The sequence below is a fragment of the Quercus lobata genome, chromosome 1 (genome assembly GCF_001633185.2).
Source record: "Quercus lobata isolate SW786 chromosome 1, ValleyOak3.0 Primary Assembly, whole genome shotgun sequence".
Classification (NCBI taxonomy): Eukaryota; Viridiplantae; Streptophyta; class Magnoliopsida; order Fagales; family Fagaceae; genus Quercus; species Quercus lobata.
Genome location: NC_044904.1, coordinates 8,089,316 through 8,233,494, shown reverse-complemented (window position 1 = coordinate 8,233,494; position 144,179 = coordinate 8,089,316). Strand labels below are relative to the sequence as shown.

General features: G+C 36.0%; 11 protein-coding genes, 4 non-coding genes and 1 pseudogene across 20 annotated transcripts; 6 read left to right on the top strand and 10 right to left on the bottom strand.

Moving 5' to 3' along the window:
* Positions 1–20,953: 20,953 nt before the first annotated feature.
* On the bottom strand, positions 20,954–22,460 carry LOC115975208 (feruloyl CoA ortho-hydroxylase F6H1-3-like). Its single transcript, XM_031095945.1, has 2 exons — positions 21,903–22,460; positions 20,954–21,535 (listed from the first exon to the last, which is right to left on the bottom strand). The coding sequence occupies exons 1-2, from the start codon at positions 22,406–22,408 to the stop codon at positions 20,965–20,967; spliced, it is 1,077 nt and encodes a 358-aa protein (XP_030951805.1). The 5' UTR covers positions 22,409–22,460; the 3' UTR covers positions 20,954–20,964.
* A 4,063-nt stretch (positions 22,461–26,523) lies between these two features.
* LOC115994529 lies at positions 26,524–27,742 on the bottom strand (annotated as a pseudogene).
* A 22,554-nt stretch (positions 27,743–50,296) lies between these two features.
* LOC115977201 (F-box/kelch-repeat protein At2g44130-like) lies at positions 50,297–51,885 on the bottom strand. The gene has a single exon (XM_031098913.1). It carries the CDS (start codon positions 51,525–51,527, stop codon positions 50,499–50,501), a length of 1,029 nt encoding a protein of 342 aa, XP_030954773.1. The 5' UTR covers positions 51,528–51,885; the 3' UTR covers positions 50,297–50,498.
* A 5,956-nt stretch (positions 51,886–57,841) lies between these two features.
* Positions 57,842–59,544, bottom strand: LOC115977193 (probable polyamine transporter At3g13620). The gene has a single exon (XM_031098902.1). It carries the CDS (start codon positions 59,457–59,459, stop codon positions 58,008–58,010), a length of 1,452 nt encoding a protein of 483 aa, XP_030954762.1. The 5' UTR covers positions 59,460–59,544; the 3' UTR covers positions 57,842–58,007.
* Positions 59,545–63,840: 4,296 nt separating this feature from the next.
* LOC115994521 lies at positions 63,841–64,782 on the top strand. Its single transcript, XM_031118712.1, has one exon. It carries the CDS (start codon positions 63,841–63,843, stop codon positions 64,780–64,782), a length of 942 nt encoding a protein of 313 aa, XP_030974572.1.
* An 8,634-nt stretch (positions 64,783–73,416) lies between these two features.
* Positions 73,417–75,301, bottom strand: LOC115977185 (probable polyamine transporter At3g13620). The gene has a single exon (XM_031098890.1). It carries the CDS (start codon positions 75,141–75,143, stop codon positions 73,704–73,706), a length of 1,440 nt encoding a protein of 479 aa, XP_030954750.1. The 5' UTR covers positions 75,144–75,301; the 3' UTR covers positions 73,417–73,703.
* An 18,558-nt stretch (positions 75,302–93,859) lies between these two features.
* On the bottom strand, positions 93,860–93,931 carry TRNAG-UCC. The gene has a single exon. It is a non-coding gene; the product is annotated as a tRNA-Gly (tRNA).
* A 1,429-nt stretch (positions 93,932–95,360) lies between these two features.
* On the bottom strand, positions 95,361–95,432 carry TRNAG-UCC. Its single transcript has one exon. It is a non-coding gene; the product is annotated as a tRNA-Gly (tRNA).
* Positions 95,433–95,514: 82 nt separating this feature from the next.
* LOC115977178 lies at positions 95,515–99,126 on the top strand. Its single transcript, XM_031098877.1, has 3 exons — positions 95,515–95,684; positions 97,349–97,732; positions 98,113–99,126. The coding sequence occupies exons 1-3, from the start codon at positions 95,555–95,557 to the stop codon at positions 98,826–98,828; spliced, it is 1,230 nt and encodes a 409-aa protein (XP_030954737.1). The 5' UTR covers positions 95,515–95,554; the 3' UTR covers positions 98,829–99,126.
* A 618-nt stretch (positions 99,127–99,744) lies between these two features.
* TRNAG-UCC lies at positions 99,745–99,816 on the bottom strand. The gene has a single exon. It is a non-coding gene; the product is annotated as a tRNA-Gly (tRNA).
* A 1,541-nt stretch (positions 99,817–101,357) lies between these two features.
* On the top strand, positions 101,358–103,649 carry LOC115975130 (phytoene synthase 2, chloroplastic-like). Its single transcript, XM_031095833.1, has 6 exons — positions 101,358–101,686; positions 101,972–102,022; positions 102,375–102,547; positions 102,760–102,995; positions 103,078–103,270; positions 103,367–103,649. Exons 1-6 carry the CDS (start codon positions 101,368–101,370, stop codon positions 103,529–103,531), a joined length of 1,137 nt encoding a protein of 378 aa, XP_030951693.1. The 5' UTR covers positions 101,358–101,367; the 3' UTR covers positions 103,532–103,649.
* Positions 103,650–109,536: 5,887 nt separating this feature from the next.
* Positions 109,537–109,607, top strand: TRNAG-CCC. The gene has a single exon. It is a non-coding gene; the product is annotated as a tRNA-Gly (tRNA).
* Positions 109,608–110,867: 1,260 nt separating this feature from the next.
* Positions 110,868–114,010, top strand: LOC115977167 (LEAF RUST 10 DISEASE-RESISTANCE LOCUS RECEPTOR-LIKE PROTEIN KINASE-like 2.4). Its single transcript, XM_031098866.1, has 4 exons — positions 110,868–111,746; positions 111,984–112,019; positions 112,302–112,331; positions 112,727–114,010. The coding sequence occupies exons 1-4, from the start codon at positions 110,963–110,965 to the stop codon at positions 113,860–113,862; spliced, it is 1,986 nt and encodes a 661-aa protein (XP_030954726.1). The 5' UTR covers positions 110,868–110,962; the 3' UTR covers positions 113,863–114,010.
* A 1,201-nt stretch (positions 114,011–115,211) lies between these two features.
* LOC115977138 (probable alkaline/neutral invertase F) lies at positions 115,212–118,739 on the bottom strand. 5 transcript variants are annotated; one of them, XM_031098837.1, is made up of 3 exons: positions 116,991–118,739; positions 116,278–116,783; positions 115,212–115,791 (listed from the first exon to the last, which is right to left on the bottom strand). In XM_031098837.1, exons 2-3 carry the CDS (start codon positions 116,636–116,638, stop codon positions 115,598–115,600), a joined length of 555 nt encoding a protein of 184 aa, XP_030954697.1. In that variant the 5' UTR covers positions 116,639–116,783; positions 116,991–118,739; the 3' UTR covers positions 115,212–115,597. The 5 variants fall into 5 exon arrangements, with proteins under 5 accessions (XP_030954697.1, XP_030954704.1, XP_030954680.1 ...); XM_031098844.1 differs by having other exon boundaries at positions 116,278–116,775; XM_031098820.1 differs by having other exon boundaries at positions 116,278–117,465; positions 118,301–118,739.
* Positions 118,740–130,339: 11,600 nt separating this feature from the next.
* LOC115975049 (rust resistance kinase Lr10-like) lies at positions 130,340–131,557 on the top strand. Its single transcript, XM_031095720.1, has one exon. It carries the CDS (start codon positions 130,419–130,421, stop codon positions 131,433–131,435), a length of 1,017 nt encoding a protein of 338 aa, XP_030951580.1. The 5' UTR covers positions 130,340–130,418; the 3' UTR covers positions 131,436–131,557.
* A 2,325-nt stretch (positions 131,558–133,882) lies between these two features.
* On the bottom strand, positions 133,883–143,344 carry LOC115977124 (serine/threonine-protein phosphatase PP2A-2 catalytic subunit). Of its 2 annotated transcripts, none has more exons than XM_031098800.1 (12): positions 143,185–143,344; positions 142,975–143,074; positions 140,985–141,041; positions 139,543–139,626; positions 137,889–137,960; positions 137,058–137,129; positions 136,701–136,741; positions 135,943–136,009; positions 134,888–135,079; positions 134,713–134,802; positions 134,529–134,636; positions 133,883–134,358 (listed from the first exon to the last, which is right to left on the bottom strand). In XM_031098800.1, the coding sequence occupies exons 2-12, from the start codon at positions 143,059–143,061 to the stop codon at positions 134,293–134,295; spliced, it is 936 nt and encodes a 311-aa protein (XP_030954660.1). In that variant the 5' UTR covers positions 143,062–143,074; positions 143,185–143,344; the 3' UTR covers positions 133,883–134,292. The 2 variants fall into 2 exon arrangements, with proteins under 2 accessions (XP_030954660.1, XP_030954668.1); XM_031098808.1 differs by having other exon boundaries at positions 142,975–143,071.
* Positions 143,345–144,179: the final 835 nt, after the last annotated feature.

Genomic DNA, 144,179 nt, shown 5'->3' with positions numbered 1-144,179 from the left:
ACGTGACAACTCCGAGACCACAGACTACTTCTTTCATTGAGCCACAGCAACCACAAGTTCTCCTACTTGTGTTTTCTTTAAACTCTTGAAATAGCAACTGAAAAGATCACCAAGTTCTTAACATCAATCTTGATCTTGATAATTCTAAATGTGTATGAAGGTAAACACCTCTAGATTTCATAGAAGATTCACACACACAGCATATCAACAAACTCTAAAACGTGGCTAAGATTTTTCCTTTTATACTTGAAACAAAACATACCCTACACGTCATATGAGCTTGGGCTGAGATGAAAAATTCTGCAGGAAAATAATCTGCACGAGGTTCAATCGATCAAGCCTAATTTTTGATTGATCGAGCCTTGCAGATTTAGACATATAAATCCTGCAATTACTCGATTCTGACTTTACAAATAAATACACTTTGATCAACCTAAATCTAGACTCTAAATTTTGATCATGATTTGCCAACATATTACACATTGAAATTCTAATACATTTAGTTCCTAAATTCTTAGAACCTAATAAAAGTCACACACCAATCAACTTTGCCGCTATTAGCTAGAAATGTCTTGAAGATCAATTAGTCTAAGCTAGAGACTAAAATAATAATTTAAAGCTTAGGAACGAAAAACAATATTCATGAAAACTCTAGGGATCAATTACTAGTCTAAGCTAGAGAGTACAACAATCGTACACCATTCACCGGTTGAATCAATGTTGTTTGTAGGCCAAAACTGCAACAAAAAGTAGGATCAGTACTGAAGTATCGATTACAGCATCATACAATCCCAGCCAATAATCCTATCAATCCTAATTGCGATTCAGTTTCCTCGATAATTCTGAGCCAATCCTAATTGTTTGGGGCAAGTGAGATACTGCAAAATGAATCATGATTTTAACAACCATGGTTGCAAATGGGCCTAGTCGACATGTTATTAAGTTAGCTAAAATATTATTTTCGTCTTTGAAATTTGCATGAATTTCATTTTCGTTTGTATTTTTTAAAAGTTTATTTTTTATCACTGAATTATTGAATCTTACATTTTTTTTTCCTGTAAGCTTAAAAAAAACTTCATCCCAAACTATTAAAGCAAATTATTTTTTTTGTTCCTAAACTATTGAAAGCTCTTTAAAAAGTTTAGGAATGAAAAATGCTATTCAAGCAAACTTTAGAGATGGAAACAATATTTTACTCTATTTTTTAAGCTTGATTAGACCAAATATAATAATGGTGAGCTTAGCTCAATGATGTTTAAGCTTTGATTATACTAAATTATGTATACCATACATTATTTAATTATATTTTATTTTTATTAAATTGACTTGTATTTTTTTTTTTGAAATGTCATGACTTTTTTTTTTCAATGATGTAAATACTCTTATATACGTAAGAAAATCTTAAATCAAAATTACAAAAAAAAAAAAATATATATATATATATATATATATATAAAGGTAATCTTCTTCCAAATGTATTTCTATCTATAACTGAACCTAGGATTTTCTTTTTATTTATAAAAAAATAAAAAATAATTAAAAAACCTATTCTTAATTTTGGAGAGGTAAATTCTAAGAATCAAACTTGCGACACATTGCAAGTTTGCTGTTTAATTAGTGTTTTTCTGATTTTGCCATTGGCTCTTACTGGGGTTTTTAGCTAATTATTGCTGTATCGTTCACTCCCTTTGCTATCTCTAACCATCTATAGGCCTCCTCTTTTTATTTTTTTTTGCTGAAAGAAAAATAATTTTAAGAAGAGAAAGGCATAAAAAACTATTACAAAAATTAGGGAAAAAAATAGGTGGACTATGCATGAGTTACTGTTTTTATATTCTGTTCTTTTATTTTATAATTATTCTTGAAATTTAGTCAATTAAACAAAAGAACAAACACTATTGCATAACAAAGAACAAATACTATAGTGTGAAATTTAGTCAATTATTTATGTAATACAACTCACACCAAATAATATATGTAAACAGACATAAAAAGAAGATACCTACAGTCAAGTAATATAATTACAGCTCACACCAACATCAGCACTCAAGGAGAACAAAATGAGTTATTCAATGACTACAACAAAGCAAAAAAAGAAAAAGATACAAAAAATTCTTCTATGTTGCAAAACAATCACAAAAATTTCTGAAAAACAATACAAATTGATATTTTAGCATTGCAACATTTATTGGATAATTGAGGATATTAGGGATTGGAATACTAATTTTTATTTGAATTTTTGTTTGATTGATATTTTCCATTTAGTAATTTAATGTTTCATATCAAGGATATGAATTTTTAAGATAGGAATCCTAATGTGTAATCAAAGAGGTTACAAAATTTATATTTGCAAAACATTCATATTAAATAATAATTCATACTCAATAGTTTTCCTGTGTATCGCACGAGTTAACGACTAGTTATATATATTTCTGATACTCTTCACACATTTACTAGAAAGAAAGTATCCTATGTATAAATTCTTTTTTAGAGCTAAGTGTGCATCTTTTTTTCTTTTTTCTTTTGAAATTGTAGGAGTGCATCACAAGTGAATAATTCCTTTATTTTGCTTAGGAAATATACATTTGATTTTGAGTGGGTTTGTACCAAGCACTTACATTAGTGGGTGTATAGTAATAAAAAAATGTGTAAAATTTACACAATTTTACACAAAAATGACCTACATTAGTTACTATATAATTGTATAAATTTACAAGTTGTTACAGTAACCGTGTAAATTTACATTGACGTTATTTATTTTGCATTTAGTTCTTTATTATTTCTTTACGTATTCTGAGAATAAAGGAAGAGAGTGGATGATGATTTTTTGTGAATGAAAAAAATAAAATAAAATAAAAAAACCAAGAAAATTTTACATTTTAATGAAATGTAGTATAAAATAGATAATTTGATGTAGGCTATTTTGAGAAGTGAATATGTAAAATAGAAAAATGAGATTCTTATGCTAAAATAGACAGAACATAATTTTTTGCTTGAGTTGATATGTATACTTTCAAAGGCATGAAGATTGAGTTTTTTTAGTTTATATATATTTAGCTTTACAAAAATCCTTAATAAATAGTGTACGGCACCGAGGTGCCTAGATCCAATTGGGCCTTGAATTCAGGCCCAGTAGTGCGGCCCAGTTTTTCAAATCCCTTTTTATTCTACCCTTATAAACTACAAGTCTAAATCTCGTCCCCTAACCAGTGCTTGGCATAAAGTGCCCGAACAATAAAGAAAGACTAAAATCTAAACATACCATAGGATGCTCGGCAGTTTCCAGGAAACATCACTACCGAGCATATTCGCTTGAGTTGGAACCAAGTTCCAAAACCATAATCGCTGCATTCCACTCTCACCTAAACATCCACTTACAACAGATAATATTGGACCTTCAATTGTACTAACAATAGCAGTAATCATGATCTCCCTACAAACTTAGAGCTATAAATAGGAGAAGTTGGGGAAGAAATGGGGGTTCAAAAAAAAGGGAGAAAAACAGTTGTTTAGGAAGAGAGAGAGAGAATATTGCTTTGAGTCTCTGTGCTGAGAACGACCTAAAGTAGGAAATCCTAAAGCCCACCTTATAAATAAGTTGTGAGCCCAAGTGAGGTTAAGCCCAATAATCTCATTTCCAGCACGCACAATTGGCGCCCACCGTAGGGCTATCCTACGAAGCTGTGGTTTGACTAAAACTCAAGAGCCCAAGTGAGGTTAAGCTCAATAATCTCATTTCCAGCGCGCACAATTAGCGCCCACCGTAGGGCTATCCTACGAAGTTGTGGTTCGACTAAAACTCAAGCACGGGAAATGTTTGAAAGGCGTTCGGGAGGCCAAGCCGAGAGCGGATTGGTAGGATCTTCTCAAGACTCCACATGACAGGAAAGAAGACAGAAAAGGCGTGAGGATAGGGAGCATGGGCAAGGAGAAGAAGAATCTGGCCTGGGAGAGAGACCAAGAGTTGGAGCGGTTACGCAAACTGATAAGAGATCTGGAGTTGGAAGCAAGGGGTTGGCGCTAGAGAAGGGACTAAAACAACTGAGAAATGAGGGATGATAGTGTGGGAAATCGAGGCGAGGAGGGCTCTAGCCAGTCCGGTCCCCGACGATTCCGGGACCGGTCATTTTCTCGAGAATCACACCAACACAGGAACCGCTCGCGTTCCCGAGAGACACATCAGTGCCGAAACGGTTCACATTCACGCAGATATGACGACCGTGGTTCGGATTCCTCGGAGGAACGGCAAACCCACAATGCTGCCATGGATGCCATGAGCTGGGCCTTACGAAGAGCTACTCGGTCGCCATTCTCAAATGAAATTGTACAGGCCCATATGCCGAGCTGATTTACACGACCACTATTTAATTCCTATGATGGGAAAACAGACCCTGTGGAGCATGTCAGTCATTATATCCATATGATGTCCTTGCATGCATAAAATGATGCGCTGATGTGTAAGGTTTTCCCCTCTAGTCTCGGCTCCACGACCTTGAGATGGTTTAATGGATTATGAAAAGGTTCCATTCGCAGTTTCACCGAGCTGATCCAGGAGTTTGGCGCTTGATTCGTGACGTGCAGCCGAGTGCCGCAACCGGTGGACGTGCTGCTTTCCATAAAAATGAGGGTCGACGAAACCCTTCGGAGTTATGCCAATCGATATTGGGAACTATACAATGAAATCGATGGGGGCAATGAGAAGATTGTGGCAAGCACTTTCAAGATGGGGCTTCCCAAAGATTATGAACTGTGAGAGTCGTTGACAAAAAGACCTCCCGAGGATATGAGGCAACTTATGAGGCGTATTGAGGAGTATAAACGTCTTGAAGATGATTGGCTGTAGAATAAGGGAAAGGCCCCATTGCTCGGTCACTCTCGACAGGGCGTTTTTCCAACAGGACCAAAGAAGGATTTCAGGATGCAGGAACCAGAAGAACAAATTAGAGGAGTGAATGTGGCGTTCAAAAAGCCGGTACACAAAATTATAGACCAGATTAAGAACGAGTCATTCTTCAGGTGGCCGAACAAGATGGGGAGCGACCCGTCTTGGAGGAATCAAAACTTGTACTGCACATACCACAGAAATAAAGGGCACACTATCAAGCAGTGCCAAGTATTAAAAGATCAACTGGGACAACTAGTAAAGGCAGGATATTTGAAAGAGTTCGTAGTAGATTCCGGTAACCGAGATGCCGGCCATGGTGCTTAGCAGAAAAGGAACTCCCTCTCGCCACCGTTAGGAGTGATCAAGGTCATCCACGCTGCCCCGAGGAGTGCAGCCACAACCAAAAGAGGAGTATTAACAGTGACGCCTAAAAAAACCTATGCGGAAGGACAATCACTTGGAAAAAGGATGAAAGTTCGCCGGCTGGCAATCTCTTTTGACGAGGAAGATCTAAAGGGAACGATTCAACCTCATAATGATGCGTTGGTAGTAACAGCACAGATAAGCGGCTTCTTAGTGAAAACAGTGATGATAGACCAGGGAAGCGGAGCCGATGTAATGTACCCAGATTTGTTCGAGGGGCTCGGATTAAAAAATCAGAACTTAATGAAATATGATACGTCGTTGGTCTCATTTGACGGAAGAGTGGTGATCCCCAAAGGTCAAATTTCTCTTTCAGTGAATATGGAAGGCAAGGAAGTGATGGTGACCTTCATAGTAGTCAGATCGTTCTCATTGTACACGGCAATCCTGGGAAGCTCATGGATTCACGCAATGAAGGCTGTTCCGTCCACCCTACATGTGAAAGTTAAATTTCCCACCGAGCATAAAGTTGCCGTGGTACAGGAAAACCAGCAAGTGGCTAGGTAGTGCCTAGTCGCCGCGGTCAAGTGGAAAGGCGAGCAAGTTGAACAAAAGGAAATCACTGAAGGAGTAACTTCATAGCAATTACAGAAGCCCCAAGAAGAAGTAGGGGCAAGTTATGCCGAGGAGGTTTTGAAGGTCAAAATTTTTCCAGACACTGACAGGTATTTCCAAATAGGCACGAGCATGAAAGACTGAGATAAGGTAGAAATATTGTTATTTCTTTTGCAGAATGTGAATGTCTTTGCATGGAGTCCGTATGAAGTGCCCGGAGTAGATCCCGAGTTCATTGTCCATAAGCTCAACGTGGACCCATCATTCCCCCCGAAGAAGCAAAAGCCAAGAAGAGCATCGAAAGAGCATGTTGACACGGTCAAGTTGGAAGTCCAAAGGTTAAAGGAAGCAGGGGTGATAAGAGAAGTATTCTTCCTTGAATGGTTAGCAAATACAGTGGTAGTGAAGAAAAAGAATGGCAAATGGAGGGTTTGTGTGGATTTCACAGACTTAAAATGGGCATGTCCTAAAGACTCGTTCCCAATGCCCAAGATTGATCAATTGGTAGATGCTACATACGGACACCCGAGGATGAGCTTCTTGGACGCCTTTCAGGGGTATCACTAGATTGCCCTGGCACCCGAGGACCGAGAAAAGACAGCATTCATTTCCCCGAATGCAAACAATCACTATAACGTAATGCCATTTGGGTTGAAGAATGCCGGAGCCATATACCAGCGGATGATGACAAGGATGTTTCGAGAGAAAATTGGGTGCACGGTAGAAGTATACATTGATGATATGGTAGTAAAGAGTGAACAGGAACCACGACATGTAGAAGATCTTCGGGGAGTATTTGAGGTACTCTGGCAGCATAAGTTGCCCCTGAATGCTGAGAAGTACACTTTTGGTGTGGGGACTGGTAAGTTCTTGGGGTATCTAATCTCTACTCAGGGGATAGAGGCCAATCCCAACCAGATCGAAGCCGTGAATTGCCTTAAACCACCGAGCAATCCCAAAGAAGTACAAGTATTAACCAGGATGTTAGCCGCACTAAATCGGTTCATTTCCAAATTTGCTGATCGCTGCAGACCATTTTATCAACTTCTGAAGAAGTGGAAGGGATTTCAGTGGGATAACGAGTGTGACAAGGCCTTTTGAGATCTGAAGGAGTATCTGACGCAAGCGCCCATGTTAACGACCCTAGATTCCGGAGAAGATTTATTCATGTACCTCTCGGTGTCCGATCACACCGTAAGCACTGTGTTGCTGAAGGACTGAGGAGTGCAACAACCGGTGTATTACATAAGCAAAACCTTGGTAAATGCCGAGATGAGATATCTACCCTTGGAGAAGTTAGTGTTGGCTCTGGTACATGCAACAAGGAAGTTGCCGCATTACTTTCAGGCTCATATTGTGTTCGTCCTTATCGAGTATCCCCTCCACCACCTTAGCATCTACCTTAACAATGACACAAGGAATATTAAGATCACAGCAAAGGATGAGTCCATCTCTCAATCCCCATAACTCTACAACAAAGCTGTTAGTTACCCCAATATGTCTCGCAAAACCTGCTACCCAATCCCTGTTTTCATCTCTTATAATACCTCCACATCTAGCCTTACCCGTTCTTCCCACACATGACCCATCCGTATTTAATTTTTTCCACCCAGCTAGTGGCTTCTCCCATCTGATACCTATGATCACATTACGGGCTGGACTTCTTGGAGATGCAACATAACAAAGAAACTCCATAACTTGGTTCTCAATCTCCAATGATAGCTTCGGGTTCTGTTCTTTTCTGTTGAAAACAAAATTATTTCTGCTCTTCCACACATTCCAAACAGCAAAAGGAAAGCTAGTACTCCACAGAGGCTTCCCTAGGATATGTCTTTTGTTGTCTTTCTCATTCAGAATCAGCCAATCCTGTAAGTTGCTCACCCAAAAACCCCAATCCGTCTCCTTAACTCCTAGCTGTCTCCATATATCCTTAACTCTCCGTCAGTCCCTCAAGGCATATGGGGCACAAATCCTCCTCAATTACTCTTCTCCTCACAAGACATTCTTTGACCTTAATACTGCCATGAAAACACATCCACAAAAAGGTTTTAATACGAGGCAGCGTCTTTAGTTTCAAAATCCATCCAACACTACTGGTAGTCACCTCAGAATCCTCATCCATAGCAATTCCATAGGCACTCTTTAAGTCAAAGGTATCCCTCGGGTTTCCCAACCAAGAAATCCTATCCCTTCCTCTGCTAGTGATTGATATAGGAGTGGCCTGAATCATTGCTCTAACATCTGAAGGTAGCTCAAAAGGAATTCGGTTCCAAGCCCACCCCATGTCTGATAACACATCCTTAATTTCCAAAAGATTTGCTTCTTGAGTTAAGGGGCCTTGAATCAACTAGTGGAGAGGCCCTTTACTCACCCAATTGCCCTTCCAAAAACTGATATTGCTATCTCTACTTATCATCATCATGCTACCTTTGTGAAACGTATCTCTTCCCTTTTTCATTGCTGCCCAAATCTGAGAGCAAGGCAGCCTGTCAACATTAGAGGCTCTTGTTCTTCTATTGTTACAATATTTCTGCCATAAGACTTGAGACCATAGCGCTTCCTTTTCTGTGTGTAGTCGCCAGTTCAGCTTAGCAAGAAGGGATGTATTTCTGCCTCTTGTAGTCTGCAAACCCAGCCCCCCATCTTCCTTCGGCTTTGTTACTTTTTGCCATCCAACCCAATGCATTTTCCTTATAACTTCCGAAGAGCCCCATAGGAAATTCCGGTTAACCCAGTCAATCCCATCCAAGATTCTCCGAGGAATGTAATTACACTGCATAATATAAGATGGAATTATTGCCGATGAAGCCTGAACAAGAACAGTCTGACCAGCCAAGGAGAGCATGTTAGCCTTCCACCCTGCTAGTTTTTTTTCACTCTCTCCAAAATGAAGTTAAAGTCATGGGAAGATGAGCTCGGATGTTTGATAGGAAACCCAAGATATCTTCCAAGTGAGGGAGTAGATGCAAAACCAAGGATATCACTTAAAGATTCCCTAGTATCCCTATCCACATTAGGCGAAAAATAAACTCTCGATTTTGTATCACTTATCGTTTGCCTCGAAAGGTTACAAAATTCATCAAGGACGTCCCTAATGGTGGAACAATTAATGCCATCAGCTTTGGCAAATAAACCAAATCATCCGCAAAAAACAAGTGAGAGAAGGCTGGTCCACTCCAAGAGGCCTTTACGGGCTGCCAAAGGTGGGCATTGCATTTTCCTTCAATGATTTGGCCCAGATACTCCATGCATAGGATAAAAATATAAGGTGATAGAGGATCACCTTTCCTTATCCCTCTTGAAGGATAAATCAGCTCTAGAGCCTCTCCATTAAACAAAATGGAAGTGGAAACTGAAGAGATGCAGCTCATAATAATGTCAATCAAATCAGTCAGCAAGTTTTCTCTAATGAGCACATCCCTTATGAAATTCCATTCCAATTTATCATAAGCCTTCTCTAGATCAATCTTTATCACCATATATCCTACCCTCCCTTTTTTCTTACTTAGAGTATGAATAATTTCTTGCACAATGATAGTGTTATCCACTCCCTTTCTACTCGGAATGAACGCTATTTGGAGGGGAGAGATAAGCTTATCCAAGTAAGGCCTCGATCTAGCAACAATGATCTTAGTTATAATCTTGTACACCGTATTGCAAAGACTAATCGGTCTATAATTGGCTAAAGTTTCAGGCTCTTGAATTTTAGGAATAAGGACAATGTGGGTTCTATTTAGATATTCAGGGATTTTCTTCTCAGAAAAAGCCCTTTTCACTACGCTCACCACAGAACTACCCACAACCAGCTAGAATCTATGAAAAAACCCCGCATAAAGCCCATCCGGACTCAGGGCTTTAAAGGCCTTAAGAGACCAAAGAGCTGTCTTTATCTCCTCCTCCAAAACAGCCCCACCAATGCTCTAACTCCCCTTTTCATCTAGACTGATCTGCCAAGGCAAAATGGAAGGGGCTGATCAGGGCACACTAGAAAGTGAAGAAGTGTACACCTCGATGAATCTGCTCCTAATGATCCCCTTTATAGCATTTTCCTCATAAAACCACTCCCCCACTGCATCCTTAATAGCCAAAATTTGGTTTCTTTTCCTTTGCACCAAAGTTGATACATGGTAAAAATTGGTATTTCTATCTCCTTGCACCATCCAATTAACCCGGGATTTCAAAGCCCAAATCTCTTCCTCCTGATTAAGCACGACATCAAGATCATTAAGCAACTCCTTTTCAAGGTTGATGAGAAAGGAGGAAGGTCTAGTAGATAAGGCCCGTTGAACACCATTCAATCTAGCCATGATATTCTTTTTCCTATTGAACACATTCTTGAACTGCATTCTATTCCACCTTGTGGCTTTCTCTGTGAATTTGTTTATAGCATCCACCAACATCACAGGATGTCTCCAAGCCCGATTAACAATGTTGGGAAAAGATGGATCTGAGAGCCAGCAAGTTTGGAACTTAAAAGGCCTATTCCTTCCACCACCCCTCCTTGGCTGCATTTCCATTAGGACAGGGCAGTGGTCTAAATGGCATCTTGTGAGGTGCACCACTCTTGCTTCCGGATAAAGAAGACACCAGTTGGGATTAACAAAAAATTGGTCTATCCTTTCTTGATAAGAGCTTGAATATCTCTTTTGTTTGTCCAAGTGAACCTAGGACCAGTGAACCTAATATCTATTATACTACATTTGTCCAAACACTCTTTAAAAAGCAAGGACCTATTAACACTCACCGGTCTTCCACCAAACTTATCTTCCCCCAAGAGGGGTTCATTAAAATCCCCAACTAACACCCAAGGCATGTTATGCAATTCCGACACTTTAAATAAATTATTCCATAATATAATTCTCTCCGCAGTCCTAGGACTAGCATACACAGCAGTAAACATCCAGCTAGCATTAGAATTACATACCTTAACTAGAGTATGAATTTCCTGCTTCGTGTTGGATAACGGAGTTACCTCCACTCTCTTCGAATTCCAGAGCATCCAGAGCCCACCAGCATAGCCAATTGTCTCCGTATGGATAAACCCATCAAAAGGCAACCAATCAGTAATCTCCTTAGCCCTTTCACCTCCAATACGAGTTTCCATTACAACAAGAATCGCTGGATTATGGTTGTGGACCAGCTCACGAACATGCTTTTGGAATGAGGGCTTAAGAGCGCCTCTGCAATTCCATACTATAACATTCATGGGGAATATAAGGATTGGGGGGAGGGGGGGACACTCATCAAAAGGCGGCAGAGGCGCCCCCTCCCTCAAGCTCCATCTGATCCGTATCAACATATCCCTCATCTACCCTTTTCCCGGCGACATTGTCAACATGGGTTAACGCATACCCATCTCCATCTCCTATGAAAACACTAGCTGGTTAAGAGACATGGTTGGGTGCAACACTTGGATCAGTTTCATATTGAGCTTGCTCCCAATGGATTAGCTTCATACATGAATTGCCAGTATTACTTTCAGCATCTCTACTACAGCTTCCTTTAAATTGGAAGCCCATCTCTGGTAACGGCATTGCTGTGACCTGAAGCATAGCAGTTGCTCCCGGTTGATGGTCTCCAAAATTTCTGCAAGTCATCTCTTCAACTTGACCGGAATGATCAGCTTACCCGTGAATATTGGAAGGCAATGGCGTTACTACTGGCTTGATCTCTCCAACGGCGCTCAAAGACAAATTCTGAGTAGCCCTTAGTCTAGCCAAAGCCTTTTTGCCCCTTATAGTCTCCTTACGGTTTGGCTTAGACTTATTTGCCTCTAAACCAGCCCGTGTTCCTACAGAACCTGAACCATGTAATATTAGGCTACCTTCTGGCTTACTTTGGGCCCGATTGATGTGCTCCTTTCCAATTCGCTGAAGAGCCTCATTGAGTAATGGCCCATTTACACCTCTAAGAGGTGACAATTTCCTTTTAGCCTATCTAATAGAATCACTGCTTGAGCCATCTTGCCCACGAGCCACATATGACTTTAGCACACTCCCACTTCTCTGACCATTTTCCTGAGCAACAAAAGGCCCACCACTCTTTAGGTTCCTTGTCCCATTCTTCTTCCTGGTAACCACTACCCATGGTCCATAACCCCTATCCATTGCATCCTCATGCCCATTGCCAGGCACGCTCTCTGTGGTCCCTTCCCCTACCTTGTCTTTATCCGTAACACACTCTTCACATGACTGCTCAGCCAGCTCACCTTCAACAATATTTTCCGCTGTCTGCCGTGGCAAATCGTGACGGACAATGTACGGACAAATTTCTTGTTTATGCCCCATTCTTCCACAGCCGAAACATAGCTTTTGAATGCCCTCATAACAAACAGGTTGTTTGAACTTACCGATCAAAATGGCTGTTACCAGAGGCTTATTCACATCTATTTGAACACAAAGCCTGGCAAACCTCCCTCTCGTTTCAAAAGCGGTGTGCGTATCCACCCTTAAGACATTTCCAATCGACTTACCAATATGGTGTAAAGCTTCTGCGTTGTAATACTCTATAGGAAGATTGTTCAATCTTATCCAAACTGCAATGGAAGAAATGCTTGCCATCTCTGGCCGGAAATCTAGTTCCCAGGGTCTGATTGATAAGAAGTGTTCCCCAATGAATCAGGGTACCTTCTTTAGATAGCTTCATAATCCTCTCGCAATGAGAAATGAGTGAGAAAGAATCCATACTCCAAATCTACGCAATCTAACCTCCCAGCAGGCTTCCATAAAGATAACAATCTATTCTGAATATAGTTAAAACCAAACAAATAGCCATACACCTTAATGATAAGTGCTTTCGTCCACGACTTTCTAATTTGCTGCTTGAAGCTCTTCGAGAACTTAACCGCCACCAATCCTTGTCAGATATCCTCTACCTCATCATTCGAATCCACGTCATCTTCCATGAGTTCTCTGAAACTGAAGGCCTACGTAAATGCTCCTGGAATCTCTCCAATCAACTTCTCCTTGAAGGATGTTGCACGATTCCATGGACTGTAACCATGGCTCGGTGATGACGGAAAAGAATCCCAGCCTTCATGATACCCTGCATGATTAACATCTTTTACCTTCTTATTGCTACGTATTAGTTCCTCTTGTTCTTCCCTAGAGAGAAAAGGAGAGCGCTCTTCCATAGAGAGAAAAGACCGATATGAGATAAAGCTTTTTAAATCAAATTGCCTAAAATGCCCTTATTATAATAAATATATTTTTTATAAGGATTACTTTAATAACTGCAAACAATAGCAGTGAACAAATTCACAATACTATTAATAAAATTTGTACACAATTTAAATAATTGAACAAGATAATAATTAAAATAATATATTAAATATGAATAACCACAATACCAAGTGTGTGGGTAACCCACCACCAAATTCCTTGAGACTAATGTTCACACTTCAATAGATAAATTTGACACAACGCACACTTCAACAGATAACTTTCACACTTAATAGATAACTTTGACATAGACCCACACTTCAATAGATAACTTTCAATTCTCTGCCTCCTAATATTAATTAATTGATTTTGAAATTCTGAATTTTGATTATTTAAAGTCATCCCCACAAATTACATATAGTATATATCAAACACGTTAATATATATATATATATATATATTATTGATACGCTTTAGATTGGCTAGCTGATCACGGTCATTGTTTCTAATCTTAGTTTCATAGAACCTCACAGCTATACAAATATCAATTATGGCAAATTTGATATAATGTCAAAAAAAAAATTATATGGATAGCAGAGACAAAGGGTAGTACCTGTAGAAATTACAAATCTATGGGTAGAAAAAAAAAAATTCCTAAGAAGAGAGAGCAACAACTGAGGGTGAGTAAAAGGAAATACCCATACAAATAGATGAGGGAAAGAAGAGAGAGAGGGTGCAATACCTGTGGAAATCACAGACCTAAGGGAAGAAGGGAAAAAAAATTCCTTGAGATGAGGGAGCAGCAACTGAGGGTGAAAGAAAGAAAATACCCATATAAAAAGATCTCTAGTAGCGGGAAAATAAAACTTTAGAGAGAACGGAGATGGAAAATTTAGGAAGGAGATGAAATTTTGGAGAAGATGCAGGTAGTGAGGGATTTTGGGATTTTTGTTAACAAAGCAAGGAGGAAGAAATTTTGGAGAATACACGAGTAGCAGGGGATTTTGGGAATTTTGCTTAAGCAGAGCGTATTACGTTTAGCAAGGGAATAGGGATTCAGTACTTTTAATAAGGAATGTCTATTCCTCACTTTGAGAACTAGAGATTCATATGGAATGATTATTACAAGTAATAAAAACATAACCAAACAACTGTAAAGCTAAACCATAGGAATAGCTATTATATTACAGTGTCTATTACAGTCTACCAAACATACCTTTATTGTTTTTTCTTTATCATTCATAATCTATCATGTGAACAATTATGACAAAAGTTGTAATTTTTTTTCTTGATCCTATAATTTTTGTTAAAAACTAACTCCTTCACTGTCAAAAATGTCATTGAAATCTCAAGTTTGATTGCAGTTGCTACAGCATTCAAGATAACATAGTTGAAAGCCTGGGGAACTTTAAGGAGTACAAATTCTCAAAAGCCAGGAGTCACGAACTTCAATGCAGATCCTATTGGCTTTGAATAGGAAAAAACTTAGTACTCCCGAGGGATTTGGATAGGGTATTGATATTACACCAGTGCAATTATCCTCTCACCACTCACAAAATATTTTTACTATTTTTATTTTCAACTTGAATTCTTTTTTAATCACTTTTTAATCCCAACTATTGAAAACTATTGTGCAAAGCACAATAATGAGATCTGCATACAATCAAGGAGCAATGAATATGCACAAATACACAACGACATGACATGACTTTTTTTTTTGAACAAAACATGACGGGACTTGTGTTCCAATATATATATTAGGGTAAATTACAAATTACACCCCTAAAGTTTGGAGATATTTGGATTTTACATCATAAAATTTCAAACTTTGGATTTTACCCTCTAAAATTTGAGGTGTTTAGATTTTACACATTGACGTTTCAGAATTTAGATTTTATCCCCTAAAGTTAAGGAGTATTTGAATTTTACACCCCCAAATTCTGAAACGTCAGGGTGTAAAATCCAAACACCTCAAATGTTATGGGGTAAACTCTAAATTCTAAAACTTTTGGGTGTAAAATCCAATCACCTCTAAACTTTAGGGGCGTAATTTGCAGTTTACCCTAAATATTATATAACACTCGTGTCAATAAAATTATTTGAATTCTTTATATTATAATTTTATTTTTAATTTATATATTTAATATTATTGGAAAATATTATGAGTTTTTCAACCCTCTTTTTAATCCAATACCGAATCAATGACCTACTTAATTTAGATTTTTTTTTTAAATAAATAAAAACAACAACAACAACGTTGCTAACAATTAGTTATTTTGTCTGAAAATTTAGAACCTTTCAAAAGAAGGAAATAGATATTATACACACTTGTTTTTAATTAACTCAAGTCCTAACCTTAAATTATTATTGTAAAGGCACGTTTCGCTCCAAAAGCCCAAATGAAATGGTCAATGGCCCAGAGAACTCAAAACAATGAATTTGTAAAGAGTAGGCTTGAAACTAAATTTTCAATGAATTAGGTGGACAACGATCACAGTAGGCTAATTGTTACTAGAAAGCATAAACAAATAGTTTTTAGGCAATGAAAATCCTCCTCGGCAAAGTCTGAGGAAGGTTGTTCTTATGTATTTCTCTTAGACTTAATCATAATTACAATTCTTGAGTGTGCAGTGATTTTTCTACAGATTATCTGATGACCCCCCTGTAATGGGGTTTTTCTCCTTTATATTCTCCTTCCTTCTTTCATCTCAAACCTCTACATGTAGATCAAATTGTTGGCTTTGATACTTGTCCCATCAGCACTTTTTTGAAGTTTTTGAGGATAGCTATAAGGCTAAAGATTACTGTTCAGGTATCACCTCTATATTAATGTGGCTAAGGGATTAGATGCAAAGCATTTAATGCAATGGTAGTAACTTTCTTAAATATTTCCCAACTCTCTTTTGTTTTATCCCTATTTGATGTTTATCCTTACTAGCATGATTGCTTGTTGCCTTGTCCATGATGAAGGGTCGGACATTTGACCTCTATTCTGTTTAGCTGAGGAGATACTTCTCCTCAGACAACGTTTCTAGTTCCTTATGACCAAACTTCTTTCACGGCCCATTAACCGGTATGCCCTCGTTATTATTTACCTATCCTTGGGCTATTTGACGTCCTCGGACACAGCCCACTACCTATATCTGGGCCCTTCTTTCCTACAATAACCCTTCAAAATTCCACTCATTTACTCCTCAAAAAAATGGGGATTTTGATTTTTTGGTGATTGTCCTTCCCACTCTTATGTCGTTTCTTTCTGTGCAGGTATCTTTTCAACTACAAAGGGGCACGCTTTTGACACTTTTGCATCTGGGATGCTTCAACATTTACTTCATACAGCGCCCTATCCCCCACGTTCTATGGTGTGATGGAGATTCTACGGTAGGGAAATTTTATAGGGATTTGGGCGGGAACTCTCTCGCTCACTTTTCCCATTCCTATATATATTGTTCACATATTTTGGCCATTCCACTTTTTGCATCTTCAACTCTCAAGAACCAGTTACCTTTAGTATTCCTCGGCCTATTTAATTTACACCTCGTCCTCCTAACACCTTCACATACATTTCAAATGGGTAGATTTGCTAGCTTAGTAGATACCCCAAAAGGTATAGAGAGTTTCAAAGCCCGTTATCGTATTCCTACTGGGGTTTCAATCTGGTATTGCCATCAAGGGGAATGGCATACCATGAGACAAAAAGGAGAGATAGTGATCTCGATGATTGCTTTTATAGAGAGAGGGATGAGAATCCCCATGGGTAGAGTTACTAGGGACTACCTGATCGCCCATAGACTTTGCCCCACTCAGTGTGCCCCTAACTTGTTTAGAATCCTAGGTAGTGTAGATGCCCTTAATGAAAATATGGGTGCAAACCTCACCCATCACGACGTTAACTAGATTTCCAATTGTCAACACCTCAAAGGTCTGGGGTATTATTTGAAAACTAAGGTCCCCAAGGTTAGGCTTATATCGTATCTCCCTGATACTAACAAGGGTATGGACAACGACTTTTTAATTGTCTCAGGGGAGTGGCATGGATTTCATTGCCCAACACGAGATGGGACATCAGGTGGGGTGTTTAGGTTTAGGTTTACTGCTCTAACAATACCCTTTTTCTCATTAACAATCTTTGTGTTTATATTTTTTTTTTTCTTCTTTTTTTTTTTTTAAATGGTTCTTATTCAACTATCTATGGCTTATTCTAACAATGTTTTCACTTTTGATGAATTTGCAAATAAGTACTTTGCAACCCCCAATTTCAACCTTGTTAACGAGCCTAATCTAATGAGAATACTCAAATCCGAGATCTTCATTCACACCGACAGACAACTGTGAGCTGCTCACATAATCCTCGGCTACAACCCTATCTCGTCGAGCTTCCAAGCTCCCAAGTACGTGATAAAGGTGAAGGATCCTCGGCTACAGCAGATCAACATCACCATACCGGCTTCCTTACGAGCACCCCTCCAGAAGGCACACAACCAGTGAAGCTACCTTTCCAGCGCAGCGCCGAGGAAAAGGCAACCTCCTCTCTCCTAGTCCTTGAAGAAATGGCCAAGGTAGTGGAGGTTTCGGATTCCAAGGAAGAATTTGAGATTTTTGACCAACTTCAAACTCCAAAGCCTTCAGGCATTGACTTTAGTGACCTTCCCCCTGCACAAGTTAGCAGCATTTAAGAAACCCCCAGTATACCCGACGCAATGGTGCTATAGCGCAAGTCCAAAACAAGCCTTTTTAAGCTTCTCGAGTCTCATGTAGGAGGCACGATGCCCGAGGTGGCCATTCAAACCAAACCTCCCACTCCTCTTCCAGCACACTCTTCCCAACCTAACCTCGCGGACAAGAAGAGGAAACAAGATCGAAAGGGCAAGGATATAGTTGAAGAGGGAGAGGTTGTCCCCTCTAAAGAGCCAGAGTCCCAGAAAGAGGCCAAAGTGGCTGAGGTAGCACAAACCAAGTTCTCAAGTGAGGGGGCGATTGTGGAGAGGGGGCATGATCGTTGGCCCAGGGTCTAGACCTAGAACCCTTCTTTGATGTTGGATGGAGCTCTGCTGCCTTTGGACTCCTCCATTAGGGACTTCCAAAAAGGGAAGGCAGGCTACGTGGCCAACGCCTTGGAACAACTCCTGCTACTACCTCAAGATATGGCTGATTTGAGGTCATTGAAGAAACATGAAATGTTTCTAACCCTGAAGAGGGACTTGACGATGGTAAGACTTATTCTTTACTACCCTTGTTTTTTTTTTTTTTACTAAGTGTTTCAAGCATTTCATCTTATTCTTCTTTTCTTCTTCTTCTTAAAAAGGCAATTTAGGCCACGCATAGTACCGAGGAGTTGGTAGGTCCTCATTAAATTACAATCCACGCTGATTAGGCTTAATTTCTAACTAGAGTACTTGAGATAATTTGAGAAGGGTTTCAAAGTATTAAAGTCATGTGAAGAGGCATAGGCAGAGACAAGGGATGTAACATGTCTTCTTGTTTTCTTACATATTTTTAATGAAACGTATAACATATATATATATATATATATATATATATATATGACAAAGACCATGAGATAATTTAAAAATTACTCGCTACACTTTGTCTTTCAAAATAACCCTATATAATATGGTATAATTATATATGTTATACCTTCCATTAAAAATATTACTCGCAACACTTAATCTTTCAAAATAACTACATATATATATATATATATATATATATATATATATAACATGGTATATATATATATATATGTGTGTGTTATACCTTCCATAAAAAAATTTCTTGCGACACTTGGTCTTATGAAATAACTCTATATATGACATTGTATAATTATATATGTTATACATTCCATTAAAATATATATAATAGACTGTTAAAATCGGGATCCTACGTAGAATCATGGAAGGTAATTGGGATTGTAAATTGAAGGATGGGATTGTGGACTGTAAGATCCTACATTATTTGGAAAAAAAAAAAAAAAGACATTGGTATGTTAAATAATTACATAAATTATACATTTATTCATTAAAAAAATAAAAATAAATAAAAAACAAAAATTTGCCTCAATTTGATGTAATTACCATACATCACTACATCCATTCGTAAGCACCATTTAAAGAAGCCAAAAACCTCAAAACATGACATTCTATTGGAATATTATTTTTCATTTGGGTCCAACTAACACTCTATCTCTCTAGATTAGAATAGCAAAACTTGGTCTATTGTGATGCTATTTTTCATTTTGGTCCAACTGAACCGTCTATCAAGTTAAAAAATTTTACAAGAAACTAGGGTCGTTTGGGATCGTTAGAATTGTACAATCCTGAACAATCACAAAGATTTGGATCATTTTGCGCTAGTGGGATAATAAAATCGTAGGATCCAGATTAGGATTTTGACAACCACACACACATAAATATATATATATATATATATATATATATATATATATGAATATAAATTTAAGTTATTTTAAATGGCCAAGTGTCATATATATATTATACCGAATCTATCAACCAAACCTAGTTTAAAATTTCTCATGGCTATCCAACTCAAAGTAAAGTGTCCATATTAATTTTAAAGTTAAAATAATTTATTTTTTCAAAAAGTTTTACTTATGCCTTATTTTCTTACGATACTAAACCTTCAATACCTCTTCATCCCTCCTCTAATTTTTTTTTTTTTTTACTCTCATCTCTAGACTTTTGCATAGTTTCAAACTTTGAGTTTTTGCTATAAACTCAAGTTTTAACTAATTAGAAGAATAAAAAAATAAATTTGAATTTTACATTATTTTTTTAAAAGCAATCAATGGAGTGAAGTTGTATAAAACTTTTCAAGTATATTTTTATAATTTTAAAACTTTTATATTGATTTATTTCTCAATTTATTTTGAATAATCCAATAACACATTTAAACTTTATATAATTAGATTAATCTCTTTAATTGCTTGTTATCAGTTATCAATTTATTATTTGTTCCTTTTTATAATATGAATTTTTTTTAATGTCCCAAACTAATATTATTTGGATTATTTTTGTTCACAATCTTTTCTTTTAATTGTGTCTCCCTTGAACTAAAATCTTGATTTTGCCACTGTATAGATGAGAGTAATTTAAAAATAAATAAGTAAGTAAAAAACTTTTAATAACATTAGTAGAAGGCATAAAAAAGGCCGTTCCAATTAAAGAGATATCATAGTATGACTTAGGAAAGAATATAATAAATAAATACACATGACCCTAATTAGTTTGTTAATTCATAGTAGATCCCAAAAACTTGGGACTAATTATACAACATAGAAGTGTATATGATAAATTGATATCTTTTTTTACTAACCTAGTATACAAGAACTCCAAGCTAGTAGGCAAAGAAAAAGAGAACTTCTTCTCAAATGTTTTATTAAATTCAACCAAAAACATTATTTTTGTCTTATAGGTTGTAGGCCTATATAAAGGCACTCCATAAAATTTAATTACCAAAATAAAAAAATATTTTAGACGTTGATTTGATTTTTTTTTTTTTTTTGAAAGATTGATTTGGTTGTTGTTAGTGCTATTACTATTGTTTGTCACGGCATCAATTCAAGACACTTCAGGTAGTAATTATTGTTCATTTTTCATAAATTGGGTCAAAATGGAACCTATAGGATCATTTACAGGCGCAGTGTTTTTTTGTTGTTGTTGTACCTTATTGAACCCAACATATAATAGAAATCTTTTTAATTTCATCAATATTTTTCACATCTCATGAATTCTAATGCTTCAAACAGACATACAAACAATGTAAAAGCCATGTTAAAAAAAAAGTGTAAACTCTTTTTTTTGTAAAAAGTAAAATAATTAACTGACTTCTATTATCTTCAAACAGATTTCAGATTGAGTTTTATTTCATAAAAATTATTTCTATCACAATAGAACATAACCTCACAGCACACCTTAGAATACATCATATTTTTGCAAATTCAATTGTGTTCTTCCCATCATGAGCCTTCCTAAAGAAATGTTTCACATAATCTGAATACAGAACTTGCTTATATAATGCTTTCTCACCTCTTGCAAGCACTTCTGAAAAAGGTCCAATCATATCACATGGCCTAGGATTAACAAAAATAGGAACCGAAATCCTATTCTTGCTTCCACTAGCAGCCACACGATGCTCAATGCTCTTGTATCGACCATTGCTTATTATCTGTAGTGCATCACCAACATTGATCACGAGGGAGCCACTTACAGGCGGAACATGAACCCAACTATCATTGTTTCCTCGCACATAGAGTCCACCAATATTATCTTGAAGGAGGATAGTTAGGGTTGACACATCAGAGTGACGACCTACTCCCACGGTGAGCTCAGGGTTAGGACATATAGGATAGTAGTTAAGGTTAATCCTCTTTGAACCCATTAAGAGAGATTCTTTTGTCTCATCAATTTCTTTCACATTTATCCTCTTCATTAGTGCCTCTAATAGCCTTTGGATAACTGGTTCAGACCCCCTCATATATTCCAAAACTTGATCCCTAAAAGCAAACAACAATTAGTCCACCAAAAACTATATATATACACATAAGCATATACCATTTGATCCACAAAATTATGTTTTATAATACTCAATTTTTTTTATAAAAAAATAGAAATATATATATATATATATATATATATATATCATGAGATCATTATTGATCTTCAATCAAACATGGAGTATATAATGAGATGTAACTAAAAGTTATGGCTTGTTATGACGTCATATAGAGTTAAACTAGATGAAACTAGAACTTAACCCATTTAGTAAATTATATATGTATGTACGTACACAAGTATTGCATCTATATTATATGTCATGTATTTGTTGTGTAAACTAAATTGAGCAAAGTTAAGCTCTGTTACTTGCACGCAGAAGGCCACAATGCAGAGGCCTCATCCTCGGACACATAAAAGAGGCTCAGGTAATCTTTCCATTCAAGAGCCTTCTCTGCTTCAGGACTAAAGCTTGTGCCAAACCGGACGCTGTTGGAAGGTGAGTTTTCTTTTGAAAACTTCCTCTTCTCCTCAGCTGGCAAATTGAAGAACCTATGTGTTGCATCCTTCACATTCTCCAGCACTTCAATGGGCACTCCATGGTTGATAATCTGAAAGAAACCACACTTTTCTGCTGCATCACAGATTGATTCAGAGACTTTTAGTTCGTCCCAGTTTGACATATCTATGATGGGTATAGACTCTTGAGGCAAGATGTTGCTCACAGTGATCCTTTCTTCTACAGGTTGGATATATTGCTTAGGGAGGGTTTTGAGTCCCATTTCGGAGAGACCCTTTACTCCATTGCCATTTGTTACGACAAGGTCAGTGATATTTGAGGACTCACTGATAGGTGTTGCAACTGTTGGAGCCATTCTTACACGAAAGAAATAAAGAGAGAGCTTAGTATTTAGCAAATGGCTTGAAACTAAGATGTTCGGTGGTGGTGTTGTTGTTGGTGCAATTGGCATGCCATTTGCACCTATTTATATAGCACTGTCTCAAGAATTTTAGCCAATTTCAATTTATTTAATATATGCCTCACTAACTCAAATGGCAATATTCGCGCGGCTTATTATATTATTGTCCTTTCCCCAGTACTTGTCAAGAACCCGAGGTTCATGCTCATTTTTATTCCACAAGGGAGTGGGGGAGGGGAGGACGCATAGTTGAATAAAACCCAATGTTATGAATACAGTTTTGGTGTTTTGTCTATTGGAACGGAATATTTTGATATCGGTCTATTTCAACGTGTCGTTTTATACTATTTTGGAATTATCAAGAGAGGGGGGTGGGGTGTGGGGCCGTATAGTTGAATAAAACCCAACGTGTTTACAACACTTCAATGGGGGGCGGGGGGGGAGTGTACTGGTCAAAGAGCCATGGCCCCCAAAGTTGAAAAGAAAGTCTTTAAGAAAAGTTTAGATTTCTCAAACCTAGCCTCCTAGTGAATTGATATTGGAACGTCTTATGGTTTAAATCAATGTTATGAATACAGTTTTGGTGTTTTGTCTATTGGAACGAAATTTTTCGATATCGGTCTATTTCAGCGTGTCGTTTTATACTATTTCGAAATTATCAAGAGAGGGGGGTGAGGTGTGGGGCCGTATAGTTGAATAAAACCCAACGTGTTTACGACACTTCAATGGGGAGGGGGGGGGGGGGGGAGTGTACTAGTCAAAGAGCCATGGCCCCCAAAGTTGAAAAGAAAGTCTTTAAGAAAAGTTTAGATTTCTCAAACCTAGCCTCCTAGTGAATTGATATTGGAATGTGTTATGGTTCAAATCAATGTTATGAATAATGTTTTGGTGTTTTGTCTATTGGAACGAAATATTTCGATATTGATCTATTTCAGCGTGCCATTTAACCTATTTCGAAATTATTGATTTATATATATATATAGTAATTAATAATATAAAAATTTTATTACTCACTACTATTCTTAAGCCAAATTTTATAAATGTGATATCATTTAATGAATGTAATATAGTGTTTTAAAAGAAATGCTATCATAATAATAAAGTGATTAGATTAATTGTTTTAAAATTCAAGTTTGGGTATTTTTTTAAATAAACTAACATTGATGGGATATTTATAAACTAGGAAGCTCCCTTTTCACCTAACCCTACTCCATCACTGAAGTCTTCTCCACTCTTAGGGTGAGTTTGGTTCAGCTTTTTGAAACTGGACTTTTTGAAAAAGTAGGGGTTTCAAAAAGTGCGGTATGAAACTTGACTTTTTTAAAAAATTGGGTGTTTGATAAAAACTGTTAAAAAGTGCTTTTTGTAAAAGCTGAGTGTTTGGTTAGCACTTATAAAAGCGGCAATTTGAGTTGTAAATTACCAAAATGACAATATATATATATATATATATAAGGTAGTTTATTTCATAGTAACCAACTACTTAATAATACTTACTTAAAAAAAATTTACTTAATAATAATAATTATTTTAATTTATTGTTAACTAAAATTTGTTGTACAAATATTTTAAAAATAGCATTTCTCTAATATAATTTTTTTTTTCATAAGCTTACTTTAAAATATATATATATATATATATATTGTTCAAGCCCGTGCCCCACACCACACATATAACCAACACAAACCTTTTTTTCCCCACTTTTTTTCTCAACCACATCTTCTTCACCTTTTGTCTTCTTTATTTTTCCCTTATCTCCATTTTCCTCCACACACTTCTTCACATTTTTTCTTCTTTCAAGTTTCAACACCTCTCTCTCTCTCTCTCTCTCTCTCTCTCTCTCTCATCCTCTAAACTATTACTTCATCAAAGAGAAGAGAGTGAGAACTGAGAAAGATCAAAATGAAAAATAGAGAGATCTCAGCAAACCCAAAGAAAATACCGCTAGGCAAAAGGTCAAGGGACAAGGAATCCCACTTCCACGGCGTAGAGACGGAGTTCAACGATGACATGCCTCTACTCTTGTTAGATTGGGGCTACGGACAAGTATTACTAAATTTATTTTTAAAAATATATCAAATTTGCTCCTACATCACTACTTAACGAAATTCGAAAATTTCATCGCTCTTCTTGTTTTATTATTTATTTATCATTGGCTTCCCAAACGCTCAGTTCACACATATGATTTCAATAATGTAGTCACCGTGAGACTTTTGTAATCAGGACAAGTTGTTGGAAGAAAACTAAATATTTGGAGGAGCAAAGAATTTTCAAACGATGTTAAAGTGCCGTCTGTGCTTAGAAATCAAAATGAATTTTTAAAAAAAATTCTTGGTAGTAAATTAGTAATGACATTAACCAAACTTCAAAAGTTTATGACCTTTTTCTTTACACTTTACTTTTGAATGTTGTGATCATTAGCGGAGCCCAACCACATAATTTCACGGCCAAAATACCACTCCCTTTCAAGCCATAGCAAGAATATATAAGTTTCTTCCTAAATTGCATTCTTTTTTTTCCTCAAATTTGTTTAATCTCCTTATTCTTGAAGTTTAATTGATATCTTCTGTTCAAGGTAATAAAAAAAAATCTTATTAAATAAAAAAAAAAAATACTATCACTTCAATATACTTATACTAAGTTTTTTATTTATTTTTAAAAAAATATCTTATTAAATCTAACTAGTAGTATTGCCGTGAACTAGGATTTTTTTTTTTTGGTTATTGATCTTTATTATTATTTAACTATTAAAAATTGGGTAGGCCAAGTTTAAAAAAAAAAAAAATATATATATATATATATATATATATATCATAAATGTTATTTAAAAGAAAAAGACGTTGAGAAACGCCTGTGTGAGCTTATGGGTGAAATTACTGCACGTAGCTCGAAAGCTTCATCAAAGAATTTCAGCTACCTATTCCTGATGATGCTTTTCCTCTCAAGTTGAAACTTGCACGCCTTGGGCCTACTGATCTTCTTTGTTCTTTACAAATTGCATGCCATCGTTGTTCTTGTTTTTCAAATGCATTTCGTTTTTGTTTATAGAGCGCATATTTTTCATGTTGATTGATAGAAGGAGAGCAAGATGGAATTGATGATGTTCACACAATAAAACTAAATTTTACACCATAGGGTATTTTTTAGGAAAATTTAACCTAATCCAATTCTAATCAAACAAGTCATCATGGGACAAATTTCAGATCTGAAAATTCTGAAATCATAGTTCTCGATAGATCAAGCTTGTGTCAAGCTTCTTCATTAATTCTCGATAGCAGTATCTATCGAGCTTCTGTAAAGATTTAATGAATAAGCTTTTCTTCACTTGTTTTTTGGATCAATCTCTATGTCTTTAAAGATGCCACTAGATATGTTTGAACAACTTAGATCTACCCAATCACAAGTAAAGTGCGTTTTGTCAAAGGATTAGCCAATTACATAGAAAATATGACCCTAACAGATGTCGTGTTTTTATATTTCATCTCAGCATGTGATTTCTCCGTTGATGATACTTGTCCTCTCAAGTTGAAACTTGCAGGGCCTACTGATCTTCTTTGTTCTTTACAAATTGCATGCCATCGTTGTTCTTGTTTTTCAAATGCATTTCGTTTTTGTTTATAGAGCACATATTTTTCATGTTGATTGATATAAGGAGGGCAAGATGGAATTGATGATGTTCACGCAATAAAACTAAATTTTACACCATAGGGTATTTTTAGGAAAACTTAACCTAATCCAAGTATGATTTTAAAGTTATTTGCCTTGCAAGTAGAGACTTAAAAAACCTTAGATTTTACGATAAGCTTGGACCTTAATAAATCTACATTAATGAGCCCTAACAGATCTAACATCCCTTTATAGACCTGATGTGGCAAATTTAATACCAACTTGAATCTAGAGAGAAGCATAATATTCCATAGAAGAGAAATGATGAAGTTGGAGAACGTTGTGAAGAAATGAGAGAGAGAGAGAGAGAGAGAGAGTAACTTAGTCCTATTAGACCCAATTTTATTTCATCAAAATTATTTCCATTGCAATAGAACAACCTCACAACACACCTCAGAGTAACATCAAACTTTTGCAAATTCAATTGTGTTCTTCCCATCATGAGCCTTCCTAAAGAAATCCTTGACATAATCTAAATAAAGAACTTGCTTGTATAATGCTTTCTCAACCCCTGCAAGCACTTCTGAGAAATGACCAATCATGTCATATGGCCTAGGATTAACAAAAATCAAAACTGAAATCCTATTCTTGCTTCCATTGGCAACCACACGATGTTCAATGCTCTTTTATCAACCGTTGCTCATTATTTGCAATGCATCACCAACATTAATCACGAGGGAACCACTTATAGGTGGAACATGAACCCAGCTATCATTGTTTCCTCGCACGCAGAGTCCACCAATATCATCCTGAAGGAGGATAGTAAGGGTTGACACATCTGAGTGACGACCTACTCCCACTATGAGCTTAGGATTAGGACATATGGGATAGTAGTTAAAGTTAATCCTCTTTGAACCCATTAAGAGAGATTCTTTTGTCTCATCAATTTCTTTCACATTTAATCTCTTCATTAGTGCCTCTAATAACCTTTTGATAACTAGTCCAGAACTCCTCATGTATTCCAAAACTTGATCCCTAAAAGCAAACAACAATTAGTCCACTGATAAAAGTAATTCACTTTACCAAACTAAAGCATGGAGTAAATTATAAATTGAACCCTTTTAGTTTGGAGTCATTTTGATTTTGTCCAAAAAATTGTAGTGTAAACCCTAATATTATATAAGCCTATAATCTATATTGCTTGGTTGAATGATGTAGCTAGGGACTAAGTATTATGTAGGCATTATGGGATGTTGGGTGCTAATTGGCTCGTGTGCGAGTGTCTATATGTGTTGGTTGTCGTGTGCATCTCAAGAACTTGAAGGCAATATTGGCTTGTCCAAGTTTTGATTTGGGCTGGGTAAGTGAGAAGTTTGGAGGTGAATCAATTAGGTATGAAAAAAAGGGTTTGACTTGTTTGAGATGGGTTTTTGATGGTGGTTCATGGTGACTGTGCATTGGCAAGGTCAAGATTTTGTTTGGGGGCCAAATTGTGGTAATAATATATTAGTAAAAAAAAACCTCCACACACATGCATAAACACAAATACATATAAATCTTAATATTTTAATACTAGAGTAGGTCATAATTGATAAATATGTTATATACAAAATTATCATCTTTTAAACTTGAATGAGTATAAAAAAGTTGTCTAGTTTGATATTAGACATACAAGAATATCATCCTATAAAAATTACATTCAGTATTAATCTTTCATAGGATAAAATTCTTTTTTAATTTTTGTAGTGAAATTCTTAAAATTTTTATTTTCAATATATATTACAAAATTGACTACCAAAGTCAATAAAATTTGTTTTATTGGAACTACTAAAGTCTTCAAACACATAAATGATCCAGAATTTTAATAGATACAAGAGCAATTTTTACTATAAAAGAAGGAAATTGAGAAAATATAAACTACCTTGTCTCTAGAATTATTAGACTAATTAGCAAATTCTTATGCTTATAAGAGCATTATTGGACTAAGTCAAATATTTAGGAGAGGAGGGGGGGGGGGGGGGGGGGGGGAGGGGGGCGGAACTCCTATTTTTGTAACTAAATCTATTTTTCATAATTATACATACTATAAAAGATTTTTAAAGGCACTGTGGCTGTGGCTCCGCCCCTAAGAAAGTGGCTTTAGTTTTGAAATAAGACCAACAGAGGTAGTTTGATAGGGTACCTTGGTTATGGATGGTGTTGGCTTTTGGTGTCCATGCTGCCTCTAAAGAAAAATGAAAAACAGAAAATGAAGAAAAAGAACAATATTTTTTACTAAAAAAGTTTTTTTTTTTTTTTTTGAATTGATTTAATTAAAACAACACAATTTTTAAATAAATTGAGGAGACACTTACACTCAACACTTGTGGGGCCCACCCTCATGTAAGTGTGAGCATGCATGCATCCGAAACACCTAATACCACCTCCTAGGTAAGACAGTACACCACTAATGACTAATCTTTCCCCGCTTTTGCTGCTATCTATAGTGATATTGTCCACTAATGCATATGACTAATCTTCTTCTTAAGGAGACTTTTTTTGGGTGCTATGATCACATGTAGTTGTAGTATATTTAGTGAAAATTTCAAGTGAGTTTATATTAATTTATAGCTTGAAATCAACTTTTAGGCATAAATTTGGGAAGATATTGTAATGATTTAGTTGAAGTAGACTTATTTGGTCTTGATCCGTGATTTATTTTTCCCTACAAGAAGAGATTTGAAAAGTTTAGGTGTAATATTTTAAAATTATTTGGTGACTTTCTTAATTCATATGAGATTAGGTTGTTTGCTCACGATCCTACCATTAGTCCAAACCTTGTAGGCGGTGTGGAAAACAAGGTTTTTAAAATCAAGATCCTATGTAGGATGGTGGAGAGGCTTCATGGATTAGATCTAGGGTTATAAAACTTTACTTTAATTGAAAAAAAGGCCAAAAAAAAGGCATTAGTGGTAACTTTATATGTTGAATAATGCTTAGAATTATTGAATTATCAATAAAAACAAAGTTTTCCTTCCATAGAGTGAATTTTTTGGTCCAAATAATCATCATTACATCTATGCTATCGAAAGAGAAAGACTTTTACTTTTCCCACTTCAAAGATTTCAAAGCCCAAAATAGCCTGTCCATAGCTCGGTACAATTAAAATCTTCTACAAAACAGTAAGTCAAAAAAGACTCAAAAGAAAAGAAAAGACTTTTAATTCCAATCCAACTTTAAATAGTAAGATATACACATATAATGAAGGCATCATTTTATTTAATTCTTGGACAATACAATATTCTTCTAAGAAATTGTTATTTTTTTCAATTTTGAAGAAATATTGTTACCAAGAAACAAATTTTCTCTTTCACACATTTAGAAAAAAGTTGATGATCAAAACAATTAGAAAAAAGTGACTTAAGACTTACGTATGGTATACCTAATGTGGGGTACAGTACAACTCATTTGGAAAAATAAAAAGGCTAAAATATTGCTTTTTTATAATAAAAAAAATTGCATGAATTTTGCTTTTCGTCCTAACCTTTAAAGATTTTATTTTTCATTTTTTTTTAAAAAAAATTGTCCTTCAAAAAAATATATATATTTGAAAAGTTTAAGGATAGAAAATAAACTACGAAAAATGAAGTTCATACGAACAATAATTTTCATCTTTTCTTTTATCTTTGTGAGTTTTGGTAGCACACATGCATGACACATTTAACCATTCATGCTTCCAACACCTAAAGAAAGAGAAGTCTGAATCACATGCAGATTGTTTTAGAACTCAGACCATGACTTCATGATATTCTTCTTCTTTCTAGCAGTGGCTCAAAGAGTCAAGACCTAGCCCACTTTGACAACACCCTAGCTTTTGGAGCAGCTATATCTAATATCCAGCCGCAGAAACAGAACTTTAGGGTGAGCTGAATAGACTCCCTCATCCTTTGGCACACACCAATAAACAGTATTAGTCTAAGCTAGAAAAACAGTACTCAAAGTCACACACCAATAAACTTTGGCGCTATTAGCTAGAAATGTCTCGAAGATCAATTAGTCTAAGGCTAGAGACTACAATAATAATTTAAAGCTAATGAACGAAAAACAATATTCATGAAAACTCTAGGGATCAATTACTACTGCACATCTTTGGTGCGATGGTCACTTCACAAGTATAAATGCTTGTATAGTGTGGAGGGCAAGGGTCAGGATTCAAGTCTCCAGGAAGGAGCTTCACACATATATACACTTAGATTAGGTTAGAGTAGAATTCTATCTTGTATAAAAATAAAAAAATATAAAATTAAAAAAAAATTACTAGTCTAAGCTAGAGCTACAACAATCGTACACCATTCACCGGCTGAATCAATGTTGTCTATAGGCCAAAACTGCAACAAAAAGTAGGATCAGTACTGTAGTATCGCAAGCATCATACAATCCCAGCAAATCCTATCGATCCTAATTGCAATATTCAGTTTCCTCGATGGTTCTGGACCAATCCTAATTGTTTGGGGCAAGTGAGATACTGGCATACTGCAATATGAACCGTGATTTTAACAACTATGGTTGCAAATGAGTCTAGCTGAACTTGATATTAATTTAGCTAAAATATTATTTTTGTCTCTAAAATTTGTATGCATTTCATTTTCATTTGTATTCTTTAAAAGTTTATTTTTGATCACTGAATTATTGAATCTTACATTTTTTGCCTGTAAGCTTAAAAATATTTCATCCCAAACTATTAAAACAAATTATTTTTTTGTTCCTAAACTATTGAAAGCTCTTTAAAATGTTTAGGAACGAAAAATGCTATTCATGCAAACTTTAGAGATGGAAACAATATTTTACTCTATTTTTTAAGCTTGATTAGACCAAAAATAATAATGGTGGGCTTAGCTCAATGATGTTTAATTAAGCTTGATTATACTAAATTATACATACCATACATAATTTAATTATATTTTATTTTTATTAAGTTGACTTGTATATTTTTTTGAAATGTCAAGACTTACTTCTTCTTCTTCCTTTTTCCCTATGATGTAAATACTCTTATATACCTAAGAAAATATTAAATCAAAATTACAAAAAAATATTATATATATAAAAAGGTAATCTTCTTCCCAATGTATTGCTATCTATAACTGGACCTAGGATCTTCTTTTTATTAATTAGTAAAAAATATATATATATTCTTAATTTTGGAGAGGTAAATTCTAAGAATCAAACTTGCGACACATTGCAAGTTAATTTTCAAGTTTGCTGTTTAGTGTTTTTCAGATTTTGCCATTGGCTCTTACTGGGGTTTTTAGCTAATTGTTGTATGGTTCACTCCCTTTACTGTCTCTAACCATCTATAGGCCTCCTCCTTCTTCTTCTTCTTCTTCCTTTTTTTTTTTTTTTTGCTGGAAGCAAAATAATTTTAAGAAGAGAAAGGTGTTAGGACATATGTGGAACTTGTTAGAGACATATGTTATGTAAATTGGCTAATCCTTTAACAAAATGCACTTTACTTGTAATTGGGTAAATCTAGCATAGGTTTAGTGCTTTAAGGAATAAGAGTTCAAGTTTAGTATTGAAGCCATGCAAATCTGTCCAAAAAACAAGTGAAGAAGTGTTGTTCATTAAAATTCGACAAATAGCTCAACAGAAACATATCTATTGAGGTTTAATGATGGATCTCAATAGTAGCTCGACAGAAGTTGTATCTAACGAGAATTACAAAATTCAGATTTCCAGATCTGATTTCACACATATCCATGTGTATATGTGTAGAGTTTCTTTTCTCACAACCCTAGACATATATAAGGATTATTTTAAGGGCCGTAAAAAATGATGCAACTTGATGAAAAGTCAGTGTGCATGCAAATTGTGACTAGAGACAGAATTTACCCTAGTTCATCATATTCTCTCTGGAAGCTACTACGTCTTTGCGCCAAGGGTTTTGTGATCAAGGAGCTTCCTGATCCTCATTGTTAGATGAACTAAAAAATTTTGCAGCCAACATCTTCCTCAAGTTGGAATGTTAGTCATGTACTGGAATCTGTGCATCATTGGTTGGTTACGTACTGGGATTCGTGCATTGAAAGGAGAGATTGCTACTACATTAAAAGTTCAATTGGGTATTAGGGTAAGGGTTCAACTATAAGTTGGTATTAGGTATTGTGATTCCTTTTACTTGTAACCACTTGTTTTGATAATAGTGGATTCTCGGGAGTGATGACCTTAAATTCACTCAATGGGGGTTTTGCCTTGGTGGTTTTCCCCATTCGTAAACAAATCACTCATGTCAAATTTATTTTCCACTACATTTAACTTAGTTCGTGATTTATTTGTGCTACCACGTTTATTGTATGTAATTCAATCTAATTAATTTCACTTGGCTAATTAATTTGATTAAGTTACCAAATGGGTCAATACATTCTTGGTCTATCAAGTGGTATCAGAGCGGGTACACTCTGATTAAGGTTAATCTTTGTTGTGCGATCCATTGATACCCGTTTGTCATGGATAGAGGACAATCTCTAATTATACCTCATTTATTTGATGGCACTAACTATGTATACTAGAAAGTATGCATGAGAGATTTTTTGCAATCTTTACATGAGAATGTGTGACAAGTTGTGGAAATTGGCTGGACTAAGCCAAAGGAAGTGCTAACTGATTAGGATGATGCCAAGATCAAAGCGAAAAACTTCAATAGCAAAGCATTGAATACTTTATTTAGTGCGGTCACCAATGAGGAGTTTAAGAAGATATCCTCTACTGAAACTGCTAAGGAAGTATGGACTATCCTCCAAACAGCTTATGAAGGGACTAAGCCTGTCAAGGATTCAAAACTCCCAAGGCTCACTACTAGCTTTGAGGAGATAAAGATGGAGGAGGATGATTCTTTTGATGATTTCTTTGCCAAGCAGAAGGACATAATCAACTCAGCCTTTAATCTTAGGGAAACCGTTCCCGAACCCAAGGTTGTAAGAAAGGTGCTAAGGTCTTTACCTGAGAGATTTCATGCCAACATCACTGCCATTAAAGAATCAAAGGATATTAACTCTATTCCTTTAACGGAGCTGGTTGGCAACTTGCAAACCTATGAATTGGGTTTGACTAGAATCGGAAAAGGAAGCAAAAGCAAGAGTATGGCACTGAAGGCCAAAAGTAATGAGACTAATGAGTTTTCTGATAATGAAGATTCCAATGTGAAATCCTACATTACTAGGCAATTCAATATTTTATGAAGAATGCCAATGCGAAAGGATTTGATAAAGACCAAAAGCAATCCAATTCTTCTCAATTCAAGAGCCAAGATGGAGAAAAGAAGGATGCTAAGGATGGCAGTCAGTACACTATTCCCTCTAGACCAAAGTGCTTCGGTTATCAAGGATTTGGACAAATGAAACAAGAATGTCCAACATATCTCAAGACTATTGAGAAAAGCAAGGCCCTTGCTGCTACCTTGAGTGACACCGAACTTGAGAATGAGTCAGATGACAATGATGACGAAGGAATCTTGAATGCCTTCACTGCCATAGTAAATCCTACTGAAGGGATTGTCGAAGAGGTAGATGAAAAAGAGTACTTCGTGGAGTCTAAGTTTGAGGAAATGGGTGAATAAGATGACATCCATACAACCTATACTAAGTTGTACAAAATTTTCGAAAAGCATGAAAAACTATATAGGCTGGCCAACAAGAAGCTGAGTGATGAAGCCAATCAAACCATTGGAGTTTTGCAGTTCGTGAACAACTTCCTTGATGAAAGAACAAAGAAGCTTGAAGCAAAATTGTTCCAAGTTAGAGCACAATTGGAGAGGACTTCTAGTGCAAAACTCGATAAGATGCTTAGCCTTCAGAAATCTGCTTCTGATAAAACTTGTTTGAGGCATGATTTCTCTTCTCCTAATATTGCCTTTTCTAGTACTACTGTGTTTGTCTCACCTGTTAATAATGTTAATTCTGAGAATAATGAATGTAAAACTGATATAGCTAGTGAGAACGTAGACAATGACAAATCTATTTTAGGAGCACCCCTTAAGCTTGAAAAGAAAGAGACTAGAAACCCTAGAACTAAGAAGGTTAATAACAAAAAGTCTCAACCGAAGAAGCCACATCTTTGTCATCACTGTGGAGCTTTAGGGCATACTTGTCCAAATTGCTACAAGTGGTTAGCCACTCAACAAAGTTATAATATGATTTCGTCCGGAAACTAGAATCAGTTTTCATCCTCTTTTACTCCTCTTGGAGATCTTCTTAAGGCCCTCATGTTCCTTTCAAACTTGAATGGTTTCAATTCTTTCCCCTCACCACTAGATCAAAGGTTCGCTCAAAGGAAAAGTTCTTCTAAGGTGTGGAAGGAAAAAGGCTCAAAGTGTTTTAGTCACTTTTTCTCTCTCTCCCCTTATAGTTATGCATTACTTGTATGTTTTGCTTTTTTGTTCTTGAGTCAGTCTAGTTTTATGCTTTGCTTTGTTTAATATGTTTTTGTTTGTTTGTTTTCAATTTTGCTTTATTTTGTTTTTCATAAAAAAAAAAATGAAAAGTCAAAAAAATACAAAAACAGTGTGGGTTTTGTGTATGCTGGTACTTGTATACCTTGAATGGCCATTGAAACAAAGTTTTTTAAATTTTGTATCTCTTGTAACTTAGATGAGCATTTTAATGCACAACTAAGTAAGTGAGCTTTATGACTCATGTTGGTGATAAGTACGGTTAAGTGATCTCTTATATTTAACACTTATATCACCCTTTTTGACAAGAATGACTAAAAAATCCTAAGAGAAATGCATAAATAACCATCTCACCATTAAAGCCTGCCAATCATGTATAACATCTGTGTGTTTCAGCATAGCAAAATTGTGATCTTTGTGGTTTAACATAATTGGGTATTTCTTCTCTCTCCCTTATATGCCCATGCATGATATGCTCAAAAAGATAATATGCAAAGAAAATCAAAAGCAAAAAGAATTAAAATGCTTTTAAATATAATTGCAAACATGTTTCTAGGAAATGTGGAAGTTATTGGATGTACCTCAAAGGTAATAGTCCCTATCAAGTAATTATGATTGTGTGTGAGTGTTTGTGATTTTCTCATATCTCAAATCGTCATAATATGAGACACTTATGCACTCTTGCTATGTTTTCACACACAACACTTATATCACTCTTTTTAACAGGAAGGACTAAAAAATCCTAAGAGAAAGGCATAAATAATCATCTCACCATTAAAGCCTGCCAATCATGTATAACATCTGTGTGCTTCGGCATAGCAAAATTGTAATCTTTGTGGCTTAACATAATTGGGTATTTCTTCTCTCTCCCTTATATACTCATGCATGATATGCTCAAAAAGAAAAATATGTAAAGAAAATCAAAAGCAAAAAGAATCAAAATGCTTTTAAATATGGTTGCAAACGTGTTTCTAGGAGAAGTGGGAGTTATTGGATGTACCTCAAAGGTAATAGTCCCTATCAAGTAGTCATAATATAAGATACTTATGTACTCTTGCTATGTTTTCACATACAATACGCAAATTCTTTGCTACTTTTGATATATGTACAGATACAATGTGATTTGGTCATCACAAATGTTAGGGACATATTTTTATGTAATTGGCACATCCTTTGACAAAACGCACTTTACTTGTATTTGGGTAAATCTAAGTAAGTTCAAGATGATCATTACAAGTGGTTAAATTAAAGACATGAAGATTACTCAAGAACTACTCAAGAAAAGTGCAAATCTGCAGGTCTTGATACCTCTTCGACAGAAACTCGATCTGTCGAGATTCATTAAATCTCGATAGATGTCTCGATCGATTGAGCTTACGGGATTCAGATTATAGCCAGCAACATTTTTATCCTAAAAGGCTATTTGTTTATGGGTTTTGTATAATCTTTATAGAACTAGAAAAACTCAAGTTTGTGAGTTTGTATAATCCTTATTGGACTAGGAAAGCCCAAGATTTGTGTAAACCTATTTGGAATAAAGAGCCCATTAAACTCCTATTTAAAGGAGGTGGAAAAAGAAAAACCTAACCCTAGAGAGTTTCATAAGGTTTTCTTTTTGAAACCCTAGTCTCCTCCTATAGAAGAAAGAGTTCTTGCTGCGTTTCTTGTACGCCTTTGGGTTCTGTAACCAAGAAAAGTCTCTTGCACCAACATTGAAGATCTCATTAGTGTTTCTATGTGAAGCTGCTGCAAATCAACTACAACAATCAAAGGGTTGCTGTGGAGTTAGTCACGTACTTGGGAGCCATGCATCAGAAAGGGAAACTATCACTACAGAACAAGTCCAATTGGGTATTGGGGTAAGGGTTCAACTGTAGGTTGGTAAGGTACTTGGGATTCCTTTACTTGTAACTGCTTGTTGTGATAATAGTGGAGTTTCGGGAGTGGTGACCTGAAAACCACCCGGTGGGGTTTTTGCCATTAGGTTTTCCCCATTCGTAAACAAATTACCGTGTTATTTATTTTTCGCTGCATAATTAGTTTATTGGTGATTTGTTTATGCTACCACGCATTTGCATGATAAATTGATTAATTAATAATTTGGCTAATTAATTAATTAATTTCTATCACAAGGGGTCATTCAGTTTGTGACCTATCAATAAGGAATACATGTGCTAATGTATACTCACTAAACTGTCTTAACTTGTTTTTGAAATAAAAAATTGGTTAGACTTGTGTAGTGTGTGTGTGAGTATTGGATCTTTGAATACTTTGCATTTTCTTGTTGAGAGATGTTTTTGAGAGCTTAACATGTTGATTGGATCTATATTTGAGTAGCTTGCTTGTTCATTCATCTTTATGTGTTTTTCCTCTCTTTGAAAAACCTGTTTTCTTCAAGCTCGACAACTTCTCAATAGATCCTCGACAGATTTGCATCTATCAAGCCCCTCTTTCTTCTTTTCTCTACAAAAGTTAAAGCAATCTCGATCCATCGAGCATTCTGGAATTTGTCTCGATAGCTCCTCGATCCATCAAACTGCTTTTCTATATATACTTGAGACACGATCCGGTTTTCATTTTCTCACTTCTCTCTCGACAGAAAATATTTTTCTCTCCCTCCAAACATTCTCTTCTCACTCAAATCCCTTCACCCACTGCATTTTCGGCCTAGATCTTGCCTTACTTCTTTGGTAAGTGTTCTTATCCCTTATTTTCATGCATTCATGCATTTTAGACCTAGGTTTTTGGGGTTTTTGAAAATTTTTAGGGTTTTGAGGTTTTTGTGAAATTTTTGGGTTGGGTGTTGTTTAATTGATGTTATATGATCATGCATTGCATTCCATTAGCACTTTCACAATGTTTCATGCATTTAGATGTGTGCTTGATTGTTGAAAATTGTGTGCTGGTAGGTTTGGATTAGGTTTCAACCTATGATGCAATTATTTTTATTACGTCACATGTTCATGCATATTTCATGCATACGTACCCTTTTTTTCTTTCTTTGTACTCTTTTATGACTGTGTTCTATTTCTTTCTCTCTCTCTTTCTCAGATAGACTGCGCATGGCACCCAAGCACAAATCTAATCCGACTCGGAACCTTTTTCGTTCCGGGTCTTCTTCGTCTTTTGACCTTCCCGTTCCCCCTCTTCACGTTCGGTTCTGTGATGAAAAGGCCCATCAGGACTTCTCTGAGAACTTTTCTAAACGTGGCGTTCATCCAGAGTGTCAAATGATTCTGTTAGACTTTGCCGACACTCTTCTACCTGATGTCGTTCACACTCGGGGATCTCTTTATGAGATACCCTTGAGGTGTCCCATCGTGTTCATATAGGAGTTTTACTCCAATATGCACGGTATTGATACCTCTGTGCCTCAGTTTACTACAGCATTCAGAGGTACACATATCATAGTCACTCTGGATCTTATATCAAAGATACTACACGTCCTGCGGGTAGCGCATCCTGACCACCCCGATTGTCAACGTCTGAGGACTGTGTCCAAAGATGAGCTTTTGTCTCACTTCTGTGAGACACCCTCCATATGGGGTGAGTGTCAAAACACCCCATGCTCGGGCTTTACAAAAGGTTCGATATTCCTTAATATGGTGATGACATTTGTTCTTACTCCATTGTCTCATTATAACTCCATCATAAAGCCTCGTGCTTGATTTTTGTTGTCCTTAGAGGATCTTTCATAGACTTCCCCTCTCATTTCACTATCTCTTTCATAGATGTCTATAGGGATACGACGACTCATGATAAGCTTATTTTTCCTTCGGTCATCACGCAAATCCTTTACCATTCTTCTATCCTTATTCCTGATTCTCCATACTTCATTGTCATGGGTGCCATCAATGCAGCATCTATTCGACGGAGCGAGGCACAGCTTTGACCAAAACGGCTAAGGACAAAGTCGACTGATCCTCCAGCCTCCACCATTCCTTCCACCTCCGCTCCTTCTTCTTCGGGTGGTGGTGTGACATTTGAGGCCATCATGGCGTAGCTTCAGCGCATGGATGGTCGCCTTGACACTCTCAATGATGAGTTGTGTCAGGTGAACACCCGTGTTGGTCATATTGCATGACAACAGGCTCGCCTCAGTGGTTTCGCCGCTTCTCCCTCTCCTTCTCTCGAGGCTTCAACAGATGAGGACGGCGATAATAGTGCTGATGATGATGGTAAGGATAAGGATGCTAGCTTTTCCAATGATGAGGAGATGATGAACTTTCAGTGACTTACCCTTTGTCATTCGTGACAAAAAGGGGTAGTAGTTTTGGGATGATGAGAGTAGTCTTGTATCTAAGGGGAGAATTAGCATAGGACATTTTTTGTTAGGGGGAGTGTCTATATTTTGAGGGATGTAGTGAGGATTTTATGTACTTTTCTTTTCTTTATCTTTAGTTACATTGTCCACTTGTACACGGGTCTTGTGACCACTTATTTATGACATACATTGTATTTATTTTCATTTATATATATGTTGATGTATGTTGTTTTTCACCTATCTCTCCATGTGTTATTTTTTTTTCTATCTTTATACACATGTTTCTTTATGTATGCAATCTTTATTTCTATTTCACATTAAGATACCTTGATGAGTTTTGTTTAAAGTGTTTTAGATAGACAGGTTGTGAAAATCTGTCATGCCATGAACTCTCTTCTTGCAAAGTTTTTCAAGAGTTTGTGTTAGGGTTAGATTTTATTGTATTCAACAAGTGGTTATATGCTTAGTGATTTAAGACTTCTCTCATAACTCATTTGCTTGTTGTGATTTTGTCAAGGATTGACAATGGGAGAGATTGTTAGGACATATATGGAACTTGTTAGAGACATATGTTATGTAAATTGGCTAATCCTTTGACAAAATGTACTTTTCTTGTAATTGGGTAGATCTAGGATGGGTTTAATACTTCAAAGAACAAGAGTTCAAGTTTAGTATTGAAGCTATACAAATTTGTTCAAGAAACAAGTGAAGAAGTGTTGTTCATTAAAACTCGACAAAAACATATCTATCGAGGTTTAATGATGGATCTCAACAACAACTCGACAGAAGCTGTATCTATCGAGAATTACGAAATTCAAATTTTCAAATATGATTTCACGCATATCCATGTGTATTTGTGTAAAGTTTCTTTTTTCACAACCCTAAACATATATAAGGATTATTTTAAAGGCCGTAAAAGGTGATGCAAGGTGATGCAAGGTGATGCAACTTAATGAAAAGTCATTGTGAATGCAAATTGTGACCGGAGACAAAATTTGCCCTAGTTCATCATATTCTCTCTAAAAGCTACTGTGTCTTTGAGCCAAGGGCTTTGTGACCAAAGAGCTTCCTAATCTTCATTGTTAAATAAACTGAAGAATTTTGCAGCCAACATCTTCCTCAAATTGGTGTGTTAGTCACGTACTGGGATCCGTGCATCATTAGGTAGTCACGTACTGGGATCCGTGCATCATTAGGTAGTCACATACTAGGTTTCATGCATTGATATGAGAGATTGCCACTACATTACAAGTGTAACTGGGTATTGGGGTAAGGGTTCAAAATATTTTTTTGAAACACCCTTCCCTTAGCTCCCCTTACTACGTTTTATATAATATACAAAATTGTGAATATCTATTATATGTATACTATTGTCTCAGCACCAAAAAAAAAAATATATATATATATATATATATCTCTGTAATATTGTATATTTTCCGTCCTAATCAAGAAAAAAAATTTGTTCCCCTTACAAAGATATTGAAATTTTGAAACCTACGTGAGATCATCCACTGTTATGTTAAATAAAAAATAAAAAACCTAATAATTAGTCGTATATGGTCTTTGCATCAATCTCATTAAAAAAAGTGTATATAAAGAATAAATTATTTCACAATAAATATATTGATACAAAATATTTTTACCCTTTTTTTAATGGTTAATGTTGCCTGTGACTCTATGGTGATTCATGTATGATAGAAGTGGTATGTCCTTACAAAAAAAAGATATTATTTAAATCACAATTTATTATTGTATATAATAAATTATGAAGAAGATTCTCAATATTTTCTTGTTTATAGCATTTCCTAAACTTCGAGTCCAATTCCATTACCCCCCATTCTTCATATATTTCATACACCAAAAATAAGATCAACCCTACAAACAAGTTTCCAAGTCAATTAAGGGTGAGTTTTGGTTTAGTGACTTTAGTCTTTAGCTTTAGGACTTTTTTTTTTTTTTTTTTTAAGTAGCCATTTACAATTTTTAATTGCTTTGAGCATGCAACGTGAAAAAGCACCACCTTTTTCAGGTAGACTGAAAATCACGATTTCAAAATCTTACAAATCACATTTTCAAACTACCAATGTGATTATACCTAAAAAAATAAAAATAAAAATAACCAAATGGGCACTAGCTAAGTCAAAACAAACGAGTGGATCCAATTCCAGTCCCACAACTCGTCAAGTTCCTCTTAGACTTTCATTTCATGCAAACTGAACCTAACTTACTTTCATACTCAAGCCTCTATAAACTAGCCGACTATGAAAGTCTTCATGCGCAACACATTTTACCATCTAATATTTGCTCCTTGACCTGAATATATTTCCAACAAGTTTGAATCAATGTCGTCATTTAAACGATTTTTCTTCGTAATTATTGAAGACTTTGAAGTCTTTGTATTTCGAAATCCTTATCATTGAATTTCTAGGCACAAAAAACCCGGAAGACGGGCCAAAGAAACAAAAAAAAAAAAAACGTTGATGAGAGAGAGAACTGGAACCACCCATTTGGTAGTACTGCACCCATTTGGATTGCTATGCCCACGTCACCAACTCCAAGTATCTTCCATGCTTACAAAATTTCAAAAAAAATTAAAGATCAATTGTTATGTTATCAATAAATTTTTTAAATTACAAATTTTTGTAGTTTAAAATTATACATAAAATATAAGTTTATAGAATATATAGTAAATAATATTTAATTAACACAAAATTTAACATGTGAATTAAAAGCGTAAAAAACATGTAATTCAACAATTAGATTTTCAAAATATGTAGTAATGTTTATTTTATTGAGTAAGGTTATAGTTTTAAGATACAACTAATTTTGTAACTAAATTTTGTCCTTATAATTTTTATAGGGATAAACTTTTATGATTGGTATTTCTATAAAATTCAATTATAGCCAATAGTCATATATCTCAATCGGTTGGCACACTTCTTAGTATTTCCAACAAAGATATTCAGGGATCAAATCATTTTACACCCAATTATCCATTTTTTAAATAAAAATTTTAAAAAAATTAAAAATTAAAAAAATTAAAAAAAAAAAAAAAAAAAAAGAAGGTTGTACTTGTATCTTGGCCATCTTATATTTTACGAGAATGTGTGTGGGCTAAAGGTTATGGGCTATGTTTAATGAGCCACTCTTAATACTTGATTTTCATGCTTCAGGCCCGAGTGTGGTGGACTTTTCTTTTCCAGAAGAGTGGGCTGGACTAATTTGAAGAATGAGTTACACTTCTCTAAATTCCGTTTTGTGTCGAGAACTTTTCTAGAATCCCGTGGACAATATATATATATGGCTAGCAAGAAATCCTTAGTCTTCAAAAAATGAATTTATATGTGCGTAAAACTTCCTCCTTGAACCTCAGTCCTTGTCCCCCACACTCTACAAGTTATACTTGTGGAATGACTATCGCACCAAGGGTGTGCAATGGTAGCTGAAACAGTTTAAAATAACATGTATATATATATATATATATAGAGAGAGAGAGAGAGAGATAGTAGGCAAAAGGGGAACCTGGGTTAATATGAGATGAGGTGGGAAGATGGAGAAAGGGATTTTCACTAAGTTTGGCAATCACTTTGGAGTATATTAATGAAGTAGAATTTGATATTTTCTGAAATTTAGGTAATAGATAATTAATTAAAGTGTAGATATTTATCGTAAAGAAACGATATTCATGCAAAGAGATGAACTGCTATTCTAAATGGCTTACGTTTTTTTTTTATAGGCGAAGGATGTAATGATGTGATGAGGCTGGTGGGGCGGGCAGCGGGCTCTCTGAGTTATGTCTGATCCCACAAATGATAACTTGTCGTTACTAATGACTTCGGTTCAACCCGTTTTCCACATAAATATATATATCTGTTGAGATTTTGTATTCACTACTACTGTAAGTGTTATTCTACTTTCAATAATAAGTATTTTCAGTTTTATGTTCATTATTATACTTGTTGTTACTGCCACCTTGGACGGATTACCTCCATACCGGACGGTTCTAAATTGCTTTCATTTACTTTGAACTATTGTTCTCATTTACTTTGAATTATTTTGATATATACTACTTGGCTGGTTCTACCGCCTAATTATTGTTCTTACTTTTAAGTTATTTACTTTCAAGTTACTTACTTGCTTTATCTTCATTACAATATTACTGTGCTTCTGTCTCTTCCCTTCAGCAGTGCGTCCCCTTCCCCCTTTATGGTATCAGAGCCACTCTTTTCTAGCCGGTGGTAGTATGGTTGTGTCTTTGTTTCTTGTCCATGTCTATCCGAACGCTTGATATTCCCTTGTTATGTTCCCTTCTTACCGTCGTTGGCGCCACCCTAGTCGTAAAGTGAATTCCTAGAGCCTAACTGTAAGGCCCGTTTGAGCCAAGAGAGGGCGTGTAGGGCATGAGAGGTATAAGGTTGGTTAGGATATGTGTTACGAAATGCAACGATTGTGAGAAAAACATGATAACTGAGTGTTGAACCTAGAATAGTATGGATAGGTTGTGGAGATCCAACTCTTCTATCAGCTCCAAGACTAGTTGTCCTCCTGATATTGTAAATGAAGAAGATCACACTATTAATGATAATGAGTTGATCCCTGATTTTTGCCATTGGAATATTCCTAAAGTTGATACTAAAACTATTTATAAAACTAGTTTTGTTGAAAGTACTTTTCATTCTGCTTACAAAGCTAGAACTGTTGAACAAATTTTCTCTATTTCGAGAGTTCATGAAAAATGTTGTTTGTTCACTAAAAAGAATATTAATGATTTCCTTGCTGCTAAAAAATTCAGTTACTTGCATATTGGTATGGTTCAAGTTGCTATTAAACCACTTACTCGAAAGGGTATTAATGCTTCTCTTCTCATATGTTTAAGAGATGCTAGATTTAATATTTTCAAAGATAACATTCTTGGTATGATTACTGTTTCTATGTATGATGGTCCTGTTTATTTTAACTGTTATCCTGATCTTACTCTTGCTTTGGATGATCCTAATATTGTTAAAGCTTTGACATTGAATATTGCTTCATTTGGTTATCACATGGAAGAGGGTAGTAAGCCTTTTGCTTTGATCTATCGCATTTATTATAAACTAATGAGTACTCAAATGATATTGTAAATGAAGAGGGTAGTAAGCCTTTTGCTTTGATCTATCGCATTTATTATAAACTAATGGGTACTCAAATGAATCCTTGTGCTATGATTCCTAGAGAACCTTCGAGTAAAACCATGTTAATTCAATGTTCAACTCCTAATGCTAAAATTCAAGTTCCAAAAATGATTCAATGGCAAGATGTTAAACTTCCTAATAATTGGTTGTTGGAACAAGAAACCCCTCCTGCAAAACTTGTTTTTGATGAACTTGATTTTACTCATATTCAACAATATCTTGATGGTACTGTCAAAATAAGTTTTCAAAACAATCCATCTTTGAGGATCAATGAAGGAAGACATTCCTTTGCTGGATCTGAAAGTATTTCAAAAAGAGATCTTGAGAGATCAATGAATTTTTGAAAAAGAATTTGGAAAAATCTGATTTAAAGCTAAAAGGTATTTCAAGTGATAAATCTCAAGTTAGCTCTGTTTACTATTCTACTAAACCTGAAACTTCCACTCCATTTACTAGAACTGCTAAGGAAGATGAGGAAGACTCTGTTTATGTTACTCCATCTGACTTTGATACTCCCCCTATTGAAAATCCTCCTGTTTACCAAAACCAATTAAGAGTTTTGACTGTTTTAAATGATGATTTTGAAATTGATTGGGATTCTCTGTACAATGAGTTTATGCTTGCAAAAAACAGAATCAAAAGAAAATATTTCCAAAATAATTTTGCTCAATCTAAAAAAGACCGTGTTAAAAGAAAATGGTTGGAAAAGATGAATCAATTGAAAAAACATATTTTGTTTTTTGATTTTCTTGAAAACCATTATGTTTCAGAAGATGAGGTTTCAAAACAACATTTAAATGTGATAAAGAAATCAAATTTTGTTAAGAAAGATAAAACCATTATTAGGTCTAGTCATCCTCCTCTTGACTCAATTTTGATAACTACTAAGAAAGATGAAGTGACAAAAGAGGAAGTGAAGGCCTCTCCTTTCAAAATTGCTGATGATCAAACTCCTATTGTTAGTTTTATTGAACAAAACAATTTTACTAATCAATCTTTGCATATTATTGGTTAACAGCTTGACCGTATTGAAGAAAAAATTGTTGAAAAATCTGTTTCTGAAAAATCTGTTCCTGTTAAAACTGAGAAACCTTTGATTGATTTACCCAGTCAAAGAGAAAAAGTTACGTTTAAAACTTCTCAGTCCAAGACTCTTGAAATTGTTGAAAAAATGCTTTCTGATTTAAAAATTAAAACTAAGGGTACTTCTACAAGTACTCCAACTGCTCGAACTATTTCCAAAAAAGCCATAAAAAATATAAAAAATACAAAAATAACCTTGTTAAACCTAATGATTTCTATGCTAAGAAGAAAAATATTTCTAAAAAACATGTTAAACAGAGATCAAATAAAGGTAAATGTTTTAACTGTGGTAAACCTGGACACTTCAGCAAAGATTGTAAGGAAAAACCTGGTAAGCTAAAAAACAAATTTAACATGCTAAATATTGAGGATAAAGAGTAAGAAGAATTATTTAGAATCCTTGAATCAAACAACTCGTCTAATTCTTTGGAAGATGATTTTTCTTCTTCATCTGATTCCTGCTATCAATCTGCTGATGATTCTTCTGATTCTCCTAATATTAAAATTGGTTGTAGAGATTCTTGTTGCAATATTATAAAAACTATTAATACTCTCACCAAGAGTGAAGAAGATGAAAAATTAATAATTCAACTAATAAATCAAATTCAAAACCCTAAACTCCAGAAAGAATATTTGGATAGGTTTAAGAAAAATTTGATAAGAGATGAAACTGGTAAAAAACCAAAATCTACTATAAGCTTTGAAGAAACTTTGGAAAGATTTAATAAAAAGAAATCTAAAGAACTAACTGTTAATGATCTCCACATGAAATTCATATTGTTAAACAAGAGATAAATGAATTAAAACATGAATTTAAAAGCATGAAAAGTGAAAGCAATAATCTTAAACAAGAATTGATAATGTTAAAAATTGATAAAGATCTTAATAAATCCGATAATAAACAAAATAAACAAAATGAGCACAATGATGGAGAAAAGTCCAGTCAACAGGCTCTTCTTTCTGATAAAGGTACTCTTGATACTTTCACTAATCCTCAACTTGCTTTTGTTAATAAATTACTTACTCCAAAATGGTTTACAAAAGTTAAAATTGTTGTTTCTCCTGATTATCATTTCACTGTTATTGTTATGATTGATTCTGGTACAGATATGAACTGTATTCAAGAATGATTAATTCCTTCAAAATATTTCGAGAAATCTACTGAAAGATTGGTTTCTGCTAATGGTTCTCAAATGAAAATTAAGTATGAATTGAATAATGCTCATGTGTGCCATGATAATGTTTGTTTCAAGATTTCTTATGTTCTTGTCAAAAATATGACTGATAAAGTGATTCTTGGTCTGCCATTTATTCGTTAGGGTATAATTTGATAGTTACAATGAAAAAGAAGAGATCTAACTATAGAAACCTTTTTTTTTTTTTAAAAGACGATGTACTGGTTGAAGTACAATGTTCTTGGCATAATTTATCCTTCTAAGAGCATTCACATACCGTATCTTCAAACTATTCTATTTTATTATCACAAAAGTTACTTTATCTATTATACAATACTATTTTACAACACACCCAACATCTTAACTTTTATATTCCTATACAACATATTAAAATAATATATCTACATAATAATAAAAAAAATATATATATATATATGTATATATATCCCAAAACAATATCTCTCATCTCTCTCATTTCTACCTCTCTTCTTCCCTTCTCTCTCACCACACTGAACAAACCCAAAACCCAACACAACCACCAACCAAACCCTACCACCCCACCATCTGCTAATCATCAACAACACAACCTGCCACCACCGGAATCAACAACACAACTTGCCATCTCCACCATCAACAACACCACTGTTGCACCACCTACCACCCCAGCAAAATCACAACAAAAAATCAATATCAAAACCACCCAAATCAACCAAGCAAATCAGAACAAATCTAAAACCCAAACCCAAACAAAACCCAAAAACCAAACTCCACACCACCTAGAGGTGGCAAATGGGCAGATTGGGTGTGTAATTACCCATTTATCCATTTATGATCCGTTTATATATAAATTAATTATCCATTACCAACTCAACCTATTTAATTAGTAACCCACCCATTTAACCCATTATAAAATTCATATTTAGCAATTCAACAAGAAATTCTCTTACTCATGAAAAATTTTCACACCCATACTATGCAAATCATTTGAGGTTTTTTTTTTTTTTTTTTTTTTGGCAAAACTAATTCACCTTTCCCTCAAAACATAAGAATACTAAAACTAACCTGCAAATTTTCTTTTCTCCCAACTTTTCTTGGCAACCAAACAGAAGATAAGTAAAAAAATTATTAATTAAATCATGAGAATTGAGATATCATTCTCAAGTCTTTATCCACCTTGACCTAAAATGTGCAAAATTGCAAATCACATAGATTTTTCAATCCAAAACAAATTTAAATTTTCTCCAGAAAATATTTTCCCTCAAAACAAACTATGCCCTAAAACAGAGCAAAATAGCAAATATACAAACATCAAACTGAACCTAAGATAGTTATTTTTCCCTTTCTCATAACTTTTCTCAGCAACCAAACATAGGATTAGTAAAAAATTAAGGAAAATATAAAGTAATTACAAATTGGTAAGACGTGTTCGAGTGGATGAGATCCATGGTTTTGATGCCATGGAGTTCGAATCATAGCACATCGTCTTGGATCCCTCCAATGTTGCTTTTGATGCCATGAATCCAAATCATAGACCAACAATGTTTCCTCCAATTTTCGTTATGTGATCTTCTTCTTTCTGCATGAGTGAGTGAGGTTTTGTGGGTGTTTTACAAGGCAAAGTCGAAAAGGGAAAGGTGTTTAGATTTTGTCTAGTTTGGTAGTTGAGAAAATGCCTAGAAAATGGAGGAGAAAATTTTTACATTAGACAAAGGAAGAGGTGACTAGCTATAGGCTGTAGCTACTGTGATGTTTTCTTGTTTGTTAGGGTTTTTGGCTTTTTGTTTTTTTAAGTATTAAAATTTAAATTTTAAATGGGTAATTGGGTACCCAGTGGTTTAACCATCAAAGCCCATTTAATTGAATTATCTATTTAGGTTTTATCCATTTAACCCAAATATTTAATTGGGTTGAGTCAAGACTTATCCAAATTAAGTGCGTTTTGGGTGGGTTCATGGGTTTGGGTAAAAATTGCCACCCCTAACACCACCACTAGAAATAAGTCTTTGTGCAAGGAATTGCTTCAAAGTTCAAAGCATGAGAAAGATGAGCTTTAAGACCCACTCCCAGCATGCTGCTGCCACCCACTGACCCAAAACCCACTTCCACACAAATCAAAATCTCACTACCCACTACCACTGAATACCCACATCCACTGCCACTGCCGTGCCACGTCACAGATCAACCCACACCACAAACCCACTCCACCACCACAAACCACCGACCCAGACCCACTCCACCACCACTGCCACACAACCCACGTCGCTGCTACAGGGAAGACAACATCGTATTGGAATTGACCCACACCTACCTCTGCCACTACCACCACCACCACCACACGAGGTTTTGGGTTTAAGGAGAGGAGAGAGCAACTGTAGAACAAAAACAAGAGAGAGAAGAGAAGACAGAGAAATAAAAGAGAAAGAAGAGAGAGAAAATAAAATATTATTTAAACTTATAGGAGCTTGCTACAATACTGTCGTATAAGTAAGACGAAACTGTAGCACTATTGTAAAAATATTTACAAGTGCAAGACCGGGTAATGGGCATGTTTTGTACTTTAATGCTAAAATTTTCCTACATATACCATTTGCAATACCAAATGTGAATGCTCTAATAAGTTGCTCAAATGGTTAGCTAGAAGATGCTCTACTGTTAACAATTTCCCATACTACTAGAGTAAATATCCATTAGGCCTTGACATCTCTCTTCTTTTTTCTTTTCTTTTTTTGTGTTATTAATTGGAAGTGTTCAGAACTAGCACTACCATACCCAATTACAATTTGGGTATAAAAACAATTTTTTTTTAAGAAGAAAAAACTATTTATTTTAGTACTGGATAAAAAGTCATAATTTTTATCATAATTGTTTTATGTGACAAATTGTGATTTGTTGTCTATCTCTTTCACATAAATCTTATTGTTTTTTCTTTACCATTCATAATCTGTTATGTAAACAATTATGACAAAAGTTGTAATTTTTTTACATGGTCCTATAATTTTTGTTAAAAACTAACTCCTTAACTTTCAAAAATGTCATTGAAATCTCAAGTTTGATTGCAGTTGCTACAGCATTCAAGATTACATAGCTGAAAGCCTAGGGAACTTTAAGAAGTACAAATTTTCTAAAGCTAGGAGTCACAAACTTCCTTGCAGATCCTATCGGCTTTGAATAAGAAATAACTTTCGTAGGATTTGGATAGGATATTGGTATTGCATGCAATTATCCTCTCACCACTCACAAAATATTTTTACCATTTTAATTTTCAACTTTAATTTTTTATTTACTTTTAATCACTTTTTAATTTTGGCCATTGGGATGTATTGCATCATGCCTAACGCACAATACCCAGATCTCGATACAATCAAGGAGCAATGAATATGCACAAATACATAATGACATGACATGACATGACATTTTGTTTTTGAACAAAACATGACTTGTGTTCCAAAATATATTATATAACACTTGTGTCAATAAAATGATTTGAACATTTTATATTATAATATTTTATCTTTAATTTATATATTTATTATTATTGGAAAATATTATGAGTCTTTCAACCCTCTTTCTTATCCAATACTGAATCAATGATTTATTTATAAATTAAAAATATATATATTACTAATAATTAGAGTTCGTTTATATAAGGTTTTTAATAACGTTATTTAAATGTTGTAAAAATATATATAGTAAAAAAGCGTAAAAATACATAAATTATTATTTATACAAAATTATGTCACAACTCATTATATAACGAATTATAATTTATAAAAATATATTAATAAACTATATAAAAACACATTTCTACCAATCACAATTAACCGGGCACACCTAATCTGTTAAATAAAAATGCCAATGCATTTTAAATCTGTCGTTTGGCAATTCAATGCATGTTGACAGTTTAGAGTACAAAATAAATAAAGAAAAGAAGAAAAAAAAATATATCATCTAGATTAGTGCAACCATTTTAAACTTGATCATTCCCTTTTAAAAAAAATAAATAAATAAATAAACTTGATCATAAATGTACTCCCTCCATTTCAAAAATTAATGGAGAAAATCAATATCAAAATTCTCATATATCAAAATTATAAACCCTTACAATATTTCATAAGCTCTCTATTTTTTTTTTTTTTTTTTTTTTTGAGGAACAGCTCTCTATTAAAACTAAATAAAAACAAAAATAAATACACACAACTCTTTATATTATGTTCCTATAACATTTCTCAAGCTCTCTCATATATAAATAATTTTTTTTTTAACATAAACAACAACTACCTTTATATTTTGCTTGTTCATATATAGATAGATCAAAGGTAGCATATCAAATTTCCACACAGCACCCGGATTGAACAAAGCCAGAAAATTCATCAGGTACACTAATCCTGACCAATTTACCATTTTGCCCATCCAATATATAAAACCCTTGTGGTGCACCTTGGTACTCAGACCCTGTCACCAGGGTCAATTTCGTCCCCAACATTACCCCACACGTTCTAATTCGGACCGCCGAGTCCGACTCAGCCCAACTCACCAGTTTCCCATCTTTCCTCACCTCGTCACCAACGCTTGACCTCGGGCACCGACCCGGCTCCCAAACCATGTCCATTCGGGTCCAATTGCCCGACCCGAAATCGTACACATCAGCACTCCCCTCGAACCCGCCTTGTGACTCGGTGCCGTACCCACTCACCACCCAGAACTCGTTCCCAATCACCACCCCTTCGCACTCGTCTCGTTCCTGGCTCATCCGAGTCAACTCAGCCCACTCGTCCTTCCTCAGATCGTAAACCCACGCCGATTCCAACGCGTTCTTGTTCTCATCATGCCCGCCCGCTATGTAAACCCGACCCGAAAAGGCTCCGATAGCGAAAAACGAGCGCTTAGACGGCATGTCGTTGCCGCGTCTCCAACGACGAGTCGTGAAGTCGTAAACGAACACATCAGTGACCGGGTTGTAACTCGCTGGGTCCCACCCACCCATCAAAACCAGCTTGCCTTCACAGCTTGCCAACTGACAAAACAAAGGCAACCCATCTGGGTACTTGGGAACCGGGTCGACTCGTTCCCAAGTCTCACTCACCGGGTCGAACACAGTGATCCCGTAACTCGGTGACTCGCTCCGCTTTCGCCCAGTGGCACTCGGAAGAGCCTGAACCAAGCAAGCCACTTTGTGGGTGTGCCCAGATTTCCTCCTGTGGTGATAAAAATCCTTGCTTTGTAGCAGCTCACGCCATCTTCTGCAGACTCGGGAGGCGACTCGGTGAGCAGTGTATGGTAGCCGAGTCAAGCACTCGAGACCGAGTTCTTCAGGCAAACTAGGGACCAACTCAGTGAACTCAGAACCTTCCATTTTGACTGAAAGTGGTACTAGTAGTATTTTTTTTTTACTGAAAAAGTAGTACTAGTTTAGATAGCCATTTGTAGGACATGGAAGCTTTTGAGACTTGGGTCGAGTCAGTGAGGCATTTATAAAAACAGTTGGGTAACAGAAATTCAAACCTCAAAGTTCTAAACAGCTTCTTCTTCTCATAGGCCAAAATTGTGTGAGAGTTCAGACACTTATCGGTGACGTGTCACTGTAGGGAAAAAAAATCTTAAAATTTGAGAAAAGTGGCCGTGTTTGTTACTTTGTGGTGTATTTTAAATTTTTTGACTGGTTGTTATAGTTTGGAATCTTTGGATAAGGCAAAGGAATAAGTGAACTTTGTATTATTGGGGATATAGTATGGGAATGGGACACACTTTCACATGCTGTAATGATCTTTGATTGATCAGGATGAATATGGGTCTGCCACTTGTGGGGTAATTCGATAGAGATTTGGTATGTTGTGAGGATGAGATTGTATTTTCCGGGTAGAGAAAGTTTATTTTATTTTATTTTTTATTTTTGGTTTCCCATTTATTACTTATAGTGGACTACTTTAATAGATTGTGACAAATATAATAATACTATAAGAACTGTTCTACAAATAGAATAAGTTGGAGATAACTCATAATTGACTGGTGCTAGAAGAAATGTTCTGAAAATAGAACAAGTTGAGGATAAAATAAGAAGGAAAGGAGGGATCTTTACATAAAAAAAGATCGATGTCATGCAAAACGTTTATGAACTTTTTAGAAGTTCTGGAAGATGTGAAAGGGGTACACTGCAACTAAACTTATAGTGGGCAAAATAGTTACGTTACAAGTTGTTTTCATTGGCAATGACAAGTTGAGGGGACTCCTAATGGATTACTTTGAGAAAAAGACAATTAAAGTTTTCATTCTATACTAAATATGTTTAGACATTTTACCCCAAAAAAAATAAAAAATTTCATCAATATATTGATTCAAGGAAGTATCAAGAAAATCTTTCCATGTCATACAAAAGGATATAGAAAACAATTTTTGGTAGAAGGGACTTGATAGATTGGGCATTTATATGCATTGCATTACAATTTTTTTTTTTTTTTTTTTTTTTTTTATCATCAACAAATTTTATTAACAAAGGAACCGGAAACTACAAACAAGAAACCAAAATCTTAGCTTGTTCAAGAACTAAGATATCACAAAAAACCAAAGGGGTAGAGTCAAGAACAACACAACCTGAATACTTGTTTTTAAAATATCAGGAAACCAAAACATGGACAGCTTGATTTGCCTTTCTAAGAATCCATTTAAACATTCTATATGACATGGGCATATATATTCTTAGAAAGTAGGAATCTGAGGATATATGTAATGGTACAGTTATAAACACCTGCAACTAAACATGTTATTGGAGTTGCTTCTAAAATCCCACGACGTTTAAGTTAGAAAAAATGTTTGTGTTCAAGATAAACACTATCAAAAGTTTTCACTCTCTTAACTCAATTCAAAATATTATACCTTATTTATTTTTGTATCCTAATACCTTTTTGTTAGGAAACATTTCTTTATTTTAGTCGTCATCTTAATAATGGAATGATGATAGGGTTGGGATAACGATTATCTTTCAGAGTTGAATCTCTTGAATCTTGAAGATGATATTTATTACTTTTTGAACTTCTATTTACATGTACGTACAGGCAGACTAGGGGGCCCCTTATACATATATATATATATATATATATATATTTTTTTTTTTGACAGATTTTATGTCAAGTTTCTAGTTTTTTTTTTTTAATAATCCGATAATTAAAATGAGGTAGGAGGATTTAAATCATAGATATCTTCGTTAGAAACACCAAGAGTTGATAATCAATTAAGTTACAAGATCCTTGACTAAAAAAAATTATATTTGACTCTTCCAAAATTAAAATTTGGTCCAAAAATCCAAAAATAATAATTGCCACCTAAGCTCCTAACCCATATTAGTGGCCCATCACCCCTTTCCAAAAAATAAAAATCCCTTATTATTAAGAAAATAATTATTAAAAAAACCCTAAATTAAAAAAAAAATCTTTTTAATACATTAATAATTGAGAGTAGAGGAATTTGAATCCTAAATATTTTTGTTAAAAACACCAGAAGATGTCAATTGCGCACATAATCCCCTCCATCCCTACGTGTTACCTTTTTTGGTAGTCTATACAAGGAGTTTTTAAATGTATTGGAGTACTAGCTAATATTTATATATTCGTTGGCAATAATTCTAGATAATATAGAATAATAAGATATTGTGACCACTAGACTTAAGAGCATAACTAATGCTTTCTAATTTTCTTAGGTTGATATGACAAGTGATGAATAATTAATGGATCAGTTAATCAACCATTGATAGAGACGCATAGATAAAAGATATCCCACGACACATTTTTGTTGTAATTCAAATCAATTTGACTTCGATTTCTTAATAAATTTCATATTTTTCTTCTTAAAAATCCACTACTTAATACCATTTTTATTTTTAATCAATCAACCTATCAAATCATGATGTCATGAAAAAGCTGTGAATTAGAAGGGTCCAAAAAAAATTAACTAGACATCATAGTAAGCCAGAAATGCTAAAATGGAAGTTGTGGGCTAAACACTTTTTTCTTTATCGGGCGTCAACAAAGTGCCGAAAATTAGGAAAGAAAGAAGTCATAAAAACAGTTATTCCATGTGAAATTGCTTCATACATAAGCTAACCATTTTGCCAACTATATATTGCACATTACATTATCAATAGTCGTGGTTGGAGATGTGTCAAATCCCATTGCCGTCCATACATCTTTGTTTAGATGGAGACCATCTCCCTCACCCAAACACACGTTATGGCTAAATTAATAGGGATGAGATAAGATCAATTTAGAGCAGCCATGTATAATATTTTTTTACAATATCTTTACAACAAATTTTAATTAGCTAATTGTAATTAGCTGGTATTGATGAGTAAAAAAGTAACTTCGAATGTTTTCAAATTAGAATTAATAACAATTTATCATACAAAATTTTTGTAAAAATATTATAAATGTAACTTTTCTCATTTATCATTCCTAATTGTTCTAACATTGATGAGAGAAGAATAGAAGAAGAATGGAAGGACTACACTAAAAGCATCTCTAACAGTCTTTGTATAGCTATTTTTGGAGCATCAAAGGCTACTATTCATGCTCCAGCCAATTCTCCAAACGTCCAAATTCTCCAAATTTATTTTTGAAGTTGCTACAGTGATTCTCTTAATTTAGAGAACACTGCAGCAACTCCAAATCAATTTTTCTGCTTAAAAAATTATCCCAGCTACTATTATATCAATTCTTTCTCTCTCCTTCGGAAATTTTTTTTTCTCTAATTCTCTCCGTTTCTCACATAATCCAAACATAAAACACAAAACAAAATCTAATTCTTGAAATAAAGTTGAATCAGAACAAGAAAAAAAAAAAAAAAAAAAACCCGATCTGAACCCGTTTCTCACATAATCCAAACACAAAACAAAATCCAATTCTTAAAATAAAGTTGAATTAGAACAAGCAAATATTGGGAAAAAATAAAAAATAAATAAAAGGAAAAGAACAAGCCTCTCTCTCTCTCTCTCTCTCTCTCTCTCTCTCTCTCTCTCTCATGTGAAGCGCTAGAATGTTCTTGAGGTGGAAAAGAAAATAAAAAGAAAGTGGGTTGTGTGTCTTGTGTGGAGGAGAAAAACAAGAAAAAGAAAAAAGAAAAAAAGAAACGAAACGTGGATGAAAATGAAATGAAAGGAAGAAAAATAATAAAAAAATAAAAAATCCTAATTGAAAAATACTACCACAATATTTTCATAATAAATTTTAAGTAATAGATTGTTATTAGTTAATATTGGCAAGTAAAAAAATAATTTCAATGGTGGGTTCAAATTAGAACTAATAACAACTTTTCACATAAATTTTATTGTAAAAGTATTGCGTAAAATGTTGTGAACATAACATTTCTCATTAAAAAATATAGTTCTTAAAAAAAGAAAAAATGATGATTAAAAAAAGAATAAACAATGAATGAAGAAATAATATTTAGATGAGATAGAGAATCTGTTGGAAATGTATTTAAAAAAGTTAGTAGGTAAAAGCTAAATGTCACTGTTCATTCTCCAAACAGTACAAAAATTTAGAGAAGTTGTTGAAAATGTTCTCAAAACAGAGAAAATGATAGAAATATGAGTGCTTTGAGAGATAATAAAAGAATATGCATAAAAAAAATAAATAAATTATACCCGACACATGTCTAATACAGTCCTATCCTATCTTCTTTTCTGATCAATAGTTTTCCAATATATTGGACATATTACACATCATATCTTTCAGAAATTCAAATAGCTTTACAGTTTCATCCTAATCAAAGCAATCACACAATCATACTATGAAGATCCCATATCAATATAAGAGAATTAGAGCTCTACATTTGGACAACGGAAATTCCATTAAAGATTTGGTTGGCCATAACTTTTTCTTTTTGAATTAGGCATAACTTTATTGGTAAAACTTTGTTAACCCATTCCTAATTCTAATTGAGTTCAAACTTGGCCATCATTAAGTGTTCTCGAATCTTAAGTCTTGTCCTTCTTTCACTTTCGGTTAATGACGGTATAAACAAAACAAATTACCAGTTCTTATATATATAAATAAACCATTCATACAAAATTTTTTAGAGTTTAATTAATAGGTGCTCTTAAAAATTAGAACATTTGTTAATTAATAATTTTAGGAAAATTTTGATATAATTTTTATGAGAAATTTAAAAAATTGTCAAAAAAATTAGTTACTTTTTTCTTTTCATATAAAAAATTTCTAAAAATATTACCAAAACTAACAGCTTAGAACATCTTTTAACCTTTTTTTTTTTTTTTCTTAATATCGCATCACACAAGGTCTATTTTTATGTGACATGCATTAATGCATATCAAAAGCTATTTAATCACCAATTTTTGCACAAAAACATTTATTCTATTCTACCTTGATTTTGTGCTGAATAGACAACTAACCTATTCTAGCCGAAAGGTGCAGATGATGTTCCCCAAAGAAGATGTAGATGTAATTGATTTGTTCTAGAAAAGTTTGGTCACTGACAAATTAGTCATGTTAGCAATTGGCAAAGCCCCTTTATTTGAATTTTAAAAAAGCACACGTCCTATTCCCCCAGTTATAGAAGTTCAGGTCATTTTTTTCTGCACCAATTGAGGGTTCCATTTGCTTGGAGATGACTTATGACTTATGAGTAAAGACCAAAGAACAAGTTGCAAAGTGAAAGTAACATGCAATGTCTAGAGAGGGTGACCATAAGGTCCATAATGCATTGATGGATGCATGTAGTCAAGGCTTAGCGGTTAACAGAGATGGATAATCTCAGCCCAAACCCTGCAGATCTGAATTCAAGCCTACTAGCCTAGTTTAATGGGCTTACATGTTCTGGCCGAGGACCCAAGGCTCACTGTTTGAAAAAGAAGAAGAACAAAAACCCCATGTCTCGGCTTAAACCCAATGAGTGGCCCAAGGCCTACTGGTAGATGAAGATGGACTTACCAACTGGATTTGGCAATGAAAATGGCTTGAGATGGGTATCTCCTGTGTTAGCAGCTGTATGGGATGTGGAATCCATATGTTCATAATTTCAGACGCATTATCACATTTCTTAAGTGTGTCAACATTTAACACATAAAATAGATGATGTGTACGGACTATATACAATAACAAGTATGTAATAAGGCAGAAAGACACCATGATACGGCTAAATTATTATTTCTTAAAATCTAAGTCTACAAAATTTAGACTTATTTAAATTTTAAATAAAGTGGTACTAGATATTTTTTTGACTTGTAATATTTAACATGGATCCTGGATATATTTTAACCATTTCAAATGCAGCTATCCCTCCATTGTAGTAAGCCTATATTGAGCATATTAGCTTTGGGATTATGGAGTCAATATTCAGCCTTATTTGTAAATCTTTCTAAATTCTCTCTATATAATATCTTCATAATAAACTCCTGATATTTACTTGTTTGAATGCAAAATCAGGTTCTGAATTCTGCACTGTATATACTATGATCACAACAGGCATATGACATATATTGCAGTTCTAGACTAAATTTTGCATGAAAGGAAAGCACTTTTCAACCATTGATATCACATGTTCTTTATGTGACAGTATACTGCCTGAATAAAGTATCAGGCTATTGAAGTTTTAAAACCGACTATAGCCACATCATAAGCTCAGTGTGCCCACCTGATTAATCAAGAGTATAACCGTACAAAATTTCCTTTGTAAATTGACTTGTTTTATAATTGTTACCCTTTATGGAAACTAAAAAGAAAATCAAAGTATCCATTTCTTTTGCAAACAGTGTTTACAAAACTTTCTTAGCCAAAATAAAAAAAGATACAATATATTAAGATCCTCACAGCCAGTAATTATCAGCCTATTCCAAATCCTGATCTTCCAACTTTTCTCCAGCATTGTTGAACCCAAGCCACATTTTGGACTTGCAAAAATTCATCAAGAAGTACCAAGCAATCCCAGCCAGTGTAAGCAGAGCAGCTACCAAATAGACAGTTTTTGTAGCCACTGACATTACATAGAGCAAAAAACCAGATGGAATCAAGCACATAACCACCAGCCAAGGTAACCCCATGGGAACTACAAAGGGCCTTTTCAATGTGGGCAACTTCCTCCTCAACCAAAGAAAAGATGCAAATTCCAATAGCATCCCTAAACTATACAAGAAATTCACTGAAGATATTATGTCTACAAAACTCATGTAAGCAACTGCAAGTGTAATCAATGTTGAGAGCAAAATTCCCACCCAAGGTGTATTAAACCATTTGGATCTTACCCCAAAAATTTGTGGTAAAAATCCTAAATTTGACATTCCTAGAAGTTGGTATGCACAACTGCTCAATTGGGCTTCATATAGTCCAAAAACTGATAAAACTGCACCAATTTCAATCCAGACTTTCAACCATTTCCCAGCAATGATTTCTGCAGCATCAGCAAAATACCCATCAACCCAATCTTCTTGATCTAGAGGTATAGCACCAATTGCAGCCAGGAGAGGAATCAAGTAAGCCAAACAAGTAAGCAGCCCTGCAGAAAACAATGCTTTTGGGAATATTTTCTGGGGTTGTTCCACTTCACCAGCTAAAGTACTAGCATTGTCCCAAAAATTCAGGTTCCAAAAAAGGGTATTGAAAAACAAAGTCCAGTCTTTCTCCACACCCTCTTGACCCAAACTGATCCACCTACTAGGCTCAATCTTAGGAATTGCAACCAAAGTCATAACTACAAATGGCAAAAGTGAAACTACTCCTAGAGTAACTGCAGTGTAGCCTACTACAGTAAGACCAGTATAATTCAAAAAAGACAGCACCAAAGTTGAAACAAAAATAGCAAGATAGCGAGGCAGGCCTGTAGAGAAAATTGGAAATACCAGCTTGAGATAGTCAATGCATAGAACTGGATATGAGGCCAAGTTTATGACCCCACTAAAGAACTTCCATGAGCCCATTAAGGATCCCCAAAAAGGCCCAAAGGCCTGGTGGGCCCAGATGACAAAGCCGCCATTGCCAGGGAAGGTGGTGGCGAGCTCTGCAGTGACAAGAGCCTCTGGGATGCTCCATATGAATGGAAAGATGAGGAAGCCAAGGATAGCAAAGAGCGGCCCTGCCGCCCCTACCGCGGCTTCTTCACCATAGGGGCCACCGGCAACCTCAAAGTAGATGAGGAAAACAAGTGGGATTAGAGCTAGTTTGTGTGGAGTTTTGATGGTGTTTGAACTTGGACTTGGAGGTGATGGTTGTTGCTGCTGCTGTTGTTGTTGTTGTTGTTGTAGTAGGAGGGGTTGAATATTTTGGGAGGAGTTGGTAGCTTCCATTTGGTTTGGTGGGTGGTGTTTTTTTTTTTTTTTTTTGGGGATTGATATTTTGGTTTGCACCTTTATCCTTATGTCAATTATGTTCCACACAGTCCAAGATGGGGGGGGGTGGGGGTGTGTGGTGTGCGGGCCAAGTTACATGAAAAAAGTAACCATTCTGCACTTTCTTTTGTTGCAAACAAAAGAGGAAATCCTACTAATTTCTGAAATCTGAATTGGGGATCTTCCAGTCAACTATGAGCAACTGAGCAGACAACACTTTGATCCAAAAGAACATATTGGAGAGCAAATCTGTCAAAGGTAGTTAGCAAGGTCATATCCTATATAATAAATACCCATAATTCAAACCTAAAAACATGCTAATCAATCCTCACACTTCTAACTTTACAGATGGTTAGGTGGTAAGAGGTAACCATACCTTATTTTCAAAGGGAATAAACCATGATTTTGTGGCCAATGACAATTAAGGAGCTCCCCATGGTCCCCACACTAACATGAGGCTCTTAGAATTTTGAACCCAAACTTCATAAATCTCATGAGGTTTTTTGGAAACCACTAGACCAGCTCTTTTTATAGGGTTGCTTATGTGGTGTGTTTAGGTGTCTTTATATGGTGGATTTTAATAGTTTTTTCAGTCCTAAAAATTTAGGCTGATGGCTGATTTTCATTTCCTTTTTCTAAAAGGACCTGATGACTGAAATTAAGTAACACAATGTGTCTTCTGTGATTAGTTTCCTCTTGTTTCTTCAACATTGCTTGGTGTCTTCTACTGTAGTTTATAGATTTACACAGGAACAATACAAGCAAGAATCAAAATTGGCACATATCACTGGTGTAATGACAGCTCAATCAGGCCACCTACCAAACACAAAGTTAGCATTCCTTCAATGTGCGTAAAGATATGGAAAAGGCTTGCATGTTTTTACAATTTTATATATATATATATATATATATATATATATATATATATATATTCCCCGAGATTTCTCTGACACTCAAATAAATAGAGCTGATTATCTGTGCGTACCCTATCCTAACACATTGTGCACATGGTAACGATATCTTTAAGCACATGACAAATAAATGTCCCCAACTACCCCATATGAATGTATAATTGCCAATCCTATTTTTCCTCATCCTCCTTGGTCCTTCACCTTTAGAAACCCCGTGATGAATTAATAATATTTCTCTCTCCCTCCCTGTAGTTTTCTCTGTTGAGAGAGGAAGAAAAAATTGTTTGGTTATTGTAAATTATTGGGCATTGCTCCAACATTTAGACATGTTTTGAGTTACATATATTGCAAGAAAGATGAAATTGAAAATATGTCCAACGTGATTTTAAAATTTTGGAAGTCGTAGTAGCAACTAATAGATTTAGCAAAACAGAGAAAAAGAATTGTTCAAAGGCTATATAAGATCCTCTTTTGCATATGTAAGGACTCGATTTGTAACGACCCAAAATGATATTGGGTTCGCACGTAAAAAGGCCCAAACAATATCATTTGTAGAGCGTGGGTTTGAAAGGCTAGGCCTTGGTTACCGTACGGTGGATAGTGATGGAGTTCATACATAACTAAATCGTGTTCGCTCGGGGAGTCTTTCTCCTTGAGTCAGTCTGGGAGGCTCTGGTTTTTGGCTCTTTTTCCCAGCCTTCCTTTGGCACATCAGTCTTCACATTATATAGCCCTTCTTGGCTGATCCTGGCCCTCCACCTGTTGATCAAGCAGGTGCCGATTCAAGTATCTGTCCCATCAGGCGCCTCCCCTTACTTTTTGTTAGTTGCAATAACCGAAACCACACTATTCAGGCGTCTTTTCTCATTAATATGGTTAGGACGTTTGTGGACGCATTCAATGCAGAAGGGACGTATTTACCTTGAACCACCTCCACACCGTACCCCCACGTGGGTCCCATTCTACTCGCCTCTTCTCCTGGGGGCCTTTTGGAGATTGCCTTTGATGGCATGTCATTCTTCCCTTCGAAGTCTTGAGATGCCAAGGACAGGGTCATCCTCGGCTGCGTCTCTAGGCTATTTGGTCATCCTGAGCCCTAATGGAAAGTGGGCCGAGTCGTAAGTTTTCTAGCCCCACAATAGCCCCTAAAAATCCTGCTATCCGGCTCCTCGGACGGATAAGAGGGTTTTGATGACATTAGATGTCTGTCAATGCTTGTCAATCCTTGTCACCTATCGGTTCCCGAGACTTTTCGCCTGCCCGAAACACGTTCTTAGAGCATTTGGAAGGTGAAACGTGTCCTCATTAAATGCGGGCGGCTCTATGCTTCCCACGTTCAACGGCGTGATGGAAATCTAACGGTGGAGATTTCCTGGCCTTTATGGGCGGGAAAATTCCTGCAGTTACTTTCGATGGGAGGCATAAATGATTTTTGGAACTGATTTGTCTCTTCAGTTTTGCACTTAAGAGTTCTAGTGCATATACCCTGGGCTCATCTGAACTTTCGTCCAAATTCAAGTCTATCTCCAGCACAAAAAGCCTGTTCGAGACACCTTTCCTCTTTTCTGTAAGTTCTTTGCCTCCATTAACTCGTGCTTTTTCTTTTCTAGGTTTATTTTTCTCTTGTTCCCTTCCTTCTCCCGTAGTTGGTTGAGTCTGTTTAGTAGTTCTTAGAGATGGTTAAAATGAGACTAAGGAAATTGGTTGAGACCGAAGAGGCGATAGAAAAGTTCATCGCCGATTATAGAATTCCCCCCAACGTGAGTTTGAGGCACTGTAAGATGGGGGAGTGGCATATTCTGAGAAATACGGGCAAGGTGGTAATTCCTGTTATCGCCTTCGTAGAGGAGGGTATGAGAATCCCCATGGGGCCAGTAACGAAGAATTACCTTAGGCATTTCCGGTTAGCTTCCACCCAGTGCGCCGTCAATATGTTTAGGATTCTGGGTTGTGTGGATGCCTTAAATGAGAAAATGGGGCTAAGATTAACCCATCATGACATGAATTGGTGCTACAATCTCCAAAAATTAAAGGGAAAAATCTATTATATGAAGACTAGAGACGAAAGGGTTCGGTTAATTCAGTGCCTCCCCGACTCCAGCAAAGGGTTGAACAAAGACTTTCTTATTGTATCTGGGGAATGGCACAACGGCGTTCCATGCCCAATGGTGGAGGGAGAACCAGGTAGGGTATAGAGAGTGGAAGGGCGCTGATCCTTTGCACCATTTTAATTTGATGTGGTTCGGTTACTAACCATGTGCATGTCTTTTTCTTGCAGATCCCAACACCTTTCATCGGCACTTTCACCTAGTTAACTGGGTGTACTTGGAGACTGTTCTTCAGGCGGCAGTTTTTTGTAAATGACAATGATGGTCAAGTCAGAGCCGCTTGCAAAATCTTAGGGTACGCTTCCCTTCAGAAGTCGTTTGCCGACCCAAAGCACATGATTAGCGCTAACCGTCCTCGGCTTCCAAAAATTAAAGTAGTTGAACAAGGGTTTTTGATCTCCGAAGGATCTCCTTTCCCAGAGGGCATCCCATTAGTGGGCTCTTCGTCACTTCATCGCGCAGCGGAGGACGAAGATAATTTGGATCCGTCCAAGGAGGCTTTTGGGGCATTTGATCAAGCCGACCCATCCGAGGATCCTTCTAACGATCTAAGGGACCCAGACTTGTCCAAAGCAGAGCTATTGTCAGTGGGTACATCCTCTTGAGCCGAGATGGGAATTAAGAGAAAGCCTTCGACCAGCTTACTCGACCTCCTTGAGGGTCAACCGGGGAAGGGTGCGTAAGGAACACCACAGTCCAGTGCTCCCTCTCCACTACCTCAGCTCCAGACCATCCAGACCAGGTTATCCTCCACCAAATCGCAGCCATAATCTCCCCGCCCCAAACTTCCTGTTCCTCCCCAAACAGGTCTGCCTCCTCGGCCGGAGCCCACTAACTCAAAGAGAAAGAGGAGTCCTAAGGGCAAAGAAGCCATGGACGGGGGAAAATCTCAATCTTCTAAAGAGAGGAATGAAGCCCCGCGTGTGAAACAATTAAAAATTGGGCACCAAAGTAAGGGTAAAGAGATCGAAACCCAATCCGCCCAAAGCAAGGGGAAGGGGATCGAAACCCAATCCTTGCCAAGCGCCTAGCTTCCCGCCCCAATGCTCCACGAGGGACCACTGCTGGAAACCGCGTCCATGAGGGACCTTGGAGATGGCGAGGGTGGTTATGTGGCCGACGCATTAGGGAGAACCATGCTACTTCCCACCGACGTGGATGAGTTGAAGAAAATGAGGATGCAGGAGGTTTTCCTCGGTATAAAGAGGTACTTGGGCATGGTAAGGCTCTTGAAACCTAAAACTTTATTAACTCTTGCTCTCGGTCTGTCACTCACGATGTATTTATCTCACTTGACAGGCTCTCCAGGCCACCTATAGGATGGAGGAGGAAGTTAACAAGCAGAGTAAGGCCGCCGAGAATGAACGCTCCAAACGTATAGACGCCGCGCGAACTCTCAAAGCTTCAGAGGATGACCTCGCAAAGGCTAAGGATGCCTTAAAGGAGGCTATCCGAGAGAGGGATAGCGCCTCGGCAGGTTTAGATGGCGCCCAAAAACAGGCCAAGGAACAGACAAAATGTCTACTCGAAGTCGAGTATCAGTTGCAAATAGCCAAGGAGCAGATCAGTGATTTGAAAAAAAGACTGATCACGGCAGAGAATGCTAAAGGTGTGGCGGAGTATGCCCGAGATGAAGCCATGAGGGCCAAGCAGGAGGCTGAGTTTGCCAGAAACGAGGCCGAAGTTGCTAGGGACAAGGCCGAGGATGAGGGTTACAATACGGGGGTAGCTGAAACCCAAGCCTCCCTTAAAGCCCAAATTCCCGGGGTGTGCAGGCTATACTGCTCACAGGTTTGGGAAGAGGCCTTAAAGCGAGCTGGGGTGGATGCTTCGTCTGATTTATGGAAGGTGGAGAGCATATTTTACCCTCCAACCATCCGTGAGGCCGCCTCCGCCAGCTCCGAGGCTGTGAGCGATCAACACGAGGCAGGGGTTACTCAGTCAGAAGCTACACAAATCAGCGTCCCTCCTGGCAAGTCACTTAAAGGGGGAGAGCTTCATGATGTGATAGAAGCACCTGAAAGTATGGATCCTGAGGTGACCAAAGAGGATGCCAAGCCTATGGTTAGCGCTCAGATCCCTGATGTCGAAGAGCCAGCCATACTTGCCCAGCCCCTGCAGGCAATTCCCCACGCTGAGGTCCCCAAGAGTACCGACACCGATCCTGCTCAGTCTTCCCCAAAAGGGACTGTCTTCCAAGGCGTCGAAGCTAGTCCTGTTCTGCCTTCCCAGGATATGGCCGACACAGAATTGAAGAAGTAGAAACCCCGGCCAGCCTCCGTATTTGTTTTTAGTTTAATGATTAACTAGTTTCTCTTTTATTTTGAAAACTTTGTAGTTTGCTTGTAGTTTGAACCTGTTGAACACATATATGAAATTCTTTTCTTCCTTTTTCCTTTTGATTACATGTTAGTTGCCCTCGTCGATACTTACTATTATTTATGATTTTTGAACTAATTATCTTAACATGTATGAATGGTTATGCATGCGATATATTTAGAATCATGTTTTGGAACGTTAGCTTACCCGCACCTATAGGGCATTGAACTCGTGGCTGAACCTCTTTCAATGGAGATATAGGCATCATCCGAGATGTCTCGTGTATTGTTAAGTCCAACTTAGTATCCAGATTTCCTTTAAGTAGTTGGTTTCCCCATAGGTTTGAGTCCGAGGACCATGCAATACCTTGGTTCTGTCCAAAACTTGATTTTTAAGTAGTTGGTTTCCCCATAGGTTTGAGTCCGAGAACCATGCAATACCTTGGTTCTGTCCAAAACTTGATTTTTGAGTAGTTGGTTTCCCCATAGGTTTGAGTCCTCGGACCATACAATACCTTGGTTCTGTCCAAAACTTGATTTTTACGTAGTTGGTTTCCCCATAGGTTTGAGTTCGAGGACCATGCAATATCTTGGTTCTGTCCAAAACTTGATTTTTGAGTAATTGGTTTTCCCATAGGTTTGAATCCGAGGACCATGCAATACCTTGGTTCTGTCCAAAACTTAATCTTTAAGTATGGGGAGATTAGCCCTTCGGCCAAGGTGTGGGACATTGGTTTTTGGGGGGATTAGCTCCTCGGCTAAGCCCCTAGAACCATCCGCACTACTGACGCTTCAAAACGTAGCCCTTATTGAAGAAACGTAGCCCCTAGTGGAACTTTATGTTAGGACACTACAACAGGCTGTTGGAAATGATGGGGGGGAACTTTCTCGACCCACCGCCTGTGCCAACACACAAGTCTTTCCCACAAATGGTGCCAATTGTAAGGACTCGATTTGTAACAACCCAAAATGATATTGGGTTCGCACATAAAAAGGCCCAAACAATATCATTTGTAGAGCGTGAGTTTGAAAGGTTAGGCCTTGGTCACCGTACGGTGGATAGTGGTGGAGTTCATACAGAACTAAATCGTGTTCGCTCGGGGAGTCTTTCTCCTTGAGTCGGTCTGGGAGGCTCTGGTTTTTGGCCCTTTTTCCCAGCCTCCTTCCTTTGGCGCATCAGTCTTCACATTATATAGCCCTTCTTGGCTGATCCTGGCCCTCCACCTGTTGATTAGGCAGGTGCCGATTCAAGTATATGTCCCATCAGGCGCCTCCCCTTGCTTTTTGTTAGTTGCAATAACCGAAGCCACACTGTTCAGGCGTCTTTTCTCATTAATATGGTTAGGACATTTGTGGATGCATTCAATGCGGAAGGGACGTATTTACCTTGAACCACCTCCACACCGTACCCCCACTTGGGTCCCATTCTACTCGCCTCTTCTCCTGGGGGCCTTTTGGAGACTGCCTTTGATGGCATGTCATTCTTCCCTTCGAAGTCTTGGGATGCCGAGGGCAGGGTCATCCTCGGCTGTGTCTCTAGGCTATTTGGTCTTTTCCTACTCGTCCTCGGCAATTACCCCCCTCAGCACGGGCCCTGGGCCCTAGTGGATAGTGGGCCTGGTCATAAGTTCTCTAGCCCCACAGCATAGAATTTCTTTTTTTTAAATAATAATGAATAATAAAAAATAAATGAGTATTCCCTTCAAAAGTTACACTGTAGGGAATGTGAGATGCTGTGAATATTGTATCGCACTCCTTGATGTGAAATATTTCAGAGTCTATATTTTCATGTAAATATCCACATTTTACACAAATAAAAGAATGTGGAGATGCTATAAAATAGTGTGGACACTAATGAATGTGAAACAATCTGTGCCCACTATGCGGCATTATAGAACTTGGATTTTCAAGGAAATGGAGCAACAAATTAAGCTACCCATATCATAGCCCAGTATTACAGTAGCATTGAGTATTATGAAATATGAAGTATACTATGGCAGTAGCATTTGGGATTGTGAAGTATGGTTTTAATGATCCAGCATCTTAGTCAAGGCTTGTGGCAATTTAATACTTATTTTTCTCATTGTGGAAAACCTTCTTCTTTTTCTTCTTCTTCTTCTTCATTTTTTTTTTTTTTTTAATTTTTAGAATCTCATTGAGCCAAACTTAGTTATAGTTTATTAGTTTAGGTGTATATATCTTAAGTTCTTCAATTAAATTCAACAACTAAGTTGTCCATGCGATGCACGGATAATGTTGTAGTAATATTTTATGTAAGATGGTTTTAGAGAATTTTGTACATATATTATAACATAATTGTTATACAATTTTGTTAGTAATGAGTTCATCATAAGAAGAAACAATTATAAATTGCACATACATATCCATTATAATTATTCAGTTCAAGTAAAGAGGAAAAAAAAAATACTAAACTTTGGAGGAATATTGTAAAATAAATGTTAATATAAAATGTGTCTTTCTCTTTCTCCTTAATTCTAAAACAAAATACATCTCCCAAACACTCACAATTAATCACATTTTTTACAAAACCCACAAATCTACAACGTTTGACCTTAATATCAAAATCTTAATTGCCGTTGTCACTTAATATAAAATGCATGCCCCCCTTCTTTGGTTGTAGCCAACTCATACGGGTTAGGATTAGATGATCGAGACAAGAATGAAAGAGGTAGGTAGGTATCATCAAAATATTGAAAGTAAATGAAATCATTTTTGGTTTATTGTGACATGGGATGGCATGAAGGGCTATGGGTAAGTATATATAAAATAGTAGAAGTGCAAGAGGTGAAAATGGTGAATTGAAATGCAAATAATTCTTTGTGTATATGTGAGGAAGGAATAGTCTTGAAATATTGAACTAAAAGATACAAAGAACATTTATATTTTAATTAGAAAACTCCTAAAACATTGAACCAAATGAAACAAAAAAATCAATATTTAATTTGTTCTTATCTCTTATATAGCACTTGAGGATATTTCAATTATTTTTTTATAAAATGCGTCATTTGACAAAACCTCATACTTTCCCACATGAGATCTCTACTTTTATATATATATATATATATATATATATATATATATATTGATGATTGATTGATTGATGTGTTTGTGTTGGCGGTGTAATATGAACAATATTATTTTTCCCGAAAAATAATTAAATTTAATGGTGTGAGTATTGGTCATTGTTAGTGTAATCACATAGTTGAATTTAGTGGCGAACCTAAGGAACTATACAAGAAATTTATATCACTTACTTCCCAAGATTAATGTCTAGGATTGTTACTGTGCCTTTAAATTTGGTCCATTTTGGTCAATTCAGTTTATTTCGGTCCATTTAGCTCGATTCAGTCCATTCAGTCTACTTCAATCCATTTTAGTCCATTTCGGTTTAGTTCGGTCCATTTTGGTCCAATTCGGTCTATGCAGTTCATGTCGGTCCATTCAGTCCACTTAGGTCCATTTCGTACATTCAGTCCTCTTTGGTCCATTTGGATCCACTTCGGTCCAAGATGACAAAGAGTAATATTATTATTTTTAATTGTAAGGACTCGATTTGTAACGAACCGTAACAGCGTTGGGTTCGCACGTAAAAAGGCCCAAACAATATCACTTGTAGAGCGTGAGTTTGAAAGGCTAGACCTTAGTCACCAAACGGCGGGTTTTTCGTGGTGTTCATACATGGTTTAAATCGTGTTCGCCCTGGGAGTCTTTCTCTTGGAGGCGGGCTGGGAGGCTCTAGTTTTTTGCCATTTTTCCCATCCAGCCTTTTGGTGCACTAACCTTTACATTATATAGTCCTTCTTGATTGATCTTAGCCCTCCACTTGTTGGTCAGGCAGGTGCTTACTTCTGTACCCATCCCATCAGCTGTCCCCTCTCACTTTCTATTAGTTGCGATGATCGAAGTTACACCGCCCAAGCGTCTTTTCTCATTAACATGATCAGGGCGCTGGCGGGTGCATTTAATACGGAGGGGACGTACTTTCCTTGAACCAATTTTGCACCGTACCTCCACGTGGGCTCCATTCCACTCACATCCCCTTCAGGGGGCTATTTGGGGATAGCCTTCATCAAGACGTTGCTCTCCCCATTGAAGTCCTGGAGTGCCGAGGACAAGGTAGTCCTCAGCTGTTCCCCTTGACACCTCGGCCTTCGATCATTCGTCCTCGGCACACGACCTCCTCGACACGGGCCCTGAGCCCGGATAGAGCGTGGGCCGGATCATAAGCTCCCCGACCCCACATTAATCATTTAATTTAATGATTTGAGGTAATATCTTTCTTTATGATCTTTTTTTCCCCTTAGCTTAAATTAATTTTAGTTTTTGAGTGAGTTACACAATTTTAATGCTTTGTTATGATATAATTTGAATTTGAAGACCAATTGAGGACTTTTTTTTAATAAAGGGATAAGATATTTGAAGATTTATGATATTATGTTAAGTGTTATAATCTACAATATTGCAATGTGTAAGTTATTCAATGGAATTCCATTTCACATGAAGATTGTGAAGCTCATCTTGCAAAGTATAAGTTTTTCAACATACCATAGTAGGAAATTTTTTTTTATAAATAAATTTATTGTCCTTTTTATTCTCTAACAAGAATAATCATATATTTGTTTTCATTCAAGTACTCAAAATAGTTAATGTGACAAAACAATGCCACAATAAATAAGCTTTTTATGTTGATAACTTTTTTTTTTTTTTTTTTTGAGAAGGTGTTGATAACTATGATGCGTGGATGGAAAAATCACCAAACATTTTACTAAACAAAAAATTGTAACTGTCTTACTTTGCGTGGACCTATGACTAATAATAATAATAATGATCTCACCCCGTGGTCAGTTAAAATTGGGCCCAAAGCACAAAATAACACTCAATTAAAAAGCTTTAGGTCATGCCCAAGAGGTAGGACAGCTCAAGTTTTTTTTTTTTTTGGTAAAATATTATTTTCGTCCCTAAACTTTTATAAAAGTTTGTTTTTCTTCCATAAACTTCACAAAACTTTTTACTTTCCATCATTTTGTCTATGTCTGTTAGTTTATGTTCTATATGGCCTAACAGAGTGATGATGTGATATCTAACTTAGACCGAATTATTTTATTTACAAAATTATGGACACATGGCAAAGAGTTATTGGCATAAAAAGATTAAAAATAAAAATAAAAATAATAATAATAATAATATGTCAAATTTTAATGTAAGAATTTATCTAGATTTAAAATAAAAATTTAAAACACCAAAATATCAAAATCCCTAATTTAAGCCAACTATTCATCTCCTCCAATCTCTTGCTGTTTGCACCACCCACCCATGTCCTCATTGGTTTCATTTCAATCAATCCAAATGTTCATCCTTTTTTGCAATGATGATGAGCACTAGAGAAACAAGAAGGAGAGCACTAGAGAAACAAGAAGATGATGACAATGACAACAAAGTAGTGGGTTTGTTAGCAACCAATAAACAGTAGCCTTTACAAATTACAAAGACTTTCATCCTTGTCCATAAAAAATCTGCCCTCACTTGTACACCAGTCTACGCTACAAGAAGATCTGGCGTTTTCTCAAAAAATAGAAGAAAAAAAAAACCCCTTCCTCTGTTCCCGCCTCACAATATATAACACCTTAATGATCCAAAACTTAATCATAAGATAATAGAAGCTAATGCTAAAACCTACAAAAAAAAAAAAAAAAAAAAAAAAAAAAAAAAAAAAAAACATCAAAAACGAATGAAAGATCTGGGAAGTTTTGGTTGAACGTCGTTGGAGATGGACAACTTGAACTGGATTTTTGATTCTTTCTTTTAATGTTTTGGTGTTTTAAGTTTTTATTTTAAATCCTAATAAATTCTTAACATAAATATGAGCTGGAATTTTTTTTTTAAATGCCTCGTTAGTTTGTAAGGATGTCATATCACAAAATATTTAATCCATGTGTTCCAATAACTCTTCGCCATATGTCCATAATTTTATAAATAAAATCATTTGGTGCAAGTCAGATACCACGTCATCATTCTATTAGGCTACATAGGACATAAATTAACGAACATAGATGGAAGGATGAAAAGTAAAACGTTTTGTAAAGTTCAGGGACGAAAAACGAACTTTTGAAAATTTATGGACGAAAAACAAACTTTTATAAAAATTTAGGGATGAAAATAATATTTTACCTTTTTTTTTTTTTTGAAGTCTAAGCAGAATCAAAGATTCACATCACATTGCGAAGAAGGGAAATTATCTTATAACAAACTTTGTATTAATGATTTGTGTCACATCTGTATCGATGGGAAGCAAAATTAGTAAATTAGAAACCTTTAAGTGAAAATTAGTGTATGAAAAATCATTGAAATGGTTAGAATTGTATAAATATTTATAAGTATAAACTGTAAACGAAGAGATTCAAGTGAATTATAGAGTTTAGAAGCTAACAAAGTGAGTGATTTTATGCCTCTTTCCCACATGCTGTTGGTTTTTTTTTTTTTTTTTTTTTTTTGATAGTGACAACAATTGGGATGGGAGATTTAAATCAAAACCTTCCTTGTCAGTGAGTTACAAGACTTTTGGTGACGCTGCACGATAATAAATGGAACTCCAATGTCCTAATAACTTGAAAGTTAGCTCTTTTCAATGTTATCGTGGCTGAGGTTCTTTTTCTTTATGAAGTTGGTTGTAACTTGTAAATTTGGTTCCTTTCCTTAGCAGGCAGATGCTTCTATGGTAATGATCAGACTAAGTCTTAATCCTCCACCCATTTTTCGAAATTGAACAACTTTTCAGTTTTCACATATAATTTGAGGAGGCACTCAAATATTTATGTTCTACCTTCAAGAGAAAATTATTTGCACAAAGTTCCTCAAATAGATTAGAAGAATCAGTCTTAAAAGAATCTAGAAAAGAATAAAGGAAAGGAGACACATCACAGGAATATGATGGACTGATTATTGAACAAAATTAATATCAAGTATCAACCTTGAAGTAAAGATGAAGGAGATTTTATGCCAAATGCTTATGTTAAGGGCATATTTCTATCTTCAACTCAGCTATTATTCCTTTCCTTTTTTAAGTATTGTTTAGGAGAACCAAATTTGGAGGTAATCTTCAATTTATGTGATCCATAATACGAGAAATTATTATTTATACTCAGAGGACTGCTGATGTGGTCCTCCTTGACCAATGAAATGATGTCATTTATGCAAATGTATGTGTGGGCTTCCTAATCAGCACAAGGAATAAAAAATTAGAATTACCAGATAATGTTACATTTGCATTAATAACAGCATTTTATTAATTAGGAGGTCAAGTAAGACGACGTCAACAATCTTTCTAGTAGACCTAATAATTTCTTGATACTGTGGCTCAGAATAGTCAAGTACATTGTAACTTCATTTTCTTTTTAATATATAAATCCAACCTCTATTTCATTCAAATCTAAATGTTTTTTTTTTTTTTTGAGAGAGATCTAAATGTAATTTTCAATGCTCTATATGATATGCAAATGTATCTGTGGGCTTCCTAATCAGCACAAGGAATAAAAAATTAAAATTACTAAATAATATTACATTTGCATTAATAATAGCATTTTATTAATTGGGAGGTCAAGTAGAACCACGTCAATAGTCTTCCTAGTAAACCTAATAATTTCTTGATACTGTGACTCAGAATAGTCAAGTACATTGTAACCTTCATTTTCTTTTTAATATATAAATCCAACCTCTATTTCATTCAAATCTAAGTGTGTGTTTGTATTGAGATTTTTTGCGTCTACGTTTTGCGTTCCTGCGTTTCAGTTTTTTTTTTTTTTTTTTTTTTTTTTTTAGCCGCACTTGTTGACTTTTTGTCCGTGAACAGTGTATTCGTGCACTGTTTACGGATCCACAAATTTCACTTTTTATCAACTTTTTCATTAAAAATGGGTCCCACGGTACTATTCACATATTTAAAAATTATTTTGCTACAGTGTTTTAAGTTTTAAGTTTTCAGTTTCAGCAAAATAAGTTCTATCCAAACAGACCCTAAATGTAATTTTCAATGCTCTATATGATACAGTTTTGTGGAATTCTTTTCAAGCTGACGTGAAGTGGTGAAAGCTGCACAAGGCAATCAGATTCGAGAATCCAGCTAGGAATTCAATTATTCTATTATTATTCAAACTTGGGTTCCATACATTTTGTCCAACTCCCATGACCAATTCATATGATGTTGACCAATAAACAAAAATCTAAAATGATTTTTGTTGCCTCAAACTGCACTGCATGTCCAATAATTTATCAATTAATCAGGTTTAAACTATGGCCCCAGATTCCACAGTATCTTCATAGTCAAATGTGAAATATCATTCCATTCTATATGGCTTTGTGTGGACGCATGAATTAAATAGTCACAGTTGTAACTGGACGGCTACTTATGCAGACAATTTGCCCCAAAAAGAAAGCACAAATTTATATAAAAGAGAACACAAATTTTACAACAATGAGTCAATTTACCTCAACCTTTTTTTCTTTTTCTTACTTTACTAACTCACAAAAGTTACTTCTCACCAAAAAAAAAAAAAAAAAAACAAAAGTAAATCCAGATTTCCTTATAATTGCTGCTACCAAATTACATATGGACTGAAGGACTCAATACCTGCAAAGATAGCAAGAGAGTACTAACACTCGTGATGTCACTAAATTTTTTTACATATAACCTGCAAGTAAAATCATTCAATTGTGGATCTCAAATTTGCATACTCAAATCCAAGTGTGCGTCCACACAATTAGTTGAATGTTCATTCAAAAAAGCTTCAATCCCAGACTTCAGACTTTCATTTCTTTCTAGTGGAATGCACGCCATAAGTGTCAAGTTTGTCATAAATGACCAACCGCCCTATCCTGGTCGTTTTCTACTACACCAACTTCACCATCAATGTTGAATTTTAGCCACTTCTTTGACTTGCAAAGTTTCATTAGGAAGTACCATCCTATCCCAGCAACAGTCATTATAGCACTCACCAAATAAACTTTTTTTGTAGCAACAGCCATTATCACTACTAGAAAAGTACATGGTACCAAACACATAAACACCAGCATTGGCAGCCTCAATGGGACCCGGTAAGGCCTCTTCAACATTGGGAACTTCCTTCTCAACCATACAAATGAAGAAAACTCTAATAACATGCTCAAACTGTACAAGAAATTGGCTGAGGATATAATGTCTGTGAAATTCATGTATGAAACCCCTAGTGAAATTGAAGTTGATAACAAAATTCCAACCCAAGGGGTGTTGAACCATTTAGACCTTAGACCAAAAAACTTAGGCAAAGATCCAATATCAGCCATACCCAGAAGTTGGAAAGCACTACTGCTTAACTGGGCTTCAAAAAGCCCAATTGCTGATAACACAGCACCAACTTCAAGAAAGATTTTCAACCATTTCCCGGCAATCAATTCTGCAGCCTGGGCCATAAACCCAGCTTCCCATTCAGTTTGATCCACAGAAAGAGCCCCGATGACAGCCAAAAGTGGAAACAAGTAAGCCAAGCAAGTGAAAATCACAGAAATAAAAAGAGCCTTTGGAAAAGTTTTCTGGGGGTGATCAACTTCTCCAGCCAAAGTACTAACATTGTCCCAGAAATTCAAGTTCCAAAAAAGGGTGTTGAAGAACAAGTTCCAATCTTTCTTAACACCCTGCTGTCCCAAACTGAGCCACCTATGAGGCCTAATCTTTGGGAGTGCAATCAAGGTGATGAGTATAAATGGCAAAAGTGAAATAGCAGCAAGTGCCACAGCAGCATAACCAACAATTGTCACACCAGTATAGTTAAGAAAAGAAAGGCCCAAAGTAGAGCAAAGAATTGCAAGGTACCTAGGCAAGCCAGATCCTAAAGCAGGAATAAGCTGCTTCATATAGTCTATGCAAAGAACAGGAAAAGCAGCAACATTGATAACACCACTGAGGAATTTCCATGTGCCCATAAGTGAACCCCAGAAAGGGCCAAAGGCACGGTCTGCCCATATAACAAAGCCACCGTTTCCAGGATAAGCAGTGGAGAGCTCTGCAGTGACAAGAGCTTCAGGGACACTCCAAATGAATGGAAACACCATGAAACCAATGATAGCGAAAAGGGGTCCCGCTGCTTTGACTGCTGGCTCCTCTCCATAAGGCCCGCCTGCTACTTCAAAGTAGATGAGAAATATGAGTGGTATCAAAGTTAGCTTCTTTGTGTTTGGGACTCTGGCTGTGGCTGTGGCGGTTGTGACAGGGAGTTCTTGAGCCATGTCTTGTGGTTTTGAGGATGTTTTTAGCATTGTAAACTGATTTTTTTTTTTTGGTTTTTGTTGAAACTGTAAACCTGATTTTGATGTGTGTGTTGGTGGTTGTGTTTGTGCGTATCTCTGAGTTCTCAAAGATTATATAACTGATGTTTTGTGAAACGGCATGTGAGACAGCTGTTTCTGCGAGGCAATGCAAATAGAGAAATTATATGTTCACACCCTTTTTTGGAAGGCTTTTCAAGAAATTTTATGTGGCAGATTGTTAGTGGGTATTATTGTTAGGGACAAAAAAGTAATCTTAGTGTTAGGTTCAAATTTAAACCAATAACAACTAACCACCTATGATTTACAATAAATCATGTAAAAATGTTATAGACGTAGTACCTTTCATCCAAATATGGTTTTTGTTTTTTTTGAGAAAGAACAAATATGGTATTTATCATACACAAATTCACTATTTTATTTTTATTCATTTTAATTAAATAAATATTATATCAAACTATACTATTAATAACATGATTCTTTGCTTGGGTTTCATTATTTTGCTTACTAAAATATCCTCACATAAATTTTTAAACTCTAAAAAATACTCATATTCTTTAGTTAAATAATTTTAAATTTAAAAATAAAAACTGATTAATAGAGTAATTTACTATTTTTTTTTTTAAAAAAATCCTAAGTTTTAGATTTTTTTTTCTTTTATCTTCTCTTATGAATTACCGCTTTTTCATTCTCAAAAAAGAAAAGAAAAAAGAATTAACACTTTTTATTTTAAAATTCAAAATTTCAATGAGGCTAGTATTATTAATAACAAGATTTTTTTCCAAAAAAAAAAAAAGGATTCTCTATTTGAGTTTCAACATTTTGAGTACTAAAATACTCTCACACAAATTCTTAAACACTCTAAAATACATTTATCTTGTAGTTAAATAATTATAAATTAAAAAACACAAACTGATTAAAAGAGTAATTTGTTATTCTTAAGTTTTAGACTTTTTCATTTATCTTCTCTATTTGACTTAAAATTTAGGACAATATTTCTAATTCTCTATCTTATTTTTAGATATTATTCCATGTTACTTTCTTTAAAAAAATACAAAATTATTTATATATCACTTTTAAACATTATAACAATAAATGAAATAAATAAAAAATTGCATTATTACATGCACAAAACATGTGTAATAAGTCTAATTATTTTATATGTTTTTATACATAAATGGTAAAAGAACATTAGCCCTACTCAAAAGGGTGTGACTAGTCAAAATAGTCGACGCTTGTGTTTCCTAACACCTTCACATAGCATCCATATATTTTTCAAATATCTAATATATAGTAATTAGCATGTGGCTACACTCTTAATTGATATTTATATATTTAATTATAAATATTAGTGGGTAGATAGAGGAGGGAATTTTTTTATATATATTTATTTTGTTTCTTTTTTTTTTCTTTTTTATTATTGTCCCATGAGAAACATATGATATTTATGTGTAACTCTATTGCAAAATAGTTGACGGTGAAAACGGCATGGGACTAGGCATTTGTAGATTTGTGACAAGAGACTAAAAGAATGGCGAGGATTGAATTTGTTGTTAGGGATGAAGCCAAGGCTTGAAGTTAAGGAGGGTAGATTTGTTGGTGGTTGCGTGCGGCGGCTCTAGTTTCTAGCTCGGTTACTTAACAGCTAATGGGGTTTTTTTTTTTTTTTGTGTTTTTTATGTGTGCATCCAAGTATGGACAAAATTATTTTGTTTAAAATTTTTTTAAGAGTTAGGTTGTTTGTTTTGGGTAAAATTTTTGGGCTTGTTTATTTTGCCTTCAATTTTAGATCTAACATTTAAAATGAGGAAATAAATGTTAGAATTACAAACTTTTTTACAAATTATAAATGTGGTGAATAGTTATTAGTATGTAAAAATGTGATATAAGTGATGGGCTCAGATGCAAACCAATAAAATTTTACTACCTCAACAATTTGTAAAAATGTTATACAAAAGTTTGTGGCTAGAGTAGTACTCTTAAAAGAATCAATGATAATGTTAAGAGGGGCAAAATGTGATTTTATAGAACAAAATTGCTAAAAGTAGTGCCTATATATACCCACACACACACACACATATATATATATATATATATATTTAAAATAATTAAGGGGGGCCATGCTCCCCCTACTCCAAGTCCCCCTCTTTCCATGTTTGTGGTGATGATAAGTTGTTAACAAATAAAGATTATATGAAATTTTTTATTGTAAAATTGTATGTTAATTTATTATATATATAATTATTTAATTTGTTTCTAATAACTCTTCATTAAACAAAAAATTGGTCTTAAAAGTCGTGATTATGTCGTATGATCATCTTCTATTTGGAACAAGTGACTACACAACCATTAGTTATTATAACTTTGTTGCTTAAATTTCAAAAAATTATAAATTCTAGTTCAACTATGATTATTCTGGTGAGCAAAAAAGCGGAAAAATAACTTAAAGACTTAAATGATGATTTTTGCTATATGCTGTCACAATTCATTTCTTTAGAGATGGGAAGTCAAGTCTACTTTTGTAATACCAATTGCTAAGATTAAGTAAGCTTATGTCATAGAACTAAGAAAGAAGAGATGCTGATTTCATTGATGTTCAACTTGAATGTTGATTAAAAAAAAAACACAATTGTGGATCCTTGGGTCTAATCGGAGGAAGGTATTACAGAATTCTCTTCCTTTCTTTTTTTGCTCTATTGTTTTTCTCCTTTTTCCTCCTCTCTCCAGATGTTTTTCTTGCTTTATATATCCAACTCAAATGCATCTGGATTCTACACTTGGAGGGTTGGGATCAAATTCCTAGAATACTTGTCCCATCTGGAACATACTTGCAAGATTTACACTAAAATCTTAGCTATGCCTCCACTGTTCACAGTCACTTCCTCATTAATGCTGCCAGAGAAGTGGTTGCCCTTTAATTAATGCAGAGGGGATGGCTTCTATATCCTCTTCCTTCATCTTTCTCATACTTCGTGTCAAGTCAGTTTTCTTTCCTTTCTGACGGTTTAGCTTTGTCCCCTTTATACAACTAGTGCTCATCCATCTGAGGTCCGAGGTATGTCCTTGGAGTCTTTATCAAGTAAGTTACCCCAATCTCCCTTCAAACCATGAGATCATCGCCCTAGATCATCTTTTCGGACTTTAGCTCTTCGGAAATAACCTTGACCGCCTATTTACCTATTTTGGGATCCTCGTCCCCCCACAATTATGATAGTTTGATTTAGGTAAAACTCTGTTATCAAAGTTTCAAGAAATTTAAAATTCTATTCTAACTACAATTCTATTACCAAAAATTTCAAAATTTTTTAAATAAAATTTAAAGCTTCTTTTAATTATTTTGATCATCTAAGTCTAACATAATTTTTTGTATTTTAATACTCAGTAGAATAAAACTTGTACACCACATGTTCTTCCTAAGTCAAGTGGCTCAATATATGAATGTATGATTGATGTTAGTTAACTTAGAGTTTCAAAAGAGTCATTGATTCTTATGAATTAAACATATAAAGAGAACAAAAGCTTTTGATCAAACTTTAAAGTTAAGCAATTTGAGAGATTCTATGCTGAATGCCTTCTTCATTTTTCTTTTTAGTGTGGTGTATAAAATTCACCAAGAAGAAGGGAAAAAGAAAAAGGAATTTTTTTTTTTTTTTTGAAACTAAAGAAAAGGAATATTAAGCTCTCTTCAACCAAAATATTATTCCTCCTCTTTTCTTTTCACTTTATTAGTTCAGGAGAACCAAATCGGAGATAATTATTAAGTTTATTTATATTATATGATCAAGAATAGAATCAATGTGTAACGTTTTGCTGAATTATTAGACATGTGGACTACACGCAGAATATATACCATTTGTAGACACAGCAGGGCTAGTCAACTGTGATACATATAGAACCATAGAAGTACTCTCAACTCTCAACTATGGGACTTTTTTTTCTCTCTCTCTCTCTCTCTAAAGTTTTTCTTATTTCTGATTTTTTTTTTTTTTTTTTTTTTCAAACAGAAGTTTTTTTCACAAGTTGACTTCAGCAGTTCAGCCTTTGAGGTCGATAAGATTCGAGGAGCCAACTGAGAAAGTAGTAATTAACTGCGTATTCAAATTGTTGGCTTATAATTAAGGGAATTTTTTTTTTTTTTTACTTGATTGACCTTCTTTTATAAATATATATATATATATATATATTTATTATTTATTATTGGAGTTGCCTAATTATCTAATTAAGGTACAATATTCATTTTCCTATAAAATTTTAGAACTACTCTGCTGACAATTTTTAGCATTACATATTGACCTGCCTAATGAAAATCTAATAGGGGACTAATAAGGATTTTTTTGTTTTTTCAAAAAAAATAAAATGGTCCTCTATATGGAATTTTTTTTGAAGATGATATCAATATATTAGTATATCACCTCAACTGGTAAAGTTTCTGTTGGTTAAATAAGAGATCTTTCTTAGTCAGTCTTAGTCTGGGTATTGTCATTGCAAGATTGGATTTGAAGATGCAAATTTTTTTTTTTTTTTTTTTATACCAGATAGAATTTCTACTTTAGCCTAATTCAAGTGTATATGTGTGTGAAACTTCCTGCCGAAGACTTAAACCCCGACCCCTACTCCCCACACCCACAAGCATTTATACTTATAAAGTGATCACTATAGTAAGGGTGCGTGGTGAAGATGCAAAATTATTAGTATAGGAGAGAATGGCCAGATACAAAATGTCTAAAATATTTCATTATTATATAGATATAATGAGAAAGAGCCAACGAGGTCACATCAAAATAGTGATTGAAAAAGACTTAATGTTATTATGTTTCCGTATGTATAGTGCTGAAGGTGAGAACAATTACATTGCTCCAATCTTTGTGTTTACATTTGATTTATTTCAAAATTAAGGAATTTAATGAATAATTATTAGTTTCACAATTTTAATTATAAATTTATTTTTTCTCTCTAGTTTGGGTTTGACCCCTTATTAATAACCCATATTCAGCCCCTATGGTGTGAAAGTGTAAGAGTCTCGGACTGGCATTAAATGATGCTTACAAACATGTGTTGGTTTGAGTCACACACTTTAGCAAAAAAATGTTGTGTTATGATGTAGATAACCATAACTTACCCAAGGGTACTCTATACCATATTGAATTGGAATTTAAATTGACAAGGTTAGTGACCACACACGCAATAACGGTACCCTTTTTTTTCCCATAAAAAGGGTACATTGTTTATTAGAAGGAGTTGAAAAACAAACAGAACACCAGAATCAAAGAGGTGATACCTAGTGCTAAAGAGACTTTGGCATTTTTTTGGCTGTTTCTTTTGAACCCGTTAACGCAACGCAAACATACAAAAAAAAATATTCCATTTCCTTGTCAAGTTGGTCTTTTACCAACTTGTCATAAAAAGAAATAAACAAAGTGTACGTTTTTTGTATGAAGATTTATTAGATCTCTTCCTACAAACTTTGGAGTTTGGAGAAGTTATAATAATGTTTTGCTCAAATAGATGGCGACAAAGTCTTACCGACACATTGTCAATTTTTTAATTAGGAAAGCATGAAAAGTGTAGAAACTTTCCGACTAATATGGACCATATTATTGTAGTCATACATTTTCTATTGAAGGATGGGGCGGTGTGTACATGCGTCTTCTTCTTCTTGTTTTTTGGGTCTATTCTCGTTGTCAGAAATTGGCCCAAAAGTCAATCAAACAAAAGCCCAATTAGCAACATTTATTGACAAAAGAATTTAGAGGCCGGCATACATGAACCAAAAAGTCAAATAATAAGTAATTATTTAGTGTCCTTTTGTGAATCTTACATATTAAATTTATGATAAAATTTACTATTCAAATGAGAGAAGAGGACCGGAATTTTGAGTCTTACTCTAAAAATTCTAAATAATTTTCTTTAAGAATACAAACTTGAACGACAAAAGCTTAATATATATGCAATTAAACTATTTATATAGCTCACGGCACATAGTGCAACAGATTCTTTAGATTTCTTAATGGCTTAATTTGGGAAGAAAAAGTATATTAATCTTTGCTGCTATTTTGATTGATTTTGGATTTGAATTCTCAAAGAGGGTCGAGTTCCTTACTCACCATATCTCATCACAAAAAATAGCAAAGAAAAAACAAGAAGAACTTTCTTCATTTATATCTGTACGGCACCAAGATCCCTGGCCCATGTAGGCCCTGGGCCCAGTCCCAGTTGTACAGCACCGAGATCCCAGGCCCACACAGGCCTTGGGCCTAGTCCCATACTGGCCTTGGGCGCAGGCCCAGTAGAAAGGTCCAGCTATCCTGCGCCCTCCTTGAAGCTTCCTTAATACACAGACAAGTGTAGGGCATTGAGTTCCAAGAGGTAATCGATCAAACGTTCCCGGTCAGGTATATGAATCGTTCCCGGGAAAATGTGGTATGCACAGGAGATTGAGTTGCCGAACATAATCGGTCCAGATGAAATCAAGTTCCAAGATCATAAATGCAGCACCGCCCTCTCACCTAAACATCCACTTAAATCAAATAATATTGGACCTTCAGTAGCACAAACGGTGGCTGTAATCATAATCTCCCCACTTACTTTGGCTATAAATAGAAGAAAGTTGGGAGAAGAAGGGGTTCAGAAAATTGGAGAGAAAAAAGTCTAGTGAGTGAATATCAACTGGGCGTTGCTTTGAGTCTCTCTGCCGAGAACGACTCATAGTAGGAAATCCTTAAGCCCACTACAAATAAATTGTGAGCCCAAGTGATCTAAGGCCCAGAAGCCTTATACCTGGTTCTTACAATTGGCGCCCACCGTGGGGCTCTCCTACAAAGCTGTGGTTCGACTGAGACTCAAACGACAAGAATGTCTGAGGAGCGTTCGGGAGAGCGTGCACCGAGCGGCTCCATGGGATCTTCTCGGGGGTCAACGTGGAGGGAGAGAAGGCAGAAACGGCGGGAAGATAGGGAGCACCCGAGAGGGGAGGAAAGGTCCGGATTGGGAGAGGGGTCGGCTCAGACACACTGGACGGTTTCAGACGTCTCGGCGCATCGGCAGTATGACGAAAGGGACCGAAAGCTGGAGCGGTTACGCAGACTGATGATGGATTTAGAACTGGAAGCAAGGGGTCGGCGACATGAGAGGAATCGCAACCCCCAGCAAAGGAGAAACCAGGGCGAGGGCTCCAGCCGATCTAGTACGCAGCGATCCCGAGACCGATCGCGTTCCCAAGAGTCACACCGGCAACCTCAGGAACCACGTCGTCGGCGGAACCGTTCACGGTCGCATGGTTACGATCACCAAGGATCAGAATCGCCGGAGGAACGACTGCACCACAATGCCGCCATGGACGCCATGAGCCGAGCCCTGCGAATGGCGGCCCGGTCACCATTCTCCGATGAAATTGAATGGGCCCCAATGCCGAGCAGATTCACACGACCACCATTTAATTCATATGAGGGGAGGACAGACCCCGTGGAGCATGTTAGCCATTACATCCACATGATGTCTTTGCATGCGCACAACGATGCATTGATATGTAAAGTATTCCCCTCTAGTCTCGGCTCTACTGCACTGAGATGGTTCAATGGGCTGCGGAAGGGTTCTATACACAGCTTCGCCGAGTTGATTCAAGAATTCGGCAGCAGGTTCGTGACATGCAGCCGAGTGCAACAGCCGGTTGACGCACTACTTTCCATGAAGATGAGGGTCGAGGAAACCCTTCGGAGTTATGCCAGCCGATACTGGGAACTCTACAACGAGATTGGGGGAGGAAACGAGAAAATTGCAGCAAGCACCTTCAGGATGGGGCTCCCTGAAGATTCTGAATTACGGGAGTCACTGACGAGAAGACCCCCCGAGGATATGAGGCAACTAATGAGACGCATAGAGGAGTACAAACGCCTAGAGGATAACTGGCTGCAAAGCAGGGGGAAGGCTCCTTTAGTGGGGAGATCTCGACAAAACATTTTGCCGCCGAAACCGAAAAGAGACTTCAGAATACAGGAACCAGAGGTGTAGATCGACGGGGTTAACGTGGTATTTAAAGAGCCCGTGCACAAGATCTTGGAACGGATCAAAAATGAGCCATTCTTCAGGTGGCCGAACAAAATGGGGGGCGACCCATCACGGAGGAACCAAAACCTATACTGCATCTATCACAGAGACAAGGGGCACACCACCGAGCAGTGTCGGGTATTAAAAGATCATCTCGGACAGCTAGTAAGGTCCGGGTACCTGAAAGAATTTGTAGCAGATTCGATTGACCGAGAAACCGGGCAGGGCGCCAAACAGAAAAGGAATCCCCTTCCACCACCCCTGGGGATAATCAAAGTCATCCATGCCGCACCAAGAAGGGCGGCAGCGGCGAAAAGGGTATTGACAGTGGCCTGCGCGGAGGGAGAATCATCCAAGAGGAAAAAAGTTGGACGGCTGTCCATCTCGTTCGGAGAAGACGATTTTGAAGGGACAGTCCAACCCCACGACGATGCTTTGGTGGTGACAGCCCGGATAGGCGGATTCCTGGTGAAGAGGGTAATGATTGATCAAGGAAGTGGGGCTGACGTCATGTACCCGGACCTCTTTGAAGGGCTCGGGTTAAAGACCCAGGATTTGGCAAAGTATGACACGCCGTTGGTCTCGTTCGACGGGAGAGTCGTAATTCCCGAGGGGCAAATCTCTCTTCTAGTGGACATGGGAGGCAAGGGAGTTGTGGTTACATTTATAGTGGTCCGATCATTCGCACCATACACCGTAATCCTGGGAAGGCCATGGATTCACGCCATGGGGGCTGTTCCGTCCACCCTTCACGTGAAAGTAAAATTTCCTACTGAGAATGGAATTGCCGAGGTAAGGGGGAACCAATAGGTGGCGAGGCAGTGCCTTGTCGCCGCGGTCAGGTGGGAGAAGGAACAGCTCGGTCGAGCTGAGGAAAACGAGAAATACAATTCATAGCAATTACAGAAACCCCAGGTGGAAACTGGAGCGGACGTTGCCGAGGAGGTGCTGAAGGTAAGAATTCTCCTAGATACTGACAGATGTTTCCAGATAGGGACGAGCATGAATGACCGGGAAAGGGTAGAGATGTTGTTGTTCCTGTTGCAGAACATAGATGTTTTCGCATGGAGCCCGTATGAAGTGCCCGGCGTAGATCCCGAGTTCATTGTCCACAGACTCAACGTGGATCCATTATTCCCCCCAAAGAAGCAGAAGCCGAGAAGAGCGTCAAAAGAGCACGTCGATGCAGTAAACCTGGAGGTGCGGCGGCTGAAGGAGGCCGGAACCATAAAGGAGATATTCTTCCCGAAGTGGTTGGCAAACACTGTCGTGGTGAAGAAGAAGAACGGGAAATGGAGAGTTCGTGTGGATTTCACAGACTTGAACAAGGCATGTCCCAAGGACCCATTCCCGATACCCAAGATTGACCAGCTAGTGGATGCAACCTACGGGCACCCGAGGATGAGCTTCCTAGATGCCTTCCAGGGCTACCACCAGATTGCCTTGGCGCCCGAAGACCGAGAAAAGACAGCGTTCATCTCCCCGAATGCAAACTATCACTACGAGGTCATGCCATTCGGATTGAAGAACGTCGGGGCTACGTATCAGCGAATGATGACGAGAATGTTCCGAGAAAAAATTGGATGCACGGTTGAAGTTTATATCGATGACATGGTGGTAAAAAGCAGAGTCGAGTCACAGCATACCGAAGACCTCTGGGGAGTGTTCGAGATACTACGTCGGCACAAATTGCGCCTGAATGCCGAGAAGTGCACTTTCGGAGTGGGGGCTGGAAAGTTCCTGGGATATCTGATCTCTACTCGGGGAATAGAGGCTAACCCCGACCAAATAGAAGCCGTGAACCGTCTCAAACCACCAAGCAATCCCAAAGAGGTGCAAGTGCTCACTGGAATGTTAGCCGCCCTGAACCAATTTATCTCCAAGTTTGCCGATCGTTGCCGGCCGTTTTATCAGCTTCTGAAAAAGTGGAAGGGGTTTCGATGGGACGAGAGCTGTGATGAAGCCTTTCAAGAACTAAAGGAGTATTTGGCAAAGGCGCCGAGGTTGACGGCCCCGGAGCCCGGGGAGGATCTGTTTATGTACCTTGCAGTCACCAATCATACCGTAAGTGCTGTGTTGCTAAGGGACCGGGGAGTGCAGATGCCGGTGTATTACGTAAGCAAAACCTTGGTCGATGCCGAGACAAGGTACCTGCCTCTTGAGAAGTTAGTTTTGACCCTGGTGCACGCCACGAGGAAGTTACCACATTACTTCCAGGCACACACAGTGTTCGTCCTCACCGAGTATCCATTGCAGACACTGTTGAAGAGATCCGACTTCACAGGGCGGACTGCCAAATGGGGGACTCGGCTGGGATCGTTTGACATAAGGTACTGACCTAGAAGATCGGTGAAGGGACAGGTTCTCGCTGATTTCATCGCAGAATTTACACCCCAGAATGAAGGCAAAGTAATCTGTAGTGCGGAGATTCGCCCGTGGAGATTATTTGTGGACGGCGCATCAAATGCTATGGGGGCCGGGGCAGGCATTGTCATAATCACCCCTGAGGGTATTTGACTGGAACACTCCTTCAGATTGGGATTCAAAGCCTTGAACAACGAAGCCGAATATGAAGCCCTACTAGCCGGGTTGAGGGCAGTATTGCATCTGGGCGCAAAGGACGTAGAGATCTACTCGGACTCTCGGCTGGTTGTTTATCAAATCACTGGGGACTTCGAGGCTCGGGATCCCCAAATGAAAGCTTATCTAAGTACGGCAAAGCAGATTATTGGCCAGTTTGGAACTGTCAAGATATCCCAGGTAGCCCGGTCACAAAACAAGCACGCTGACTCTCTTGCCACGTTAGCTTCATCGGCTACCGAGGACACACCGAGGCTTATCACGGTAGAACTTGTAAGGGAGCCAAGCATCTGCGTGAAGAGTGTTCCCGACCAGGCCGGAGTAGAGGTTGCGCAGGTGGCAGTGGCTGGTCCATGTTGGATGAACCCGATCATAGACTTCCTTGCCGAAGATAAAGTTCCAGAGGATGAGGCCGAGGCCAACAAGATTCGACGAATGGCTCCCAGGTACTGGCTGTCTTCGGACCGAAAGTTGTACCGAAGGTCCTTCGCAGGCCCTTACCTCTTGTGCCTACATCCCGGAAGAGTTAAAGAGCTTCTGACCGAGCTGCATGAGGGAGTGTGCGGCGGGCATGCTGGGGGACGATCTTTAGCACACAGAGCGATGACACAGGGGTTTTGGTGGCCACAGATGCAGAAGGATGCCGCCGAATACGTTCGGAGTTGTGAACAGTGTCAAAAGCACGCCCCAATGATCCATCAGCCTGCAGGACGTCTAAATCCTGTCAGCAGCCCGTGGCCATTTGCACAATGGGGGCTTGACATCCTCGGGCCATTCCCCCGAGCAACGGGGAACCGCCGTTTTGTGTTGGTGGCTGTAGATTACTTCACAAAGTGGGCTGAAGCTGAAGCCTTGGCTAATATCCGGGATACTGACGTGAAAAAATTTGTATAGAAAAACATAGTCACAAGGTTTGGGGTGCCGAATTCATTAGTGACAGACAATGGGCTACAGTTTGACAGCAACGCTTTTCGGACCTTTTGCAGCGAGCTCGGCATCAAAAACAAGTATTCAACCCCGGCATACCCGCAAAGCAACGGCCAAGCTGAAGCAGTAAACAAGACTATTTTGAACGGGCTCAAGAGAAGGTTGGATGGAGCAAAAGGAAGATGGGCAGAAGAGCTACCCAGTGTATTGTGGGCCTACCGCACGACCCCTAGGAGATCCAAGGGGGAAACCCCGTTTTCTCTGACATACGGAGTAGAAGCAGTGATACCAACCGAGGTGAGCTTATGCAGTGCACAGGTCGCCGGGTTTGACCCAGTACAGAACGCCGACTTGATGATGGAGCATTTGGATTGGCTAGAAGAATGCAGAGAGGCCGCGACCGTACGGCTTGCCGAGTATCAGCAGAAGCTGGCCCAAAGGTACAACCGAAATGTAAAGGGCAGGGAATTCAGTGCCGGGGAACTAGTGTTAAGAAGGGTAGTGGGGAACATGCAGGACATAGCTGCAGGGAAGCTTGCTCAGAGTTGGGAGGGACCATACAGAGTCATAGCTATTGCGGGTGCTGGGGCCTACTACTTGGAAGACCTCGACGAGAGGCCGCTCCCCCGACCATGGAACGCCAACAACTTGAAGAAATTCTACGCATAATCATCAGTGTAAGCCAGAACTTATATTCCATTGAAATTAAGAGCATGATGAACTTTTTTGTATATGCTGTTTTTGACTCCGTAATCGCGTACCAAGAGAATTACAAATAAGGACAGAAACCTGACCCTCGGCTCGATCAATATCGCCGAGCAGGTGGAAACCTTACGAATAAACCACTAAGGACAGAAACCTGACCCTCGGCTCGATCAATATCGCCAAGCAGGTGGAAAACAAATAAACCACTAAGGACAGAAACCTGACCCTCGGCTCGATCAATATCGCCGAGCAGGTGGAAACCTTACAAATAAGTCACTAAGGACAGAAACTTGACCTTCGGCTCGATCAATATCGCCGAGCAAGTGGAAACCTTACAAATAAGTCACTAAGGACAGAAACCTAACCCTCGGCTCGATCAATATCGCCGAGCAGGTGGAAACCTTACAAATAAGTCACTAAGGACAGAAACCTGACCTTCGGCTCGATCAATATCGCCGAGCAGGTGGAAACCTTACAAATAAATCACTAAGGACAGAAACCTCATTCTCGGTTAAACTCAAATCTCTGAACAGGCGGAAACCTAACAAGCGAGTACTCCGAGGACGAAAACACGATTCTCGGTCAAACCAAAGCCTGATGAAAATCTAGCCCTTTTACAAAAACTAAGTCAATTAGAGCTCTCAGATTACACAAAGCGCCGTATAACAGGTTTTCGAGGGTGCCATTCTATTAAGCGGCCATAGCACTGGCATGATTCAAGCAAGACACATAAATAGATATAAATTCATTCAACAAATTGAAACGGAAAAAGAAAACAGACTACTAATTAAACAAATAAAAGCAATTGTTCAGTCACCACATCCCGATGACATGGGCAAATAAAACCAACAAATTAAGGCAATTGTTCAGTCACCACATCCCAGTGACATAGGCGAATAAAATTAACAAAGTAAAAATAAACTAGCAAATTAAAGTAAAATTAGCTGGGAGGTTGGGTCGGCGGTGTCACTTCCTGCTGGGCGGTCGGGGGGAAAGGCGGATCCTCACCGAGAAGCTCCTGCATAGTCGGGAAACTGGTTGCTTCCGCTTCCTCGGGCTCGGCATGGGCATCGATTTGTTCAACCAGCTTCCTCATACTGGCCGTCTCCTCCTCGTCAATAGCAGCTGGGGCAACCTGGGCGGCGGGAGCAGGGCTCGGGAATGGAATTTGGCCGGGATCTCTCAGATGCGAGTCCTCGGGAACTCCTATTGCTTGGAGAGCGGCAAACCACCCGGCCTCAAAGCCCATATTCCGAGCCCGAGCCACCACTGGCTCTGCAGAATTTTCAGCATCAGCAAAACCGACGTCATACCATTTTTGCTCCGCGGCCACCAAGCCTGCCCTGAGGTCGGCAATCTCCTCGGCGTTGGAGGTGTTAAGGCTGATGGCTTTAGCTAGCTTGACCTCCGTCTCATTCTGCTGAGTCAGGAGCTCCGCATACCTTTTCTCGACCAATGCCCGGTTCTTCTCTGCGGCAGCAGCCTTTTTCTTAGCAGACTCAGCAGCCTTCAGCTTTTCCTTAGCAGTTTTCACCGCTGACTCCCGTGCCTCCTTCTCGCGCTCGTTCTCCTCGGCAAGCTCCCGCGCCCAGGCAGCCACAATGTGGGCCATTTGAGCGGCCTAGCAAGCACAAAGGTTAGAAAAGAAACAAAAGGAAATCTATATGAAGGGGTAGATAGACAAAAGAATTACCGCAATGGCGTGCCACTCTAACCGGCGCCCCACAGACTCCTCAGATCCATCCTCAAAAGCATGCACGTCCTCGGGAAGTTGGAGGGCTTTAGCCAAAGCTTGGGCAATACGGCCGCCCTCGCCCTTATCCCACATCCGAATACAAGCGGTTGAGGGCAATGGCTTGCCGTCCAAAAGGAGCTTTGGCTCCCACGCTGGAGCCACTTGGGAGGAGGACGCGCCCCCCGTGCCAGCTTCGGTTGGCGGCTCGCGGATAACGATTCCACCTGTTGGTCGGGGAGGAGTCTGGACAGCGGCATCTCCCGGGCCCGTGGAAGGTTGATCGGTAACTTTTTGTTTCTTTCGGGCACGTCCGGCCTGCGTGGAGGGTGAGGGCTAAGGTGCTTGTCCCCGGCCCTGGGAAGGCGGAGGCTGATTGGGTTGCCGGGCACTGGGCACGAACCGTTCTATCGTCATCACCTTCCTTGATACCATCCTCCCGCTAGGTTGGATAGCTTCAGCTAGCAGGGCAGCCGCTTCTGTCACTTGTTGTTGAGGCGCGGCGGCAGGATTCTCGGGAATAGGCTGCTCTTGCGCTTGGCCTTCTTGCTGTATGGCTTCGTGGGCTATCTCCCTGAGGCGCCGGGATGCTTGTTCCGCGGATTCGTCTCGCAAAGGGGCTAGCTCGTCCGCGCAAGTAAACCGCCGACCAAATTCCCTTGCTTCTCCGGTTGTAAGCTTCGGCGGCAAAAAGTTTACGTACCGGACGTCTATGTACGATAGCAGGGGGCTGTCAACAATCAGCTCCTGCTTGAAAGGCTGCCAAGTAGAATAAACCGACTCCACTCCGAGGATCAAGTGCGAGGCCCGGAGTTGTCCATCCCAATGCACGTATATCTCAGAACGGAGGACGAAGTTTAAATCTCTGGCGTGGACGGCTCTGAGGTCCTGCACAAACACTTTGCCGTCTGCAAAAGAACAGGTGACACATTAGTCTCTAATAATAAATTTTTTACTCCAATAAGAAGAAAAAGTGAGGTGGAGGAAAGCAATTATATGAAGGGGATGGTACGAACCCACTTCACGCCGTGTAAGGGGGCAAGGGATCTCCCCGACAAACCAATTGCCGCGCACCCTAAAGAACTCCCCGGCGGAGTTCCTGTTCGAATCGGGTAGGCACGATAGCAGCCGTACCCGTGCATCCCTTGTCTTTAGGTAATAATTGGTGGCTTTGCTCCCACAGAGGCTATACATTTGGTTAATGTCATGGTGGTCTAACTGTAAGTTAAAGGTGTGGTTCAGCTTACTGACACAACTAACTACCCGGTAAAAATTGGGGGGAAGCTGGTCGGGGCACAGCCCATAGTAAGTGAGTGTGTTTATCAAGAGAGGATCTACAGGGAACCTAACCCCACCTTCTAAAATGGACATCAAAGGAAAGAAGGCTGTACCCTGCCCTTGGTGGAGTTCAATATCACTCTCATGGCAATAAGCCACATCCACGTCATTGGGAATGTTAAATTTATTCCTAAAGGTGGCCAAAGCCGCCGGGGATTCGAGAAGGTAAGAGTAACCCATCTATAATGCCTAAAACTACAGAAGTGAATTCAAAGAAATAAAGTTGAAGGAACAGGAAGGGGAAGAAAAACTTACTTTGGGTTCTAAGGAGGAAAAGAACACTGGGCAAGCAAGCACACAGAAATGTGGTCGGCAGAGAAGTAAGCACTAAAGATCAGAGGCGAAGGAAAAATGGAATGGTGTTCAGAAGGGGACTATTTATAGAGCCAAAAAGAAATGGGGGAAGAAGAAGCGCTTAATCAAGCAATAAATTGGCACAGTTTACGAGCAACCCAGCGAATGCCAAGCGTAACCGATTCGCGCGTCGCTTCGGTTCACGAACCGTCAGGCAATAATGACGACTGTGCCTGGCGCCGCGAAACGGCGCGTCTTTTGAGATGAATATTAATAAAAAGTAACAGTCATAAGTCCTAGGCTAAAAGATTCCCGAGGTCAAAAGGCCCAAGCAGCTCCTTGATTCTTCTCGGCGACCGAGTATGAATCAAGGGGGGGCTATTGTACGGCACCAAGATCCCTGGCCCATGTAGGCCTTGGGCCCAGTCCCAGTTGTACAGCACCGAGATCCCAGGCCCACACAGGCCTTGGGCCTAGTCCCATACTGGCCTTGGGCGCAGGCCCAGTAGAAAGGTCCAGCTATCCTGCGCCCTCCTTGAAGCTTCCTTAATACACAAACAAGTGTAGGGCATTGAGTTCCAAGAGGTAATCGGTCAAACGTTCCCGGTCAGGTATATGAATCGTTCCCGGGAAAATGTGGTATGCACGGGAGATTGAGTTGCCGAACATAATCGGTCCAGATGAAATCAAGTTCCAAGATCATAAATGCAGCACCGCCCTCTCACCTAAACATCCACTTAAATCAAATAATATTGGACCTTCAGTAGCACAAACGGTGGCTGTAATCATAATCTCCCCACTTACTTTGGCTATAAATAGAAGAAAGTTGGGAGAAGAAGGGGTTCAGAAAATTGGAGAGAAAAAAGTCTAGTGAGTGAATATCAACTGGGCGTTGCTTTGAGTCTCTCTGCCGAGAACGACCCATAGTAGGAAATCCTTAAGCCCACTACAAATAAATTGTGAACCCAAGTGATCTAAGGCCCAAAAGCCTTATACCTGGTTCTTACAATATCAATGCCCAAAAATCTTTTGGGATTTAAAAAAAAAAGTCTTACCCAATCATGTAATGGTCTTGAGCTCATACATGCAAAATTAAAAGATCAAAGCTAACAAAGAGTCAGAGACCATGATATACAAAAAAAAAAAAAAAAACGTAGACTAATCATTTCAGGCTTGGTAAGTGATATATCGATATTAAATATTGGAGTAGCTAGAAAGTTAAAAAATTATCCAAATAAAACTCTAATTTCACTTGAAAATCTGTACCATCCTTCCTATTTAAAACTGGTTTTAGTCCATTCTACTTTTAATCCGTTTAAAGTTAGTACTTTTAATACTTTTTTTTTTCAATGAATGAGCAAAATATCATTTTCAAAAAATAGTCATACAATCAGTTCAAGACTCAACCCAAATAGGACAACACCTGTACAGCTACAGCACCAAGATAACAACGCCACCAAAAGGCTGCAAAACCAGGTCAGCTAAAACAAAATCAGAACACAAAGATCTCAGAAGTCAGAACTTAGAGTCTTAGTCTTAGACACATTACCAAAATTTAGTACCAATTCAATGTACAATTGAAAGAGCTAAATTGAAAGGTATTATCTTGGGGATGGTAGTTCTGGTGTAAATTGAAAGAGCTAAATAAATTGTGTTCCTTTCTGATTTTTGTCAAAGGCTTAGACAATATGAGCATGAAGACAAAATAAACATGACTACAGAATTCTGCAAGTTTAGATAAAGACTCAATGAGGTTAATATTAAAGTGTTCAAGCTCATCACCAGTTATGCCCAAAAGACTAAATAAAAAGAAAACAATAACAAATTTTTAATTTTCTTTAAAATAAAAAAAAAAAAAATGCAAATGATGTTATTATATGCATTTGCCGTGAGTCAAGTCCGGGTCTATTGCTTGTAGGCCTCATCAATGGGTCGGGCCGGGCCGGGCCGACCCGTTTTTACTTGGCCCATGGGTCTAATGGGCTGGGCTTAACAGGTTGTTGACTAGTCAATGGGCTGGGTCGGGCCGGGCTGGATGGAAAAACCCTAGCCCATGGCCCTACCCATGGGCAATGCTCATTTGAACTTTAGTGGGCTGGGCTAGTGAGGTGGGTTTAATGGGCTAGCTATGGGCATTTTTAACAGGTCTTCAATGAGGTTATAAAAATTAAACCAAAAAAATTATAATTATATATTATTACAAACTATCAAATTGAACAATTAAATCTACTAAAAAGATTCTATTAAAAAAAATACTAAGACATACCTCTTAAAAAGGTACTAAAATAAGATTAATTAACTTTTATTGATAAGAATAAATAAGTACATTGAATTAAATATCAACTTTTAAAGGAAATATTTGAAGAATAAAATATCAATTCTTAAAGGAAATATATGAAGAATCAAATATCAACTCATTAAGGAAAGAATTTCTTCCAACCAACGGTAAGCTTTTTTTTTCTTTTCTTTTTTTAAGGAATTTCTTCTATAATTGTAACTTGTAAGGAAAGAATTGGAATTTATCAAAGGAAAGAATGACTTTCTTTCCAGAGGCACAGAGGTAGGGCAACAATCATCTTAGTAACTTTGTTTTAAAAATCAAAACTACTAGACTAATACCAAAATATATATTTATTATGCATATTGTATCACAATCATTCCATCTTATTAGTGGTTAGGTGTGTGGTCTTAAAGTTTTTATAATGTCTAAAGTTCAATCCCTCACCCACCCAACCCCCAAATTATTTTGTTATAAATTTTGGGCAATGAGTCAGGCTAACGGGTCGGGTTACTGGGCTAGGCTAACGGGCTGGCCCACCGGGCGCCCATGGGTAAAGAAACCAACCCATAGCTTGTCCCATTGGGCTACTGGGCTGCCCACGGGCTTCAATATTACCAGGCTGGGCTGCCCATTAGCCTGGTGGGCTACTGGGCCAGCCCATGGGTCATGAGCTATTTGATGACCCTTAATTGCTTGGAAGGTAATTATCCTAAACGTTGGACTACAAACGCACATGTGGGCTTTGAGCACTAGTCTCTCTTCCAAATTTGCCCTTGAAAATAATATTTATAAATAAAAATGCATAAATGCGTCTGCCGGGAGTCGAACCCGGGTCTATTGCTTGGAAGGCAATTATCCTAACCGTTGGACTACAAACGCCAAGGTTGTAATAAAAATGTTATAAATATTATTTTCATGAAGGTAAATTTGTCTGTAAAGAATATTCTTCTATGGTTCTCTTTTTTTTTTCTTTTTTCTTTTTTTTGGGCTTAATAGTTGTCTCTCTTTCATGCAGCTATGAAGTTGCTTCCTCTGAGGCAAATTATCTCTGCAACCCATCAAAGTTTCCAAAGGAGAAGAATCCCAGCAAACCCAATTTACATTCCACACACACTGGGTGATTTTACTTTAGTATATATTATCTCCAAAAGGTCTGATTTATAAGGTAAAAATAGTAAATTTGTTTTCCATGGAAAAGAAAAAACAAGTTAGGCAGTGGGCATTTTAATCCAAAGTTTTTGAACCACACTTTCCCTCCCATTTTTCTCCATTTTGGAGAGATCAAGTTTTGGTGGGCCTAGAGAGAAAACAATCAGGCTTTATTATTTTTCTCTCCCCCTCCCCCTTCAACCAAACACTAACACCAGAGTATACCAAGATTCAACAAACTCAATCTAATGTCAGTTTAGCCCAAAAGCTTTATTTGAAGATCAAAAGAACAATCCATTATTTTAAACGTTTTTTATTATTAATAAAGAAGTCAAAACAGTCTTTAATTAGTGCCTTCTAAGATGTATCAGACTTTATGTTTTGTTTCTCCTAGGCAAACAAGTATTTTATTGTATTTCTAGTTCTTAAGAGTCATATCTGACTTTGGTCATGTTAAGTGAGTGTTTTAATTATTATTTTTGTTTTCTTATACTTGGGGGCTGTTCCAAACTCTATTTAAACCTTTTGGTTGAAGTAAATAAAACTCAAAGTGTATTATCAGAATTAAAAAATAAAGTCTAATACATCCTAAGAGATACTAATTAAAGATTGTTTTAACTTCTTTATTAATAATAATAATAATAAACGCTTAAAATAATGGGTTGTTCTTTTGATTCAAGAAAAGTTTTTGGGCTGAATTCACATTAGATTGAGCTTGCTGGATTTTGGAACACTCCAGTGTCAAACACTCATTCCACCCATTTTCTCTCCTATTTTCCACTCAACATTTTTCATCCCCTAATATCATCCCAACCAAACATACCCTTCTTGATGTTGTAACTTGTAAGGGATGAATATCCTGTATATTATGTCTGTAAATTAATTCAATGCAATGAGTTTTTCTTTTCTCTATAATTTTACATTGCAGATGAAGTAGCTCCAAAGTTATGTTCCATGCAGCAATTAATAATTGCAAGGACTCTGAAACAATCAATTGCATGGATATATGTCCTAATTAAGTAGTCGCAGAATTCACTTGCTTGTTGGATATACTGGGGTGTTTAAAAAAGAAGTTACAAAGATTTTTCAAAACTTGCCCTTGAAAATAATAATTACAAATAAAATAAGAAAGCATAGGACAAAAAAAAAAATGAATCAATGCGTTTGCCGGGAGTCGAACCCGGGTCTATTGCTTGGAAGGCAATTATCCTAACCGTTGGACTACAAACGCCCAACTTGTCGTAAAAATGCTATACAATTATTTTGTCTAAGTTTTAGTCTATTAGGAAATCTAGCTTTTTCCTCTATCTCCTCTATCACTATTCACTGTGGTTATCTCTCTCTGGTGCAGCTATGGAGTCACTTTCTCTGAAGCAAATTATCTCTGTAACCCATCATAGTTTCCTCAGAAGAAGAAACCCAATTCACAAACAAACTGGGCGTTTCCACTTTAGAATCCTCTCCAAAAAATCTGATTTCCAAGGTAAAAAAAAAAAATACTAACTTTGTTTTCCATAGAAAAAAAATTTTGAATTTTGTTTACTTTCTTTTATTTCCTCTATTCTAAGGAACCAAATGGAAAGGCTAAGCAGGATAGATTGATTTTTTCTTCTTCTTTGGGGGTGTGTAAAGTAGAGATTTTTATATGGTTACCTGATATATATGTACTATGTAGTGCTAATTGATAAAAATATTAGAGTAATGATAATATGGTTTTTGGGTTTTTTTTTTTTTTTTTTTTTAATGAATGAAAAAAATCAATCTTTTCATTACTTAAGGAAATTGGATAGAAAGTAAAGGATTACAGTGATCATATTGAGCTATGTCTTTAGTATGTACGTCTCTAAATTTGTGAATTGTAAGAGTATTCAATTCACTTTCAACTAACCTGAGTTGACTACATATAAGGTTATTTAAACTTGACTCTATCAAATACATAATATATATTATACTAATAGTTCTAGTCAATCTTGTTTTGCCAATTATATAAGAAGTTTTAACTTGCAATGATAAGTAAAACTTATGGAGTACTGTCTTATGGTATTGATTTCTCTTACTGTTAAATTTTACCCATCATTTTGTGTTGCAGCTGGTTTTCAAAATACAGGTGATAAATCAACATGATTTATGAAAATTGAAGTCTTATATGCATGATTTGGATACACCGTTATTGCTTTTGATTGTCAATGGTTCGTTGTAAACAAAATGGCGTAAATGACTCTTGGTGTTGGTTGGAGTGTTATTTTTGATGTGTATGGTGGTGGTTATAGACTAATAGCTTTGTAATTGTTTGTAGCCTTGGACGCTGTCGCTGATATTATATGTGATCCTTATTGAGAAAACATGCATGTCTTTCCTTTTGATGAATTAACAAGGCCTTTCTTGATGTTGTAAGGGAAGATATCCAAAATATTGTGGCTGTTGATCTTTTTTCTTCTCTGTAATTTTAACATAGTCTCTGCAAAAAACTACTCTATAATTTTACATTAAAGATGAAGTAGCTCCAAAGTTATGTGTCATGCAGCAATTAATAATTTCAAGGACTCCGAAACAAGTAATTACAAGGATATGTGCCCTAAATAGTCACAGAATTCATTTGCTTGATTTAGGTTTCTTCTTCTATAGAGCTCATCATTTCAAAGTCTTGAACAATCCTGCCTTCTATTTTGTGCTGCCTCAGAATGATTTCCTTTGTTCATCATTTCCATGACATGGACAGTAGAAGGCATGTCAAGATTATGATTTGTGCAGCCTTCTATTTTAAGCAGCCATGTCATAAAGCCAGTTGTTACACAATCGGTGGATCAATAACATAGTTGTGGTAAAATATGTTAGGATTTCCATTGAATATTTTAATCCAAAACTGCTAATGTGTCAATTTGAATGCTTCCATTGATAGCTCTAGTTATTGACTGTCTTCTCTTCTCTTTATAGTTATTATCTTATACATAGGGATGGGTTCTTCTTTTCTTCCAATACTAAATCAACATAGATGGTAGTTCTGCACATTATCATTACAAGAGCAGTAGTATCTGCAATACCGTGGCACTAGGGTTATATACTTTATTTTCTCATTCTGCTTTAGCATTAGGTTGAAGCACTTTCTAGTTCTTCAATCTTCAAGTAAATTAATAGGCTTGTGTACAGATTTTCAGGGCTATGCAAAACCTTTCCGTCTCTTGCCAGCCAAAGAAGTGAAAGCCTACACAGATACCACTGCAGAAAAGATTTTTAAATCTGTGAATGAGGCTGGATCACAGTGTTTATACAAGGTCAAGCTCGGTACAAGTAACATCTATGGCTCAAGTCTGAGTGACTTAAATGCTGGGATTCTCCTATGCTTGATAGATAAAAATGGTAATACCATATTACAGAGGATACCAGCCAGTTTGATGACAGATCATTCAATAAAATCAGAGGATTTGGTTGACCCAGAGATACTCCATTTCCAAAGAGGTTCTGTTGATGAGTTCACCTTTGAGGGGCCTAATCTGGGAAGAGTCAAAGCTCTTTGGATAAGTCTTGAATCAGGTTAGTCTCTGCTAGGGATACTTCAATACTTGCTGGAACAGTATGCTACACTTATGTATCTCTCTTTTGCATCCCAACTGAGGAATGTGGGGAATGGTTTATGGAAAAACAAATAGATTTAGGCACTCAGAGCACATTTTAAAAGTTACTTCTGTCTCTTCAGTATGACAATGTAATCGTATCTCTTTACTAGCCTATTAGTTGATTAACTCTAGGATCATAGACATTACTAACTATTTACTGAGGTTTTCTCTTTAATTACTTGTTTAACAAAGATTGGTTTCTTTTGAAACTTCAAAAACAACATGAATTTACCTATATATGATCCATTTTGGCCAGAAAAGATTCTAACACCTTTTCATTTCTATCTCCAAGGTCAGGTCAGTGGAGATTAGGAAGTGTGAGCTTGACAGCAATTTGTGGGTGTCAACCTTCATTAGAGGAACAAGATGGAGATGAACATAAGGAATTTGGCTTCCAATATGATTTTCAAACCGAGGATATTTTACTTGGGGAGGGAAGTGATGTATCCATGGTGGAACTTAGACCTCACGTTGCTTCAAAGTTTTCTGGGGTTGACTCATTTGCCTTCTTTGGCAAAAGCCTCTCCCAACAGACTTCATTCACGAGTCATGGGACATCAATCGAGGAAAGCATGAGGGAATATGCAGATTTGAAGATCTCTTTGCTACTTTATGATGCCATTCTGATCTTTGTTGGTACATCAGTTGCTTCATTCTCAGCTGGGGAAAATACTGCTTTTGCATTCCTAACTGGTGGTCTTAGTGGTTTCTTGTATCTGTTGCTATTACAGAGGTCCGTTGATGGTTTACCAGTTTCAAGAGATCCAGCATCTATTTCCAGGAAGACAGAAGGGACTGATAGCATGTTTGGAGGATTCAGGGGTTCAGTATCAAGTCTAGCATTGGTGATTGGTTTTGCTTTATTCATAGTGAAGTATAGCTCTGGAGATATTCCCTTGGCATGGACACCAAAAGAACTTGTGGTTGGTATGATGGGATTTCTTGCTTGTAAAGTTGCCGTGGTTTTGGCAGCATTGAAGCCCATGCCAATGGGTCTAAAGATAAAAAAGTGATATACTAGCTCGGTTTCCCCCAATGAGGAAGAAAGGAGAGAAAAATATAAGTCTGTTTGAAACCAATTTGAGTCACGCATCTGTAATCTATTCAGGAAAACATTTATAGGCACAATTCATATTTCCTTGAAGAGAACTGATGAGTGATGACTTAACTAATAGATATATGTATATTCCATCTTGTTTTCCCTGTTCTTAACACTTGTATATCATTGTTTAGAACACTATAGGAGGAACAAAAAGATTGTTTATTTCTTATTACTAAATGTCAATTTTTCATAACCTTTATTGTTTTCTGGAGATGCTTGATTTGGCTGATATAGTAAGTGTGGTTTTTGAAAGTAATTCTCATTTTGGATGTCAAGAAAACTGAGAGAGAAATCAAAGTTAGAGAAAAAATTAAGAACAAAACTCTCACTACAAAATTGTTTAGAAGGCCCTGGCAAACGAACATTAGTGGAAAGCAATTTCAGTGTAATTACTGCTTTAAGAGTTTTGAACTACCAACATTCATGCGTAGAATGAATCTGTACTTTATACACATTTGTGTTAATGTTAGTAATAAGAACATCAAAGCACCACGTTTGATTGAAAATGAAACCAATTTTACTCTAGCTAGTTTAAGTGGCATACCTTCAGTATCTTATTTCCAGGACTCTCAAGTCCCTATGGTGATGACTGTTTACCATGTGAAGGACCCAACAAAAAGAAAAAGATAAATATTTCAAATGGTCCAGTTTCTTTTTCCAAAAGTGAGGTCTTTAATAGTTCTCAAAAAATATATATAAAATGTGTACTTATTTTCTATTTCTTTTGTTGCAGCTAGGAATGTCGTTTTCCATTGGATGTCAATCGTCCTAGTTACAATCGAGAGGACATTACTGCAAAACAATAAACAAAAAAACAAATATATGTGTGCGTTTGCCGGGAGTCGAACCCGGGTCTATTGCTTGGAAGGCAATTATCCTAACCGTTGGACTACAAACGCCCATGTGGCTGTGTGCACCAATAAAAGATTTTGTTCGCTAGTGTCTCATTTCCAAATTTGGAGGATGGAAGAGAAATATATACAACTTGTAGTTTACATGCAAATTATATGATAGTTGTCACTTTTTAGTTTTTACTATTTCAGAATTAAACCCACTTAAATCTTAAGCAAAACAAACTAAAAAGTATTAATAATTATAATAGGGAGAGATTAAGTCCATTAAGAAGCTAGCTTGAGGTATTCAAACTTCAAAGGTGCTTCATGGAAAATGACATAGCAATTCATGTACCATTTTCTTTTCCTTCTGTATTTAGCTAGAACTTTACATTCTTATCTACAATCTCACATAGTTAATTGCCAATTGGACAGAAACTTCAGGACTTAGCAATCTAAACATAACTGAAAGACAAAGACATGGGAAATGAAGTTTAAGGGTTTGAAGGGGGTATCATTGGGTGATACAAGATTCTAAAACAAGGTTGCACAAGAAGACAGATGTTCCAACAAAGTTTGGTTCGTTGAGTACAAGACAATTACACAGCATCTTTGTAAAACACATGATTCCCTTGCATCATATAAGGTCTATATGTCTTTATTGGTATAAATTAAACATACATTGCAGACTTGCAGTATCCATCGTATGTACATGTTGGACAATAATATATAAAACAGTTGTAGCCATCCATTTTAATTAATTCTACAATCCCTTAATTTTGTCTGATTACGTTAAATTATCATGCTTCCTAGTGTCTTTATTTGTTGTCACATATTGTCAAATATATTATTGCTTCTGAATTCACAATGTTTCAAACTTATTGGTAAGAAAATGGAAGTAACATTTAATAGCCATATGATAAGCTAAAAAATACTTCTTTCTATTCGGCTGCCTATAATAAGATCAAAGAGACTTTGCACCCAAGAAAATGCCAAGATTTGAATCATTATATCCTTGATAGTACTTTGTAGAGGAGTCATTCTTTTTTAGTACTACGATAGTTTTTTTAGTATCGGACAAATCCGGTGTCATTGTAAAACACGTCTTTCCCTTTTGTACGCCAAAGAAGGTGTCATTGTAAAACACATCTGCACGCCAAAGGTGTATATAATATGGGTTTAGGATACAAAGTACAAAAATGATAGCACATTGCACAAACTGCCAAATGAACATATCAACAATCATGAGGCAAATACATTAAATAATCTCAACCATTCATTTTCTAGATGAACTTCCTAATTTGACAGATCAACTCCTAGTATTTTGGATTTTCTACAATGAAAAATGGACACTATAAACCTTTAGTGGGAAAATAGTGTAACATAAAAGCACAAAATAAGATGGAAGTTTTTAAATGTTTCTTTATAGGGGCCATCTGCAGCATATTCCACATGACATCATACATTGAAATCTTGGCTATAATATTAATAAGATAACTAGAACGCATACATAGAGATTTACTCAATGTCCTACAAGCTTAACTTCATTCATAAGAGTACATGACATCTTGTCTCTTACACCTATAGTCTTTTAAAAGCAGCAAAAAGAATTGCCATATGTGTTCAATATTTGCACCTGCAGCTAAGCCTTGCATCAGTGTAAGCAATGGCAAATTCCCATCTCGAAAATCTACAGTTACAAGAGCTGAAGTGGCCATGTCTCCCCAGCAAAAAAGCACAGGCATTTTCCCAGCATTGGCAATGCATGGCATTCCTTTTGCTGATTTACATGTACAGGAAATTGTAGAAAGGCAGTCTAAAAACTTAGCCAGGGAAGATACTCGAGAAAAGCCGCAGTTCCACCCTAAGTTTCTTGCAGAAGCATACGAAAGGTGCAGGGACATTTGTGCAGAATATGCCAAGACCTTCTATCTAGGTCCAACTTCATTTCCTTTCTTTCATCAGTTTGACAATATTATCCAATATCTAATATATTATTCAAGTCTTATATGGATGGTTCAATGATTCTCTTATGATGTTTGACTGCTAATAGATTCCATTCAATAGGTACACATTTACACGCACATACACATAATATGAGTTTGTGAGTCAACACAAATTCTTCCCATGATGTTTGCCTTCAATTTTGACACTAGTATCTAATTCTATCCAATTTTGTTTTAAGTTTGATGTTAAGTTTCGGGGCACTGTCTTGATGCAGGAACTTTGCTAATGACCAAGGAGCGACAGAAAGCGATATGGGCAATATATGGTAAGAACGTGTCCTAGATCATTGCAACTGAAATAGATTTTGATTTGCAAGAAAATCAAAGGAAATAAATTTTTAATAATAACAACCATGTGCGTAAGAAAGTCATTATTTTTCATCTTTAGATGGTTAGCTAATCTATTGAGAATCCATAGCCAACCCCAAAAATTTGGGTTTAAGGTTTTCAACCAACAAACTAGGCAGTGCTAAACCGATACCAACCACAGAAGTCAAGGGGTTCCATTTAGAGCTATTCTAACTGATCCTAAATCTCTACATACACTTAAAGCAATTGTAAAATTGACAACTGAATATTTTGGTTTTTCTTTATAAATTATGAACTGCTTCTTTATAGTTTGGTGCAGGAGAACAGATGAACTCGTCGATGGCCCTAATGCTGGTCATATGAGCTCTGCGGTTCTTAATAGGTGGGAAGACAGACTGCAAGACATTTTCAATGGACGCCCTTATGACATGCTCGATGCTGCACTAACGGATACTGTTTTCAAGTTCCCTTTAGACATCAAGGTGCTTGGGATTTCTGCCTTTTAAGTTGAGATCCATTTCTTAGTGCACTGACCATGCTATTTTATTCACTTCATAATTTTTTTTTCTTCATTCAAAAAAAAAAAAAAAAAGTCATATTCCTAGTGCCTTGCTTGTAATAAAACAAACCTTTCATTCATATATTTTTCTGAAATGTCACACTTTGATACATTTCATTTTCTTTCCAATCATAGTCATTTAGGGACATGATCGAAGGAATGAGAATGGATACAGGGAAATGTCGCTATAAAAACTTTCAAGAACTCTACCTTTACTGCTACTATGTGGCTGGAACAGTTGGCCTAATGAGTGTTCCAGTGATGGGAATTGCACCAGAATTTCCAGTTTCTGCTCAAACTATATATAATGCAGCTCTCTACTTGGGTATTGGAAATCAACTGACCAACATTCTCAGAGATGTGGGAGAGGAGTAAGTTAAAACTATTGTACTTCACTTTCTCCCCCATCGACTCAATCAATCTCTCCAAACTTTGTTTAAGTACTTGTTTCAGTGCTTCAAGAGGGAGAGTTTATCTTCCACAAGATGAGCTTGCACAGTTTGGATTATGCGACGAGGATGTTTTCACAGGGAAAGTCACTGATAGGTGGAGAGAGTTCATGAAAGAGCAGATAACAAGGGCAAGGCTCTACTTCAACCTGGCAAAGGTGGGAGCTTCTCAGCTTGACAAGGCTAGCCGTTGGCCAGTATGTACCACTTTATAAATTCTCACTCTTCCTCTCATAAAAGTTTAAATTTAAAGCATTAATTCTAGCATCTAAACATTTGTGGTGTTTTTGCAGGTATGGACATCCTTACTATTGTATCGTAAGATCTTGGATGCAATCGAAGATAACGATTACGATAACTTGACAAAACGAGCTTATGTTGGGAGTACTAAGAAACTTCTCATGTTGCCTCTAGCTTACACTAGATCTCTATCTGCACCTAGCTTGATCCTTAACTAATAGTTTTTTGTAAATGCGAGTTGTAAAACATGTGTATCTTTACTTTGAAAGACTAGAATCTTGTTCTGTCCGATTATTGAAATTGCTTGCAACATATATATAAGGGAAGAACTTGGGATGTGCTCAGGTCAAATAGGAGCATCTAGAAATTCATTGTTAAACAATTATCACCACATTTAGTAATTGTTAAATACAATTTTTTTTTTTCCATCTATACCTTGTTTAGTTTAGCCGTTGTTTAAACAAATTGATATGCTACAATCAAAATCATTTTTCGCAACAAAACAATGATCCAAAAATTCAACCATGTTGAAATATTCACTTTTGAGTAATTTGATTAGTTAAGTTTTGGAGTATATTTACAAAAGAGTGAGGGCTTAATATTGTAATTTGGTCTATATTTGAGCAAGATATATATATATATATATATATATCAATATTGTCTTAATTATAATTTCAAGGAATTTTAATAAATTATATGAAGTTTAATTAATGAATAATATGCATACATACCTACATACATACATATATATACATATATATAAAAATTAGTGGTATACCAGTAATGGCGGGCACCGTAAAGGTACAACAATAATAACCGGTATTGAAATATATTGTTCTTTGTATCAAACTAAAACGGTCTTTGGTACGAAATTGATTTCCTTGATTGCATGCCTTGCATTATTGTTTTCTTTATTTGGCTACTTACATTGTCATGTGCTTATGGTTTGTACATATATTGTAAATGTACTATATCATTAATGATGATTAATTAATATCCTAATATCTTGAGATTTTAATTTTTGTGAACTACTATCTTACAAGATATTGTCAACATTAGCCATCTAATCTCCTAAGAAAATATAAGAAAAAAATTTACTTTATATCCAATTCCATTAAAAAAAACATATTAAAAATAAATAAACAACTTTCACAGTGGCTTTTTGTTACGAGCACACACCAAAACCAATATACATTTTCAAGAGCAAACACTGTGGGCCACCAAGATACTTAAATTTTAGTTTGTCATCACATACTAAATTCTTGAATTCCCTTTGAATACTACATCTTTTGATCTTTCCGTTATATGCTGAAATTGTTCTCAAGACACATGGTTTTTTTTTTAACAAACATACGTGTTGAATTCATGATTTTTTGTATTACAATATGTTTTCCCATGAAATTAATGTAATACCATTTCTTAATCCTATCACACATGACATTTAAATTTTTTGATTTTCAGTGATATACTTAGTGGGAAAAGTGATGTTAAATTACTTTTTAGAAAAGGTAGAGTGATAGAAACAGTGGTAATCAGGTGGAAAAAAATTTTATAGAATTACGAACTCTCAAGAGATTTTGATACAAAAGAAACTTGAAATCTCATATGTCTTACATACGAGAAATTCTGCTTTCTGGAATCCCACATCGAAAGAAAACCCCCCCACTTTCTGTCTTATAAGTTGTGAAGTAAAGGAAGTAGTGTACCACCAAATCTCTGTGATCAGATTTGGTGGTACACTACTTCCTTTACTTCACAGCTTATAAGGCAGAAAGTGGGGGGGTTTTCTTTCGATGTGGGACGCCTAGGTTGCAAAGCATGTAATATATATCTATGAATGTAAATATGTTTATATAAATTCATAAAATAAATTGTTTAACATCTCAATTTTCAATTCAACAAATAATTAAATGATTTGAACATCTTAGTCAATTAAAAATATCGATTTACTATCACATCTCTAAAATCTAATTTACAATAAAATCCAAACTTACATGAAGAGTAATTTGTATGTAACCTAAACGTTTAAGGCCGTACCCCATTTTTAAAAACAGAATACTGTTTTTAAAAACAAAAACTAGTGGGTTCCAAATCTTTTATAGCCTATTTTCATAAAACTGTTCTCAAAATTAAGTATGCAAAATGATTTTCAAAAAACACCCAAAAGGTGTTTTTTATAATAATAAAAATTCGTTAAATTGTTCATCAAGGACCCTGGGTTTTGTAGCAAAGCTAGGTTTTGCAGTGACAACAACTGTGAACCAAGAATGACAATTGACCAAGAGTATTAGCATCAACTCATGTAAAATAAGATGAAGCTCAAAATATAGTACGTCATTGAAGTACAAAAATCACCAACATCAAATTATGAACCATTTATGTAAAATGGAATTTTACTACCGTGTTTGTACAAATACACAATTTACTAGAGCTTATGCAAAATGACTTTTTATTATTTCTTTTTGTTTTTCAAGAGTGAAAAACAAAAAAAAAACAAAAAAAAAACAAAAAACAAAAAAGAGTGGATAGTAATTGTTATGTGTGAAGAGAGAAAAATGATTAAAAAATAAAAATAAAAAAATTTATTTTAATCAAATAGATAATCATATGCGAGTGTTTTGAAAAAATGATTTATTGAAAATATCTTAAGAAACATAACCCTGCCATCAATATATATATATATATATATATATTATTTAAACTTATGCATATTTACTTTATTCTTTCTTATTCTAAAAATTAATATCTTAAAAGATACAGAATATAACAGCCAAAATTTAATCATGTATATGGAGCTTATTCACTGCTTACTCCATATTGAGTTACATGGACTTCCATAAAATGATCCAACAGAAAGATAGAAAAGGAAATCAATGCTACATGGTTCAAAATGGAGCTTTTTCTTCTATAAATCAAATGCAAATCTTGCATCATCCAATAATAAAAAATCAAAATATATTAATAAGTTCTAAAAAATATAGACGATGCACCAAGCAAAACAAGCACTCATCCTTAATAATGACTTTGAAACAATTATCAATGAGGAAAAGGAAATCTTAAAATCTTTCACATGAACTTCAAGCATTAGTTAAAGATGAACATTCCAATAGTGAATTAGAATAAAATGGTACGAGGTACTCTTGCTTTGCACCAGGGCCTCACTTCATGTTAAGTCACGTCCTAGGCATGTATTGTGGTATCCATAAACACTGGAATGTGGGTAAATGCATTAGAAATAATTATCGAGTGGTACTAAGGTTGAAAAAAAAAAAAAAAAACCTTGCACTCTTTTGTACCACAACCTTACTACAACTCTGATGTAGCAGGTTATGATAAGTGGAGAAAAAATGAGAGGTCAATATGAAAATGACAAGTAGCCAGTTGCAATGTGTTATATAAAGATAATTGTGGAAAATAGTGTGGTCCTAAATTTACTCTCATAAATAAAATGAGCTAAACTTGTAGAGATAATATATCATTTACTCATCATTTTAGTTAAAAAGAGGTATTTTTCAGTAGTTGGTGCTTAAATTCCATGCTCTATATTTTCATGACTTGAATGCCTGAAATTTATAAAGAAGACATTCAAAACCATTAGGTGCATTACAATTCACATTAATTACTGTCAGATCTTCCCCAGTGACATTTTTCAATAACAGCAAAATGAATGCCATTGAATTTAATTTTTGGTTTATAATGCTCTAATTTGTGCCAAGTAGCATTTTCATTTGTCAAGAGCTTTGTAGTATATTGACACCTAGTGCTTTCAATGAAAGTATTCAAAGTTCAAATTCCCCTCACTCCATGTAACTATCAAATTATCAAAAATAAATAAAGGCATTGTCACTAGCATCAATGCATCAAGACAACTTAATAAAAATAAAAATAAAGTAGATGGGTGATGATAGATCTATTATCATGTGTTTGTGTTGTGTATATATTTATATAATTTAATGGTAAAAATGGATGCATCATAATTACGATCTGCATATCCCTTCCCAAAATTTCAGTACGGCATTCAAACCCTTTGAGATGTCTTAATTTATTAAAAATCACCAAATATACTTTTAGATTTTCTTTGGGGGAGTTGTTGTATTAGGCCTGTGGAATAATGAGCTTAAATTTGGTTTATATAGATCCCTTAAATTTCACAGCATTTACTATGCGTCTGTAGTCTGGCATTTTCAAAGTGCTTTGTTTGCTTCCTACAGCTAATGAGCTAGAAATGGGAGATCTCAAGATTTTAGGACAATTATGGAACAACTGGTTTTAGTGTATAAACACTTGAAAACTATTTTTTAAGTAGTAGTACCAAACACTCTCTTGACTTTTTTTTTTTTTTTTTCTTTCTAAAAGCATTGGATATAACAAAAATAATTTCTTCTCTCACTTTCTATTTTATATTAATTTTTTTTTCCTGTTTTTTTTTAAGGCAAAAGGGAAAGGTAACGGAGCTTACAATACGAGGACTGCAAACCTTTGATGAAGGTTGGGCCATCCAAATAGGTGTATGTTGCTGTCAATAAATTTGACTGGGACTGTCTAGACTCTAAACACTCTGAGAAAATCTATCATGTATTCACCCTCTCATATGGGGGTAAATCATACATCTACACAAACATGAGTTAAAGTCAGCTCGGGTTTGAGATTAACCCGCCAATTGAATGGATAACCAAGTTATTCAAATGAATGATAGCTATTTTTTTTAGAGAGAGAAAGAACTGAATATTGAATTTTAAAATGAAAAGGAAAAAAAAGGATGGGAAATGATTGAGTTTTGATCCAATCAATGAGTGAATGGCACCCAATTTCTAAATATGGCCGAATTGTTATGTTATTTTCAATCAAGTCAGTTTGGGCAAGTGAGAAATCACCCAAATTGATCATACCTGAATCAAGAATCATTGCTTTCAAGTGTCAAAGACCGTGATCAACTGTCCCACTATTCAAAACCATCCATGAGTCTTTGGGTCAGATTGGATCAGATGGGTGAGTTGAGTTTAGTAGGTCTTTGGATTGCCCTAACCTTAGGGATGTCAAAAAATTTCAACACCGCTTGACCCATCTTGCTTTGTGCGAGTTTTTCTTGCTCCAAAGAGATGACAAAATGGGGACAGGTTTTGCTTGCCCAACCTCATCTCAGCTTTGTGTGTGTGTATATATATACAAATTATTTTTATATAGAATTTAATCGCTATTACACAAATCTAATTTATAATATGAATTTGTTGTACATATCCTATTACCATAATCCAAAACTTGCTTTCTCTCCCATTTAGCATTCTCATAACCTCATTCCTAGTGACATCTCTGTCAAAACTTGGCAAAGATCTCTTCACCTCTCTTGACACTTAATGGCTCAAATTCGTGCCATTATCGCCAAATCTGCAACCATCATTCACCCTTAATTGGTTTCATGATTTCATTTGACCTACTTCTGTGGACTTCCAGATGGTCAAGATAACATTTCTACTTGATCAATAATGGCTTCTGTCCTCCCCTAGCCGACATGGTCATTTCGAATGAGAGACTAAGCCTCAAATCAACTTGACTTGACCTGGACACCCCCTAAAAATGGAAAGTAATAATGTTGATTGATGTTCACAGTAGGTGACTTGTATCTTCATCAACTAAGCCACAAAGTTCCTAGAGATTATGATATATTGGAGCAACACCATCTACTTAATATAAGACACCGAGAAATAGCCTTAGAGAACGATATAGGATATAGGTGCTGTGAAATTATTTTCTTCATGTTAAATAGCATTTTTTGGTATTTCAATGGAAATATTTGGATTCAAATCTCCCTCCCTACTTAAAAGTGTATAAAACATAATCCTTCCCAAATTATATATTGACTAAGAAATTGACATTATCAGCTCCATTCCAAATGATTATGTTACTAGTTTTCTACACACACAATCTCTTTACTTTTTATACTACTAATTTTACTTGGATCAAATACTAATTTTACTTACATGTGCTAAGAGTCTAGTAACTCAATCGGCATCTTTTAATGTTTTCGAAGGAGATGTCAAGGGTTCAAATCCTCCCTCCTCCAATTTGAGAAATACCATCAAAAATTCACCCAATGGGAATCATTTATTGCAATAACTTGTTCTCTTGCTTTTCAAGATTCCAAAGGCTCTTGGACGATATATAATGTTCATTCAATTTGAGAAGACATAGTTTACTATTAATTATTTATGTACAATACCAACAAGCGCATCTGGTGTAGTGGTATCATAGTACCCTCCCACGGTACTGACCAGGGTTCGATTCCCTGGATGCGCATGAACTTTTGTTGTTACTTTTTTTTTTTAATCTCCAATCCCGGCAATCTCGCATACACTGTGGTATTACCCTTCTTTTTTTTTTTTTTTTTAATCCCCAATCCCAAAAATCACTGATATGGCGAATTTGCATGAAATGAAAGTAGAATAAATGACATAATAAAAATCATGATCTATCTTTTCTTAATAATATGATGAACATCTTACTAAATATCGGCCATTGCGCAAGTGACTATGACATTTGACATTTCACAAGTGGGGTGTGAGATGTTTAAGCACTGGAGTCTTAACTTCCTAAAGTCCTAACCAACAACAAAAAACGCCATGATGATAATTACTACTAACGAATTTTTGGTTAGGAAAGTAGGACTCGGGCTTAATTCAAAGCACAAAGTAGTGCTCATCAATGGTGTTATGAGATCAGGGTTAGCTAACCGGCTAAAAGTATTTAGTCACAGGAATATCGAGATGTAACAGTTTGTATTTGCAATGCATCAAGCAATGATACAAACTTTTTAACAGTTTGTTTTAAAAGTACTTTAAGCTTCCAGTTTCAACCTCAATTCGACACCTAAAATGAAAAACGTAATAAATAAACATTCCAATAATAAGAGTTATTTATGGAATTATTGACCCAAAGAAAGGTTATATTTTTGATAGTGTACATGCCTAGGTTTAGCGACAACCTTTTTCTTTCTCCCTGGCTTCTTCTTTTCCTTCTTTCTTTTCTTTCTCTATCAATTTGGTCATGGCTGAATATTTTATTTTTTATTTTTGGTTTCTTATCTCTTACCTAGATTCTATATTTGTGTTCATCCATAGAGAGAAGTCTAATTATTGTGTTCGCGTCCATCAATAGAGTAGGTGGCTGACTTAAAATGTTAACAAAGGGATAAAATCAAACAAAATAGAAGCAAAAGACAAAACAAACCCTTTCAGCCTGCTTGTATATTAAGGGTAAAAAGGTCAAGAAGGTGTTGGACAAAGTCGGTCAAAAAAACAAAAAAAAACAAAAAATGACTGGATGACTGGACACGGACACGGACACGGACAAGGACACGTTCTCAGAAGTCTTTTAAGCTTCTAGCACTTTGGTTAATCAGGCCTAGTTTTATATATATTTACGTAGATGCCATTGTATTTTCAATCCGATGGATGACCGGATTTTGGGTAAAAAAACATTATTGACGTTGAAAGTATCCCTCTTCCAGGAACTTGTATTCATCTTTTTTACTTTTTGACTTTCCGGTGGAAACTACTCGTTACTTTCTTGTAGAAGACTGAGGATACTTTTCAAGACCACAAAAATAAATTCGTATTATCTTCATCCACAGTTGTGGAAGTTTTCCAGTAGCAATGGCGAGAGGATTGACGTTCACTGCAGGAGTACTCACGGCCCTTATTGCTGTTATACTAGTCCAAGAAACTTGCAGTGATGCTGCTGATGTAAATGATCATCACTGTCCCCCTTCTTCCTGTGGCAATATCCACAACATAAGCTATCCGTTTCGATTGAAGAGCGATCCAGAAATCTGCGGGGACTCAAGATATGAGCTGTCGTGTGAGAACAATCGATCTACTGTGTTATACTTATTTGCTGGAAAATACCATGTACAGGAAATCAATTACAATAAACGCACAATCCGGGTCGTGGACTCAGGTATACGGAAGGATAATTACTTCTCCTTCCCAAGTTATTCTTTAAATAGCTATAATTTCAGTCAATATCGTTCTGCACGTACCAATTATCTGCCGAAGAGGACAGGGAAAACCGAACTACCAAGGAGTATGGTTTTGATGAGCTGTGAAAAACCAGTGAATTCTCTGTTCTATTTGGACGCTTCTACTTGCAATATTGACAGTGGAGAGGATTTCAAGAAGAGGTATAGATACGTTAAAGTTGGTAGAACGAATGCAAGAGATGTGGAGGACTCGTGCAAAGTAGAGCGGATGTTCCTGACATCGTGGCCAGGAAATGTTGACCCAGTTAATACTTCTTGTACAGACGTCCACAACGAATTGGTATATGGTTTTGAGCTCTCATGGCTATCAGTTATTTGTGAAAGTCTTTGTGGAACAGGACATCCCCTTACTTATGAGTATTGCTACCTTGATGACGCGAACCTTGTTCACTGCGGAGGTAAATTTTCACGGCACAAAAGTATTTGTAAATTATGTGAGAAATTTAGGTCATAGTACACTTGCCATTCTCTAATTAAATACTACCTTACATATATTGTTGATTTTTAATTTCCTTTTGTACGTTTCTTTCTTTCCGACATGCTAGGTATATTTATTGTAGTTTAACATTATAATGACTTGATTTTTAATTTTGAGGTTCCAAACGTTGATGTTATTCTTTTCTTTGTCAAAACAGGACGATTCCATCTCCCGATCCTGTGGATTTTCGAAGGTGAGGTTTCAATTTGTCTAAGCAGACAGATAATCTAGAAATGAGTTGTTGTGCCTAGTGATGACATGCATGTAGAGCAATTATTAACCGTGTACTTAATTGCCTACTTGGACAACCAGTTGATCTCATACTCTTTAATAAGAATAAAAAGGGAAAGTTGTTAATGACTTAATGCTGATTTACTATGCCCTGGACCTTTCAAGTTATTTATGTCACTTATTTCATTTTTTAATTTTTGTTAGAATAAAAAAGAATAATTCGTCTTTCTTGTATATCTTGCAGCTTTAATGACACAATTGGCGGCTATCATAGGTATGAACCTGTGTCTCTTTCTTTTGATCTACTTTATTTTAATTCTTTTTATCAGATCATTCTTTAATGGTCAGTTTGAATTGATGGAAAAGATGAGGATTAGAGTAGAGTTGGCCCAAAATTAGCCTATTTTCAGCTAACTCTACTCTACTCCCCTTCACACCCCCCCTCCCCTCCTTTCCCCCTTAATCCAAATATGCCATAAGACTTTGAGTTTGAAATGAAAGTGACATTTACATGAAATATACAACACAAATTGTGCTTGATTATTATGATTCATGAATGCGGCTAGTTAACTATAATTTCAACCAAAAACTAGAAGTTAATGATGACAGCATTTAACTATAGGAACTAATTTGTTTTCTTATAATTATTTTTGTGATGTTCCGGCACAGGGCTACATTTTGCAGCAAAAATTTTTTTGGGGGGTCCATGTGTCATTGCGTTTTTTATATATAAGTGGCGTAGAAGGCATTTATCAATGTGTGACGCAATTGAAAATTTTTTGCAAAGCCATAATAACCTCATGCCAATTAGGTACTCTTACTCACAAACTAAGAAGATGACTAAATGTTTCAAGGACAAATTGGGTGAAGGAGGTTATGGCTCTGTATATAAAGGAAAGCTTCAAAGTGGTCATCTGGTAGCTATAAAGATGTTAAGTAATAAGTCCAATGCAAACGGTCAAGAGTTTATCAATGAAGTTGCCACAATTGGAAGGATTCACCACGAGAATGTGGTGCAACTTATTGGCTACTGTGTTGAGGGACTAAAGCGTGCACTTATATACGAATTCATGCCTAATAGTTCTCTTGACAAATACATTTTTTCTCAAGAAGGAAATATCTCCTTAAGTATTGAGAAAACATACAATATTTCTCTTGGAGTTGCTCGTGGAATTGAATATTTGCATCGAGGATGTGACATGCAAATTTTGCATTTTGATATCAAGCCCCATAACATTCTTCTTGATGAGAACTTCACCCCAAAAGTGTCAGATTTTGGACTTGCAAAACTTTATCCAACAGATGATAGCATAGTGTCTTTGACTGCTGCAAGGGGAACACTAGGATATATAGCTCCAGAGTTGTTCTACAAAAACATTGGAGGGGTCTCCTATAAAGCTGATGTTTATAGTTTCGGCATGTTATTACTGGAAACGGTAAGTCGAAGAAAGAACTTGAATGCATTTGCAGAAAATTCAAGCCAAATTTACTTCCCAACTTGGGTCTATGGCCAATTTAACGAAGGAAATGACATAGAAATGGAAGATGCCACAGAGGAGGAAAAGAAAATTGCTAAGAAGATGATCATAGTCGCATTATGGTGTATACAAATGAAGCCCAGTGATCGTCCTTCAATGAACAAAGTTGTAGAAATGCTTGAAGGAGAAGTTGAATGCTTACAAATGCCTTCCAAGCCTTTCCTATTATCATCACCAAAGAGGCCAATAGGGGATGTCGAAGACAACTTAAATTCAACTAGCTCATCAATTCAATCAGGTGAATCAAGTCAATTAACTCAAAACTAGTTGATATTTCAATCTGTTGATTTACATGGGAAAGCTAAAATTTCCACTAAATGAGAGCAATTAGTGATTTACAAAGATACTTCATATTTAGGTGAAACAAATAATTGTTCCCTTTATTTATGATAGCTCTCTTTTAAGTCTTAACGTACGTTGCTGCTGTTGTTGTTGTTGTTTTTTTTTTTTTTTTTTTTAACTTATAAATTATGTCTGCTCGTACTTAAAATTAACAAATTAAGGTTCAACTTGATAAAGTATGGAGCTGTACTACAATCTTCACTAGCCATGGGCATATTAAATTGCAGCAATCTTCAGCAGTCAGAGATAATTGTTATTGCTCACTCAACCCAAGCCTACCTTCAGGGCCACTATAATCGAACAATCATTGTGCACTGTTATATGTCTCTCTAGCCTCACTATACATACTCCTCTAAAAAGTATCATTCAATTCAATATATAAAGAATTACATTCTCAATCAATATAAATATATATATAAGCAGAGACATTATGTGGAAGTGTATGAAATTCTGCTAAGTGGCATATTCTATGCAAAAATAATTGAAATATTCTTAAGTGTCACATTAAAAATAATAATAAATTAAATATTGATTTTTTGTTTCATTTGGTTCAATGTTTCAAGACTTTTTAAATAAAAAATAAATATTCTTTGTATACTTTGATTATTCTTATTTTTTATTTTTTTAATTATGTCTCCAATCCCAGCAATATCGCATACACTGTAGTATACCTTTTTTTTATTCAGTTCTAGGCCTCAAATTGCAAACTTGGGGAAAACATATTCAGTTCTAGGCCTGATACTAACACTAACTAAATCTAGAAAATGTCTAAATGAAACCTAGTCAAACATGAACATTAATGAGTTATTCTACCAGCTATTTATTGTTTGATTAACTAATTAACCAACTCCTTCAAACTTCTTAGGCTTTATTTAGAAAATCTGCAAACTAACAAAATATTGGCCAGCATGTGACACAGAGAGCCTCCTGTAACCTGTTAGCCACAAAAATCATAAAGTACTAGCAATTATGCCATAGATCTCCTACAACTCTGTTAGTTCAAAATGATCTTAAATTATGCTTATATTCAAAGCGATTCGTTTGGATTCAGGATGCATAAGAAATGGCCTAACAGGATTAACAACAAAGCACAAAACACTGTTGGGGTTCAGCTGTATCAAGTACACATTCTGACATTCTCTGAACAAATAAAGAGCAATACCTTTGTTCCTACATCACAAGTATGTTTAGTTAGCTAAAGGTTTAAGAAAAGGCTTGGAAATAATTTATTTAGCTAAGATTTAGATAAAAGGCTTGGGTATGATATTCGTAACTATTTTTTTTCCTCCTTAAATACTCAAATTATTAAATCAACAGAAAAAGAACAAAGCATTTCTACCCAAGGAATGAAACTTTAAGATCATATCCAATAAGTAATAGCAACTAATCAAGAAAACTGTTTCCAATTTTCCACAAATGGACAGTTTCAGCCACCATTCACAAAAAATAGAAGATAATGGGGATACTGAGATACTATCCAACCATGACTAAAGCAATACATTTGTGATAACCGTATCCCTGTTATTGACTTATTGCAATTCAACCTCAATCTCTTCTTTATGGTGGAAATGAAGCAGAGCGGTTAAGCCTTGGATTAGCTATCCTCTTATCCTCTTCAAGAGAGATCATAACAAGATTGGAAGGGTTCTCAATCATCATTTTAGCAATCAGGTAGCCAGAAATGCTCCAGGTCTGTACTTCCTGGCTTGCTTTCCAATGTACCGCCAGTCTTACCATCATAATACTCCGGACAGCCATCCTTGGAAAGCCGTTGCTCTACCAGTTCAATTGCCCACTTTGCAATTTGAGGCCTTCCAGTCTTGATGCATGCTGCTTTAAGTAGCCACACCAGAACTACAAAAACATCCCCGACCACCAAATCAGCACAAAACTTGTTACACAATATGAATAGATATTTCTCGTTTATCAAAATGCAGTTTATTTCTTAGCTGATGGTTTCTAAATTGATGCATTGTCTTTGAAGGGCCTAAACAACTAGGAAACACTTCCCCCAAAGTGTTAAGAAGTTAAATTCCATATATCTGACCCAAAAAAGTCAGACATATCAAATGCTGTTATAAGTCACAACCATTGGCTATCGATTAGAAAATTTTGGGTAGCAGGACGCTCATTGAAGATTGTTGTTAGTGGTTGATTATATTAAATCCATTCATGATGTTTATTTACTAGAAAGACTACAAAGTAACACAGCATGGGATCAGAATCTAAGATACAGTAAGGTTCCAAAGTGTTGGTATATCTGAAACATTATTTTTCATTAACATAGATTCCAAGCAGCAATGCAATTTACATTCTGAGCTTGGTGTTTATGATTTTCACCTGGCCAAGAGCCACCATTATGGTAATTCCACCATGTGTTCTTTGGATCAAAACCAGTCACAGTCCTCCAGTCATATCCCTCCAGTGCTGGGTAAACAATCTTCAAAGGCATCTCCCCAACCAAGTCCTCCCAGTGCTCCTCAACAAGATTTGTTATCGCTGTAGCCTGTGCACCTGTGGCTAGACAGCTCAATATGGCGATGCAATTCCCAAGTAAGAACCACAGGCAGTCCATGCAAGCTGGGCTGACATTGCCAATTAAATACCCTCCCCTCAAGGGCATGAAATCAAACACCCAATCAGGGATAGACTCTGGGATGACATTAAATTTATTGACAGCAGTGTGGGAGTACTCCTCCATTTTGTACCGGTATATTTTATTTAACTGTGTAAAGTCGAGCCAGTAGTACTGCTGTATGTGAAAGCTGAGAGCTGTGATCCGCTTATCAATTCAGTCCATTAATTTCTTATCATCATGCTCTGGATTCAGCATCTGCCCTGCACATCTTATTGCAAAATAAAAGAGGGCTTGGATCTCAATTGGATATCCATATATTCCCCGTTTCAAAAGTATGCCAAAGTGTTATCATTCAATGGGACTGAAAAGTTAACATCCTTGGATTGAATGACAGGAAAGTTTCCATATTGTTTGAAAATTCATACTTATAAATATATTATACAGATACTACCATTATTGAAAACAAGAGACTCACCATACTCCTGTCAATCATGCTACACCCATCTGCACATAGAAGTGTTGGGAAAGTTTCAAAGCCATCCGAGAGGCGAAGATTGAGTATTAATTTCATTCTCCTCTGTACTTCAGGACGCTCTGCCAGTGCATAATCACGTGTATGCTTGGTATATGCCCTTAGAAGTATAATCCACCAGCACCCAGAATCAACTGGTGCAACTCTTCCAATTGCTCTGCCTCCAAAATCTGCAACACAAATGTCCTTCTGAAGTTGGATCTAACAAATTGTCAATCCCACTCCATCACAGACTAGTTCTCTGCTCACACCAACATCAAAAAAAGCCACAGGAGGTCGGTCCCTCTAGATAATCAAGTACTTGAAAGTCGGAACTATAGTTCTCCGAAAAGGTTTCCTTAGTTCATTCAGCAGTCCACATTTCCAAAGAAAATTTTATCAGGAAACAAATCAAGCTGCAAATTAACATATTTGATCCCTAAAAAATGAATGAACCATAAATACTCTCTCAGTAATGTCAGACCTGCTCTAATTCATGAAACATATGAACTGTGAGAATGGCAAACAAAGTGATAAATTAGCCTCCTTTCCTATGTTTAATACATTATTCTAATTCACAGTGAATTCAACATAATTAAAAGAACCAATCTTTAAGCTTTTATTGAATTTTGCTTTTAATCTCCTAATATATATACTAAGCAACCGTGTACTCAAAGGCTCGTCATGAAGGTTGATGCATTTTTCTCAAAATTCTCTTCTAAGCTCTCTTCTTAATCTCACATTCTTCTTCCTTTTCTTGGAGCATAAATACCCCAATAAAAGTCATTTCCCTTTCAAGTATTTCCCAAACAGTCTCCACTCCACATATCAATTCCTTACGCTAATCAAGTTCATTATATCAACACAACAAATGGCTGTGAACTATGAAATTAATCATCGACACACCTACACTCCTATCCACACCCCACCCAAATCTGCTATCACGAAAGCCCCATGGGAGATGAATGGAACGACAATATTGGAAGAAGTTTTAGGGACAAGACTAAGAATATACCAAACTTAGAGGATTTGATTTGTAATTTAACATTTTTAATGATCAATCAATGGAAAGAAAGCTCAAAAAAGTTGCAGAAATGCCAAATTCAATAGGCACAATACATTGAAAACAGCATAATCCAAGAACAAACAATAAAAGGAATCAATTCAACAAATACTAATAATAATGCGTTGCTGGGTCATACATAGAATCAAGATAATGCTTCAAATTCTCAAGAAAACCCAAGAAGTAAAAAAGTACAGTTCTTGCATTGTACCTGATTGTAGTTCAAAGTGTCAGCAGTTGAATCCATCGCACTGCTCTGTCCATTAGGCACTGAATTGTTGTCTTCCACAACAAAGTTCTCAATTCACGGGCCAAGACTCAGACACGGCTCGATCTTTGTATTCTCGGACACGGACACGGACACGTTTCTCAGGCTGCGTGGACACTCTTTCAGTTCCTGACTGGTTTTCACTGACCGGTGAGTCTTCTTGAGATTGTTGTTTTCCAATAGACATAGTCATGATCTTCGGAATCTCAGACACGGACACGGACACGGACACGGACACGTTCGAAGTCTTTTAAGCTTCTTGCACTTTGGTTAATCAGGCCTAGTTTTATATATATTTACGTAGATGCCATTGTCTTTTCAATCCGATGGATGACTGGATGAGCAAGGGTATTTTGGGGACGAGGGATTGGATGACCGTTATGCTCAATTTTGTTAGTCGAACAAAAAATATCTCAAAAGTCTAAATTCTTGTTCTATATAAAATGCATATCTCACTTGCTACTCTACTTTTATGGACTGCGATTTCCATTAAAACTTTAAACTTTCTCTTAATTGAAAAGTTCAGTATCGATCCCATTATAAAAGCATATATTTTCATTACTCACCATAGCACACTCTTGATACGATGGTCACTCTACAAGTAGTACTCCACAAGTAGAAGTACTTGTAGAGTGTGGGGGGTATGGGCTGAGATTCAAGTCTCTAGAAGGGAGTTTCACATACATATACACTTAAATTAGACTATAGTAGAATTCTATCATGTATCAAAATATATATATATATTTTTTTTTTCATTACTCCACACTTTCCTAGATTATGGTTTCAACTAAAACTGGAAACTCTATCTTTATTGAAGAAACCTAATATCAAACTCATTATGAAATCTTATATTTTCATTACTCCTTATTTAGAGAATGGTGATGTAATGAATTTATAAAGGTAGGTTTTTTTAGAATTACAAAACTAGTTGGGCGAGAAGAACCCGTCCAGGTTGCACGCAATGTAAATGACCTGATGGATTGTATTTGTTCGATGACATAAGTGGTCCAATTAAACAATTAGATTATAGCTGATAACAATTTATTGATTTACAGGTTAAATTGGCCCCAGTTGGTACAGGTTTAATAACTATGCAACTAAGTATCTTCATAAATCCTAGAAATAATTGACCTCAATATGTATTATATTTTTCATGTAAAGGTCATTAATATTTTCTTTTTAACGTTTTAATTGTTCCTCACCATTTTATATACTGTTAAACTACTTTCATGCTTCAAACTAGAGAGACAGATTACTACCGATGATTAGCTCAAACAATGCTGCAAGATATATAAGAAAGAGAAAAAAAAAATTTCCCTTTCAAAAAATAAATTAACTAATTAATGAAAAAAAGTTACATAAATAATTTGAAAAGTGTAGTAAAACTGTAAAATATCAGCAATAGGCCTGTCAAATGCCAAATATAAGGTATATTTGGCATTCAGGCCCAAAACATGCTCAACAACTGAAAGGCCAAAACTAGGAAAGAAGGGCTAGATTTTTTGGGCTTTTGACCATTTCAACTTGGTTATATTAAAAGAGAAATTGTAGTGAAATTTATTATAGAACCAATATAAATGATTTTCAATACTTCAAAAAAAAATTGGGATCCATTTTGAAATATCATTAACGATTTCAAATATATTCAAAAACTGTTATTTGTGTCTTTTATTTTGTTTTAATTTTTTTAAAAAAATGGTATAGGTACGTACACTAACTTAGATTTGAATTCTAGTATATTTATTACTCTTGAATTTTATCAAAATTTTATTGTTCAAGTTTTCGTTCCCCAAAGATAAATTCCTACTTCCATCCTTAGTTTTCTCTATATTTTCCTTAATTTTTAATTATTGGATGAAAAAACATTTAGGCGCATGTGAGACCCATGTGTTCTGTTAGGTAGAAAATGGATAGGGCATGGATAGAGGTAATTGATATAGTATCAAAGTTATTGTACCAAATTGATACAAAAAGAAAATTATGGAGCCTTAATGTAACAACTTGAAAGTTCAAAGGTGTGCTAGTGCAATTTACGCAAAGGGTGGTTCTCTGTGTATCTCAGGTGGTTATAGGACCACCCTATCTTGCAATATATATATATATATATATATATATTTGGGTTCAAATTACATTTGGTATAATTTAAAACTTTAAGTAATGTTACACCACTTAATAATTTTTAATTGGATGTGAATTTTAACAAATCCACCATTAAATTATGTTATCTCTGTATATTTTTCATACTTGCAAAATTTCAAGGTGATCAAAGATTAATAATCATGTCATCAATCAATTGTTTAAATTCAAGTGTTTGTAGTTTAAAATAATGCATAAAAGATAAGTTTATGAATCAAATGGTAAATAATATCTAATTGACATGAAAATTGGTATGAATGTTAAGAACATATAAAACATGTAATTTAATGACGGGATTTTCAAATTATGATTTCTATAACAAGTTATTGGGTGGTGTAACATACACATACACACAAAACTAACCTATTTTGACCACCTTAATAAAAATATTGACCACCCTGACTTAAGAATTACAAGAATTTTGATTTAATAAAAATAAAAGTAATATTCACAACAATTTTTACAATAATTTCACAACAAATCTTATGTGATAAGAGGAAAATGGTTACTAATTCTAATTTTGGCCTAATATTGACATCACTTTAAAACCTACCTGTAGGGATGTTAGGCCCTGTAGAATATATTGGGCCTGGGCCCAATCCGAGGGCTTGAAATAGTCCGAGGAGGGGTGAACATTATCAGAGGAGTTCGTGTTAGTAAGTAAGTTAATTTTGATCATAAGGGTCCATAAGAGTAGTCTGAGGATGAATGCCTCCTCAGCTAATCAAAGCCGAGGTCCGAAGTGGTGGTCTACCATCTAAGGCAGCTTTCCAGGAGATTCTATTGATATGGATAAGCATCACAAAAGTACAAAATAAAGGGAAGTCCTAAAATATCTAAAGAGAAAGCTGCTACCACCGCATTGAATTCTCTGCACCTAACCAACTGGCCACATTAATGTGGAGGTGATACCTGAATAGTAATTTTCAGCCTTACAACTACTACCAAAGACTTCAGGAAGGTGCTGATGGGATAAGAATCAATACCAGCAATCTGCCCTACACATGGAGGGTAAAGAGGAAAGAAGGAAGATAATATAAAACAGAAAGAAGACCCTGAAAAGAGGGGATCAAGAAATTAAAAGAAAAACATTGTAGCAATAAAAATTGAACTTGTAATCAAACTTGAGAATAAATATATAAGAATTGATCTCCTCGGATTTTACCGAGGACGATTTTCTTTAGATTAAACCAATCTATCTTCATTTTCATGTCATTTGGATCTACTTTATTTGTTTTCTAACTCATTAAAACTCAGTTTTCCAACACACTCTCTACAAATTCATTGTATTGGGTTCTTTGGGCCTAAGTTCATACATCATTTGGGCTTAGGAGTCAAATTGTGACCTTACACTACCAATAACAAATTGTTGCATAAGATTTGTTTTTAAAATGTTGTAGATGTAGTAGGACTCCAAAAATAATTATGTCCCCTCAAACATAATTTTTAGGCACAATTGCACTTTTAGTCCCTACATTTTGACGTTTTTCCATTCTAATCCCTACATTTTAATTTTTCCACTTTTAGTCCCTAAAACCAATTTACGCTTTCCGTTTTAGTCCTTTCTGTCAGTCAACCAACGGAAATAGCTGAGGTGGCAAACTGATACTAACGTGGTCAATTAAAAAATAATAAAAAAATTTAATTAGCATTTAGAAAATGCCACGTCAGCTTTTTAATATAACAAAATTTATTAATGAATTTTAACAAAATTAAAAAACAAAAAAAAAAAATTAAAAATAGTAAAACCCATCAATTCATATCTAATTCATTTTGAATAAGAACACACAAGAACACAATCACAAATTTAAACAACACAAACCCAGAACCAAACACAAAAAACACAAACACAAATTTAAACATTAACACAAGATCATAAACACAAACACAAAGAACACAATAACAAACATAAACCAATTAAAAAGAGTAATTAAAATTTTTTCTTTTTTTTCTTTTCATTATTTTCGGAAGAACAAAGTAACATGTTCTTCATGTTCTTCGGAGTTGCCCAGAAAATTAAAATAATCAAAATCCCTTTCCTCCACCGAATCCTCCAACAAATCAAACCCACAAACCCAGAAAAATAATAAAATCCACATGAAAAAAAACAAACCCAGATAAAATCGATAAATTAAACATGAACACATTATATATTTGAACAAGAACACAAACCCAGCAAATTTAAAACCAAAAAAATTAAATTCAAACCCAGTAAAATGAAATCTGAGCCTCCAAATCTCACATCCCAGCAAACCCAAGCAACCACCAACAAATTGGCAAAACCCAACCCACCACCACTCCACTAACCACCCACACCACCAACAGATCTGAACAAAACCACCCAGCGACAACTTTCTCATCAATACATCGATACCTGGGCTTCAAAGTTGTGCAAACCACATTAGAGCCAAACCCACTAGTCACTAGATTCAATCAATCGATCAGTAAATCTGACCTCTATCTCCTCTATCATCCTTCGCCCCCCCCCCTCTCTCTCTCTCTGAAACCAAAGCCCGAAGAGCAACGAAGACCAAGATTGTCCGTCGATTTGTATGTGGGACATGTTTGTTAATCTGGATTTGCTGTGTTTGTGGCTGTTTGGTGGTGGTGGTGGTGGTGGGTAATAGGCAGTGGTGGAGGCGAGTTAGCGACGATAATGGATTGGCTGGGTTTTGCTTGTGATTGCTGGGTGGGTTTGAATCGGTGGTTTTGGGTTTAAATCGGCCAGCTGCTTTAAGTTTCAGTGGTTGCTGGGTTGGTTTCTTTAAGTTTCAGTGGTTGTTATTGGGGGTTTGTTTGAGTTTCGGTTGCTGGGGTTTTGTTCGCGGTGGTGGTGGATGATTTTGTTCGAGGAGTTTTGGGTGCTGCTCAACTTTAATTTTGGGTTGAGTTTTGGAATTGAATCAGAGGTTGAATACATTCACCACTGCTGCCTTACAAGTTGCCAATCTCACCGCCGTCGACCTTACATGCCGCCAACTCGCAACTGGTCTCGCTCCTCACCGATCTGAGTTTCTAGGTTGATTTCATGGGTTTATGGTGTGGTTCTTTGGTTGATTTTGGATTGTGGGTTGTGGATGGCGTTGTGATGGTGTTGATGGTGAGTTTTAGGTGGTGATCTTGTTTTATGGGTCTTAGGAGTTTATGTTTTTTTTTTTTAATTGTGTTCTTTGTGATCTTGTGTTAATGTTTGTGTTTTGTTAATGTTTGTGTTTTGTGTTTTGTTCTGGGTTTGTTCTTCATGTTCTTGTGTTGATGTTTAAATTTGTGATTGTGTTCTTGTTTAAAATGTATTTTATTGTTTTTAATTTTGTTTTTTGTTTTTTAATTTTGTTAAAATTCATTAATAAATTTTGTTATATTAAAAAGCTGACATGGCATTTTCTAAATGCTAATTAAATTTTTTTATTATTTTTTAATTGACCACGTTAGTATCAGTTTGCCACCTCAGCTATTTCCGTTGGTTGACTGACGGAAAGGACTAAAACGGAAAGCGTAAATTGGTTTTAGGGACTAAAAGTGGAAAAATTAAAATGTAGGGACTAAAATGGAAAAACGTCAAAATGTAGGGACTAAAAGTGCAATTGTGCCTAATTTTTAACCCCTTAAACCCCAAAAAGAAAAAAAAAAACAAAAACAAAAAACAAAAACAAAAACAAATACAAGAACAAAAAAAAATAATAATAATCATCATTCAAATTTGTAACTCTTTCAATTATTATATAAAAATAATCCCTAATTTCATTTTTTATTGAAAAAAAGACACAAGAAAAATATTGTAGTCATGAATTCCCCTTGGCAATGCTGACAGTTATACTCTTTTTGGCTTTGCAGTCACAATATTGACCTCAAATTTCTCACATGTATAAATTTTTTCATGCAAGTTGATCTACACATAAGAACTCCTCAAATATCAATTGGACCATTCAGCCCAAGCAGAAAACTTTTCTGTTTTGTGATTTTCTTTGGCTAAAATGTAAAACCTACCATCTAAGTTTCACCAAAATTCATTTCAATCTTCTAATTTTGTGTTTGTTTATTTCAGTCTTCTAAATTTCAAGTTTATTCAATTAAGACATTTCTGTGAACTTTCGTTAACTTTTTTTTTTTTTTAATTCTGTAAATATTTTTCAACCCTAAATTGTTTTTTTTTTAATTTTGAAGAAAAAAATTTTAAATTTTGGACAATTAACCGCAACATTTAACAAAGGAAATACCTTAATTGAATAAACTTGAAATTTAGAAAACTTAAATTAACAAAAGAAAAGTTAAAAGACTTAAATAAATTATGGATTTTAGCATTTTATTTTATGCTCAAAATGTAAAATTTCATTACTCACAATCTTGTCATGGGCTACTTTTTATAACTCGGATGGGCCGATTTTGTAAGTGGATGGCTTTTAGCACAAAAAAGGAATAGTGATTGAGCCATCAAGCTCCCTTTCTTCTTGATTTATTTATAATAAAAATTAAAAAATGGCAATCACTCAGTAGTAGCAGCATCAATATCAATATATATATATATATATATATAAAAGTAGAGACCTCATGAGTAGAGTATGAGATTCTGTCAAGAGATTGTCTTTCTACAATTTCCATACATAGCTGTCACAAGAGATTCTCTCCAAGACATTGATCATTAATTTAGCATGTTAGATCCTTTCATTATTGGGTCAGGCTTAGGTCTAGTGTCTAGTAGTATTGGACCCGTTAAGATGATGACATGTGTCCACTTTTAGACACGTGACACCATCTGACCGGGTCCAGTGCACTGGATGCATTGGACCTAAACCAAGTCCATATCCTTTTTTTTTTCTTTTTTTCGTACATATTTGTGAAGGTTTTTCTCATCAATTGTCTTTCCACCTTCTCTCAACTCTTCATCTCCCCACCATCAAACCCAATTGGCTAACATTCAATTGCCACCATATTGGAATTAAAACCCAATTGCTCACATTCAATGCTTCTCAATGTTTTTGACTTCTCAAGTTAATTTAGTTCACTATTACTACTATCTTCTCCACTTTATTCTCTTCTTAACCTTTAGTTGTTGTTGCCTTGGAATTTTCTGAACTAAGCTTGAGACAGTCCAGAAAGACACATGAACGAAATGGTCTACACATCACCATCAACTTTTGTCTATTGGAAAAATTCCTCTTTATGTAGTCCATCTCATATGTCATATTTAAGAATCAACTCTTGGTAGTGATTAGGAAAGCAGTGAATTTTTTTGTTTTCTTAATTTAGCTAATGATTTGGTAAGATTCATCTTTTTAATTAATTCATTGTATATGTAGCAATCGGTTATGAAGAGTGTTTAGAGATATTGCTTTTTTAATTTTTGTTTTTGTTAATTTAATTGTGGGAATACAATGCTTTTGTTGGTCTTCGATTTATAAAATTCAAGTTTTTTTTTTTTTTTGATAACTATAAACTTGAAGTTGGTAAATAATTAATGAAAACCTTCTTCCTTTTCAATACGTTTATCATTATTCACAATGTATTAACATGAATATTGATAGTATTTGAATATCAAATTGAGTTAGCTAACTTAGTGTATAAGGTTTGACCCAGTAGAAGTTTCACTCTTGAAAAAAAAAAAAAACACCAAAATTTTTGAAATCAAATCGGTGATGATTATATTGATAATTATGGTTTCAATTAAACTTCAGTAATTAAATTGGATTTGATTTTATTAGGGTTTTATTTTCTTCAGATTTTTTAGATTTGCCGTGCTTTTGTAGTTGCCATAGGTGAATAATGTAAAAGTAGATCCAATTGTTGTGCAAATTGATAGGCTTGATTTGGTTCAACAGGAGAACTCTGATTTGGATGCATATGAGACTCTGGTCAGGTATTGATTATATTGTTAGTAATCTTAATTTAGGTTTCACACAAAAACACTTTCTATATGTATTAGTACAATATATCATGGTTACATTTTTTTTATATATAGAGCTTGTCTGTAATTATACATGGCGTTGTTGTATATTCAAGCATCCAACACTTTGGGATTTGTTGTGGACAAGTTATTCTATGAATATCAATTTGCTTCCACTTTGCATACATGATGTTTTGATTAAAAAGTATTAAAGATTTTTCTTTATTTGTAAATTTTAATCAAGGAAAATTAACAATCTGGAGGCTCTATATGGTATATGCCGGATTTTCCTAAAATCTATGTCAAGAAATGTGTTGTTGCTTTAGATTGAGAAGGAAGGTGCGGGATTTTCTCCCTTAGACTTTTATTTTAGTGAAATCCTTTTTTCCCTTCATTGTTTTGTATTGTATTTAAACCGTATTTTTCTCTTGAAAAGTTGCGACTTCAATACATCTCATTTCTTTTATTTCAAAGGCTTCATCGAAATCTTGGTAAGAAAGGAAAAAGAAGAGGCTAAATAGAAATCTATCAAAGTGTTTGGAGGTGGTAAGCAATATGTGAAAGGCTACGGAAAAGAATAGAAGTTTTGTAGCAGAATAGTTTCATAAACACTCCGTGGTAATGCTGGTAAGTGATATAAAACTAAAAGTTCAACATGTACTAAACTTTTCTTTTCTTTATCCCTATGTCTCTCTCACTAGAACCTACGTAGACTCAAAACCCAGAAGACCAGAACCCATTTCCTCCTCAACCCCATGTCAAACTCAACCTCTCGCTCGCCAGAATGGAAAATTATACTGATGCAACATGTTATTGATTAGTGAATGATATGATTTGATAAAATGGTATTACTTAATGTTATTACTTTTAACATATATTCAACATTCTACTTAATCTTCTCATATAGTAACTTACAACAACATCCGCGCATCACGTGGGGCCCTTGACTAGTTAATATTTAATTTGAGCTACTATTTGGTGACATTCCTATGGTTGACAAATAAAGAATTTGATCAACTTTTCTTACGCATGGTATGACCATACGAAGCTATTTGATTTATCATGCAGGGACGACAAGTTGTGTTTTCATTGATGTTCCAGTGACAAAGCAATAAAGATAAGGGAATAGAGATGACACTACTTGCAAAAGTCATTTTTAAGTTTGTATGGAAGAGAACCCCACAACTCCATGGAAGCTATTTGTGGACTGATGAGTCATGACTGATATTGGATATGAAGGTGCATGCATGAGATTCACACCAAACTTGTCCATATTGTCAGCACTTACCTTCCAATAAGGTCTTTTAAGTTTTACCTGTTGAACAATTTCTTGTTTTACTTTTATTGGTTAAAGAATAAAGGATACGGAAGAATTGATAAAATTGTCAATTTTAAAATTAAAAAAAAAAAAATGTAACTTTTTTCAAGAGTAAGAACGTAGATAGTGGATACTTATCTTCTAAAAATGAAATCAACATTTCTTAAAAGATGGATTGAGTGGGGAATTTAAATACGCACAAGTATCTATTTACTTGTGTGGTTTACAAACAAAGGTAAAAATATTAAAAAATATTTCAATATTTTCAAGAATTCAAAAACGTTATTCTATACCAAACTTCAAAAATATTTAAAATACAACTTTTTTAACCTTGAACTCATCTCATGAAAAGACTAAAAACCCACTAAACCAGTATAATATGTGCTAAGATGTTATTGATCTATGCGCTAAGAGCAATAACATTTGATGTGTTAAATAAACACCAAAAAAAACCATCTATATTAAATGTACCAAATGCCAAAAAAATAGCATTGTTCGACCATGCCCTTCTACCCCGTAGAAGTGTGCTTAACCACATACTACTTTCTTACTTAGTTTTTTATTATATTTTCTTTCTTCTCTTTCCACGTTAGTTCTTTTTCCCTAGACTTTCTCTTTCCTCTACTTCTGTCTTTCTCTCTTTCCTCTACTTGGTGGCGAGTGATTTGTTTTGTTATTTTTAATATGTTATAGTGATAATATAAAAAATAAGATGTAAGATGTATTATTAAATATTACTTAAAAAATAAATAAAGGTTCAATCGAAGTAAACAAAATAAAGGTTTCATCTTTTTGACTTCTCAGTGGAAACTACTTGCTACTTTCTTGTAGAAGACTCAGATACTTTTCAAGACCACAAAAATAAATTCGTATTATCTTCATCCACAGCTGTGGAAGTTTTCCAGTATCGATGGCGAGAGGATTGACGTTCACTGCAGGAGTACTCACGGCCCTTATTGCTGTTATACTAGTCCAAGAAACTTGCAGTGATGCTGCTGATGTAAATGATCATCACTGTCCCCCTTCTTCCTGTGGCAATATCCACAACATAAGCTATCCATTTCGATTGAAGAGCGATCCAGAAATCTGCGGGGACTCAAGGTATGAGCTGTCGTGTGAGAACAATCGAACTACTGTGTTATACTTATTTGCTGGAAAATACCATGTACAGGAAATCAATTACAATAACTACACAATCCGGGTCGTGGACTCAGGCATATGGAAGGATAATTACTTCTCCTTCCCAAGTTATTCTTTAAATAGCTATAATTTCAGTCATTATCGCTCTGCATATACCACGTATCTGCCGACGTGGAGAGGGATTAATACCAAACTATCAAGGAGTGTGGTTTTGATGAGCTGTGAAAAACCAGTGAATTCTCTATTCTATTTGGACGCTTCTACTTGCAATATTGACAGTGGAGAGGATTTCAAGAAGAGGTATAGATATGTTAAAAGTTGGTAGAACGAATGCAAGAGATGTGGAGGACTCGTGCAAAGTAGAGCAGATGTTCCTGACATCGTGGCCAGGAAATGATGACCCAATTAATACTTCCTGTACAGACGCCCACAATGAATTGTTATATGGTTTTGAGCTCTCATGGCTACAAGTTATTTTTAATGATTGCTACCTTGATGACGCGAACCATGTTCAGTGCGAAGGTAAATTTTCATGACACAAAAGTATTTGTAAATTATGTGAGAAATTTAGGTCATAGTACACTTGCCATTCTCTAATTAAATAGTATACTACCTTACATATATTGTTGATTTTCAATTTCCTTTTGTACGTTTCTTTCTTTCCGACATGCTAGGTATATTTATTGTAGTTTAACATTATAATGACTTGATTTTTAATTTTGAGGTTCCAAAAGTTGATGTTATTCTTTTCTTTGTCAAAACAGGAGGATTCCTTCGCGCGATCCTGTGGCTTTTCGAAGGTGAGGTTTCTATTTGTCTAAGCAGACAGATAATCTAGAAATGAGTTGTTGTGCCTAGTGATGACATGCATGTAGAGCAATAACCATGTACTTAATTGCCTACTTGGACAACTGGTTGATCTCATACCTTTTAATAAGAATAAAAAAGGAAAAGTTGTTAATGACTTCATGCTGATTTACTATGCCCTGGACTTTTCAAGTTATTTATGTCACTTATTTCACTGTTTAATTTTTGTTAGAATAAAAAAGAATAATTCGTCTTTCTTGTATATCTTGCAGTTGATTTGCCACTATTAGAGGCTATCATCATAGGTATGAACCTGTGTCTCTTTCTTTGATCTACTTTATTTTAATTCTTTTTATCAAGTCATTCATTAATGGTCCGTTTGGATTGAGGAAGAGTGAGGGGGATTAGAATAGAGTTGACCCAAAATTAGTCTATTTTTAGTCAACTCTACTATACTCCCCTTCACTCTCCCTCCTTACCCCCTTAATCCAAACAAGCCATAAGAATTTGAGTCTGAAATGAAAGTGACATTTACATAAAATATACAACACAAATTGTGCTTGATTATTATGATTCATGAATGCAGTTAGTTAACTACATTTTCAACCAAAAAATAGAAGTAAATGATGAGAGCATTTAACTGTAGGAACAAATTTGTTTTCTTATAATTATTTTTGTGATGTTCCGGCACAGGGCTACATTTTGCAGCAAAAAATTTGTTGGGGAGTCCATGTGTCATTGCGTTTTTTATATATAAGTGGCGTAGAAGACATTTATCAATGTGTGACGCAATTGAAAATTTTTTGCAAAGCCATAACAACCTCATGCCAATTAGGTACTCTTACTCACAAATTAAGAAGATGACTAAATGTTTCAAGGACAAATTGGGCGAAGGAGGTTATGGCTCTGTATATAAAGGAAAGCTTCAAAGTGGCCATCTGGTAGCTATAAAGATGTTAGGTAAGTCCAAAGGAAACGGTCAAGAGTTTATCAATAAAGTTGCCACAATTGGAAGGATTCACCACGAGAATGTGGTGCAACTTATTGGCTACTGTGTTGAGGGACTAAAGCGTGCCCTTATATACGAATTCATGCCTAATGGTTCTCTTGACAAATACATTTTTTCTCAAGAAGGAAATATCCCCTTGAGTATTGAGAAAACATACAATATTTCTCTTGGAGTTGCTCATGGAATTGAATATTTGCATCGAGGATGTGACATGCAAATTTTGCATTTTGATATCAAGCCCCATAACATTCTTCTTGATGAGAACTTCACCCCAAAAGTGTCAGATTTTGGACTTGCAAAACTTTATCCAATAGATGATAGCACAGTGTCTTTGACTGCTGCAAGGGGAACACTAGGATATATAGCTCCAGAGTTGTTCTATAAAAACATTGGAGGGGTCTCCTATAAAGCTGGTGTTTATAGTTTTGGCATGTTATTGCTAGAAACGGCAAGTAAAAGAAAGAACTTGAATGCATTTGCAGAACATTCAAGCCAAATTTACTTCCCAACTTGGGTCTATGGCCAATTTAATGAAGGAAATGACATAGAAATGGAAGATGCCACAGAGGAGGAAAAGAAAACTGTTAAGAAGATGATCATAGTTGCATTATGGTGTATACAAATGAAGCCTAGTGATCATCCTTCAATGAACAAAGTTATAGAAATGCTTGAAGGAGAAGTTGAATGCTTACAAATGCCTTCCAAGCCTTTCCTATTATCATCACCAAAGAGGCCAATAGGGGATGTTGAAGACAACTTAAATTCAACTAGCTCATCAATTCAATAAGGTGAATCAAGTCAATTAACTCAAAACTAGTTGATATTTCAATTTGTTGATTTACATGGGAAAGCTAACATTTCCACTAAATGAGAGCAATTAGTGATTTAGAAAGATAGTTCATATTTATGTGAAACAAATAATTGTTCCCTTGATTTATAATAGCTCGCTTTTAAGTCTTAACATACGTTGCTGCTGTTGTTGTTATTGTTGTTGTTTTTTTTTTTTTTAAACTTATAAATTATGTCTGCTCTTACTTAAAATTAACAAATTAAGGTTCAACTTGATAAAGTATGGAGCTGTACTACAATCTTCACTAGCCATGGGCATATTAAATTGCACCAACCTTCGACACTCAGAGATAATTCTTACTATTCACTAGGCCCAAGCCTACCTTCAAGGCCACTATAATCGAACTATCATTGTGCACTGTTATATGTCTCTCTAGCCTCATTATATATACTCCTCTGAAAAGTATCATTCAATTCAATATATAAAAAATTACATTCTCAATCAATAAATATATATATATATAAGCAGAGACATTATGTGGAAGTGCATGAGGTTCTGCCAAGTGGCATATTCTATGCAAAGATAATTGAAATATTCTCAAGTGCCGCATTAGAAATAAAAATAAATTAAATATTGATTTTTTGTTTCATTTGGTTCAATGTTTCAAGACTTTTCATCACTTATACATACACACAAAACTCTTTGCATTTTAATTCACAATTTTCACTTCTTGCACTTCTACCCCTTTATATATATACCTACACATAGCCTTTTATGTCATCCCATATCAAACACACATAGACCAAAAACGATGTCATATACCTTCAATTTTTCGACGACACCTACCTAGTTCTAACATTGTTGTTTCATCTAATCTTAACCCATAAGAGTTGGCTAAAACCAAGGAAGGGAAGCTTGCATTTTATATTGAGTGGCAACAAAAATTACGATTTTTATGTTAAGGTTGAACATTGTGGATTCGTGAATTTTGTAAATTATGTGATTAACTATGGCGGTTTGGAATGTACATTTTGTTTTAAAATTAAGGAAAATGAGAAAGACACATTCTATATCAAATTTTATTCTATAATAATATTCCTCCAAAGTTGATTTTTTTTTTATATATATTTCTCATTCCTTCAATTGAATAATCATAATGGATATGTGTGAAATAGCATTGGATATATAAACAGAATAAACCAAAATAAATAAACTTAAGGCCACACTCTTTTGTGTCACTACCTTACCACAACTCTGATGTGGTAGGTTGTGATAAGTGGAGAAAAAATAATAGGTTCATGTGAAAGCAACGAGTAACCAGTTACAATCTGTCATATAAGATAATTGTAAAAAAGGGTATCGTCTTAAAATTACTCTCGTAAATAAAAATGGGCTAAACCAGAAGGAGATAAAATATCACTTACCCAAAATTTTAGTTAAAAAAAAAAAGTATTTTTCAATAGTTGGTGCTTAAATTCCATGCTCTATATTTTCATGACTTGAATTTATAGAAAAGCTTAGACATAAAAAACTATAAGGAGCATTAAAATTCACAATTGCTGTCAAATCTTCACCAATGACATTTTTCGGTAACACCAAAATGAGTACCATTAAATTGAATTTTTGGTCAGTTGTTTACGACTCTCCAAAATGTGCCAAGTAGCATTGTCATCTATCAAGAACTAAGTAGTTCAATTGACACCTCATAATGTTTTCAACGAAAATGTTTAAAGTTCAAATCTCCTCTAACTCCACAAGTATGAGTGATTGTAGTGTGTAAGGGCAAGGGTCAGAATTCAGGTCTTCAATAGAGAGCTTCACACATATACACCTAAATTAGACTATAGTAAAATTTCTATATTGTATAACTGCTATCAACCAGAAAAATAAATAAAAATAAACAAAGGCGTTGTCACTCGAATCAATGCATCAAGACAACTCAATAAAAAAGTAGATTGGTGATGATAGATCTATTACTATGTGTGCGTACATATATAATTTAATGGTACGAATGGATACATAATAAATATGATATGCTCATATGCATATCCCTTCCCATAATTGCAGTAATTTCAGATTTTCTTCGGGGGTGTTGTTATATTAAGGCTGTGGAATAACGAGCTTATATTTTGCTTATATAGATCCCTTAAATTTCACAACATTTACCATGCGTCTATAGTCCGGCATTTTCAAAGTGCTTTGTTTGCTTTCGGCAGCTAACGAGCTAGAAATGGGAGAAGATTTTAGGGCAATTAAATTTCTGCATGTGGATACATTTTATATAGGTATCCATGATAGGTAAAATCTCAAATTGCATCTGGTAAATATAGGAATAAAAAATGACAAAAACTAGAATAACAGAAAGCACCTATTTTTAGAAAGTTCAATTGAAAGTGCCAAAAATTAAAAAATAAAATAAAAAATAAAAGCGCCTACAAAAATAATAATAATAAAAATAAAAACTAATTCAGACTAACATCAAAAAATTATAAAAGCACCCATTATAAGAAAAGTTTACTCATCATTCCTCTACAGACCCCCAACCAAAAGCCACCATCCTACAGAAAAGAGGACAAAAAAAAAAGGGAAATCAGTGCTAAGAAATAAAAGATGCCACATCGTTTGCAGGAAATGGTACATAGGCTGCTACATTGTTGCCAGATCTGCTGCTTCCTCTCTGAGAACTGAAAGCATAAGTAATTGAAGTTCCCCCTGCCCAGTTTACATGCTTTTCACCACCCTACCACCACTATAGCAAAGTCATAAACTTTAAAATTTGAATAGAAGCCCTCAACACGTAAACCAGCTAGTAAGCACTAGCGGCTGCAAATTCAGCAACTAATTGACAGCTGCATCATAGGAAGTAATCGGGTGTTCTCCGGGTTACATCTGGCTCTCCCCTCCTTGGAGCAGGCTCAAACTGCACCCAACATAAAAGTTCTCTCAAGGTCTGTTATGTGTATATGTGCAACTGAATTTTAACATATGTATACTGTCACTTATGATATCATTTGCTATAATGGTGGTCCAAGGGCAGCAGAGTGTTTGTGTGTGGGTGTGGGTGTGTATGAATAAAGAGGGAGCAGCAACCTGAATGAATGTGTGGGCCTTGCAGTCATCAACTTCCAGGATGGATGCCATGTTCCCACAGCGATAACAATAATTTGGTGCACTGAAAATCGTCACCACTTTTTGTTCCTGTCACAGGGAATGAACGTTAGCTACAAAAACTGACCATCCCTAACAAAGCCTCAAAATAAGGCTAAGTACTTACGTGACCCCAGTTATATCCTTCCATAACCAGCTGATGAGCTCTAGCAATCAGCTTTAAGTTATTAGTATGGTTAAACTGCTCAGATATGTCCTGTAAAAAGTACAAGCAAACAGATCAACAAAGCTTGGCATTAAATGGAAAAGATGGATTTAAAGAAAAACAAAAAATAAATCACCTGGCCAAAGGTGTATCCAGCACCCCTGGGTGAGATACCCCAACCACAGCGATCATCTGGGTCAGACCATAAAAGATCACACATGGGCCCCTCATGAGGAACTTCTTGAACACGGTCAAAGTTACGAATGTTATCAAGGGTTTCAATGGAAGGGGACAATCCACCATGCAGACAAAATATTTCAGATTCAACCTTCAAAAGAGGGGGAAGAAAAGGTTAACATATGACCAAAGTAACATCATAACAAAGCAGTACCTACAAACAGTATCAATTATAATTTACTGCAATGTATATAATTAGTATTGATTTCTGAACAAAGATAATCAAAAACTGAAAGACAGATGTAAACTACAGGTCAATCAGATGCAGAAGCACAACATTACTATATAGTTCAGTATTATAAGAAGTAATAGGCTCAAACAAAAAATTTGTAGCCAAATTCTTAAGCATAAAACGAATCCACCAGAATTTCTGCAATCTATGCTCTTCAGAAGCAAGTTGATCATGTGATCCAATGCTCTTTTGCATGGCTACTTCAAAAGCAACAGTTTGTAATGATGCTTTAACACAGCATTACTAAAAGGGGAAGTGCACAAATAGCAACGCAATTAGACATGCAGGTGATCAACCAGTGTTATCATTTTGGTGACAATGCAATCGCAAGAAACCAGCTATCAATTTTTCAAAAAATTTCTAAGGTAATATTTTGCATGAATCCTTCCCAAAAGCAGTTATTCATCATCTGGATCAACACCCCATCATGGGTTTTTTTTAATTGGTAAGTTATGCACCCAATGTGTCTTGAACCCACAACCTCACCCCCACCTAGTACTTGCAAGGGGAGGAGGTGCCAGTTGAGCTAAAGCTCATTGGCCACATCATATCTATTTAAGATCAGCTACATATAATTGATCTAGGTTGTTCTCCCTTATGTACAAGATGATAGCTGGTAGTGGCAGTGTACACAACAAATTAGGATGAAAAAAGATGCAGGACATCATTACCCTACAACAAGCATTTAAAGCATCATAGAAATGACAATAAATAACACTAACCAATGCTGTCAGTGGAAAATAGTCAAACAAATCTGTAAAGATCTTCCACACATTGGCATTACCATACCTGAAAATAAACCAAAACCAAATTACCTTTACAGAATACCAGAAATGACATTAATGAACCAGAAATAAGAGGAGGGGGTGGGAGTATTATGTACATGTAAGAGACTAGCAGCCCATCTTAAAGGTCACATTTTCTTTTTTGGGATAAGTAACATTACATCTAATATAGTTTCCAAAACAAAATACTCTCCACAAACTAGTAGTAGTCAACAATACATGATGCATTTGTCAGTCATTTTCCACAGTTTCAAACATGTTGGCCCACATGTCAGTCATTTGACACAACTCAGATGCACCTGCAATGCATCGCATACACCTGAGAAGTACTAGAAATCCCACATTACATTGTTTAATGTGGCATCGATGGGTATGTAAGCATACAGTGCCATTTTTCTTGTATTAAATTTCAATTTGGCAGTGTCCCTGTAACATGGGTCATTTATAGCCCAAAAAAACCCTTCCAACTGGGCATTGTGGTAGCATCAATAAAGATATGCTTATCTAATTACAAATTAAATTAAAGCAAAATCACTAACACCAAAAGAAAAGAAAATCAATAAAAATAAAGAGGTTCTAAGGGAAGAGAATTTAGAGCTAGAGTTTTAAATTGAAGTCACATGTAAAGATATAATCAATTACAATAGTAGTTTAAAACTGAATTCCCAGCGAAACAAGGATGCTAAGAAACTCACTTCCGAAGGCACTCATCATAGAACCCATAAACTTGAGTAATCTGCAATGGGAAACATAAGACCATAATAAGCATAACATATCCATGCAAACGAATAATATATGGAATCCATGAAAGAGAAGAATCATGGAAGAGCAAAAATTGAACAACACCTTACAACCTATATCGCAAAACAGATGGAACATTGGAACCCAAAAATGAACCTCTTAATTATAGTAAAACAATAGCTCTATGACCAGCTCCTACTACTACAATGATATTTACAATTATATTATTATCAGAATAGAAAAGGAAAACATTACAGCATTGTTAAATAAGAATAAACAGTAAATCATGAGACCATAAATCAAAATTATACCTGACGGCTTTCATGATTTCCTCTCAGTATAGTAATCCGTTGAGAATAACGCACTTTCAAGGCCACCAGGAGCTGAACAAAGGAGTAAATCCATACAAAAGTAGTTAAAACAAACAAATGTCTTGAAGCAAGTTGAATAAACACTTTAAAAACATAAATCAAGTGCACGAAGGAACATCAATTGTAATAGTGTCATCAGTTGGAACCCACAACTAATCATCTTTTGATATGTTCTGTAGTACCAACTGGCACAAAAATATATAACTAATCTAGATTTTAATGTAGTTATCAAATGTGACCCCCATGTATTGCATAGAACTAGATGGTACATTCAACAAGCTCACAATACAAGTTATCATTAGTTGAAAACCCCCCAACTATGCAACCCAACAAACGACAGACAAAACAAGAAATAATTATCATTTCAATGACATGCAACCACAAATTCTCAGTAAAGGAGCAAATGACTCAAAATGGACCAATCTTGAGGTCTTCCTAGGAAGATCAGGTCTTGTACATGAATAAAATTACAACCATTAAGTGAACCAAATATCTAGTCCTCAACTTACATTCAACTCAAAGTTGAAGATTTTGAATGTTTCACATAGAATGGATTTACAGTGCCCACTTGTTTGGATGAAAGACAAAACAATAAATAAATAAAAACCTGGGTTTTACTGAAACATTCTCATCCAAAGAATCCGGGATGACTTATTTCTTGGTAAAAGATTAAAAATTATATTTCCTCAAAAAAGAAAAAAAATTAAGTAGACAAACCTTGAAAACAGAACTTACAAAGTTAAAATATAAAAGCTATTAACTCATACTTACAGTTACAGTTTCAACTGAATAGTAGCCACGGTCAACATAATCTCCCATGAACAAGTAATTTGTATCTGGGCACTATCAACAAAAATATGCAACCAGAAATTAATATTGAAGTTGTGATTGTTAAGTGATCAACACATCCAAGCAAAGACAAGGCAGGAACTAAAGTCATTACAAGAAGCAAAATCAGTTCATGTATCCCACTGGGGATAATTTAATTGAATCAATCGCAAAATTTAACGAAAACAGATTCAGATGAATTTGTCCCCTTTTACAGTCCCAATTAGAGACAAAAGTGGCTAGCAAATTTCCGTGTGAGAATAAAATAATCAGTGCCTTATTTGTGTAAAGTTAACCACTCATACAATATAAGCACTCACCAACTACAAACTTCTTATTAATACAATCTCATCCCACTTGTTTGCGACATCAGTACTTGCATAGCTAGAAACTTAATTGACAAAGGAGACATTGACATAGGCTAATGTTTTCTATGCTCAAGCTTTACTAAGTTTCTTTTAATGATGTTAACTTTCTCATTTTCTTTTACATGCTTTTTTGATAAGTAGTAAAAATCCATTAAAAGAAAGTGCGCAAAAGGAGCGCAACCCTAATACACAGGAAGTATATAAAGGAAATTCCAAAACAAAAATAAAAAGAAAAATTAACTTTAAATACAATAAGGATTAACAAAAACCGTATCAAGGAACTGTAGAAAGTCCACATTAGAAAAATAAAAAATAAAAAATAAAAAGTCTAAGTCTATTCATATAGTCTTCAAAAAATCAGAACTACACTTTCAACTTGTGCAACTCTTTCCCCTCAAATAATCAAGCATTTCATTGTCTCCAGAGGTACCACAATAAACATAAAGGAACAACTTTCCAAATCTCCTCATTGCTATTACTTGAAAAAGAAATCTCCCCATTTCTTCTTTTGCCAAACCGTCTCTTCAAACAAGATAACAATTCCAACACAAAATAAGACACCACCCAAGAAATCAAACAAGTAGAAAACCAAAGACCACATTTCTCGAGCCACCGCACAATGCAGGAAAGTATGAGCTACATTTTCTCCATGGCTCTAGCACATAAGGAACTGATCCATAATGATTAACCCTTGCTTCCTTACATTATCTGTAGTCAAGGTCATCCCAAATGGTACACACCACGAGAAAAAGCCACCCTTGATAGTACACAAAACATTCCAAATGCTCTGCCCAGGAAAAAAAAAAATCCCTCAAATGCATTGTAATAGCCCCACTTGGAAGCCTTAAGTTTCTGAAAGATCCATCCAATTTATCTACCTCCCCATGCCTGTCTTCGTAATGTAAATGTCATCCAATAATTGAGCCATAGATTCTGATTTCTTTTACATGCTATGATGTTGCATTTAAATTTTATCAATAAAATTATGATCAGCATCATAAGCCACGCTCTACACTTCTTGGTTTGCTTCTCCAAAATGCATGAAACCTCATTCACACTTCAATGGAAAAAAATTATAATACATAATTACAGCAATATATTAGAGAATTTCAATTCGGAAAGGAAGTTCAATCACAACTCCCATTAGTTCATAAATCTCAAGCTGTAACTAATCAGCCTTCAACAAAATAACATGAGAAAAATGTTGGAAGCCCTGTTCAGACAACTACCTTCCCTCCAATGCGAAAAAGCTCTGCAAGATCATGGAACTGCCCGTGAATATCGCCACATATTGTAACAGGACTTTTAACAGGCTGCAATGCAAAAGTACAAAAAAGATTAGTCAAAACTTGGCACTCTACTAAATCAATGTAAGCTTGTTTTTAAAATAGGTGAGATTTGGGTCCTAAGGGGGGAGAGAAGGGGAAATTCAATCAAGTAACCCCCACTTTATGAGAAATGGTCCCTACCAGATTGTGCTACCCTTGGGTTTAAAATCAACATAAGCTAAAAGAGGCAGAGCATGAATGCAAAACAGGAGCAAAAACCCACTGAAAAGATAATGTAAAACTCAAATCATGCAACGTAATATACAAGTTGATTCTTTTTTTGATAGGAGATATACAAGTTGATTCTACATCCAAAATATACCTCAGCAATGATAATGGCCCGTCCCAATTGGTTTAACCACCATAGTTTGCAACATAAGATAAAACACTGACCCAGTATAATATAGAAATTATATGTATGTCATAAGAAACAATTGAAATATTTTTTTTCTTGCTGATGCCATTTAGGATTTCTCTTTTGGGAAAACACCTCTTTCTTCCATATTTTGGACCGTAGCTCAAATTGTTGGTTAATCACCAGATGGCTTAGAAACCACCAGCTAAGTATGTTAAATAGATTTCATACAAGGAGGAAAAATACAGTAGGTAGGAATAGCAACAAACCTTACCTACAACCTAACTCATCAAACAGGTTTTACCTTTTTTCAGATGTTTAACTCACAAAACGTTCTGCAGAAGAAAATGTTGCTACTAATGCAATTTATCAATCAAAAGATTTTAATCATGCTGTGAAGAAGAACCTCAGAGTATAAGTTTCATTTATATTAAAGCTACAAATAGATTCTCCTATATAGAAAGGGGAAAAAATAACCCATAAAAAAATTCAGATATTAATCTCAGCCACCCAAGTTAAAACACCAAGAAATTATCGATATAGCAAAAACAGATTGCCCCAGGAAAGACAAGGGGAAACACTGAGAGAATGGTATCCCTAACTCCAAACATCATGACTAGAAAAAGGTAACTCCTAACTTATTAATTAGCCACAACGCACTCAAAGAAACTAATGGAAGCTGTTCAAATGATTTTATCAATCCTCACCAGCCTAAGTGCATCTCTGAATCTTAAATACCTCAACCTCAAAGATTCTTGTTACTTTAGATGGGGCGTACAGTCCAAACAAGTTTAAACATATGTTACGCCAGTCGCAAGATCAAGCCAATACATGAAAATCCTCATCAGCAGTGAACACATAAAAACACATGTATTAGTGTGTGAGTATGCATGTGTGTGTGTGTGTGTGTGTGTGTGTGAGAGAGAGAGAGAGAGAGAGGGAGAGATAAATATGACATTAGCACAAAAGAATAGATAAAAAGACACACCTGGACATTGCTTTCTTCCATTAATATCTCCTTAGCCTTATCACACAGCACCCTTACCTACACCAATATAACATCCATTATTGATTAATTGATTTTGATCATCAAAGGAAAGAAAAACATTCACTCAAAGAAAATTCCAGACATCACAATTGTAAGGCAGTCGCAAACCCAGAAAACAAAAGGAGAATAAATTAGCAAAGTTATATAGACAAATGTTGCAAACATCAGACTGAAGCACTGGAATTGAAGATGCAAGCTTAAAATTTTGTAAAATAATAACATTAATAAGAGAAACAAAAACCCAACTTTTTTTTGCTTGGTAAGTTACACACACGCAGTGGGTCTTGACTTCACAATCTCATCCCCCACCTAACACTTACAAGGGGAGGAGGTGCCAGTTGAGCTAGAGCTCATTGGCTGAAACAACCACCCATCTAACTAAAGCTGAAACACTAATTGCAACCTAAAATGGTTCCTTCCTTCAAATGTGACTTTTTCTTTATAATTCAATGGTTGGGGAAGGGGGGATTTTAACCCTAGACATGTTTGTTGGAAACATCAGGAGGTGTTAGTTGAGCTACAAGGCTCATGACTTATAATAAATTAAGAGTCACATTAATTGTTGATTAATTTCAGCTTTTTTTTGTTTTTCTAAGTCGAAAATTAAAATAGGGGTGGGGGGATTCGAACCCTGTACTTGAACCTTGGACGTCTTTATTAGAAACAACAAGAGGTGTCAGCTGAGCTACAACCTCTAGGCAAAATATCACAGAACTTGCAGCTAACCATAATGTTTCCTCACCCAAAATATCACAGAACTTAACTTCAAGCAATGCTTAAAATGTGACCAAGACCATTTAATTTAGAGAACAGTCCAGAAACTAAAGAGATAACTGTCTGTACTTTCTTCAATCTCTACATCTTTTCTGATGTTATCAAAAAAGTTAGATCTTGTGGAGTTAGGATATGCACAGAAAGTGATATTTACATAAGCAAAAACTGAACAAGATAGATAGCATTGATAGCGATCAGATAAAAGTTATGGCAGTGGACTACCATGAACTGAAGCCTACATTCTGAATGTTCTTTACCCAAAAAAGCATTTTTTTTCAAGTAACTTCCAAGGTATTCAAATGCCAAAGAAAATCAACTTGGTAAATGCAGTGCTTTAACCTCCGACTCTTTTTCTATGTACACAATATAACCCACATCAAATGGAACTAAATTTCTTATCAAAAGGATAATATAGATTATAGACCCAACTTTAGACAACATAAGCCTAGACTTCATTATCATAATGATAGTAAATGGTGCACACAGATCTCTTCAAAAAGCTAATTTGCAATAAATCAATACAGAAACGAGGGGCGTAAACCACCAATTGAAGTGAAGTCAGAAAGAAGCTTGTCCTCCCACTTCTCTCCTCTAGAATAAATAGTAAATACCACCCCCACCATTCATTAAAGGATGAAATTGAACTATCTCTTAGTATTATTAGCTTCCAAATCCCTTGCACTCCTCTCTCACCCACATTGAGCCAAGTAAAGACCAACATTGTGATAAGCCAAATATATGCAGTATATTAAAAGAAACTACTTTTCATATCCTTTCTCATCCTCAATTTTCATACCAAATAAGAAAACCAACCCCATCAAGTTCAATTCAAATGCGGTGCCCAACCATAACTCCAACGGATCTGATTCAATTACCCATAAAACCACAAGATTTCCCAAAATCCAACCACGAAATCGACCCCCAACAATTTTTAAAAAACCCTAATTCAGCTAATCTCACAGATCACGAACCACACCAGCGATATCACCCATGCAATCCTACAAATTTTCAAAACTCCTCGATCTAACTCGAAGCAAACCCTAACGAATCAAACCCGATCCGCCATTTCTCGAGCAACGAAACACAAACCAATCGAACCAAAAAAAAATTCAAAAAAATCAGGATAATGAATAATAAGATGAAGAAGAAGAAGAACCTCTTGTTCGGACAAGGGCTTGCACTGCATGAGCTGCGAAATCTGCTCGTCAAGGCCTCCATGCGTGTTCGAAGGGACCGATTCCATAGCTTTCGTTCTTCTTCAAAAAAAAAAAAAACGCACCGTTTCACAGATCAAAAATCCCTCCGAATCAAAACCCTAGAAATTCCCCCACCCCCCCAAAAAAAAAACAAACAAACCCTAGATTACCCGAGGCCTTCACCTCCTCCTCCTCCTTCTTCTTCCTTCTTCTTCTTCTTCAAGAAATTTCTGGAGAGAGAAAACGACGCCCTAGAGAGAGAGAGAGAGGCACTGCTTTTTTTTTGTGTCTTTCGGAGCGCTTCGTTTGGCTCTCTTTCTTTTTGGAAATTTTTGGTTTTTGGAGTTTGGGGGATTTTAAATTTTTTTTTTATCGTTGAAATATCGAACTCGCGGAATTGGCGCGTGGATATTTGGGCGAATAAGGAGAGAGGTCGGTGCTTTTGTGGCGGGTTTTGATTGGGTAGGAGGTTTGGGCGGTCAGTAATGGCGCGTGGGTAGGGAAATGAAAAAGGTTGTCTGTTTGTCTTGGGTTTTTAAGATTTTGTGGATGTGAATGAATGGTTGATGATCTTTTGGGACTGTCATGCTCGTGCAACTGATCAACTGACTTTGTCCAAATACTAAAGACGGTAAGACCATTTTTTTTTTTTTTCTATAATGAAAGATCTTGGATTGAATTTTATTTATATTCTAGTTTTTTATACTAAGATTTTCTAAAGTGAATATGATAACAAATATGAAGATACTAATGGTATGGATTTTTTTTTTTCATGCACTATAAAAGAATTTGGAGAAAAAAATCCCTTTATTTTTTGTTTTTGTTAATGGTTTCATATTAAATACTACACAAATTTAATGATATACCCAGTGTTATTTTATTTAAAATTTTAAATGACATTGTTTTTTATATATTGTTAACAAATTTTTGTATAGAAAAAGATATCTGTCACTTCTTTGAGTATAGGGAAAGGCAATTTTATATCGTTAGATTTATTAAATAAAATCTTAACTATTTCGCTAATTGAATTCAAAAATTTAACTAAAACCCACCAATTCTAATTTATATATTTTCTAATTTATATATTTTGTAGAAGAAACCCACCATTTTACTTTAGGCAAATAAAAAATTATATATATATATATATATTAAAATTTTATACTCC

Bases quoted from the DNA above. Each gene is read 5' to 3' on its own strand.
- LOC115975208 (XM_031095945.1), bottom strand. From the start codon at position 22,408: ATGGCTCCAACAGTTGCAACACCTATCAGTGAGTCCTCAAATATCACT. The intron at 21,536-21,902 runs GTAACAGAGCTT...GTTTGCTTTTAG, and splicing joins TTGTGGCCTTCTGCGTGCAA to GGATCAAGTTTTGGAATATA.
- LOC115977201 (XM_031098913.1), bottom strand. From the start codon at position 51,527: ATGGAAGGTTCTGAGTTCACTGAGTTGGTCCCTAGTTTGCCTGAAGAA.
- LOC115977193 (XM_031098902.1), bottom strand. From the start codon at position 59,459: ATGGAAGCTACCAACTCCTCCCAAAATATTCAACCCCTCCTACTACAA.
- LOC115994521 (XM_031118712.1), top strand. From the start codon at position 63,841: ATGGAGGAGGAAGTTAACAAGCAGAGTAAGGCCGCCGAGAATGAACGC.
- LOC115977185 (XM_031098890.1), bottom strand. From the start codon at position 75,143: ATGCTAAAAACATCCTCAAAACCACAAGACATGGCTCAAGAACTCCCT.
- LOC115977178 (XM_031098877.1), top strand. From the start codon at position 95,555: ATGGAGTCACTTTCTCTGAAGCAAATTATCTCTGTAACCCATCATAGT. The intron at 95,685-97,348 runs GTAAAAAAAAAA...GCTTGTGTACAG, and splicing joins CAAAAAATCTGATTTCCAAG to ATTTTCAGGGCTATGCAAAA. The intron at 97,733-98,112 runs GTTAGTCTCTGC...CTCCAAGGTCAG, and splicing joins TTGGATAAGTCTTGAATCAG to GTCAGTGGAGATTAGGAAGT.
- LOC115975130 (XM_031095833.1), top strand. From the start codon at position 101,368: ATGTGTTCAATATTTGCACCTGCAGCTAAGCCTTGCATCAGTGTAAGC. The intron at 102,548-102,759 runs GTGCTTGGGATT...TTCCAATCATAG, and splicing joins AGTTCCCTTTAGACATCAAG to TCATTTAGGGACATGATCGA. The intron at 103,271-103,366 runs GTATGTACCACT...GTGTTTTTGCAG, and splicing joins ACAAGGCTAGCCGTTGGCCA to GTATGGACATCCTTACTATT.
- LOC115977167 (XM_031098866.1), top strand. From the start codon at position 110,963: ATGGCGAGAGGATTGACGTTCACTGCAGGAGTACTCACGGCCCTTATT. The intron at 111,747-111,983 runs GTAAATTTTCAC...TTGTCAAAACAG, and splicing joins GAACCTTGTTCACTGCGGAG to GACGATTCCATCTCCCGATC. The intron at 112,332-112,726 runs GTATGAACCTGT...GTTCCGGCACAG, and splicing joins ACAATTGGCGGCTATCATAG to GGCTACATTTTGCAGCAAAA.
- LOC115977138 (XM_031098837.1), bottom strand. From the start codon at position 116,638: ATGGAGGAGTACTCCCACACTGCTGTCAATAAATTTAATGTCATCCCA. The intron at 115,792-116,277 runs GTGAAAATCATA...ATGTTTTTGTAG, and splicing joins TAATGGTGGCTCTTGGCCAG to TTCTGGTGTGGCTACTTAAA.
- LOC115975049 (XM_031095720.1), top strand. From the start codon at position 130,419: ATGTGTGACGCAATTGAAAATTTTTTGCAAAGCCATAACAACCTCATG.
- LOC115977124 (XM_031098800.1), bottom strand. From the start codon at position 143,061: ATGGAATCGGTCCCTTCGAACACGCATGGAGGCCTTGACGAGCAGATT. The intron at 135,080-135,942 runs GTTAGTGTTATT...CCTCTTTTGAAG, and splicing joins ATTTTCCACTGACAGCATTG to GTTGAATCTGAAATATTTTG. The intron at 134,803-134,887 runs GTGATTTATTTT...TACTTTTTACAG, and splicing joins CTGGATACACCTTTGGCCAG to GACATATCTGAGCAGTTTAA.